The sequence below is a fragment of the Gouania willdenowi genome, chromosome 5, assembly GCF_900634775.1.
Source record: "Gouania willdenowi chromosome 5, fGouWil2.1, whole genome shotgun sequence".
Lineage (NCBI taxonomy): Eukaryota > Metazoa > Chordata > Actinopteri > Blenniiformes > Gobiesocidae > Gouania > Gouania willdenowi.
In genome coordinates, this window is record NC_041048.1 from 22,627,732 (window position 1) to 22,764,323 (window position 136,592).

At 38.2% G+C, this 136,592-nt stretch overlaps 8 protein-coding genes and 1 long non-coding RNA gene across 17 annotated transcripts in view; 5 read left to right on the plus strand and 4 right to left on the minus strand.

The window, feature by feature from the left end:
* The window catches only part of elmo2 (engulfment and cell motility 2), a 34,681-nt gene extending 29,154 nt beyond the window's left edge, over window positions 1-5,527 (plus strand). For 4 of the 5 annotated variants that reach the window (XM_028446036.1, XM_028446040.1, XM_028446038.1 and 1 more), the window contains 5 exons: window positions 1,315-1,427; window positions 1,523-1,630; window positions 1,777-1,859; window positions 1,949-2,026; window positions 4,000-4,259. In XM_028446036.1, the coding sequence (XP_028301837.1) occupies window positions 1,315-1,427; window positions 1,523-1,630; window positions 1,777-1,859; window positions 1,949-2,026; window positions 4,000-4,200 (583 nt within the window). In that variant the 3' untranslated portion in view covers window positions 4,201-4,259. Of the gene's footprint in view, window positions 1-1,314; window positions 1,428-1,522; window positions 1,631-1,776; window positions 1,860-1,948; window positions 2,027-3,999; window positions 4,260-5,498 lie in introns of those variants that run through there. The other variant, XM_028446037.1, reaches the window with a different exon arrangement.
* A 4,606-nt stretch (window positions 5,528-10,133) lies between these two features.
* On the minus strand, window positions 10,134-24,983 carry LOC114462928 (leucine-rich repeat neuronal protein 2-like). Of its 2 annotated transcripts, none has more exons than XM_028446034.1 (2): window positions 24,695-24,983; window positions 10,134-13,379 (listed from the first exon to the last, which is right to left on the minus strand). In XM_028446034.1, exon 2 carries the CDS (start codon window positions 13,006-13,008, stop codon window positions 10,645-10,647), a length of 2,364 nt encoding a protein of 787 aa, XP_028301835.1. In that variant the 5' UTR covers window positions 13,009-13,379; window positions 24,695-24,983; the 3' UTR covers window positions 10,134-10,644. The 2 variants fall into 2 exon arrangements, with proteins under 2 accessions (XP_028301835.1, XP_028301836.1); XM_028446035.1 differs by having other exon boundaries at window positions 24,681-24,983.
* An 11,840-nt stretch (window positions 24,984-36,823) lies between these two features.
* On the minus strand, window positions 36,824-48,135 carry slc6a14 (solute carrier family 6 member 14). Of its 2 annotated transcripts, XM_028447349.1 has the most exons (16): window positions 48,055-48,134; window positions 47,642-47,933; window positions 46,702-46,849; window positions 46,477-46,608; window positions 44,892-45,053; window positions 44,644-44,731; window positions 44,404-44,536; window positions 43,298-43,438; window positions 43,055-43,190; window positions 42,837-42,929; window positions 42,619-42,744; window positions 42,419-42,537; window positions 41,828-41,927; window positions 41,635-41,744; window positions 37,437-37,604; window positions 36,824-37,350 (listed from the first exon to the last, which is right to left on the minus strand). In XM_028447349.1, exons 2-16 carry the CDS (start codon window positions 47,705-47,707, stop codon window positions 37,195-37,197), a joined length of 1,878 nt encoding a protein of 625 aa, XP_028303150.1. In that variant the 5' UTR covers window positions 47,708-47,933; window positions 48,055-48,134; the 3' UTR covers window positions 36,824-37,194. The 2 variants fall into 2 exon arrangements, with proteins under 2 accessions (XP_028303150.1, XP_028303149.1); XM_028447348.1 differs by having other exon boundaries at window positions 42,419-42,744; window positions 48,055-48,135.
* A 2,329-nt stretch (window positions 48,136-50,464) lies between these two features.
* fmoda (fibromodulin a) lies at window positions 50,465-77,496 on the minus strand. 2 transcript variants are annotated; one of them, XM_028446228.1, is made up of 6 exons: window positions 77,373-77,496; window positions 53,574-53,971; window positions 51,749-51,871; window positions 51,511-51,651; window positions 51,165-51,432; window positions 50,465-51,062 (listed from the first exon to the last, which is right to left on the minus strand). In XM_028446228.1, the coding sequence occupies exons 2-6, from the start codon at window positions 53,937-53,939 to the stop codon at window positions 50,911-50,913; spliced, it is 1,050 nt and encodes a 349-aa protein (XP_028302029.1). In that variant the 5' UTR covers window positions 53,940-53,971; window positions 77,373-77,496; the 3' UTR covers window positions 50,465-50,910. The 2 variants fall into 2 exon arrangements, with proteins under 2 accessions (XP_028302029.1, XP_028302028.1); XM_028446227.1 differs by lacking the exon at window positions 77,373-77,496 and adding an exon at window positions 54,605-55,120.
* LOC114463015 (lumican) lies at window positions 62,110-68,196 on the plus strand. The gene is made up of 5 exons (XM_028446226.1): window positions 62,110-62,443; window positions 63,422-63,729; window positions 63,841-64,165; window positions 64,825-65,142; window positions 67,999-68,196. The coding sequence occupies exons 2-5, from the start codon at window positions 63,430-63,432 to the stop codon at window positions 68,148-68,150; spliced, it is 1,095 nt and encodes a 364-aa protein (XP_028302027.1). The 5' UTR covers window positions 62,110-62,443; window positions 63,422-63,429; the 3' UTR covers window positions 68,151-68,196.
* Window positions 74,571-84,862, plus strand: prelp (proline/arginine-rich end leucine-rich repeat protein). Of its 2 annotated transcripts, none has more exons than XM_028446224.1 (7): window positions 74,571-74,725; window positions 80,175-80,592; window positions 80,671-80,856; window positions 80,933-81,090; window positions 81,163-81,359; window positions 84,208-84,283; window positions 84,433-84,862. In XM_028446224.1, exons 2-7 carry the CDS (start codon window positions 80,179-80,181, stop codon window positions 84,521-84,523), a joined length of 1,122 nt encoding a protein of 373 aa, XP_028302025.1. In that variant the 5' UTR covers window positions 74,571-74,725; window positions 80,175-80,178; the 3' UTR covers window positions 84,524-84,862. The 2 variants fall into 2 exon arrangements, with proteins under 2 accessions (XP_028302025.1, XP_028302024.1); XM_028446223.1 differs by lacking the exon at window positions 74,571-74,725 and adding an exon at window positions 74,827-75,199.
* A 451-nt stretch (window positions 84,863-85,313) lies between these two features.
* il19l (interleukin 19 like) lies at window positions 85,314-91,400 on the plus strand. The gene is made up of 6 exons (XM_028446229.1): window positions 85,314-86,978; window positions 87,291-87,464; window positions 87,848-87,910; window positions 88,310-88,462; window positions 88,538-88,600; window positions 90,785-91,400. Exons 1-6 carry the CDS (start codon window positions 86,946-86,948, stop codon window positions 90,875-90,877), a joined length of 579 nt encoding a protein of 192 aa, XP_028302030.1. The 5' UTR covers window positions 85,314-86,945; the 3' UTR covers window positions 90,878-91,400.
* Window positions 91,401-104,981: 13,581 nt separating this feature from the next.
* On the minus strand, window positions 104,982-112,276 carry LOC114462854 (uncharacterized). Its single transcript, XR_003674042.1, has 5 exons — window positions 112,230-112,276; window positions 111,635-111,735; window positions 111,415-111,517; window positions 107,779-108,099; window positions 104,982-105,695 (listed from the first exon to the last, which is right to left on the minus strand). It is a non-coding gene; the product is annotated as an uncharacterized LOC114462854 (long non-coding RNA).
* A 13,033-nt stretch (window positions 112,277-125,309) lies between these two features.
* Window positions 125,310-128,702, plus strand: il10 (interleukin 10). The gene is made up of 5 exons (XM_028445921.1): window positions 125,310-125,474; window positions 125,556-125,615; window positions 127,299-127,463; window positions 128,423-128,485; window positions 128,594-128,702. Exons 1-5 carry the CDS (start codon window positions 125,310-125,312, stop codon window positions 128,687-128,689), a joined length of 549 nt encoding a protein of 182 aa, XP_028301722.1. The 3' UTR covers window positions 128,690-128,702.
* Window positions 128,703-136,592: the final 7,890 nt, after the last annotated feature.

The window sequence follows — 136,592 nt, forward strand, 5'->3', positions numbered from 1 at the left end:
AAAAATAATGGATGCACATACTCGGGGTATTTGGAAGCCGTTGACAAAGTTTCAGGTCTATCAGACACTGCGTCGGGGAGATCTTCGCTGCACGGACACACACGCACACACACACACACAAATTAAATTTGCTTCACAGGAATTTGCTTATGTGATTGACAAAAGTTAAAAATGATAAAAAGGTTTAAAGCAAGGGTCACCAACATGGTGCCCGTGGGCACCAGGTAGCCCTCATGGACCATGTGAGGTGCCCTCAGGCTTGTTCTGGTGTTCTCGTAACCAATGAGCTCCAACTACAATCTGATTTTCTTGCCAGGCTTCAAACAAAATAAATAAACAAAATAAATAAATAAATAAATAAATAAATAAATAAATAAATAAATAAAGATAATAGATGTAGCTAGAGCCTGAGTAGAGTTACATATTGCTGCACTTAAGTTTTTGTATTGAATTACCGTCTTAAAAAACAAAAAAAAAAAAAATCACTGAAACCTTGTGACATATTTTTAAGAGCTCTTAGCGACTTTTTTCTTAATAGAGACATAGTGACAAAGTGTTTGATGAAATATTTCTGATTGGCTGACATCCAGATTCCAGTATGCTCCTGTATTTCTAAACTTCATTCACAGAGCCAGGAGAAGGAGATGAGATTCACTGTCCACTCAGAATACTTTGGATTACAATATGTTCAAAGATGATTATGGATGATGCGTAAAAAAAAAGTTACAAACTGCAGCTTTAAGAGTTGGTGGCAGCAAAATGTAGACTTCAAAGTCATTTTTTAACAAACAATTTTACTTCCAATTAGGATTCGACATGCAAAAGGAGTGTTCCAGCATTTAGATGTATGAGAGTGCAGTTTATTTCAAACAAAATAATATATTGCCTAAAAAAAGATTTGTTTTAAAGCTCACCTCTGAACAATTGAGTAAGCAGTTGCTTTCCCTCATTTAACCTGCTCTCCCTCTCATTTCTTTCTTTGTGTTTATGGCCTGGTTCCTTTCTCAAGGAAAGACCTGTTGCTGCCTATCTCCCCCTCCTTGTCACATCCACAGTTCAGACTACAGGCTGATAAATGGTTCTGCGTCAAATCGACGCCGTAGCCGCACATAGCGCTCTATGTCAAAATTATCAAATTAAATCAATTGATAATTTTGCCTTCAAGTTAAAATCTGTTTTCAAACAAAGCTGTTTACAACAACAAACATTCAGTGTTCAGAAACTTGGGAAGAATTGTGTTAATATAGTAGGAAAAGTCTGCTGTGCTGCTGTGATGGCAAACTGATCATGCTGCTCACGCTGTTTGCTCTGCAGTGAGCTGCGGGAAAGGATTCAGCCTGAAATCTTGGAGCTCATCAAGCAACAGCGACTCAACCGTCTGTGTGAGGGAAGCTGCTTCCGTAAACTGGGGAACCGCCGAAGGCAAGGTGCGTCACGGCCGCCCCCAGTGAGTGGTTTCCTCTGCTGTGGGAGGCAGGGCTGCTGATGCTGATGGTTGGCTCTGACTCTTATCTTTCTGTAGAGAAGTTTTGGTTCTGCAGACTCTCTCTGAATCACAAAGTGTTGCATTATGGGGACCTGGACGAGTCACCTCAGGGTGAAGTGCCTTTCGAGCTTCTCAGCGACAAAAGTGCGTTACTTTAAAATCTTTTTTTTATATAATACACTGGCTGCATTTATCTGATATAAACATTCTGTTACATAAACATTCACACACTTCTGGTTGATGTCTTAGAATTTTGGAATTTTATTTATTTGTGTTTTTTCTCTGGTCAGTTCCTGTGTCAGACATCAAATCTGTGGTAACCGGGAAGGACTGTCCACATATGAAGGAGAAAAGTGCTCTAAAACAAAATAAAGTGGGTTTTCTCCTCATTTATTTTCCTGCTAATTTGGTTTCATGGTCCTTTGATTTCTTTGTGTGATTTTCCTGAATTGAATTTTTCAGGAAGTGTTGGAGTTGGCTTTCTCTGTCCTCTATGACCCCGATGAAACTTTGAATTTTGTTGCACCCAACAAATATGAGGTAAGCTCACACGTCAATAAAAAACTAGAAATGTATATTATTTATTAAAGTTAATTATTGAATTTTTTAATAATTTTTTGTGATTAATCACAGCTTAATTAACTAACTAATATTATTAATTACAATTTTGTGTTTCAAATTCCAGAGAGTAATTTAAAGTTTTAACGTTTGACTATTGGTAGCCCAATGTAACATGATGACAAGTAAAATGATCACAATAACACATTGTGTTACTAAGCACCTTTAAAGTCAAATAGTTAATGCAGAACTAAGTAACTTATTCACCTTAATAAATCCTTCTCGTAGTCCCTGTGAGGGTAATACAAGTGTTTATGGGGTGATTTGGGGGGTCTTTCATCTCCCCCTGATGTTTCTGGTCAGAAAACAGCACTTACAACTTTCCCTGCCTCCAACCCGGTGGCAAGACGTACTGCTTTACGGCAGCCCAATACAAACTAATGCTAAATTATGATCAGCCCTGGGGCTGCACACGGTTGTCTACAAATTCACTTTTCTCAAACTTATATCATGGTGGAGCCAGCAAAAAAAAAGGTAGAGAAGACCTTTGTCTGAGGAACGGAGCAACTCCATGCAGTGACAGCTCAGCAGCAGCACACAGCAATCACACACATACTGTCGTCACTGCAACAGGCACGCACACTCGCAACCCAGCACTCCATCAGGCAGCACACACACAAATATCCATTCATCCATCCATCCATCCATTTTCAGAGGTGCTTTGTCAGCACACAAACAAACACATCACATACATTTCCACACTCTCTCCCGTATTACTCCCACATCATTCATTTATTTTACTTGTCTCTCTTCCTCATACTGTTCACATGGTCACATGGGACTACATGTGTGAAAGCCCCCTTAGTGTCATTGTTGTGTTAAGATTTTTCAGTGATCGGTTGCTACCGTCTTGGGAGAGCAAAGGTGCGCATGTAGGTGTGGGGTGGGGCAGGCGGCGGGGGGTTACAACAGTGACATAACCAAAAGGGACCTTTAGGGGGAGCGCTAAGATCAAGTTACTTAGTTCTGCTTTAACACACGAATCCAAAGCAAAACAATGAGCAGTGGGATTTTGAATAAATTGAAGGACCTTAAATGACATAGATTTAAGAGCCACGGACGTAATTTCTGCATCATTTGTCATAAACACAGCAATTAAAAAAACAATACCAATGAATTAGTACAATATTCATAAAATTATAATTTACAAAGATTTCCAACACAAAAGTACTGTTGATGAGACTTTCTACTTCAGATTGTGAAGCGTTATTTGGCATTTTTTAATAGAATATTTGATCGTAATGTGAACGATTTTGTGTGCCAAGATTTTCATTGTATAATTTCTTTGTCCTTCTCTTTATACAGAACACATCACTTTATTAAACGAGTGAAGCCTCGATTGTTTTCTTTCTGGTGGTTTAGGATTACTGCCTGCACCCTATTGTTCTTTTTAATGGACTAATCTATTTGGTGGCTTGACCTCACTCATTCTCTCACAGCTGCTTTCACCAGGAAAGTTGTGATAAATTAGATGTCGGTTTACTTTGCAGCTGGTGAGCACTTTAAACACTTAGCAGTTGAGGCTGATAGTGCCTCGGGAGTTAGAGAGTAAATATTGGAGTTTTGACCGTGCCAGGTGGGCAGAAACATCTTTGTGGGAATACTCTCTAATTTGGAAATGCTCAGCTCTTCAAGGATGTATTTGACGTATTATCTCTGACAGGTGATGGAAATGCTAATGCTGTGTTTACGGCTTGTTTTTCTGTAGCCTGGAGCATTCAAAAGGCAATTAACTCTCCTCTAATCTACAAGTTTTCTGCTGGAGAAGCCATTAACATGCTAATGCAATATTCATTAAAAACAATGTATCGCGTAGCATTTGACATCGTCTTAACAGAACAAGCCATTGTAAGATCCCTTAATGGTTTAGTGTGTGTGTGTGTGTGTGTGTGCAGTACTGCATCTGGACAGATGGATTGTGCGCGCTGCTGGGCCGAGAGATGGGGAGCGACCTGACACGCAGTGACCTGGATACTCTCATCAGCATGGAGATGAAGCTCCGCCTCCTCGACCTTGAAAACATCACCATCCCAGAGGCTCCTCCTCCTGTGCCAAAAGAACCTAGCTCCTATAACTTCACCTACAACTACAGCTGAGCTGTGTGTGTGTGTGTGTGTGTGTGTGTGTGTGTGTGTGTGTGTGCGTGCGTGCGTGTGTGCGCTTTGATGTTGTTATTTAACAAGTTTAGCTACAAACATGTCAGTAAACATTTATTTACCTTTTGTCATTCTTAAAGCAGAGGTCATTATGCAGTGATGAAAAGTATTCCTCACTAAGCCAATCGGATCTTTGCATGAACATTTTTTGACTCTCCATGAAAGCTAATCATTATCAAATTACAGCTTACTTCATTGCTTGAGCCTTATTTATTGTCTCCATGGCAACTGTAGGTGCAGCATGTGCATTAACAACCAGCATTGGTCAAGATGAATGAATGAATTTTGTTTAGATCTAAGCAGGATGATGAAAAATATGATCATTTTCTTTTTAAAGTGAAAGTACACCTCAAAATCTCACTTTTTAGTCAAATTTAGTGAATTTAAAGTGAATTTTTCTATAGACTGATATTAGGTTCAGAGACTATTTTGGTGATCGAGGTCATCATTAACCATCACTGTTGGCCTCTCCTCTCCTGTAAATCTTGGTAGGAGGGACTTGTGTTTCCTGCTCTCTCAGCAATCACTAAGCATTGATTGACAGCTCCATGCAGACTGTGTTCAGCTGCTGTGATGTTTGTGACTCTGCTTCTATAAAGAGCAGATTCTGGTCTAATCAGAGGGTTAATCAAGCTATGTGTGTATGTTCAGACACATCGTGTGTGTATCCTGTCCATCTGTGTGTGCACGGACGTGCATGTACTTCTTGTTGCTCTGTATGCGTCTTCCTGGTTTATGTGCGTTGGTTTTCTGTGGCTCATGACTGGAGAGTAGGGGCTGTTTGCCCGTGTATGCTCTAGATTGTTTGCACCGACGTCACAAATTTCCCATGATCCTCTCTGATTCACTAGTTACCGCCATCTTTTATGACAACTTTTATGCGAGGGTTGGGGGGTTCGAATCGAATCCCGCTCTATCCGAGTCATTGTCGTTGTGTCCACTTTACCCACATTGCCTTGTATGAATGGGTATGAATTGTGCATGAATGTTGCTAGTGGTGGTCAGAGGGGCTGTAGGTGCGAAAAGGCAGCCACGCTTCTGTCAGTGTACCCCAGGGCATACCGCGATACCTAGCTTTTCTTTGGAATGTTTAATCCTTGATAAATTTGGCAAAAATCACATGAATCCTTCATTGAAGATGTGTTGTTATGCAGCTCTATACATGAGAGATGGCGGATCCAAGCGAATCGGAGAGGATCATGGGATATGTGACGTCAGTTTTCAAACCACCTATAGAGTTGTGTGTGTGTGTGTGTGTGAGTGTGTGTGTGTGTGTGTGTGTGTGTCACTGCGCATCACTGTGGGCTGCTGGGCGTGTCTTAACTGCTCTTGGAACAACGCCCAATCAAAGCATTTTTTAACTTTCCCCCTAGTGGCAGGTCAGCAAAAGCCTCTGGGCGTACTTACACTTTAATTACGCTAAAAATCCAAATCCAATCTTTTTTTTGTTCCGATGCTAATTCTGAGAGAGCAAATCACAATATTCTGTGTGGGAAGTTCATATATACGTTATCAAGCTCAAATTGCTATTTTTGGTGCCTTCAATGTAAACATTGTCACTAGACCAGCACTCCCACTGTTCTGCTGCATAATGGGATGTGCCATGAACTGATAACCAATTACAGGTATAAGTATAACCCAGGTCATAATTTAATATCAGCTATTTATACGTCAATGTCTTTTTATGTTTGATTGTGTTTTTCTCAACCCTTTGAGGGCACATATTGTTTATAACCTTTTAACATCAAACGTACGTAACGATTATAGTCTCAGCTCTTTTGTTGTTGCTGAGGGATTTAAGGAGCAGGTTTATGACCACGTTACAAACCAATTTATAATCATATACGTTATTGCCTTATCAGCCTCAATCCTTCTACCATGTGCTTGTATCACCTGCATTCTCAGGCACATGAGGGACATTTTATTTTGCAGCCTCACACTGACAAAAACACTGTAATAACAATGTCTTACAATGTCTTGAAAAGGACATGCGCTTTCAATGGTGTTCAGTGTGCTCATTATTTGTTTACACACGCTCACTAACATTAGTGGTGAAAAGTGTGATACTGCCAACACAGCGTAATCTAAGGTATCAACTGTGGAAGCAAACAAATGCAGATTTTTGCTCATTGTTTACAGCTGTTTTTGAGCATTTAAAAACACCAGAAATATTTTTTTTTATTGCATGAAATGCGGCGTGTGATGCTGCGTTTACGTCAAAGTGAAGCATTATGGTATTTTGAAGGCTCATACTATGTTGTAATAATTATTTTATTAAAGCCAGTCACAGTCATCCAATGGGACAGTACTCTCAGTAGTATTATTGCTTGATGTCATTTTATTACTCTTGGGAGTAATCAAGTTCTGCCCACTTCTAAACTAGTGAACGCTGGTGCCAGTTGTGGACCCAGAGTATTGATATATTTTTGTAAATGATTGTACAATATTATGGGAATGTGTCTTGTACTAACATAGGATCTCAATATTGCCTTGGTCTGAAACGTGTGGTAAATAATAATGGTCCTTTTACTGAGAAAAAGAAAAGTCAATGTACTAAATGTCAACCACAGTTGTGAAATTGTATTTAGAAAAAAAACAAAACCTCATCCTACTACCGACTAATGATGTCAGCATTACTGTGATAATAAAGAGAGTTTTTTGCTGTAGGTGAAGAAAATGAAGCATGTGACGGGCCTTTTTTTTTAATATATTTTGAAACGTTAATTCATGGCTTTACAATTACCGCTCATCACGCTGTCCACTTATCCTCAGTATCATTGCCTGACTCCCACGTTGATTGTAGTCTAATGACAGTGCGCCATCATGGCTGCCACCACACACATAATGACCTCAGTCAAGCTGCTGGAGAGGTAGAACACAAATCTAACCAGTGTGTGCAGCAGGTGGGATCTTAATCTCATTTGGAAAGCAGGCTTTTGTTCTGAAGGATTAATGATAGTAGTTTAGATTTACTCTTTATGGCACATCATGGACGCTTCAGGTGCTTTACAGAAACCATTATTCATTCACACAGTCATGCAGATGGAGGTAAGCTACATCTGCAGCCAAAGCTACAATCACATCCTAGCTGTCTGTGTTCACTTCCACTGTAAGCATTGATTTAAATATATATATATATATATATTTTTTTTTTGTGGTTGAATATGTGTGAATGAATGATTAAAGATGTGTGCTTCATTAAGTCTAATTTTTTTTGTGTTGAAACTGTACACTGTAACAAGTTGGGATTGTGTTTTTACTGTCTAAGCATCAAACCAAAATGTAAGTAAAAGAATAAAGCTGTTGCCAGCTGTCTGTAAGCACACGTCCTGTACATCTGTCATAAGTCTACCTGTTTGGCAAACAGAGCGAGTGCAATAGCATGATGAACTTACAAGTAACCTCATCACACAAAACCTGTCACATTGTATTTCTTCCATTAGTTTTTGCACTTGTCTGAACAGAAACCCCACAGCAGCTTAAACAGATACTACTTTACATGTATTAACGGTTTATCTTCAACACTTTCACAGTGACGTGTTTATAGCATTTAAACTTGGTCAGTGTAGGAAAGAATGGCATAAACTTTAAATGTGAAATACACATAGATCATTGTATTTGTATATATGCAGTATTGTGTTGCCTTTTAAAAGAAATGTATGTTTGTGAAAATAAATCTTTAACCACTGTCTTTGTGTATTTTACTGAACACCTTATTTAAGGAATACAGTATTTGATCTATTTTTTTTCATTCATTATTCCCATTCCAATCCAGATTGGACCTGGATGAAATTCAGTGGGGGAATTGAGGAACCAACCTGCCATAATGCAGTCAAATTTGATAAAGATCGGGTTATGACAAACTGAAATAGGAATTGTTGATATTTCCCTAATGCTGAGAAATAAGCATCTTTAGTTTTCAAACTGATCCAAAATTTAATGGAATCTTCCTTGGCTTAAGATCAATCTTTGGTTAAAATATGATCAGAATCTGTTACATACTTGTGACGTAATCCTGCTAACAGAGAAACAAACAAATGAACGCAGGTGATTATATTAACGGTAAATACAGAGAAATACACAAAGGGACAACTGAAAATGCACAATAATAAAGGACAACAGAAAAACAAAAAGAAAAGTTGCACAAGGAGACTAAAATACACAAAAGTAACAAAAAACTTAACACATTTGTAGCAAACTTGCGATATGAAATACAAAGGTTCACAAAAACAAACTAAGTAAAAAAAAAAGTTTTAAAGGACCAGCAGCCGATGACATTTGACCCTCCTGCTTCCCGTAGCAGCTGAGTGCTTTGTTTACAACATGGCGGACACTGCGGGTGCTCCATAGACTCACTTGTCTGTTGTTTGTAGTGATACACTGAGAAAACAAGCCAGTTGGAACAGAGAATGAGCAAACCGTGTGCTCAGTGTCTGGATATAAAGCGGTGGATTGAGCGGTGTTGTGATAATCTACTCGCCCGCCTACCCCGCGATTAAATCGGCATCCACCGGCGGCGGAAGCACATAGACAATCAGCGAATGCGGACTGTGAGGCAACATTGTTTGACTTTTAATGCCATAATCTACGTTGTTAGACTTTTAAATGCTTTTAATCTATATGGATCATTTATTCTCTCCTACCTGTTGTTTAACTTGGTGATTTACAACTGCCGGTGTAGTGTAAAATAGTCCTACGCGTGAAAGCCTCCTACAGGCGCATGCGCACTAATAGCGTACTAAATATTTACATGTATACGTACAATATTTTGCTACCTTAAATTTTCCTACTATGATAAACCCTAATTCGAACCCTAACCCTAAAAATGTAAAGGAAAAATTGTACCTTTTTTCTGCATGACAGACGCACATGCGCATGCCCACTCTGTACCATAGGAAACTTTATTGGCAAGTCTCTCCCTTATATGTTAAAGTGTCTCTCCCATATTAAAGCACATGTACGAATGTTGTATGATATATCATGTAGAGCATAATAAATAATAACACTGCTTAATTTGAGGTTACAGTGGGTGCTGAACATTTCAAGCTGCATTTTGGATTTATTTTGGCAGGTCCATAATACAGCTTTCAAAACTTATGTTCCAAAAATGATAATGATGAAAACAGTTAGATTGGTGAATTTGTTTTCATTCCTTATTTGTGAAGCAAAACTCGAGACGTTCTCTCTCTCTCTGTATATATTTATTTTTATATATTTTTATATTTTTGCTGCCCCCTCGGCAAGAATCTCCACCTTTGCCCGCGACTCTGAAAACAGGAACAAGCAGGTCTGAAAAATGGATGGATGGACATGAATACTGAAGGTAACTATGGGGAGGAAACATTAAGACTTCCCAAAAAAGCTCTATAGAATATATTCGAAGAGGTGCAGAAACCTTGTTTTTGACTCTCAAATGTATCTAAAATAAAACTCAAATTAATGCTAGAATGCTCTTTAACTGCTGAACTCAGTCATGGGTTTTAAAATAGATTATTATGGTCTTGGTTTTGACTCGGTCTCAACATCCAAAAGTCTTGGTTTCTGTGCATTCTGGTCTTGGGCAAGACATGGTCTCAGATAGTGTGGTCTTGAGAAGAAGAGAACACGACTAACTCATAATCATTCAGTTGCACATGAAATCCAGCAGAGGACCCACTCTGTCCAGTTTTTGCTGGAATACATCAGTTGGTCTTTGCAGCCATCATAGTCAAACTGCAACCAACAAACTGTAGCTAGAGCTACTGCTTTTTATACAGAATGGATGGAGGTCTCACAGAATATCATTTCTAAAGATCATGTTACAAGTCTAAAAAAAAGAATAACAAAGATGTAGAGTCAATCTAAAGACTTTATTATACTGTATATAGCTCAAAATAGAATTTTACACGATCACCTTGATAGTAAAACAGAATGTGCGGGATGTACGAAATTGGCATATAGGATGTATTTGCCACCCAATGCAAAGTAATGAAGGCTAAGCAGTGGAGCTGTGTACATCCTCTCTGTGTCCAAACACAGCTTTCTTTATGGTTCTCACAGCAAACATGTCGACAGTTAACAGGACAGCCTTCTTCTTTCTGTAAATATAATACCAGGAGCAGATTCTGTAATTCACTGTTCAGGTGTTAGTTGTTAGTCCTGTCTTCACCTTCCATTGCTGCAGGAGTGTGATTGTCCCATTTATTTCCCCAGTTATGGCGCAGACATTCTTTATGACACATTATAACACAAAACAATGTCAGAATACACTTTATACTTTATATAAAATTAATACAAATCTCTTTCTACACCATTTATGATTTTTAGCTTCCAGTTTTGAGCGACAAAGTTTATATTTACATTTGTTTGGCATGTGTTGCCTTGTATTCAGGGTGTGCAGTTATTTCAGCAGATCTGATGTAACTGCAGCATCTCATTGGGATTTGGTGGGTGTTTTTCACTTCCATTCATCTTTTGATAACCAATCAGAGCCCCAGGACTAAAATGCAGGGTAAGGTTTTTCTTCACTGGCCCCTCTCTGGGCTCAGTGTCCCAGCATTGGCCTGCCAGCAGCAGTATGAGTGCGAGGAGCATTAGAGTGACAGCTGTGGAGGTCAAATTGGGGTTGAGCTGCATGCTGGGCAGATGTTTCTGTGCTGCTTGTGTTCTGAATGAGACACACTGAGGTTTTCTGCTCTCTCTCAGCCTCCTACTGGTATGTTTCCCAACCTCAGTGATCCCTAAATGCAGACAGACTCTGTAAAACGTTCCCACTTGCAGATGTGTCAGGTTGAAGCTCTGTGTACCTGCGAGGATGCGTGTGGTGTAAGTGGGTGCGTGGGTGTCAGAGAATATGGCCTGCCAGGACAGGCGAGTTGAGGGGATGTTGCGTCCGCTCTGCCAGGAGAGGACAGCGTAGTGCTCTCCAACCTCTCTCACCTCCAACCTTGCATCTACTGTCATTACTGGAACTGTTTTATGTTTGCCAACCCTGTCCTTATTTCTTTTTTTTTCTTTGGCATACACACCAACAGTAACACTTTGTGTATCAGCACCAAGGTAATTCTCAGCCACACACGTGTACCTTCCCACCTCTCTGACGGTGATCTTGCTTATCTCCAGAGTTCCTTCTGGATGTACCTGGTAGTGTTTGAAAGACTGACAGGGATTTCTGTCTTTCATCTGCAGAATTGGGACATCAGAGGGAGATGTTTGGTTGTATTCTCCAGATAATGTCTGGTTTCTGCAAAAAGCAGATGTTGAGTCTTTAAATGCGGAGTTTTGTGCAGGACGAAGTTTGAGACCAGAAGGAGTTACCCAGTACACTTCAGGCTGTGGATCAGCGAGAGCTCGGCAGTGCAAAACCAGTTTTCCCCCTTCTCTCAGCCCTACGTATGATGGTAGAGAATTAGGGGGGATCATTGGGAGGCAGGAAGCAGACATTTCCCCAGGCAACACCTCTCTCACCCTACGAGCTCTCAGTTCTGGAGGTTCTGTGCACAATGTGGCCTGAGGTTGAATAAATCGTACTACACGTTTACTTTGTGTGTTACTTTTTGTATCTTTTTCAGTATGAACTGGAGAGGCATCCTTGGCGGCCCAGTGAAAGAGGCAGTCGCACCGCAGAGGATTGGAGTGTAAGCTGACCTCCTGCAGCCTGGGCAGGGAGAGCATGACGTGATGGGGCAAAACGCTCAGGGAGTTAGAGTTCAGCATTAGACTCTCCAACCTGCTCAGCTTGAGGAAACTTTCTGGGTGAATGTAGGACAGACGGGGGTTGTTGGTGATCTCCAGTTTGGTAAGCTCCGGAAGGTTCTGCAAAGCAGCTCTCTCAATAGTCAACAGCTCCTCCATGTTGTTCAGCCCGAGCTCCTTCAAGTGGATCATATTTTGAAAATCTCCTGTTCTAATTTGTTTGATGCGGTTCTTATTTAGGTCCAGGAACTTCAATCCAGGCACTTTCGTCAGGGCTTGAGTTGGGACTTTGGTTAGATGGTTATCATAGAAGGAGAGACTCTCTAGTCTTTCTAACCCCTCCAGTGCTTTTTCAGCCAAGTCTTGGAGACCCATACCACCAAGTACAAGACTTCGAAGGGATTTCAAAGCAATGAAGCCTTGTTCTGGGAGAGCCTCCACCGGGTTGCCTCCAAGCATCAAGACCTCCAACTGAGGCAAGGCCTTGAACCATTGTGGGTCAACAGTGGTGAGTTTGTTGTTGTTAATATGAAGACGCAATAGAGACTCCAGCCCCTTGAAGGCTCCAGGTGCTATTGAATGCAAGTTGTTATGGCTCAGGAAGAGTTCTTGCAAAGCTGGCAGCGAGGAGAATGAGGTATCTGGGAGGTGACTGAGATGATTTTCCTCCAGGTGAAGAGAAAGAAGAGATAACAGGAGGGAACTCTGAGTTATTGTTTTAACACGACTGAAGTGATTCTGGGACAGATCAAGGTCGGTGAGGTTGGGGAGTCTGTGCAGTACTGCTGTGTCCAACACTGACAGAAGGTTACTCTGTAGTCGCAAGGTGTGTGTGTCAGGGGGTAACGGCAGAGGGAGAGTGGTCAACAGCAGATTGTTGCAGTCCACAGTGGGAGCCTCATGGTAGACTGATTGAGCTGAGAACCAGGGCTTTATCTGACACATGCACCTGGCTGGGCAGGACACATGCCACGGTAGTGCAGGGGGTAGTGACCCCACAGCACAGGGCACTAACACAACAGTGAAAACACACAGTAAATGGTATAATTGTAGAAGCGCTAAATATGACTTCATAATCGTACCACAGAAGCTAATTTGGACAACTTAAAGAAGAGATTTGTATGGAGATGAAGAATAAACTATTTCAGGTTTAAAAGCATTTTAAAAAACTGAAATGTTGGACAGGCAGACATAATTTATGAAACGTTTCACAACATATGTACAGATTGTTTCACATGTAATTTCAACAATGGATTGAGGTCAAACTGAAGAACCTATATAAGTTTCTTTTCATGTTTGAGCTTGTGAAGACTCAACTGTAAAAGTGATGAGTTACAGTAGTAGATCAGGGGCTGTAGCTCAGGAACTGCCTCTGTTGTCACGCCTTCATTCTTCCATCTAAACTGCAGGCTCCGCACTCATGGCTTGGGGCAGGGCTGCTCTCACTGTTCAGTTAAAAACACATGAAAAGAACAAGAAAAAAAATTCAGACAAGAATACATGTAGAAAATATACTTTTAACCTAAACAACAGCATGTCAGGAAATACTATGCAAAGCTCTGAAAACAGAAAATGGCTGCATTTACATGGATGTGAAAAATTCCAATGTTTTATTCTTATGGAAATCCAGGCTGAATGGTGTTATTAAAGGTATTGTGGAGGACGTTTCTTTTGGCTTCTAATTCAGGGTGGATCATCAAGACTATTGATCCTAATAATTGTCAATCATTCTGACGTCATAGGTGTCATAGGTGTTTGCATGCGCACTTTCAAGTGTTTAAAAGAGGGTGAATCACCCACTAACTGGAAACGGACTCGGAAGAGGATCATAGTTGTAAGCTTTTGATTCAGATTTGACAATAGTCAACCTCGTAGTTATTAGCAGTTTATCCTAATGTAAGCTATGATTAGCGATGCCAGCCCTGGCACAAGTCATGCACCGGGCTCGTGCACGCTCTCTCACACACGTTTAATAGCCGTTCCCTCTTGGGAGCAGGTAGAGTGTTGCGCATGGGCTTTTTTTCTAAAAGTGGAGAGGGCGTTTCTTTTCTAAACTTCGGGAAAATTTTCCTCTATAGCTTTAACATGTGTAGGAATTACAAGAGAAATACAAAAATAAAATATTTAACAAAACAAGATTGTTGTAGCCAGCAACACATGAATTATAATGTAATCCAGCATGTTCATAAATCTTTCATGTTGGTACTTTGCATTGAATGCCTGTTAAAGGCTCCCATGAATGTTGTATTATGTAACAGTTTAAGAAAAACGCCATGCATGTTTAATCTTATTAGCTTGTCATACTTTCACACATGCACACACACACACATGCACACACACCAGAGTTTCATCAGCGTTTGGCTGATTCTCATTTCCAGGGAAACTCACTGTTCAAGACCACTTCACAAACAAATTCCAGGAGTGATTAGTGCACCAATGAAATGTTTGCCATCCTCACAAAAGTTAATCTTGTCAGGTTCAACTGATAATAAAGTAAGTCTAAAAATTAGAGCACAAGTGGGTCATTACAAGCTGTGCAAATAATCATTAATACAAACACGTTGTTGTCATGTGACCAGTTTTCTTTCAGAGATTTTTGAAACATTAAAATCTTTCTTCCTAGAATCTTTTTAACTGGTTTACGAATAGACTGAAAATGATATGGTAAACCTACGCTTACCTCAGGCCTGATAAATAACTGATGGATGACCTGCTGCCGCATGTGAATGTGCATCTCGTAAAACTCTCGTTAATTATTATGTTGCTTCCAGTATGATTTCCTAACTCTTTTTCTGCTTCTTCAAATGAAAATATGCTTTAGATGGAAAAAAGTCACATTGTTAATCGATTTCCTGCTGCCCCTGGTAAAGGCCTTGACCACTGTGCTAACTGTGTTAAAGCTAATAATAAGAGGTTAGTTAGGATTAGTGCTGGGTTCAGTGTTAGGTTTAGGGTTAGGAATATTTAAATATCTTTTTGAAATTCCTTCCAGGCAGCACAAAAAATGTTTTCATAGCAGCACAAAATATATGATGAAATTGTGTAATTATTTATGCCCCTTTTTCATGATCCCCCATACAACTGCAGTGACACGCATCAAGCACTGAATTAACGGTTAGATTTTCAGAGATGTTTGGTGGTTTTGTGGCATTTTGGCCAGATGTCAACAGCTTGTGTCTCTGCAATATTGATCACGGAGTCAAATAAGATCCATAGAAAAAAATTTCAGTTTGTGTCTACCCTAGGGGTACTCTGATTAACTGAAGGTCCACCTGAGTAAAAATGTGTGCAAACAAGGAGGAAATGCAAATGGATCAATTTAGCAAATGAAAAATGCTGCTGGGACAAATAGCAGGGATTGTTTTGCACATGTATTTAGAAAGTTTCATCTGTTGTTTCTTTTTGTTTTCCGCACTGCATTTGTCACAGCCTCTAAAATTGTGTTTCTCCTGGTCACACTCTGATGTGTTTGCTGTAATTCAAGGATATATCGTTATTCGCCTCTTCCATAAACCTCAACAGAGTGTTAGTTTGCTTGTGTTTTGCACAAAATCCTACTTTGAACAGTTTCCACCACTCTAAAAACACCTGTCATAATCTTTGTTGGCAATTTTGATAAATAATGTGTAACAGGAAAACACAAAACATGCAATCGAATTTGTTTCTCAATAAATATCTTATTTATTATAACTATCTGTGATTTTAGCCTTGTTAAGTAATAAAAATCTAATATATGTAACATTTACCAATGCCCAATAGCATTATTATGCATAATCTTGCATGATTTGGTTTAAATGTGTGTTTTTGCTATAGATAACGGTGATTAATTTCATTCCTTGAAACAATAACAATCCTTGACATCAGTAAATACTGTATTGGTGAGGCTGCAATGTGGTACCTTGTGAATTGTTCTGAGTCGCATGAAAATGAGGAGATTCTTTTTCATCTATTTTACTTCACTATAATGTTGTAATAACGGTGAAATATTTTCCACCATTCGTAACCACTTTTAAACAAACTGTCTAAAATTTTAACTTTTTAATGAAACATTTGAATGCCCCCTCCCACCCACAAAAAACAAACAAGAAAAAAAAAAACATAAATTGTATGGATGAAAGCTTTATAGTATAGATAGTATAGTCAAGATATAGTATAGAAAATAGTATCATAGTTTCATTTCATTTATGATTATATGATTATACGCCAAACCCATCATACACATATCAAAAAGCCATGCAATAGATGCCTGGTTGCTATGGAAACGGCTTTCACTTCTGTCTCTGTGAATTTCAAGATTTAGTTGAATTTATTTAATGTGGTGTTGCACACTAAATGATGAAGATACCCATGCAGCCACAACACAACACAACACAACACAACACAACACAACACAACACAACACAACACAACCGGTCGGGGATTACTGGAACACATGCTAGCGACTGAAGCCAAATAGGAACTGATGTGGAAATGCTCTGCAACACACTGTCCACCCAAAGACTCCTGTGTGGTGTAAAATGAAGGCATGTGGTTGTGCTTGAAGATGGAATATAGAGTTTTAAACATGAGGAAATACTGTATGATGGAAAAACTTTCAATCATTTTCAAGTCCTCTTATTAATATCATAAAACATATCAGAAATGTAAAGCAAATCAAATGTGTCAAAGATAATACTGTCGAATAAACTCTCACATACTTCTTCTAATATGGAGAATGTTGCTGAGAGAGCTAAATATGTCAATTTACACATTTGTGAAGCGAGTAGTAGCAAAAGCAACTGTGTTAGAGGCTAATTAAATTAGATACAAGCTTATCTCCTCATTGCAATTACCATTTACCTCCAAACACATTTTAACCCTGGGTCTTTACCTTGGCAACTGTGGTTAAAGTGTATGCATTAAAAATTCCTGCACATGTGCAGCTCTTTCATTAGCTTAAACCTGTTGATCTCTTTGGAGCCGCTGCCTGCTCACCTCCCAGGATACAGAAATGAATTATTCTACAGCTGACATGTTTAACAACTGGCCTTGGTGTCAGAGATTGGTTAATTTAGCAGTATGGTAAATGTGACAAGCAATTCAGTACTATGTTTTAGATGTTTGGGAAATGGATTTCCTTTTTAACAAAGCGTTTTGTGTGTGTGCGTGAGCGTGGCGAGCCACTTAATTCACATTAGGCTTTATACTTTATGTTATCTAAGGTGGAAGAGAAAGCTGACTCCTGCAATGCAGACTCATTCTGCCATTAAAGTTACTCTCCACCTTGTGTAACCTCTTTTTTGCTTTGTGTTTGGACCTTGAACCTTTGTGTGAACTCGGATTGACTTTTTGTGTAAGATCTCTACATGTTTTATCTAATCTTCATGGTGAATTGTCTGTATGTGTTTCTTGTTGAATGAAAGAGCAATGTAAAATGAATATGTTATATTGTATTACCTCCGCCAAGGAGGTAATATCTTATCTGCTGTGTATTAATTTGTTCATCTGTTTGCAGGTATACGTCAAAAGCACTTAATCAATGTTGACACAAAATTGTAACCAGAGGTAGACCTTACACCAGACATAGGCAACTGGTGGCCCACGGTCTAATTTTGTGCGGCGCCCAAAACAAATCCCCAAAAATTGTATTCCAAGAAGTTGGAAGGAATATAAAGCCCAACATGATACACAAAATAACTGCCAAAACACACAAATCGACAAAATGCACCAAGTACACAAAAACATTCCAAAAATACACAAAATGACAACAAAGAAAAGACAGACACAACAATTACTTAAACAAACAAAATGACTATGAAAACTATGAGAGGTTGGAGAGGGCGTTAAGAGAGAGGTCATTTAGGTTAGAGAGGGACCGGAGAGGGTCCCATTCCTCTCTCAAACACTCCCTCTATGTCTGCTTCTTCCCTTGTGTGTTTGCTCCTGTACTCCTTCTGGCTTTTGTCTTGCAGGTCCGTGGGATCCTCAGTGTGGAGTTACAGAGTCTCAACAACTCTGTCTCCACCCTTTCCTCTGCACACACCCAACACAGCATAACGTGGATGGCTGTTCATCATAGGAATGGGATCCACACAAGGTTCCTGCTGTTTAACAGAAGGTTTTCCTTGCCGCCATGATGAATTCATGTTGGGTGTGGGATACATATGTATGTGTATATACGTATATATGCATATGTGTGTATCCATAAAATGAAGAGTCCGTCCTTAAGACTGCTCTACTGTAAAGTGCCTTGAGATACCATTGGTTATGATTTGGCGCTATACAAATAAAGATTGATTGATTGATTGATTGAAAACACACAAAAAAACCACACATTATAAAATAGCTCCCAAAACACTGTCAACAAAATGACAGGAAAATACAGAAAACAACAACAAAAATATAGAAAGTGAGTGCAAAAACACAAATCCAAAGCAAAAATGCAGAAAATGACAGAAAAATACACAAAATTACAACAAGAACACAAAAAATAACAAAAACTAAATTACTCCAAAAACACACAAACTGACTAAAAATTCATATAACTCATCCTCATTTACAAAATTTCAAAACTTAAAATCTCGGTTCTTTAGAAAATTTGGTTCTTCAATTTACCCCATGGAGTTGTAACTGGACCAAAGCTGGACTGTATATTTTTTTACAATTTTTTTTGAAAAAAAAAAAAAAAAAGTGCACTCTTACATTTGAATTGACTATATTGTTATTAATGGAGATATAAAGCCTTTAAAGTATGAATGATTCATCATGATACCATCACAACTGCCAATATCTGGTAAAGAGGAGATTTGGCACTGGTGGAGGGCTCTCTAACTGTTCTTGTTTTATTTATATTTCATTTACTACATAAAAGCATTTTGTATTTCCCTTTTTTCTTCAGTTTGCAATGAGTAAAAGTTTTTCAAGGACCATATGAGATAAACTGGGAAAACTGATTAAAAATAATTATCAACTCCTTTCATGTTTTGGGACACCCTGTAATTAACAGAATAAAAATATTTCACCCTTTTTATATTTTCCTCTTTATAGATTTTGTACAAGTTATTAGACATTGTGAAAGCAGTTTCCAACATAAATAAATATTGACACAGTTTGTGTAATGAACTTCTCAAAGACATTGGAAGCCACACTTGTGACCTTTCCTGACACATGCGAAGTCTTTCCATCCTGCCAGCTGGTCTGCTAAAGCTCTGTAGGTCCGCACTCTAATTATGTGACAATCTGGAATTTAAGCAACTACACAACTTGCAGGCTTTGAAGTCAAAGCCATTGTTGCCAAGTTGCTAACAAGGAGGGAATAATTGGTAGATTGTGTTCACAGAATTTCAATGCTATAGTACTGTATTTTAAAAGAAATGTCAGTGATCTAAACATTATAAACCCAGGAGAAGCTCCCACCCCTTAGGAGCTCTTCGTACTCCATTCACTTTCATCTCCACTTTTTCATCTTTCCTCATGAAACCTGCTCAATAATAGATTCACCATTTAGTGTTTGATGTGCCTCATTTTTTGTATCGTTTTTTTCCATCAGCTCACCATGTTTTTCTAGTGTGTGCACGTGAGTTTTCAGGGAGGATTAAAGACTGTAAAGTAGATCAGTATGACTCAGTCAGTAGCTATACTTGCATAACTGTCTCCTCCCAGCACTGCACGATCATTTCAGTGCAAAGGTGTTACTACTCTGCTCACTGCTCTGGGATTTATTTCAAATGCACTGTACAAATCATACACAGCAGTGCCCTAACCAGACACAGATCCAAAACCCTAAATCAACATCAAAAACAAAACAAAAAAAAGTGAATGTAACCATGTCGGAAATAAACTGAATAAATAAATAAATAAATAAATAAATAAATAAATAAAATAAAAAAAGGGCAGACACATCCTGAACTATTTGTTACAACCAGTAACCATAACTAAAATCAATATTCTTCAACAGGTGGAGCTGAAGCAGCATTTTGGTGTTAAGTGGTGAAAACAAATCAATGAACCCCTCATTGACTTTCAATGGTTTAATCCATGAACACGTGTATATAGAAATGCACCCATTTAGTGTTGTGTGAAAACAACACTTCAGAAAAGCATTATTAACTTTTGAGTATCAGCCATTGTGTGTGATTTATTTAGCCGAGCGTATCGTTTCGCACTCTATTAGCCTCTGTAAGATTAGCACACAACTGGAAAGAACGGCTGGTCTTTAAAACTCTGAACCAAGAGACAGAGCAACCTACTGCCATGGAGTAGGGACGGGCCAAGTTCAGATGAGTCAAAATGCTAAAACTTTCATCACAAATGAAAATGTTCATAGAAAATCATATTTTGTATAAAAAAATATCTGATTTTCCTTTTCAAAAATTGTTTTGTTCGTATGTTTTACATTTTGACTAGATTGAATTGACCAATTTTACAGCGGTGTCCCATTCCAGTTGTAGTTATTGGAAGATTTGTGCTTAAAAAGAACATTTATAGAAACCTAATATTTGTATTTCTTATAAAGCAATGCTTCTCAAATGGGGGTACGTGATGACACTACATGGGGTACTTGAGAGAGGTTGTGAGTGAAAAATTAACAAATGTCAGTCTTAGTCCAGACAAGAGCCACTAAATCAGGGTTTTTCAACCTTGGGGTCAGGACCCCATATGGGGTCACCTGAAATTTCAGAAATATTAATATTAAAAATTAAATTAAAATAAAACACAACCTTCAACAACTGTATTCAATTGATAATTGGTACCACAAAATAACAACATGTCCTAAGAGGCCCATATTCAAGCCAGAGTGTGGCCATTGCTCGGCAGAATCCTAAGTTGGATCCCCTACAGAATGGCTACCACAAGAAATCCAATGGCCAGCTGAAACCAACCATGACTAAGACCCTTTCTGGCTCCAAAGGCCATTATTGAGATTGTTAGCTGTCATTGTAAAACAGACTGTTCTACTGATCTTTGTCAGTGTGGCAGTGTCTCACTGATGAATACATGCTGAGCAAGTATCAAACTGATTATGATGATATGTAAAGACACCTTGGTTGCCTAAAAGATCAATTCATCTCTGTCATAAGGAGCATGTTGGTTGATAACCCTTGGAACCTGGTTATCCTGTTTACGGTTTATTTGGGCGAAAGGTAAAGGATATATCTTATATATTTTGTCTCATGGGTGATTTCGTATTATCAGGGGGGGTGTAAATTGTCTCCTGCTCTGTTATAATAGCCTCTACTCTAGTATAAATACCACTAACTTTGTAGAACGCTCATGTCTGATCACTTGTAAAACCTTCAATAAAACTAAACATTTCAGTGAAACCATTTTGTGGTTATGTCTTGCTTATTTATTTTGATATCATTGGATTCATTGGCCCTTAAAATGGTAATTTAGCTGTCAAAATAAAAGCTCTAGGTTATTTAGAAGCCAATATATTGACAAAAACCCTTTTTATGATATCCATTGTAAAATTGAAGATGGTGGTATCAAGGCAAATGGAAACAGTTTTTCCTGAATGCTCATATAGATTTTCCTAAAATGTATAGTTTTAATACTCTCCACAAAAATCTGGCGAAATTACATATATTACCTGACTATATGGTTAATTGGAATGATTTTTAGAATTATGAGTCACACATTTGGAATTTTATCTTGTTAGCTTTGATAACTTGCACGACACTGAAGCCTCGGTGGGTGGGAAAAGGGTTGGGGCCTGCTGGGTAACCAGTGTGCGCGGCTGCATTAATGATGGTATTGAAGCGTCCTCTGTGCGAGGTCCACCAGAAAGTGTTTACAATTACAAATAGACACACCCACCGCATGTCCTAGGTCAGTATAGGTGATGGTCACCTTGGTACCATCTCCTCCATCCACCACAGAGGCATAAAAAATACAACACCCATTTAATGTACAGCGTTTAAACAACACTCACTCAAGGCACTCGCTGCAAGCTTTACTCATGTTACGCTGAATTAAACAGAGAGTGTCTCAGAATTAGTGGGTGTTACTCTGTGGACTACTTTATTCAGCAGCATGACAGACTGATGGGACAGCATACACTGGTTTCCAGCTGTGCTCACGCTCCAAACCTGTTGCTGAGGAGGTGGGGCTTACATGTGGCACTGAAACTCCAAGATCTTAATGAAGATAAACACTCCAGCTCACTTTACATCTTTGGCCTGGAGCAAAGATTTGTCCTCTTTTGGTGCTGGGATTTCTCAGTAAACATGCATCATCTGTGCTATAAGACAAAGAATGAGCCTGAGTATGTACTTGATTGTCAGAGAGTGATTGGTCACTAAGCCACTGGGGAGGGGCAAGGGAACCGAAGAAGAAGGGAATCGAAGAAGAACAACAATGAAGGGTAGATGGAGTCAGCATCACAGAGATAAACAGAAGAATAAACACGACCTCAGCCAGAAGGGCTCGCAGTAACCAGCTTCTGCAAATGTCAGTAATCAGGACAACTGTCAAATCCATTTCATTAAATAACTATTTTATGAAATTTAGCAACATGCACGACTGAACGTATCCTATATCTTTTGTGTGCGATAATACAAATTCCTCAATTTTTTGTGCTGCTTGGAAAGAATTTCAAACAGATGTATCTGTCGTACGCAAAAGAAACCTGGATGGATATTTTGTTTAGGTCAATATATATATATATATATATATATATATATATATATATATATATATATATATATATATATATAAATATATATATATATATATAAATATATATATATATATTTCAAATCAGGACTGATTCTGTCTTATAGGACCACTTCAGACAGATTCATGTTGTAGAAGAGCTCACTGGCCAATAGAAGCAATGCATTATTGTGAAGTGGTGAATTGAAACGTTATGAATACATAAATAAATCAAAATGAAACTAGCAGATTACGACAACCCCCTACCCTCAGCCCTGCCATCCAGCCCCCAAAGGGGTGGATAGGAGTGTGGTGCACAAAGTGAGTGAGCCAGACCAGCTGGAAATGAGGTGAAGTGTCCATGTAGGAGGCCCATCTGGTGTGAGCCCGGCCCGTCCATATAGTGAAACGATGGCGCAGATGGGCACGCGGGGGCCCGGGGACACGCCGAGCAGCACAGCCGAAAGTCCACTTCGCGGCACCCCCCAAACCTTGTCGGCCCCGCGAAGCACGGCGGCACCCCCCAACCCATCCAGGGGCGACCCCCATCGCCTACCGGCCCCGAGCGGCCTGCCCTGCCACAACCGGCAGCAGAAAAACCCACGTCCTCACCAGGACCAGCTTGGCCCCACAGTACAACACTGTCCATAGGGAGGCAGCCCGGCCCCCCCAACGAGAGAGGACTTCCCAGGATTTTTGGCCCTGTCCGGTTTGACAAAATGCGCTGTGCTTAACCCCAACCCTGAATAAAATGTTCTATCTAGCTGTAATTAAGGTAAATTCCTCTTTTGTTGCGCAGTGACAATGAAAAAAAGTAATTGCTTGAAAAATTGCTGTGCGTACCACAAAATTACTTGAAATACAAAAGCTCGATATTTGTTTCAAGCAGCACGAAAAAAAAGAGGAAATCATGTTGACATGCACAAAATGCTAGATTAAATAACATGACAATTTCACAATCCCCCCTCGAGATTGTACGTTACTCTGATCCAAACAACCAAGACAAATTCAAAGATGTGAGGGTGGTAGTTTTTGTTACTGTTTGCTATGACCTGTGCTAACGTGAACGTTATACTCTAAAAAGTGATCTTCATATTCTTCTTAATGATCTTGAGCGATCGCAGAGTAATTTCTGAGTCAAACCAGTTGAAGAAAAACTAAATGCATCATTGAACTAATTTGCAAGTTCTTGTAAGACTAACAGCTTAAGGGGAGACAAGCTCCATTTGGTTGAGGTATGGCATCAATTTGTTGTTTTGTCAACCATTAAATCATTTTATAAAGAAACTGAAGTTGCACAAGTGTGTTGATAATAGGATTCAGTTTTTAACTTTGTACAAATTAATTTAAGGTGAGAAAAAATGTCATATTAAGGTAGTATGGAAAATGGTCCATTTTGTTGGATTTTTGGCACATTTATTGGGAAATATTTAAAAAAAAAAAAAAAGCTTGCAAGGACTAGCAAAATTAGTGTTTTTCATTGTTTTTTTTACTTTAGGCACAAAATGCAATAAAGGATAAAAAAAAATGTATGATTTTGCATATGATTACATATGATCTGTCAACTAAACTGTAAACTCATGGGAGCTTGGTTCATGGTCGTGTACCTGTTAATCATGACAATTTGTTGAATGTCTTTAGAACAGATGGATTTAAACACTCATGAAAGTCAGGTGTGTTTATCCTTTGTCTGCATGTGACTTTACAGAGCTAGATGAGCACATAATGTAAAATTCATAGACAAAGGTGAAACGAGGCAAGCATTTACATGCATGAAATGGCTCCGTGCACAAGGTTTGTTTGAGCTTTGCAGAAGGACTGCAACAGGGCAGAAAAGAGTGGGAGGATTGCGAGAGCAGCGAGGATGGATGGTGTGACAGCGACAGAGGAGCTGGATGCAGACACTGAGAACACAGTGGAAACGCTTTGCGGCTGATTGTCTAATACCTGCGATCACACAGAAACACTCATCATTTACTAGCCAGCACAGACTCCCGAGTTTCTCTAATCCACACAAACCCTCCTGAATCAAGCTGCTTCATCATCAACTGTCTGCGCTCAACATCACCTGTTTGTGTGAGTGCTGCAATGACCTGTTAGAAAATGCTTACTTCATTCATCTTACCTCAGCTAAAAATGTGCAACATCGTCATTTCTTGCCATCTTCATCTGCGGCCAGTCCTCATCTGCATTTGCTTCACATGCCAGGATGCTCAGTGTTCATCCTCTTCCTTTCACTCACAAATTCTCTGAGCTCTTCGGGGCATCTAAAATATCGTCTTCCCTGGCTCTGAATCTCTACAACGGGCTGAAAGAAAATTGGCACAGACTGAACCTCTCTCGCTCTGTCTCTGTTGCGTTTCTTGCTATCCCTCCAGCTAAAGAGGAGATGAGGTGTGTTCTGCAGCAGCACTTGTGTCCTTCCCATATCTCCTCCTCTCTTTATGTTGCCTGCCTCACTCTCTACTCCTTTTCTCATTTCCAGCTGCACAAATCAATGGAAAACCACTGAAGCACTTTCAAATTTCCTCAAGATAAGAGGTTTCTTTTAGCTCATGGTGGAATGTCTGATTTCTGCTGTTGCACGTACAGTTAAGAACCTGTTTTTTTGTGCTAAGTCATGTTAAAAGCAACAGGAATGAGTGTATGCAATTTTTACAATTGAAAAACTAACACCCATTGTGTAACGTCTCATAAAAAGCTCTCTGTCAGTGTGATAAGTGCTGAGAAAACATTTTTCACAAAGATATTTAAAAACTAGAATGTTTTTTTTTAGGTAAGTTTAAATTGCTTTCAGAAATTTTTAAACAACAACATGTACAGGTATGTATGACGTTATGTACAACATTGGAGGAAAACACAGGTTTAATAAAATGTTTAAACTAGAAATATAAGATATTAGCATTTTGCTGATATACGATATTGTCCAAAGCTAAATTTAACAGCACATATTGGTTTTTCAATATTGGTGGAAAACCATCAAATTCGACCAATATTACATTTTATGGCAAATATCGGTTGATAATATCAACCATCTCTAGTTTAAACCCATCTCTAAAGTTTAATACGGAAAATCAGGGGCTAAGTAACAGTTTTCTTTAAACCTGCTCAGTATTTGTTATATAAATAGTTGGATATTGACAGTTTTTCAGCTATTCACCCTCACAGTCCTACAATGGTCATCAATCAAAACAATTAAGAAAGCACAAATATTTACATGGTATTAAATACATCACATTCATTTTATTTACTTTTTCTGTGATCATGGTAATAACACACCAGTTGTTACCACCTTAATCTATAATTCACAGGGAGAAGGAAAGGAAAAAGGGTCAAGAGCTATTTCAAGGTCAACCAGATTTGAAACAAAGAAACTCATAAGGAGGTGGTTGTATTAGTTTCACATTCTGCAATTAAGTTAACTTTAGTGCAAGAGGTGCATATGTGACAAAGAGTCGGCACTATGTGTAACGTAATGACAATTACAAAGAAAATCAAAAGTATCTATTTGTACGGTTGCCGTATGCACAACCCCCGGTGCTATTGGTACGGTTACCGATGTACAAGTATGTAGCGTCTTAGGGTTAGGGTTACGTTTATGGTTAGAGTTAGGTTATAGCCCAATATTGCTACAATTTTTAGGGTTAGGGTTAAGTTATAACCCAATATCGCAACAATTTTTAGGGTTAGGTTTAGGGTAACCCCCAATTTCCACTGAATGCGGCTCCGCTGTGCCACCGGAGCTGATAGGTTTCCACTTTAGTCTATGTGTTCATTTCCGCCGGGTCCGCTGCGGTGCGTGTCTGCTCCTTCCCAGCTCCGACAGTCCGGTGCCCTCCACCAGATATACGCAGGGCTTCTGTTTCTAGCGAACACCAGAGCACGACGCATCAATCAACACAGAGCAAATGAAGCTAAACAGGAAATGAAGCACGTATTCCGCAATAAATATCGGGTTACTTATATATCTGAACTTCAGATTATATTTCAAGTATTTACATCACCAAAACGTCAATGTGTAAAAACAAAATCACATTCACTACATTGTTTCCTCTCATACTGTAACTGCGCTGTAAACTGCAGCAACTTTGATTTAGTTCATGTTTTACTGGTGCAGTTTTATCTCTTCTCTGTTGGCTGTTGTTAAAAAATGTGGCTATGACAAATCCAGAGTCCAACCTTCTTGTACTTCTTCGTTAGGAACACTGACCTGTTCATCTGTTTATTGTTGCGTTCATACTTCTAACTGCGTTCTCACGCGATTATATAAATATCGTGAGAACTCCTCTGTCTCTGATCGTCACAGTCGTCCAACCGGAGTTCACCGTGGTGCTCTCAAAACACAACCGGTGGGGATTACCGGACGGCGGACAGCGGGGCAAAACCGGATCGATGTTGTGGCGCAGCAGAGACGCATCCAGTGGAAACCCCCTTTAAGATTTAGTCTTAGTCACGTGACCTAAACTGGCCAATGACTGACCTATCACGTGACCTAAATTTTTAACCCTTATTATTATAGTGCTTCTCATTTGTTTTGCACCATCCACTACGTCACATTCCTTGTATTGTTTTGTACTGTACTTGGCCAATAAAACTTTTCTGATTCTGATTCTGTTTAGGGTGGACACTTTGGTCCTTTCTTTGTGGAGTTTGCATTTTCTCCCTGTGCTTGAATGTGTTTTCTCGGGGAACTCCTATCATCATCCAAAACAATTGTCAAATACAATCTGAGTCTCCAGATTTGTCGTAGGAGTGACAGCAGCAGAGCCCAGCGACCCAAAACAGGAACAAGCCAGTCAGACAATGAATGAATGAATTAAACAGCAACTGCTTTGTACAGCATATTCACACTTACAAACCATTGGTAAAATGCTAAGCTTACACTGGGAGAACATTTACTTTTAAACACACACAGGTAAAAAATGTGGCTCCAACATCTCCATAACAAGACATCGCCTCTTTCACCTGAGCCACAATTCTTTAATATTGTTATATTTTTCTTTTTTTTCCAAATATTTGATACATCTTCCTGCAGTGACTTTCTACAACACAATTGTGTATACATCACCAAAGGTTGTGAAGTAATGTGTGTTTATCTTTTTTTTTTTTTTTGCATTGTGTGGGAATTAATCTAAAGGATTTATAAAGAATGTTCCATCTCTTTTTCCTGATCAGAACAAATATATTACAAAATATTCAATACATTTAATAGAGAAAAAACTAAACATTCCAGAGGATGTGAATGAGAGCTCGAAAAAGGATTGAAATCCCTACAGTGAAGAATGTCATTAGAACCACATGCTTGACTAGGGTTAAACAGGGCCGGCGACAGCTGGATACATACATGAGGACATGCATATTTTATTCAGCCTCAAAATTGATCATATCAAGTGCATGTGAGGAGGGAAGAAAACCTCTTCTGCTGAGTGATAAACCTTCCTGTGTTGCAGATGAATCACTGATGGTTTCTGACGTCTCTTAATTGAGTGGAAGTGACACTGAAAATGTGTCAGGCATGTGAGGGCATGTGGTACTTACAAACTCTTATGCCTGACGTCCTTCCTACTTGGTACATAGCATTAGGCTGATAAAGCTTGCATCATTCTGCTCATTTTTTTGCTCTGACTGTTCCTTTTCCCTATTTTGTCAACACAGCAGTGGATTGGGTGTACAGTATATGGCTTTTATTATTTAATTCTCCTAGTGCCCATGTAGGCATTTTACTCAAAATAAGGTTGTCTGTGGTGTACAATATAGCCATAACCTGATTTCACAGGGGGGTTCGTGAAACTGTCACCATATTAATCTGTTGTTTCGTGCGTGGCAACACAATATCCTCATTATTTTGTGCTGCTTGGAATGACTTGACACAAAAATATGCTTCAGGTGGAAAAAACTCATGTCAGATATCGAACCCCTGCAAAAGACGGAGGCCTCAATCGCTGTGAAAATGATGTAGTACAGCTAAAAAGTGTTAGGCAGGGGACTATATTTATGTAAGGCACGGGCAACAGGAACCCCTTTTCCTTCCTATAAGATGAAGAGGCTGAGAAGAGAATGGATAAAGCACAGACTGAATTGACATTACTTACTGTACCTATACTTCAGTAAAAGTTGCATCATGTTATTCCTCTTTTTCAAAAAAACAAAAAAAAAAAAAAAACACTAATGAATCAATGAGAAATCTAGATCTGCCTCCGTCTTGTAGTTCATGTAAGAAGAAACAAAAAACAGCTGCGGCTACTCCTTAAATTATGAAAATTGTGTCTGTGCCTCCACATTGTGCGCTCCATTGCTTTTAAACAATATTTTGTCGTTGGTCTCAAATCAGGATGTTTGTAAAAAAACCAAAGGTTTTTAGGCAGGAGGGTTAGAACTGATATAGAAGAAGAAGCTTTTTTATTGTCATTGTACAACATTTACAAAGAAACTAAGGTGCTCTCTGAGATTGAGGAATAACATATAACACACTTAAATAAAATATTCGAAAAAGGAATGGAAACGCATAATACTATAATACTCAGCTCACTATATGCACCATATACATTACCTTGATAGCACGCAATATAAAAATATAAAACTGACCTGTTGGCGAGTTAAATAAATATGGAACAGATAGTGGATTGCACTTCGATGTGAATTATTGCACATACTGTAGATCATATTTGTGATTGCACATGTAGTGTCAGTCATGGGAGGAAGATGATAGCACATTGCAATGACAAAGTAAAGGAATTGAGAAGAACTCTGTTGTAAATATGCAAAGAATTATATTAGTATGGATCTTGTATTTGGGAAAATTGGTGCTATATTTTTCCATGTGCATTTGAGTGCGAATGGAGCGTCAATCCACTGAGATCAACTCACTTAAGAGACAACACACAAACGCGCACACACCCACATAATCTACCAACTGAAGGCAGCAAGAATAAGTGGTGGCTAAAGGAGAGAGTAAGAGAGGGAGATGGTTGTCATAGCAACACAAGAGGACTGTTGCATTTGCCGGGAAAAGAAAATCCGCCCTGGTCCCAAACAAAACACACACACACACGCACACGCACACACGCAGTACATTTTTATCCTTGAACTGCCTCACCTTTCCTTTTTTCTGCTGGTTTCATCTTCCGTCAATTGGCTTTAGCCTTCCTTCCTTCCTTCCTTCCTTCCTTTCTTCCTTCCTTCCTTCCTTCCTTCTGCACAGGGTGTGAACATTCAAGTCACGTCTCCTGTGCACACATTCTAAGAACAATCCAACAAACTCTACAAAAGTGGTTAAAGAAGAAAACCTTGTGATTGAACCAATTAGTATCTCATATTTTATAATGTGAAATTGCACAAACTGGGACAGTGGGCTTTCCTGAGAGCTGTAGCCACTTATAGATTTGCATCATGCTCACGCTAATGGAATGACAGCACATGCTTTAAGAGCTCTGTGGTGTCATTGGTGTAAATTTTGTTTGGGTTTAGGGTGATGCAGAAGAACTGAGTGCGTACAAGTGTGTGCCAACAGAAACATGGCCAAGGGAAAATGATTACATTTGCTACCATGGTGACAAGCCCAGCAGTATCTAATAGCAACCAGCAGCTGAGAACACTGAGTGATGCTGGGAAGAGAGACCAACAGAAACCAAAATTCTGATTATTGTTTACTTTTTACATGTGTGGTTATATGTATGCTTACTTTTGTGTTTGTGTTTTCATTCTCAGGTTCATTCCAGAAATAATTGTGAAAATAACAGTCAATGTTTTCTTCACACGATCCTCTGTTTTCAGTATATTCGCCATGAAATGCATTTGTGACTTTCAAGAGTGAGAAAAATTGCACTGCCTGCATGAAGTGTCTGCTATAGATGATTGTGTTAGCCACAGTTTCTCTTTCACTGTGAACACAGAGCTTTACTATGAATTCACAGTTGGTTTCTTTTATTATTAGTATACGTCTGTTTTTAACCATATTCTGTTTACAAATCATCAAAGTTATGCACCAGTCCCTTTAGAACTCACTCACACACACACACACACACACACACACACACACACACACACACACACACACACACACACACACACACACACACACACACACACACACACACACACACACACACACACACAGAGTTTTTGCTGCAGTGTGTATTGCGTGGGCAACAGGTTTGTGGTCTTCTGCAAGGTCCATGTGGTTGCCATGGTGAAAGAGACTGAGTGAGTGGCTCAGTCAATTCTTAAGACACACTACAAGCTGAAGTGAACTCAGTTTGGTGTTTTAACTGGTCAGGTCTTGCTTTCCTGTCCTGATTTTAAAGATGAAATGAATTGATCTGTAATTCTCAACTGTCTTTTTAACCCCTATATTTTTAAATATAAAAATAAAGGAGCAGGATTCCACATGATTAATTGTTGCTACCTGGTGGCCATGTTTGGTAATGCATACACATCAAAACTGAAGCAGTTTTTCTTTTGTCTTTCTAAAACTTTCTCATTAATAACCATGCCCGAGCTGGGAAGCAAGTCTACAGAATAAATATTGGCTAAAAAGAAGAGACCTTGTTGTTTGCTGTTATACAGGGCCCAGCTAACAGTGGTATTATGGATGATTTTTTAGAATGCTAGCCAAACACGCCCAAATATCCTCGACATCTGGGTCAGTGATCCTAATCATGGTAAATCTATCCTCATTAAATACGACACAGTAAGTCAAAATGTATGGGCACCCTAATTATTTATTCATTTATTTCGGACAATTGCAATGAAATGCGTAATCTGGATTCCGAGCCAAATTAAACACTGTGGGGTGTTTGAGGTACCAACCTGACATCCATCCATCCATCCATCCATCCATCCATCCATCCATTTTCAGACCCACTTATTCCTGTTTGACAGGGTCGCGGGGATCTGCCGGTGCCAATCTCTGGCTCTCATTGGGCGCTGGGCAGGGGTACACCCTGGACAGGGTGCCAGTCCATCGCAGGGCAACAAAGACAGACAACCACTCACTCTCAGTCACTCCTATGGGCAAATTAGAGACTTCAATCAACCTTACAGTCATGTTTTTGGATTGTGGGAGGAAGCCGGAGTACCTGGAGGAACCTTCTTGCTGTGAGGCGGACATGCTAACCACTAGGCCACCGTGCACTCCATCCAACCTGACACAACTGAGTCAAATTTAATAAAGATTGGTCAATTACCGGTACTAACTGAGCAATTAATTTTTGAAATTTCTTGAAAACTCTTTTTAAATTTTTTTATTATATATAGGCAGTGGCTATAAGTAAGGTTGCCATATCAATGTACCAACATTCTATCCGTACGCAGTGCCCCTATTTGGCCAGTTTAGGTCACATGATAGGTCAGTCATTGGTCTGAATCTGCTTATCGTTTGTTCATTCAGATTTATTATACTAGTACAGTGCCTGTCGGAAGTATGCATTCATGTGGGAGCATAAGGAGTATAATTGTGTATTTTTGTATCTTTCTGTTGTCTTTTTGTGCATTTTTTGTATAATTATTGTTTTTTGTTGCCATTGCAGTGTGATTCTGGAATCATTTTGTGTATTTTTGTATCTTTTTTGGTGTAGTTTTGTGCATTTCTATTGTTATTTTGTATATTTTTGTATAAATATTTAATTTTGTGTATTTTGAGTCATTTTCATATGTTTGTTGTTGTTTGGTGTATTTTTCTGTAATTTATGTTTTTTGGAGTAATTTTGTGTGTTTTTGGAGCGTTTTTGTATATTTCTATGCATTTCTGTTGTCATATGTACTTTTTGTATAAATATTGTTTAGTTTTTTGCTTTATTTTACTCATTTAGTAAATTCTTTATTATAAATACTGTGCGTGTGTGTGTCTACATCCATCTCCTCCGTGCACACGCGTCAGCCGTGTGTGTGTTTGTTTACATTGTAGCTGCTAGCATCTTTCTTAGCACATAGAAGAATATAAGAAGAAACACTCACCGTTGTGCAGAACAAACGATAATCATAGTGGAGCCATCCGCTCACAAAAACGTTACATCCCTCTGTCCGAAGAAGCAGAATGTTTGTGATATAATCAGCTAATGACCGTCAGCATAGCCACTGCTCACAGTCACGGAGACGAAGGAGGAAGTGACGTCCGTGACCCGAGATTTAAAGGAAGTTAGGAATCACGGGAATAATATTAAATAACTATGAAATATTAACTTAGCGGTACGTAAACGTTTTTTAATATTGACCTTTTTTTTTTTTAACCCAAACAAACTGCGACACGGTGACGTCATGAACCCAGAACCGAAAGTAGCGCGTTCAATACCACGCTCTTACCGAGGGAGCCGTAATCTTAAAATGAACGTTTTGACCGTTTTGCTACACCAAATTACTCCTTAATAACAGATGCACACACTCAGGGTATTTGGAAGCCGTCGACTAAGTTTCAGGTCGAACTCTTACGGCTTCTGAGAGATATTCGCTCCACACACACACACACACACACACACACACACACACAGACGTTTCTTGCTTTTATAGATAGATTATATTATATCATATTATATTATATTATATTCTAGAACTACAACAACAACAACATTGGCAGGTAAATCTGTGTATCATTCGTTTTTAGAATGCCCTTATTGTCACTGTGCACATGTACGAAGAGATTAAAAAAGCCAACTCCAGTAACAGTGTAAGAAATAAAGAAATAAAGAAATAAACAATATATACAATATAAACATAGGACATAAATAGTACAGGAAAGGAGGTATAGCGAACAGTCATGGGAAGTATGTACATTTTTCATTTTACATTAAAAATAAAAAAATAACTACAGTGCTATATACAGCGTCTGGTGTATAGCACATTATCTATATATATACAGTTCAATTAAAAAAAGAAGTTGCTGATGAAAGTCCGTGGGTATGAATATGAGATCAGTGCACGTGAGAGTTCAGAGTGGTTATTGCTTTTGGAAAGAAGCTGTTTTCTTCTAGTAGACTTGATGCAACAGTGGCATGTTGCTGCCCCTACAGGTCAGCAAAGGAAGTGGATGTGGAACAGATGTTCTACGATGTCGACTGTGTGGATTCTTCAAAAATGATGCCATGATGATGATCCAGTATGTAGATGTGTGGAGTGGACGTGGTTCTAGTTTCAGACTGGCTCAAATTGTCAGTCTGGCATTGATCCTTTAGATTTTTGCTCTTTACAAAGGAAAAGTTTTATTTAATTGTTTGGTTGTATCTAAAGAATAAAATCTAAAACATTTTTACATTAAGTTTAAAACTTGAAAGCTCATACAGAGTTCAAAGTCAAGTAGATATTTTTACCCTTTTCAAATCAATCTCTTGAAACCCATATTGTGAATTCAGTGTATCGTGCCACCCTACTTTTCAGTAATTACTGTGTTTTAACTGAAGACAATGGTTTTTAATAACATTGTCCACTAGAGGACACCATTGAACAGTTGACAATGGAAGTCACTCAAACACAGCAGGTGGACATGGAATGATAAAACATCCATCCAAACAGTAAAACTGTCCAATTCAAATGAGTAGCAACTTAAGAATAAGTCTTACACTATAGAATAGCTATAGAATGGTCTCCTATTGTCAAATGCCCCACACCTGGAGAAGAAAGAGTGTAACTAACTCTAACTGTAATGTTTAAGGGATTCCTCCTCATGAAACAATGGAGCTGCCCTCCACATGGCACTTTCCATTAAGAAAAGAAGAATGACACGCAAAAGCTGCTCAAAAGGAGATGAACTTATTTCATGCTATCGATCACCAATGACACGTTTAAAACTACTAGTACAAAATATATCACAGTCCTGTCAAATATTTACCTCCTCAGTTTCTGTTGGCTATAAATGATAATCTCCAAATGTTTCCCAGACCAATTGAAGTCGATCATTGACAGCAGCTATTTAGTATTGTTGCTACAATTTCCCCTGCGTCACATTTTTACACTCAATATAAATGACACTGGACCATTCACTTATCCATTCTCTTTAACTGTTTAGCCTGTATATCTGAGTCACTAGGAGGCAGGGTTGACAAAAGCATTTTTGTCATAATATTTATGGAAATGTTAAAAACGGGTGTCACGCATTCGCCTTGATGCGGACATGATCTGTTTTACCTGTTTCATAAATATAATCACTGATTCAAATGTCTGAGTATGGGATGTGCATCAGTTAGCAACAATTTGTAAGTGAGGTATGAGTGTAAAATGTACATATGTAGATTAATAACTGGGTGGGAGATAAATCAGCCAAAGGCTAAAAACTGGAAGGCTCAGAATGTGTTATAGTTGTTTACATTGGTAGGGCACCTTTAAAGGGATCCTCCACTGTTTTTACAAATGCGGCCTAAAACCATTGAAATGTCCTTATTAGAAGACCTATGCCTGACAAAACGCATTATTTTGCACCATATTAGTGTTTTTAACTTTTAAAAATGGAACTAGTTTACCGTTTGAGAGCCTGTGCAAATTAAAAGCAAATGAGAGACTTTACATTGATTTAGACTATGCCCATCACATTCTGATCTTCTTTATACATGTGTACCCCCATGTTTTCTATTCTACCTCTTCATTTAAGATTTGATCACACCCTGAAATCATCAAACCAAGTTCACCACATACTCTATGTCAGGAATGTTCAAATTGTTTTAACGGAGGGCCAAAGACAGTGAATAGCTGAGTATGTATAAGGTCGAACATCCATTTGTTGTTCTTGTCCTAGTTGTCCGCGCTCCTTATTTTTACACCTTTGTAGTTTGCGCTCATTGGACATGCAGATGAACCACTGAAATGTCTTCAAGTTGTGTTTGTGTAGTAAACCAGACACACAAAGGTTTGACCAACATGTGTTCTGTGAAAGCAGCAGAATAAATGTAGTGTGATAAAAAAGTTTGCTGCGTGTGGTGAAGGAGTAAATACAGTCACTGTTGAACGACAATGGCTCAGGTAGAGAGGATCACTGTCATCTGGTTAGGTTGTTGGTAGATGTCTTTGGGGAAGACACAGTAGAAGCTGAACCCTCTAAGTTGCTCCCGAGTACTTTTCCAGGCAGCTTTGTCAACATTAATGCGTGAGAGTGTGTGTAAATGGCGGAATGTGAATGATTATGTGAAGCACGTTAGAATGAGTCTGGAACTGATAAAAGTGATTGATTTTGCTTGATCTTGGCAATATTCACCTGATTGTCCAACCCACTACTGTAAGAAAGTAGAATAACAATATCTTGTGTAAGGTTTTTCATTTTATTATAAAAAAAAACATTTATTTATTAAAAATTATATGAGCAAGTACAGTGCCTGTCGAAAGTATGCATTCATGTGGGCGCATAAGGGGTATATTTGCGGGTGCAATTTTCCTGGTTTAATTCTATGGGACATGTGCATGACTTGATCATCACTTTTATATTTTTTTGTTTGGTGTATTTTTCTGTAATGTATGTTTTTTGGAGTCATGTGTAGTAAGTGTAAGTACTTAGTTTAGTGTATTTTGAGGCATTTTCATATTTTTGTTGTCGTTTGTTGTATTTTTCTGTAATATATGCTTTTTCTCTCTCACACACGCGCTGCACACTGTTGTTGGTTTTTTTTTACTCACTTTTATATTTTTTTTGTTTGGTGTATTTTTCTGTAATGTATGTTTTTTGGAGTCATTATGTGTATTCGTGTATCTTTCTGTTGTGTTTTTTTCTGCATTTTTTGTATAATTATAGTTATTTGTTGCCATTTTAGTGTGATTCTGTTGTCATTTTGTGTATTTTTTGTATAAATATTTAGTTTTGTGTATTTTGAGTCATTTTTTTGTAATGTATGTTTTTTGGAGTCATGTGTATTTTTTATTCTTTCAGTTGTCTTTTTGTGCATTTTTTGTGTTTTTTTTAACTTTATTTATAAAAAAAAAAAAAAAAAAAACCGTGTGTGTGTGTTCCGTGAAATGTTTGAGTCGCTGATAACCAAACTCCATAGCGATTGTAGCGCCAATCAAAAAAGTAACAAAACTGTGCAAAACAAAACGTAAAGCTCCAAACTACATGAGTGACTAAGTAAACTACAGTATTATCTACAATTTGGCTGCCTTTTTTTAAAAAACAAAAATAATTTTTTACCTTCGAACCGAGTGGCCAGAGCTAAGCATGGTGTCTATCTTCTGAACAGATTACAACTACAACTGTTAAGTAATGTAATAACGCTTTCAAGCCACAGAAAACTAGATCCCACTTAGGAACTAACTTCAATCCAGCACCTTTTGAAAACAACACGACTTTCAAATGTTGTTAATTTTATTGACCATTCGATGATCTCATAAATACATTTCTTAAATCGTTCACTAAAATCTTTACAGTTTTCATGTTTTACAAACAATTCAATGTTAAGGTTTTGTTATGTTAAAATGTCATGTTGATCCAATAGCAGATATAGATTAATAACGTGGTTAAGTAGAGCCTGGAGATAATGTCAGTGCCATCCTTTGGTGCTTTGAATGTCTGCTCCTTGTGACTGCACCACAAAACATTTTTAGGGTGCAAATAAGGTAACAAAAAACCTAAACTCAAACGTACAACTTGACAATGTTGACACAGTGCAGCACTTGAACAGAATTAAAAAAAAAAAAAAAAACAGACAAATGGACTCATTAGAGCCTCGAGCTTGAAATTACATTCACATCAACTTCTAGTGTGTTTGAAGGGTTCCTCTTTTGAAGATATCTGTCGTCTGAGTAACGCTCCCCTCGGTGAACGTTCAGGTAGGGACGCCATTCTTCAGATGGTGTGCACAGGAACTTTAGACGCTGTGAAAAGTGGAAACCAGGGATTTTCTTGCAAAGTATAGAAAATGAAAAAAACTGAGCTTTGAATTTATTGTAACCATACAAACCTCCCGGAGGCTTCCCTTTGCTTTGATAAGCTTATAGACAGCAACTAAAGGAATCCACATCAAGATAAAGGCCAATATGCACCATCCCAGAGCCAAACCCCAGTCTGGGTAAGGCACGCCTCCATAGGTGGGGGGAACAAATGTCACCACGGACCAGACTAAGATCACCTGAACAAGCAAAATACAATGACAATATCAACGGGTGTTGGCAAAGACATCCAGCAGCAGTTCATTTCCAGTTTGACTACACACACATATTTAAAGGAGGTGCGCGGGAGGCAAGTATTGCTTAATCATCACCCAAACTAACACAACAATCTCCTCAGGAAAGCCGTGGAGAAAAGGAAACATCTTTCCACCATCTCGCTGCAGTATGAAACCCAGCTCTAGGTGCTCCGGCCAAACGTGCACGGTGCTCGGTACGCAGCTAACCGACAACGCGGGTCCCAGCGGATCCCTTTCCTTTGGACCCTGTGTAACTTTGAGTTGGCTCTGTCCAGCATCAGCTCTTGCATCCAAGCCTCAGAACTGCTCAGTCACCTCCAACAGCTTCCGTCTCGGGCCCAACGGCTTGTTTACATGCCCCACGCGCCAGCCTCGATGATGACGTCTCTTCGGCGTTCTGTGATTATTTTACTATCCCGCAAAGATCTCTGGGAAACGTAGTCCTAATGTCACCGGGTCCATCTTCCCTGCAGCTGCTGCCATCTCTCAGAGTCTGAGGTAATGACATCTACAGTATTTAGTTGAAAAAATCCTTCTTCAGACGTTTTGTGTACTGTGGAGACATTCAGTTATGCTCAGTGCTTAATTTGTAAATCACCAGGTCACGGAACACCGTCCGTGTGTTTGTCCAGCAGTAAGAGAGACGAATGTCACGGAATAAATAAAGTTATAATGAAACAAAGACTTTGCAAACTGAATAGGCCAGTGGCGTCACGTGCACACGGACGACGACCAATTAACCTAAATGTTTGATGGAAGAACGATGAATCAGCATTGGAGAGGCACGGACATCGCCTATTACGGAGCACATATGCCTCTCACTCTGAGGGGCAGCTGTCAAACAGTGTTAGATTAAGCAACACATGGCAGGACTACATGCATTCCGTGGCATACTACATGCGCTCTGGCTTGGCTAAATCTACAAACAAAAAAATTCCACATGTTCTTGCTTGATTTCTTTTTGTGCCACTTTCTCTATTGCAATTTAGCCTGTTAACATCGCTGTCATATGCGCCTTATTAGTACATAGCTTTGAATCTCGCCACTTGCAGCCTTCCTCCATCAAAGGTCTCATAGCGGGTATTCAATTCCATCTACGGTGTTTAAATCCATCTACAAGCAGCCTACTGGGAAACCCATCTATCCATCTCCTGCTAAACAACCTCAGGAAAGTATACCCTCAAGGCAATGATACTCATCTCTTTCTCACTTTTCCACTCTTAAAGAAATCACTCATTTAAGGAACAGGGGTTTCAGTCTTTCTGCTTTCCATGATTTGCTTAGAGGTGGCGAATTCACTGCGGGTTCTATTCTCCTGTCTGGACTTAAGCACTTTTTTCCACGCCTGCAGTTATGCGCTTCTCTCCTACGCGTATTCTCTGGTCCAGGCTGCTGACACGCCCACCGCGAGTAAGGAGCCAAAAACCGCTTATGTGTGAATGAAGGCGGGCTGAAGGAAAGGAGGCCGTGAAAATGATAAAGTTCACTTTTAATTTGAAAAGCATTAATTGATGAACAATATAACAGGTTGATTTGATCAGTGTGACTATTGCAGTGTGACTGAGGATCGGCTAATTTTGTCCGAGTCACAGTTAAAATCTCTCTCCTTCATCATCATCATCATCATCATCATCATCATCACTGTAAAGTTAGATGCTGGAGATATGAGGAAATTACCTGGTCGCAGAGCGTCCTGCTTTAATACAGAGGGATGTTTGCAGTGAAACAGAACTATTGGCTTCCATAATACACAGTTATAAATGTAAATTGTTTAAAGCGACCTGAGCTGATCCTCACTAAAATATGTGTGGAAACAGTTTGTGGTCATCCTCATCTGCACATGACAGCATGTTTCACTCTGTAGTGGATCAAACTGTGACTTTACATTGGACATAGTATGAAAATAGTTGTATCACTGTGACGAATATGGACAGAAGTCTGCGTCTGTCAGAGTTTTTATTAATCGTGCAGCAGCAGCTGCTGGGCGACGCACAAGTCTGTGTGGCTTCAAATGTAACTAAGTCCATATTTCTAGTGCAATTTAATGTTTCACATTATCGGGGCGCTGCCCCGCTGAAGAAAAGGACTTACGCACACCGTAGAATGCGCGTAAAACCAGATTTGAATGGAAACACCCACATTTCAGGGCTGCTCCACCCACGATGCGTAACTGGGATGAAGGCACGCAGCGACTGACTTAAGTACAGGGGAGAATAGCGCGCAGCCAAAAACACCGCCGCTGCGCGGCTTTTTGGACTTACGCGCATGGGAGTATAGAGCCCTAAATGCACAAGATCCTTCGATCCCTCTTGGGACCTCACCATAGCCGATATTAATATCAACAGTCACCGTTTTTTTCCTATTCTGAAGCACTCAAATACTAATATAAAGGAACGTCAATTCTAATTTCTGTCCTCTTGCATCTATGATTTGTTACCTGAGGAGACGATCTCAGGCCAGCAAACAAGAGTCTCTCTTTGCTACGGAGGAGGGGTAGTCCATGTCCCATGCCTAGTTTGCTTTACACCTTCGCCTGCCCTGCCAATCCTGCGGATTCCCTCCTCAATACCACACGACTCATTCATTCCGCATCAGAGCAGCAATCAGTGCAGCATCCATAGCACCAGTCTCCATGCTAAAGGCTATGGGATGTTGGAGATCTTCTGCCTTTGAAAGGTACCCAAGGCTCAACCCATTTTTAATGCTCAAAAAGCGATGAGCGATCTATAACTGCTGGCATTTCAGTATGTATCTCCTCAGAACATAATTATCTATTGGCTCTACTGCGTCTCGCTCTAATCTTTGATCATGTTGCTTAACTGCAAGCCCAGAATAATATGGTCTTGGGGTGTCTGGCTGATCGCGCTCTTTGCTTCAGGCATTCTTTGAAGGCTCATGGAGGGAAAGGTGGTGCTTTCCCCGCCCTGGGCTTTTCCATGCAGGTTCCATGCAGGCACATGGAAATGCAAGGAGTACCCCATCTCCTTAGCTTAGAAGGACCCATTGCATTTCATATGCTCTAGTGCGGCATTGTATGGTGTCTTGGGGGTCTAGGCTAACCGCTCTCCTTGCTTTAGCCTTTAACTAGTGCTCATGAAAGGTCAGGGAAGAGAGTATCCCTACCTCCAGCTTTTCCCGTAAGCATTCGAAAAGGGCAAGGAGGTCCCAGAACAGACCCATACCGCCAAATACAAGATTGCTTGCAGGTGCTATATAAAAAACGAATGCATTTTCATTGTTAATAAATCATTTATTTTGACTTTAGCGGTCATGACTGAATTATTATTAAAAAACTCAAACTTTATTGGTATATGATGTTATATACATATGTTGTTACACATTGTTACCCATCCCCTGGGGAGCAGTCGGTAGCCATTTTGCACCTGGGGAGCAGTTCAGGGCTAAGGGACTTGCTCAACATCCCACAGTGATGGCTCAGGTGGGGCTTGAACCGGGAACCCTCAGATTACAATTTTAGTGATGTATAGCTACACAGCACAGCCGAGTCGAAAAGGAAGTGACGCCAATTTATTTAGTGCGTATGTTTGAAATTATCTACCTACCGGCGTATATTTCACCTAACAGACTACTACAAGCCGAAAATATGGACTTGTATACAGCGGTGATGCTAGACAACATTATATCAAACTGTATAAAGTGCGCACAGAAAAAGGCTTTGACGTACTGTGGGACATCAGCTCCTCCAGGTATAGCTGCTGATGCTGATCCAGTGACCGGTATCGACCCAAGCAAGAGAAAACGGACAGTGTACAAGAACCTCCATGACTTTACAGTTGAGGAAACATTTGGGCAGCCACAAGGTGAAATAGATAGTGTTATTAATGCGGTGCAAGGTGAGATGGATGCGCGTTTTGGAGAGCGTCCTGGATCCATCAAAGGTAACCCCTCTACTCAGATTGGCTGGAAACGTGTTAAGTTAAGACTTTCTCACAGTGTGTTTGTTTTTACTCACAGATATGATGCAAGGACTAATGAAGAACCAGCATGCTCTCCACCACAGCCAAAAACCAAAACTTCTCTTTCCAATCATCATCTCCATGTCTTTGATGAAAAGGTTCCCTCCTGTAAAGTGAAAAATCAAATTCTCACTCTGCCCTGTTGAGGTCATTGGTCACACCTAGAACCTAATATGTAAAGATATTTACCATACACTAAGGAGACACCAACAATCTCAAAGAAAGCCAAAATTAAAAGCACCCAGCTGCCAGCAAACTTGTCGATTAGCGTCACCCAGTATATTCCTGCCTAGACACAAACAAAGGTGTTAGATTAACAACAAATGCTATTAGGTCGACCATATTTCTGGTTAACAACATTGGTAAGTGGATAAAAGGTAAGTGAAATAAATTTAGCGCAAAGATTGTTCACCTTGCTTTAATTCAGGCCTCCTATATTTGATTGCTGCTTATGTGCTTCCACTTCAAATGGGTATTCCTAATAATTTGGGTCTCGCAATAATAGTAAAGGTGTAAAATATAATTTAAATCAATCTAAGAATGTTGCAGTTTAACTAATCACATTTCAATTTCACTTCCTCTTGAATTTTTTTTATTTTTTTTTACTGTAAGGAGATGCAAAAGAATTCATCTTCCTTCAATCTTCTCTTTCTCATCAACCTCCTCACATGTTGATGCATATTCCCTTTTCTAAGTAGGGCACACATGTCTAGTTTAAGGAAGTTACTGAGATGTTAGAAATCAGTCATACAAACAGTGATTACATTGAGGAATACTCACCTCTGTGACACATGGCAGTCCAAGGAGGTAGAGGAAACAAGTTGTTGCTAAAGTTAATAAACCATGCTTTGATTTGAACACTTTTGGAAAAGCATCAGTCAAGGAAGTGGTTATGACCTCTAATGGAAAGGAAAAAGTTTTTAATGACCAAGAAGTGTTCGGACTGTAACACAATGTTGATAGAAAGTTTGAAATCAAACCTATTCCTCCAAACTGAGAGTCAAGGCCAACAGTCAAAAGCATGAAGAAGAACAATACTGACCACAAAGGGGAAATGGGAAGCTTTGACAAAGCATCTGGATAGGCAATGAAAGCCAGGCCGAACCCTGATAAACATTTGACATGCATTCATACACCAGTGATAGGATTTCATAGTTTTGCTAATTGATGTGGACATTTCCCTTTTTTTATTTCTTACCTTCAGTGACAACTTCATCCACTGGCAATTTATATATGTGAGCCATGTGACCGAGGATTGAAAAAATGGCAAAGCCTGCAAGAACACTAGTTGCTAGGAGAAAAAAACAAGATTAGAGTTACTTACATACATACAAGCACGCATGTATGCCTACCTGAGTACATACATACATACAAAAAAATGCTTAAGATTTTTTTTTTTTTTAAACAGCCTCTTACCAGAATTGGTGATTGTCACGATCAGTGTATCTTTAACCATGTTGTTGTGAAAATTGTTATAGGAAGAAAGAGTAATCACTCCTCCCCAGGAAATAGAAAGAGAATAAAAGATCTGAGTTGCTGCATCCTTCCAAACCTAAAAAAGATTATTATAAAGTGCTTTTTCCCCTCATCAACAATGCATTTTGGTTAGATAGTACAATTTGTTGAAATGTCCCCATACTTGAACCGTTGGGAGGTTACCTCAGCTTCAGTGAGCTTGGTTAGATTGGACTGAGTACCGATGTAGTAATCGATTCCATCTGTAGCTCCTTCGAGTGTTACTCCTCTGACCAGCAGGATTATAATTACTACATAGGGAAATGTTGCAGTAAAATATACTACCTGCAGACAGCAGAGAAAAAATAATGTGTCTAAAGTGTTATGGTACTTGCACAAGGCAGATTATCACATTAGATTTTATTTTATTTTATTTTAGATTTAATAACAATAGTCTATACAGTTTTGAGGTGTTTAGCTAATCAAAATAACAAATGACTGCACAAGGCTTAGATTAGAAAATTGTATTGTTAATCTGTAACAAACATATAAAAATGTTTTTGAACGTAGTCTCTTTTTTTTGTTGCACAGATAAACAAATAAAGCAATAAGAGTGTACTAAAAGTACTCACGGCAAGGTAACCATAAAAAAAATAAAAATAATTCACATCCTGAACCATGTCTTGAACAGAGGTACTTGGAAAAGTTAGTTGTCAATTATTAATCTGGCATGCCACACATCAAACCGAGGATGGAAATTTCCCAGTTCAGGTAGAGGAGCATCTGTTCTAAGCATCACACCAGTAAGTTTCTGCAGTTTAAACCAGCATGTGGACCTTTCCTGGGTGGAATTTTTTTGGAGATCAAAATATTTCTGACTTAATGAATTGTCCTAAGTGATAGTTTCTCTTTAGTGCTTACTAAACTTAGCTGGTGACAAATCCTGCTTTGATCCATCACTAAATCGCCTTTATGTGGAATTGTTAGGGTTCTACACTTTTAATTTGAGATAACTTTTTCCCCCTAGAAAATTGTTGATTGAAAGATCTTAAAGAGCAATATGCTAAGGAGATACCAGATGTCAGACATAAATCAGTTTGTGTAAAGAATGACTTTGGCCAAAACTAAAAAATATAAATAAAAGTTTGTCTTTTAAAGCCAACTTTTTAAAATTTTAATCCCATTTAATAGGGTCTTACTATAGGGTTAAAAAGCTAGATTAGCTTGCCATTCCCCTCCATCCACGGGGGACTTGCTCTACAAGGTTTCCGTACCTGACCACCACTGTGGATGACTTTTCATGGACTTACCTTGCCTGATGACTTGATGCCTCTAATAAGAGCTGCAGTCACAATGACAGAGCTCAGAAGAAGGCAGAGAGCCAAGTGCCAAACTATTGATCCAGTTTCATCAAGACTGCTGGACCTCTGCAGAGCTACACGACTGAAAGAGTGGAATGGGAAGTTAAAGGAAGGATAATCTGTTGGTTCAGTCAAAGTAATTACAAGTGTCCATTTCTGCTTCTTGCAGTCATTTGATGTGAATCTTACTCCCAGTACTGCTCAGTCGGGCTCTGCATTCCAACAGAAATGTTGGTTGGTGGACATGTTGTATTTTCTTGAGTCAAATTACACTGTCCTGGAAAAGGACAAGAACCCATTAAAGTAATGCATTGTTTCTCACAGTTTTCAGGCATCTGTCATATTTTGACACAGTAAGACAAATAACCAAAATAAAAAACTCTCATCTTACAGTAATACTGCATGTCATAACCAGAATAGAAAAAAGAAATAACCACCTGCTTGTCCGGTGTTGCAGTTACTGTCTGCCCAGCTAAAACAATCAGACCATGGGAGAGGAGATTGCATGGAGGCAAACATATAGTACAGGCTGTAGGCGATGATAGTGTTGTAGTAAATCGATATTACCAGGCTTACCATAACGGTACCAATGCCAACACCTGGGGAAATTATTTAGCAGATGTCATTAAGCGTTAACAGTCAGCTTTTGTACAACAATTTAAAACATGAATTTGTCTTTGAAACAGAAGATTTACTATGTTAGCACACAAACAAAAAATTGTTAAAACACTTTCCCTTTTCCTCTCTCTTTCAAGAGAAAGGGAAAGATTTGTTGCAGTCACTGGTCCATAGAAGACACAAGTTCCTCAGGTTAAGACAGTGCGCAGTTCACTGCTGCTCATTAGAATCAGAAGTGAATCTTTATTTACATGGAGCTCTTCTCTCAGTAATGGTGTCTATGAAACAGCAGAGTGGGAACGGTCGTCCCCTGTGGCCACAGATTTTTTCGGGTCACCGTTGTAATTTATCATCTCTCAGTAAACAAAAGAGGTTTACATCGAATTTTTTAAGTTTTCCTGATTTTTAGAGCAACCCAAAGCAGCACAAGTTGTCATTTTGACTGAAAAAGCTGCCAAATGATCCTCAATGCTTAAACTCCTATAGAACTCAATGGACAAAAAGGGGCTAATCACGTCACCAATGACGTCATTTCAACATGGCGGCGAACAGGGTACAGTAGTCCCAGTTTTAAAAGTTAATAAAATGAATATGGTGCAAAACTGTAAAAACATCTGTAAAAACAGTGGAGGATCCCTTTAACATCAACAACAGAAAGTCAGTCATGTGGGCTGCTTGACTGCATTGTCACCTTGATGCCCCTGTCAAGCTGCATCAAGGTGTAACCGTTCACAACCATCCAACAACCATTCCTATCCTGTGCATGTTCCCTTGCCCTCTCGAGACTGATATCTTGCTTGTGAAGTACTCTATTCACTCTGTTCAACCACATGTATCTGGTTCTGCTCAGCACAGTGGCGTTATTCATTTGCAGCATAACTTGTTGGATAGCGTACACGAGGTCATTACACCAGTTTCCCTTCCAAAACCACGCTGCTCTTTTCTAATCAACCCTCCATGAATCACCTCATCCAACCCATTGGTACCTTGCCACATACCTTGGCCACCATACATATCTCAGTGTGGGCGATATGCATCACATGCATGCAGTAGTTCATGCAGGAATTTAATTCATATTTTTGGAATTAAAGATCAAATTAAGGCATGGGAACAACTTACATGCACATCTTTAGTCTTTTGACTCTTCTTCCTGTAGTTTGTTTCTTCCTGCCTCTATAAGATGCTAATCTATCAATTATATCCTAAACTTCAAAACTTAAGACTACAGTATATGACTCCTTCCTTTGTCAGGTGTTTCATGTTTTATTATTATTGTTGTTGTAAGCTAAAGTAATTAAATAAAAGCCCTAAACAAGTTAGGGGTCAAGGCAAGACTTACTTTGGGTTACATAGTTGACACATTAACCCTAAACCACATTAAACCTTTGTAAATGGTCTTCTTACCCTGCAGCAGTGGAACCATTCTCCAAAGGTTTATTGGACCTTGACTACAGAACTGTCCGAGAGCACTCTCCAAGAAGTAAAGAGGGATTCCATTCAACAGTAACATGGCAAAATAAGGGATGAGAAAGGCCCCTGGAAAAATGACAAATACCGTAACATTATAATAATGAACAAATCCATTAAAAATTGTTAAACTTGTTTATCATAACATTAAGAGTGCCACACCCCCTCCATTTTTGTAGGCCAAATATGGAAATCTCCAGATATTTCCAAGTCCAACAGCATAGCCGATCATAGAGAGAAGGTACTCCCTCTTATTAGCCCAGTTCCCACGCTCAGTGTTTTCATCACCTTCATGTTGAATTTGGTCCTGCTGAACAGAATAATACCTAAATCTTAATACATTCAAAGTTTTAAAATCATAAGGTGTAATGACAACTTAAACAAATATTATAAACCAGGGATGCACCGTTACCAATTTTTCCCAAACCAATACGATACCGATACTTGGGTATGTGTACTTGCCGATCCCGAGTACGGATACTGATACCATGAACAAAAAACTGATGAGCAAAATGCAGTGAATTGGAAAACTGATTGTATTTTCTTCTGTGCTTGTTACAACAAATGTTCAGATAAAAATAATTTTACAAACAACTGTAAAACTAACATTTCAAAACATTTACTGTAAAAATAGGTTCCTCTGGCTGCCAATCCAAAAATATACAACAGAAATGACAGGCCACCATATAAAGATATTAGATGCAATGGGTATTGGTTCCTGGTATCGGTGAGTACAAGTACATCAAAGTATTGGTCGATACTCGATACCAGTATTGGTATCTGTGGATCCCTATTAAAACAATTATTATTAGAATGTTTAATTCTTTATAGTTATTCTTTTTTGATTACTATGACAAGTTGCTTCTCAAGGCAATAGTGTAAATTAATACTATAAATAACTTTTTGAAAAATTAATAATTTTGTTTCCTGATTGTTTTACAAGAATAAAGAAAATATATTAAATGAACACACTGTCTTTTTAAACATATTACAGATAAAATCAGCAGTAGCTTGCAATGTAAATAAGAAAAAAAAAAAAAAAACTTTAACACACTTTTATTTAATTAATATGGTCGAAAAAAGGAGAAAAAAATAATCATACCTGTGAGATCACTACTGGATTTCTGAAAATTAAATCCTTAAAACCGTCAAAGCCGAGCTTCTTCATGTCCGTCTTTGTTAAAACTCTGCATGGAACATCAAAATCTAGTCAGTAGGTTTGCTTTAAAGTGCCTCTACAAATACAAGTCAGGATGTGGTCCTCCAGCCAGTCATCCACCTCGATCCGCCCTCTTAGGTGACAATGCAATGTGTCTGCATCACATCTTCTAAAGCATAGGGCTCATGGAATTTTCCATCAGACAATATCAGCAGGTCGTCAAAATGAACATCACCTATTAAAACACAGTAGACAGTGCAGTAATGTAAATATAAAATTTTATAAATGTGTGTGTGTGTGGTGTTTTTGGTCAGTGACGAGCTCCTAATGGCTGTAATGACTGTGTCAGTGTTCACCTGTAATTACAGCCTGACGCTGTGACCGCTGCCCTCTTACATGAGTGGTGACTGAAGGAAAAAGAAAAACACTATAATTAAAAAAAAAACAAAAAAAAAAAACACACATTATAAAGAATTGTGCTGAATCAGCAATCATAATTCTTCTCATTGCTGTCTTTGTCGATCACTATCAATGATCTTCTCACTGGAACATGAAGTCTCTTGTGGAGGACATACACTGTGTCCTGTAAATGTAAACAGTAAACTAGGACTAGATCTGGCTTTGATGTAATCAGTCATGTGAAAGTCAAATTCAGCACAAGTCTTAGTGCCTCTGGCTGCACATTAACACTAGGCTAACAATTAACTCAAATTCTTGACTCCAGAAACATGCTGCCTATTCCTCCAGGGGTTAAAAGCAGTCCAACAAATGAGGTCTGGTTAATAAATTACCCCATTGTTTGTCATGCAGTCTGTTTTTTTTTTTTTTTACAATGATAATTTAAATTTCTATAAAAATAGGGAAGCGGGAAAGCTTTGAACACATTTCTACAGTGATTTTTACTGAAATGCACCATCTGATTGCTTCTGGATTGAGATATTTTCTTTCTCTAAGTTTAAAAAAAATAAATGGGTTTTTAGATTTTAAGTTTTTCTGCAGATTTTCACAAATTATGAACAATGTATTTGCTCCTGTATTCCTATAAACACCAAGTGTACATAAGTAAATTCATTTGATTGGAAAATTAGCAAAAGGTCATTGAAATGCTTTTTATTGTGTTATAAACAATGAATTACAAAGTGTTTAACTTTAAAGTACAGAATAATAGGCATTATTTCTGCCCTTATCTTTTTAAATCAGCTCCTTGGCTTTGGCCAGTGATGCTGGATCACAGGCTAACCACAGTAAGCTTATGATAGACATTATTTGTGATGATGAAGTGCTGGTGAAGCCACAACAAAGCCTTTCTCAACACTAGTTTAAGGACAGACAGTTTTTGTCCTCCCCACCAGAACAACACACCTTGATACAAAAATGAATCACTGCTCACATCATTTTAACTCCCAAACTGCTTCTGGAAACATTCATCATGATTGGCAGAAATAATTGTTATAGCAATAGAAAAATAAATATCCGTCATATATAAAACTCTCCTTGAAGCCATCCTTATTGTTGTAAAAAAAAAAAGCCAAGTCATGTTTCCTTCAACAATAAAATGGAGGTATTGATTTTTTTCAGTAATCATTGTCCTTATCTACTTTCTTTCTCCTTCTTTTTCGTTTCAAATCATCAAAGGCCGTACTGTATCTGTGCTGGTTAAGATTCTGGAAGATCTTGTAGGAAAACTGACAGAGTTTTTATATTCCAACAGTGATATACTGTATGAGTGTATATCATTCACTTTATAGAGCAAACACAGTCCCATCATAGCAGCACTGATTGTAGTCAGGGACATTTCTGTTGCTTTTTATTGTTTTGTATACGTTTTCAATAATGTCAAAAGTTTTTGATACTGTTGACGACCTAAGCTTGACACAAAGGCAGATCATGAACATTCAATTTGGGGTTAAATGAAATAAAAGCTCTCATGATTGTTAATAAAGTCAATGCTAGATGCACCACTTCCTGTTCAAACAGGGGCTGGGATTGTCTGAATCTACAGGGATTTAATGGTTTTTTTCCCTCATCTGTTTCACTTCCCCTTCTTTCCTCGTCTGACAAATGCTCCGTTTCCAGCTGGTGAGGCAGATTCTGACACATTTTGTTCATCTATAATCCTGATGAGCAAAGTAAGCAAAGCAAACTCAATGGGGCTACATTGTAAATTATGACCTGTTGTCTCACACGTCATCAACCCAGGATGCTTTGCGGAAATTCAAGATGACGGATCTGAATAAAAAACAACAATTAAATCATACGGTGAAAATTTGGCGTTTTCAGAAATGATCTAATACATAGATTCAGAAGCTTTTAAGCCAAACTTGTAAAAACAGTGGAGGGTTACTTTAAAACTCTGATTCTTTCCTTTATACAACACTAATTTTGATTAAAAAAAACCTTCACATTTGCCCATTCTCACTTAAACACTTCAACTCTGAGGTTCACTTGCTGCTTAATCCTCTACATTCCACCCAATCACCCAATTAGTGCAATTATATTGTTATTATCACTAATGATGTAATAGTTATGCATACCTGATTCCGTAGATAAAGTTAGAAACATGAACATTTAGGGGAAAGTCATTTTTATTATTCTGTTGATTCACATTATGAGAGGAGGGAACACAATGACAAATGTTTTACTTTTATTGATTATGCTTGGGGCTTCAAAAAAAAAAGCCCATGTTGTCACAGTAATAAAATCAATCCATGCAATGTATACAGAACAGAAGAACTGCTAAAGCTAAAGCACTCCTTTGGTGTGATTAATAAACCACAGTATAAAAATAAATGTTCAACTGTGTTTGTCTTTGCCTTTTAAAACAATCAGGAACTCACAGTATTTTTTAATTTGTTTCTATCAAAGCGGCAAAACATTAAGAAATATTCATGCAATAGAAAAGCCTGCTAGACTCTGCCTAGGAGTTGGATTTGATATATACCTTGGTTTATATTATAAAAGGTACATTTTATACCTTTACTTAAAAATAAAAAGAAATTAAAAACACCAAGACGTTTAAAAAGGGAAAAGAAAGTGCAGGGTTACTTCATGTTTGGTCAAAGAACGATGGTGATATCATTTAGCAACAATGTTTTCACTTTTATTTATCATAGATGTACAAAGAAAAGGAGCTGCTACTGACAGTTACTGTTAAAGCCTCATCCCCTCATCGCTCTGATTGTGCTTGGTTCAAACTATTTCACATCCTTTCTTTAAACCTCGATGGTGGAAGCCTGACGCAGACACAGAGCCGACTCTGTGGGAATGTCCTCACGACTGATCTCATTCCCGTCCAGTCGAAGCGTTTGCAGTTTGGAGAAGTTTGTTATGTCCATCAAGCCACAGAAGCTACCGAGCGTGAACTCTGCAGCCGAAGAGAGAAAAAGGTAGTAGGTAAAACATTTCCACATAATGATGTATTTTTGGTCTTTGAAAACTATTTCTTTGAACGACATCAAATGAGTACCTTTGATCTTATTGGCCTGCAGGTAGAGGTGCTGCAGCGTGGAGCTCACAGAAGGGATTCTCTCCAGTTTGTTGAAGCTCAGATCCAGCTCCACCAGCCCGCTCACATTAAACGTGGAAGGGGGGATACCTTTGTCTGTGAGCTGGTTGTGTGCCATCCTTATGTACTCCAGCTGGTTAAAACCACCCAGAAACCCCTCTGGTAAAGACTCAATCGAGTTGGACTCCAGGTAAAGCTGGTGCAGATGTTCGGGGAGACCCTCTGGGACCTGAGGAGGTCAAACCACATATGTAAGATTATAAGCCAACATCCCCCGTGTGCTGCACGGCCACTGAAACAATAGTACCTTGGTCAGCCTGTTACCACTGATGTCAAGCAGCGTCAAGGATTTCAGTGCCTTCAGCGATGAGCCAATGTCAGTGATAGCATTATCATGGAGATAGAAGATCGTAAGATTATCCATTCCCTCCAGGTCTGCTGGGGTTACCTAGGCAACGGAGGGGTTGAAGTTAAAAGTATCTGCCGACATGAAAGATAGACTGAAGAGTTTTGCCAACGGATGTTATAATAATGTGATGCAATACCTTTTCAATCATGTTATGGTTAATCCTCAGGTCTCTCAGAGAGCGAGGGAGGTTTACAGGGATGCTGCTCAGATTATTGTGTTGTAGATACAAGCGCTCGAGACTCCCCAACTTCAGAAACACCTGCAAAAATAATGAAAAGATACTTACATATACTGTAGATACATGCTGCTTCAGCACCCACATCCACGGCAATTTCTCTTTATAGACTCAACATTTCTAGATTTTTTTCTCAGTAAAAACGAAGTCACGTCTCTCTCTTCCCAAAATGTTTTTACATGTTTAACTAATGTAAATATTACTCATTAGACATAAATTATGAAAAAATTAATTAAAAAAGTTTTGTACTGTGTATTTAATAGAAAACAAATAACAACTGTTAATTAATCCATTCTTTAAAGGTGCAGTCTGCAACTCTTATAAAAGCGACTTTTTGTCATATTTGCTAAAGCTGTCACTATGTAAGGACAGCTTTACATCAAACTAGTAGTTTGGGTGAAAAAAACAGACTCATTGAGTCCCTGCTGCTCCTGCAGCCTTTGGCAGGTTGCCAGAATGCAACACGACCGAGCAAAAAGAACCACTCAGAGCCATGATTGTGTTTGATGGGCTGTCTGACAGCTGTTGCTCACAGGCCCCTTCCTGTAGCTGGAGCACCGTCTTTTTTTACAGTGTATGGTCTGGAAGAGTAGAAGATGGAATTAGCAACTTTTCTGCTTGAAAAGTAATTACTGCTGCTTGATTTACATTATGTTTGATTTGTATTTGTTACACTAGAACTCTGTAGTGCATGTGTTGTTCATGTGCACGCAGCAGGCTCCATGTGGGCTGCTGTAATTGACACTGTGTTGCTGCTGCTGCTGTGGTGTGTGCACATTGAAACAGAGAAGCACTGCATTAATATGCTTTTAACAGTACATTTTATATTACCGTGATGTTGCTGTTACACTAATGTTAGCTTGTTAGCTCCTCTGAGGGAGGGACTTTGGAAAGTTTGGAGGCAGGGCAAGAGAGCAGTGGGGAGGGAGAGTGGGAGAGGGATCTGAGAGTTGCAGACTGCACCTTTAAAGGCCATTGGTGTTTATCCTAAAGATTAGCAATGACAAAAGTGCAGATTATTAATTATTTTTATTTCCAATGTTAATTAATAATTTACCAAGTGCCTAACCCAGTAGTTTCTAACCTTTTTTGGGTCTTAGCCCCATTTTGATATCACAATTTTGTGGTGACCACAGAGACATTTTTTTTTTTCTAGAATTAGCTTTTGATAATGTTTGTTGTTGCACAAAGTAACAACTGACGAAATGCGCCAGCTTCGATCATTTTATAATGTATTTGATTTCAGCTAGATTCATAATTAAGAAATCAAAGCATAGAACACAGTTTTGTGTGGTGTATAATAATAATTAAAATGTGAATCACTATTTGTTTTTTGTTTTGTTATCAATTACTATATTTCAGGTGAACCCATTTCAATTCCAAGCGACCCCACATGGTGAAAAACAAAGTTGAAAACCACTGGCCTAATCCTAACTCCCAAAAAAGCAAACCCAGCATATTTTTTTTACAACTGATAGTCATGCTGACCAGCATCACTTTCGTCATGATCTCACAGAGGAACGTGGCATTGTCACAAAAATGAAAGTTTCTATTTTCGTGGACACGACTTTCAAACTCGTGTTTTTTTTGCACAAAAATAAATTGTGTAACTTAGCAAAATGAAACTTTGATCCCTGCAGCTCGAAAAATATTAGGAATTTGTATTGCCATGCACATCATTTTCGTGACAGTTTCACGATCCCTGTGCGACTGGGCTAAAGTTTACCTTTGTGTCAATGGCTTCAGATGTCAGCTGATTATCATTTATCATAAGCCACACTAGATTAGTTGCATTGGATAGAGCTGAGTCTGGAATAGCTGTGATGGCGTTGTCTTGAAGGTACAGGTATTTGATGCGGGAGGGGATGTTTGGCATGGCTGTCAGGCCCCTCCCATCACAGTACATGGCCACAGGAAAGGAAGGAGGGCAGTCACACTCATCTGGACAATCGGCTGCTGCAGCGTCCGCCTGCAGCGTGCCTAGAAAGTATCCCTGAGCCCGTGGGGCGTACAACCACCCTAGCGGGTCCTGTCGATGACTGAGGGAGAGTGGAAGTAGGGCAGACAGCAGGAAGACTATCACAAGCTGCATGGTCGTGCACGCACTCCAAACTTTGCCGCAGTCTAACACAGATATAACAGAGAGACACACACAAGAGTGAGGAAAGTCATGGAGTTCACAACTTAGTGCAAAGCTGAGTGGTAATGTTCACTTTTATGGCTTCAGTCTGTGCAACTTGTTGTCATTTAGACAAATAAGTCTAAAAACTATCAAAATCTATCAAAAACTATCAAAATGTTTAAAGACATTTGATTTGTTTTTTTTCGTTTTGTTTTGTTTTGGGTTTTTTTAGCAAAAGATAGCAAACTAATGTGATGAAAGAAAGGGTTACCAGTCAGAGTTGCATGATGTTTGAATAAAAAAAGGCTGAAAAAGACACTTATTCCCAAGGAAGCAATCAGCAAGGTTGGGAAATGTGTTAAACAGTATTTTCAGGCGTTGTTTGCATCCAAAACGTTAGGTTTAACACTAACATTAAATTAATGGTGAGAGAAAAAACTTGTAGGTTAAAAAAATGGGGCATTTTCTTAAAGGTCTTAATCCACAAGAGGGTTTACAAAAATAATCATTAAAAAAAAAAAAACAGGCTTGTATGCCATCACTGCCAAGAAACCAGAAAATATTAAAAGAAAAATTGCCCTGAGGAAAAAGTTCTGCAAAAATGGTCACACAAGCATGCATGCTCATACACTTACCTGATGCTGGGCCTCTTTGTTCCCCCTCTATGAGTGTGTTCAGGATTTGAGGGTACGCACATACTCAACAAAAACATGCCTTTCCCTCCTCCCTGCTGTCTTTGTCGTTATGCCAGGCCCCTTTCCACCCCTCTTTCTGTTCCTGGACTCCTGATTACTTCCACCCCCATGTCCAGTCTGTATCCCCACTGTGCTCATTCAGGAGTTGTGGAGAACCCCACAACCCACTTCACTGTCTCTTTTTCCACCATATGAATGATGTGAGATGGTGTGGCTGTAATAAGGGATTGTTCCATCTGTGCAGCACACTTAGCTTTATAATTCAGATCAACGTCTTTTCCATACAAGTAGAAAACAATGGAACATCCATCCATCCATGCAGCCACGAATCCATCCATCGCCCTAGCCACCCATCACCCACCCTACCATGCATCCATCTATTCATTCATGCATCATCTGTTCATCCATCCACCCATTCATCCATTCGTCATTCATTCATCCATCTACCCATCCATCCATGCATCCATTCATCCATGCAACCACAAATTCATCCATCCACCCCTATCCATCATTCATCAATCCATCCATCATCCATCCATTTATCCATCCAAGCATTTATTCATCCATGAATCCATCTATCCACCCATCCATTCATTCATGAATCATCCATCCATGCATTCATCCATCATCCATCCACCCACCCACCCATCCTTTCATCCATTCATAAATCCATCTATGAATCCATACGTCCACCCAACCATTCAACCATCAATCAATCCATGCATGTATCCATCCATTCATCTGTTCATCTGTCCTTCCACCCATGCATACATCCGTGCATCCATCCATTTATTCATTCATACATCCATTTATCTATTCATCCATTCATTCATCCATGCATTCATCCTTGCATCCATGAATCCATCCGTCTGCCCATCCATTTGTTCATGTGTCCATCTATCCATCCATGCATCCATCCATTCATTCATTCACCCATGCATCACTGCATCAATGCATTTATCCAACCATCCATTAATCCATCCATTAATTCCCGTATCCATCCATCTGTGCATCCATCCATCCATCCATGCATCCAACTGTTCATCCATCCATTCATGCATCCATGTATCCATGCATCCATCCAACCATGCATCCATATCATCACAATAAGCAAGTAAATGTCACTGAGTGCTACAAAAACAACTGTTTTTTTTAAATTATTATTATTTTTGCTTCCACATGTCAGAGAAGGACAACTTGAATAAATTTCTAGTGAAATCAATGGTAGGATGATCACCTGATGTAATTCCCGGATCTATAGGACTTTATCTTACAAAACCATTATCTTTAACAAGTGTCTTATTGCCACTCCTCTACATTTACAGGGAGAACGTATGCCTCATCATAGAATGATTTAAGGTGAGCACTCTGAGTTTCTTTAAAGGTCATCCAGCTAAAGCTATATAGTACATGGATGCTAGCCATGTTTTAATCAGCACACATTTGTTAGTAATAAAGAGTAAAAAAAAAAACCCAAGTCTGTTCTGCTGTGCAAAGATTTTAAACACAGGGTTGAGGATTAAATGAGTTAACCAGACTTTCATTTAACTGTAGAAACACTAAATTAAGATGAGTAATTAAACGTCCCAAACACAGAGACAGCTTTTAGTCACGTGCATTTTGAAAAGGAGGAAATTAAAACATGTGTAAGAGTTGACTTATATTGGCTGTCTGGTCTGAATGTGGGCCTCTTCCTTTATTTTTATTTTTTCCCATCTCTTCTTGAATCTGAGCATTCTGCTCACATTCATCTGTTCTTCAAACTTTTTCCAGCCTAACTGAACCAATGTGTGTGTCTTTGTGTTTTGTCTTCTATCTTAGGATGAAAAATAGACATGTGTTTTTGCTCACTGATGGTGTTTAGGGGGGCTTTTAATTTCCCTTTAATGTATATTATTTTTGAAATTCCCATTGAATGCATGGAACTATTCACAATTTCTTGGTGAAGCAACGGGTAGCAATGTTGCCTCACAATACGAGGGTAGTAGCTTAAACGCAGTAGACATTAAAGATAGATATTCAAATTTCAATGAGCACCCATCATATGTAGATAAAAATCTGATTTACTTCTGTCTAAATAAAGCAGAATAACTGTTTAAGGAAGTGTTTACCAGTGAACCTTATGAACTCAACACTGATGGTAAATGATGGTAGTTTGCTCACAGTTTCCAAAGCTTTATTGGGTTGCCCACATTCTGAATACATCACCTTGAGTTTTTATGAGATGGTTGAATAGATAAGGTCGGTTATTTTCCGTACACAGAGATAACAGATTTTTGCAAGCAACAAAAAACAGTCTTCAAAGTAAGGAGCTAAGGTGAGCTTTGGGGTAACTAAGACACCCAACCCCCGCTTATGCCTTCCCGCTGATCTCTGGTCTGGGTTAGAGGCAGCACTGTGCAGGGTTGGTAACATCAGAGGATCTAACCTCGCTAGCTGTGGCTGTGAACTCATTTCAGGAATGTCTCATAAAGCTTCCTCCAGAGAATTGCCTCTTTAGCCACTAATCTGCAGAATGAGCGTGTAGGAGTACGTAACACAGGAGTGCATGCAGTGTCACCAATCACAATAAGTTTTAGTGTTTAATGTGAATTGATCTGCAGAGTGAATTTACTTTGATAAGACAACGGTGGAAGTTTCTCACTTGATGGACACTCATAGACAACCCTTAGCAAAAAGTAGTTTGTTCAAGTATACTACAAGTATACTTATTTTATACTTAAACTGAGGCAGTATATATGAAGTGTACTTTTTCTATACTATATTTTCTATACTTAAGAAAAGTCTAATGGAGTATACTTAGCTTATACTGAAAAGTATGACGAATAGTCTAAGACAAAGTACATTAATACTTAGAATCGCACTTAACCTTTAGTAATAAAGCTTATACTTGTACTACAAGTATACTTATTTTATACTAAAACTGAGGCAGTATACTTGAAGTTTACTTTTTATATACTATATTTTATATACTTAAGAAAAGTATAGTGAATACTGAAAATACTATTACTCATTCTGAAAAGTATAAAGAATAGTCTAAGACTAAGTACATTAAAACTTATGTACTTAGTCTTAGACTAAGTACATTAATACTTAGACTTACACTTATACTTTATTACTAAACCTTATACTTATTCTTAGTTAATAAAAGTATACTCTAAGTATACTTTAATAAACTAAAATGTGGACTAGAAGTATATACCTAGTATACTAGTAGTACATATATGAGTATACTTGTGCACTTGAAAGTTTACTTTTGTAAACTTAAAATGACCTTATAAAGTGTACTTAAACCTAAAATGTTCCAATTAAAGTATTAAATTAGTATACTTTCTAGTACGCTACAAGCACATGGTCCATAGTATACTTGGTATACTTATACTCAAGCATACTTAATAAAATGAACTTCAAGTATACTACTTTTTGCTAAGGGAATCATTGCCCATATCTGTAACCCTTTAGGACACAAAACTTCACCTATGGATGGAACCATGAGGAAACATTCATGATTTATCACGTGGTCAGTTTTAGTACTGCTTCAATTTAAAAAGGCCTGATAGAAGCTAAACTACAGGCTAAAATTAAATCAAAAATACATTTGTGAATATTTTGCTGTTTTTGTTAATTACATATTCTTAAAAAAAAACAACAAAAAAAACAAACTAAAAGTAGTAAGACTTCAAAGCAATTACAATGTTGTTGTTTTTTTCTAATTATATTACAGTTAATTCACTCAGCTGTCCATTTTATGTTCTATTTATTTATTTGTCTATGAATAGTGTAGCTCAAAAACTAATGGACGGATTTTAATGAAATTTTCAGGAAATATCTGAAATGGGACAAGGAACGAGTCATTAGATTTTGAGGATTATGAACACAAAATAAATAAAGATTAAAAAGTACTTAAATAAAACCTTTTTTCAAATGATGGCTCAAGTGTTTGTGGGACAATGTGGCTCCTTGAAGGTAACTCAAACCATGGCACCCCAGGGCATAGCAGCAGATAGAGAACTATGTGATGGAAAGCAGATGTGGACACAGACGCATACATAATCCACAAGCACATGGTCAACATTACACAGTCAACCCTCTCATCTTTTTCTCCTGTGGATAAAAGCTGTTCTTTTTTGGTTTAAACACCGTTAAGATGACTTAACAACACTGCCTTTGTTGAACCATCAGGCTACAAAGAGTTGTTTAGTTTTAGATTATTAGATTTTTATGATGTATGATTTAAAAATAACTAGATACATTTATTTCCGAAAGATTTATCATCAAATCCATTCTACATCAATGATAACAGCAGTTCTCATCAATCTAGGCAAGACTTGATCATATAACATTGGGGAAAAAAACGAAACAAAACTACACTTTACATAATCATTACTTTCAGTGCATCTGTATGGAAAACAATAATAAACTAATTCAAATTCGTTACTTTAGCTGACTGCTATGGATTTCTGACTAAACAGCGCCCTCTCGTGTAAATTGATGGTAAAAACTAAACAGACGAAGCAAACAAATACTTCCGGAAGGAAATTCCAGATTTTTTATGAAAAGAAAAGAAAATAAGAAATTCCAATGTTATGAAATATCTCTTTGTCACAATGATCAGACTTTATGTCCAACTCTTTTCTGCAGTGCAGCTGTCCTTCTTTAGATGTTATCCTGTTTAGACTTAATAATAAGTCTCATTAAATATTAATACCAACTGGTCTGGTTGTGAGGCCAAGATTGGTCATATTTAGCGTTGTGAGTATAAGCAAAAAAACAAAAAATAAATAAATAAATAAATAAATAAATAAATAAATAAATAAATAAAAAGAAAAAAATAAATTAAAAAAACTGAGTAAAAAAAAGAAAAATCATCAAATGACAGAGTGGAGGAACCACATTTTTCGTTTGCGTGATTTCACATTTTAGTGTACGAGGATGTGCTCACCAAACAGGTCGACACAGTTACACCTTATTTCTTCTAAATGTGACAGTGACTCACTGACAGTTATGAGGCAATAACTAATATCCTCCACCTAATGACATTACTTTACCTACATCAGAAATACTTGAAAATAAATCTTTAGATTTAATTGGGTGAGGGTATGAAACTGTCATAACATAACCTAGTTTATGCTATTAATTAACATAAAACATGTATACTAGGAAACTAACTACTTAGTAACTAACTTACTTAGTAACAGACTATCCAACCTAAGTTACTAATCTACTAATTAACTAACAAATAAATAAACTAACTAACTAAATAACTAACTTACTTACATACTAACTAACTAACTCAGTGTTTTTCAACCTTGGGGTTGGGACCCCATATGGGGTTGCTTTTAGTTTAAATGGGGTCGCCTAAAATGCCTAGTAATTGATTAAAAAAAATAAAAAATACTGAATACAAAATATGTTTTTTTAATTTATTTATTTATTTATTTATTTTTACAAATTAAATGAACACAATCTTAAACAACTGTGTTCTATACTTATAGTTTGTCAAATATAAATCTAGTTATTAATAATGCTAAGGTGTAGTATACAAATATCTTGAGTCGTAAACCACAGATCAGGTACTGTTAGCTCCAGCATCAAGACACCTGAAACAGAACACAATGAGAAGAGCGAGGAGAAGACACAGACTGCAGAAAAACATGATACAGAATTAGCAGGTCTGCCTGCATGAATTGGGGCTTTGTTCCTAGCGGTTCGGTTTACACTATTATACAGTATAATTCTTTTTTAGCCACAAAAATTTCTTCCCGTAGATTGGTAATTTTTTTGTTGCCGTTTAGTAATAAAATGTCTATCTCTAACGGTGGCTGAGGAGCTGTAAATGCGGCTGTTACAGACAAGACCTTGTCCGCTCTCGTGGTTAGGGTAACGCTGTTGTACGCTATACACTTTAACAAATAGGTAGGTTTTGAGTTTAGCCATAGGTTGAGAAGCGGCGTCTCCATGGTCTGTAGATGTGGCCGTTACAGACCAGACCTTGTCCGCTTTATTGGTTAGGTTAACGCTGTTATACGGTATACTCCTTCGACGGCCCTCTACCCGCCCCCCTCCCCTCCAGCTCAGGGAAGTGTGAGAAGTGCCTAGTGGCTGCACGCTGCACCCCCCAGTGGCAGGATATCCTCTCCCCCTGTGAAAAGCGCTCTATAAATAAAGATTGCGTACTTACTTACATGATCAAAAAGTGTAACAGAAAAACATTTAACAGCTTGAAAATCAATATGAACATTAAAATCAGCAGGAAAAACATTTAAAATCAGCAGGAAAAACATTTAAAATCAGCAGTAAAAACATTTAAAATCATCAACAAACACATGACATCAACAACATCACCAAAAATCTCTCTCTCAATCATACGCAGTAGAGAAAAAGAGCTCCTTTAACTTTGATCTAAAAATGTTCACATGTGATGCTGTTTTCAGCTCTGCTGGCAGTTTGTTCCACTTCTTTGCAGCATAACAACTAAAAGCAGCATCACTATGTTTGTTGTGAGCTCTGGGCTCCACTATCTGACCTGTGTCCACTGATGTCACTGATGTATTCTGGACCAAACCCATTCACAGATTTATACACCAGTAGCAGAACTTTAAAGTCTATTCTGAGGCTGACTGGGAGCCAGTGTAAATATTTTAAAACTGGAGTAATGTGTTCTGACCTCTTTGTTCGAGTTAAGACCTGTTTGATGCTCTTTTGGGGGATTCCTGTCAGAAGACCATTACAATAGTTCAGTCTGCTGGAGATAAAAACATGGACCAGTTTCTCCTGATCTTTCTGAGTCATTAAATCTTTCACTCTGGAGATGTTCTTTAGGTGGTAGAAGCTGCTGAATGTCAGATCTGACTCAATCAGAACACCAAGGTTTTTGACTTGGTCTTTAGCTTTTAAAGATCAAGACCTTGTTACCAAAGACAATCACCTCCATCTTGTCATGAATTAGTTGAAGGAAGTTTTCACTCATCCAGCAGTTTACTTTTTCTATAGCAGTCACTCAAAATCACAATTATGCAATAAAATAATAATAATTGCAATAATAAAACATGCATGGCTGTCACCAAAATATTGCACTACATGCAGTATATGGTGTTAACCTTTGACAGCGTATGCAGACAAGGTGAACAAAAAAAATGTGATTAGTTCTGCTCTTGCTAGAGGGAGCTATTCACAATCAACCGATTAAATCATAGCTTTCCTACTATGTCTTCATCCTTCTCCTTCCCTTCTCTCTTTAAGGAGGAGGAAATCTGGAATCGTTTTCCCGGTTTTGCTGGAGGACACACACACACGCACGCACACACACTGTATTACACGAATAATGGTCTCTTTGGCTCCCCGGGTACTTTGTGGTTTCAGTGCTCGTGAGAAAACACACACACACACACACGCACGCACACACACACACACACACACACACACACACACACACACACACACACACACACACACACACACACACACACACACACACACACACACACACACACACTAATCTGAATGAGTATTTCTATATATTTGCAAGCAATGGCCTTTCAACATTAAACGAATGTACAGAAGTTAAAAGGAAAAATTAAAGGAGAGAAGCTTATGAAGAAGGTCTGGGGTCTGGAATATGGGCAGTGTTGGAAGAAGAGGAATGCATTAGACAGGGCAAACACCCCTGGCAGCTTAAAAACACACACACATGCACACATGCAGACATAGTGAAACATTCCCACATTGCTCCCAAGGGATTAATTGGGAAATACTGGGGATTCTGTGTTGCTCACAAAGGTAAGTGTCATTTTCTTATTTAAATTTTTACTCTCTGCATTCATATGCTCTGTCTGAAATGTAGGCAAAGCTGGAAACAATTACAGCTTGAATGTGTGTTAAGCTACACTGTACAAGAAAAAAAAGGGCAAAACCTCACTATGAGACAAATCTTTTTTGCAACTTTGTTATATAACCCCTGTGTTTAATAATCCTGTGATCCTGTGCATACCATCTTAGTGGGTGTTGCTGTAACCATATGTGCAGGCATGATGATGGTATTCCTTCCTTACTCTCAAGTTTTAAAGCATACGTGTGTCCAAAGAACAGACATTACGTCTGCCTGTGCTGATGCAGAGAACTAACTAAATACTGTATGTGCACGTCATATGTACCTCTACATATATAATAATGACAATGAAGGCTGATTTTCATTATTACAAACCTTTTGTTTGTTAAAATATTTTTTTAAATCCATAGCAATTCAAATTAGAAGTAAGAAACCAACAATAACAGAGCAAGTCTGTAATAATTCACTGTCATTCCATTTTGTTCATTCATAGATTTTCGACAGTTTCCTGAATCAGACAAACTCACAGGACACAGTCATGAATATGAATTTAGAATAGAGGGATACGTACAAAACACTACTTGATCTGAATATTTTCAGGGGAAATGCAAAAAATCCCAATAAATTATCTCATATTGACACTTGCTGTTCATTGCTTTATTGTGAAAAAACGCTAAAACTAATTTTTTTTTTATGGATTTGAATTAATTCTTTTTTTAAATATATTTTTTTGTTAAGAATGATCATGCTCCCTATTGTCGATGAATCCCTTAGTTTGAGTTTGCATTTCGTTTGTCTATTTATTCATTCATATTAAATCAGTGCTGTTTATGGAAGTATTTGTCCATTAATAAATCGAACAATGCTAAATAATTGGTTCTTGTCAATATGGAAAAGTAATTTATTTCACTTTGTTCTCCCTTCACCAGCTGTCTCAATGGCTTTCCTGTGCTGTGCCATGCTGGTGATGCTGATGGGTTTCGGTTCTGCCAATGCGACTGAAGAACTGGACTATGGAGGCATTCCTTTGTGGATTAACCGCCTGCAGGGTGAACCCACTGTGATGAGCCTCCAGGGACGACTGGACCCAGTTTGGTTCCGATCTAACAACCCGAGATCCTGTCCTCAGTTGTGTGACTGCCCGATTCAATGGCCCACAGCCCTCTACTGTGACCACAGAGGCCTGACAAATGTTCCCGACAACCTGCCAAACAGAACCCAGTACCTTTTTCTCCAGGTAGGAAAAACAGTGAAGTGAGGTGGAACACAATGATCAAAGGACAAGTGGGTCTTTTTTTTTTTTTACCACTTTTGTGTTGACTTATGGACATGTTCTTCTTTTTTCCAGGCTAACAACATTACATCCTTGTCCTCGTCTGCTTTGGCAAATATCACTGCTTTGCACTGGCTCATCTTAGACAATAACCAGCTTCAGAGTAACCAGTTGGAGCAGAACTCTTTACAAAACCACACTCACCTGCACTATTTTTTTGCTAACAACAATCACCTGACCTCGGTACCCAGTGCTCTACCAGTGGGTCTCAAACAACTTAGACTGGCCCACAACCAGATCAGCAGCATCAGCCCAGGAGCTTTCAAGAACCTGAAAAACCTAACTCTGCTTCTACTGCAGGGAAACAGACTGCAAACCCTCACAGAAGGAGATTTCACAGGTAAACAAGCAGACATAACCCCTACAAACACATTCACGCATAAGGAATAAGAAGAGTTACGAGTTGGTTCAAAATAGTTAGTAATACATCCTTTGAGCTACACTGGTTCTGATTGATTATTATATTATGGAACTGGTTCCAGTCTGTTTACATTTGTTTCAGACTTTAGACAATTATTTTTAAAACTGTTATACAACAGAGTCATTTTCCTAAAGTGGTGACAGTGATACAACTATCATTCACTCAATACAATATTTTTTGTGCGTTTGTGGTAGTTAGTAGCAAACTATCTCCATAGACCAACGGAAGTGGTTCTGGTAGCTGGAGAGGTGCCAGGGCACTTCTCGAGCACTGCCGAGGTGCCCTTGATCAAGGCACCGAACTCCAACACTGCTCCCTTTATTGTAAAGTGACTTTGAGCACCTAGAAAAGCACTATATAAAATTGATGCATAATAATAATAATAATAATAATAATCATCATTTTATTACATGACAAATGTTATATGATGGCAGAAGAAATGTCACAATCAATTCCACCCAATTTTTTTACTTCATCGCTCTGAATTAGGGTTAGTGCAATTGCGGGAACTACAGTCGCTATCACAAGATTTTAAGTGTGTTTCATTGTGTGTGTGTGTGTGTGTGTGTGTCCTCTAGGTCTGGGTAGTCTGAATCTGCTGGACCTCAGTGGAAACTTGTTTTCAGCCGTCCCCAGACATTTACCTCCTTCTGTCCAGCAGCTCTATCTCTCCAACAACTCTCTCACTGGTCTGGACGAGGACAGTTTTGAAGGCCTGCTCGACCTCAAATACCTCCGCATGAGTCACTGCGGCCTGCAGAACCCTAATGTCCACCGACAGGTGTTTAACTTTTCAAGCTTGGTGGAGCTGGATCTTTCATATAACAAGCTTACCACTGTTCCCAGAGTACCAACAACCCTGCAGTATTTCTATCTGGAGGCCAATGCCATACAAGGTGAGACGCATATTCCAACAGAACAAACATATCTACGCAGTCTTTTGACTTCATGTCTGCATCCCATCTACATTTTATTTGGATTTTCCTCATTGATATGGATGATCCAACCTTTGAAGTGATTGATTTTTGTAAAATTCATTTTAGATTATTTTAGAAAAACATTCTCAAACATCAACTATGTTGTGCGAAACATGGCAATTAAAGCTAAGAGTAAGCACAAATTAGAGGGATAAAACTAGTTTTTACCTGTAAAATAATAATTACCTCTTTTGTCAGTGTATTGTTAAATATATAACCTATTTTCTTTTATTTAAAAAAAAAAAGAACAATCATCACCAAATCAGTCTTTTGTGTGTTACATTGTTTAGGTATGAAGATTATCTTCAAACATGTTAACACGTTTTTTTGTAATACGTATCTTTTGGCATGCACTCATAATAATATCTGAATAGTGACATGTAATACGTTTCATGCTAACCTTGCACACATGCAGTCACAAGATCCGTTCGACCATTCTACATGCACAAGGATTATAGAGTTATGTTGGCGGATACTTGGGGAGTCTAACAAATCCTGCTGTGATGAAGAATTATGGAAAATGTGTCTGTGAACAAAGAAGCCTTTTTGTGCAGAAAGTGAGAGGAACGGTGGTGCCAGGGTGAGTCCAGTCAGAGCGAGGACTGGGAAAATACTCAAATATTTATGTGGAATGTGAGAAAAGTGGGTTGAAAATAAAGAGAGACTTATGAGAACTTCAGTAATGCTTTAAAAGAAGTAGAGCCCGAGGCACATGTTGATTTTCTCTTCTGTCTTGCCCCTCCTCTAACTGGGTCCTCCGAAACTGCAAATGTTTTTATTGCAATGTAGGCTATAGCACCAGAGAGCCAAATTGTGACTTGAGCATCACTGACCTGGGATCTCATTTATAATCATTGGGATCTGAAAGATACACATGACACTTTTCACACAGAGTTTGTGATTTATACTTTTATAGTAATAAATGTAGCATGAGAATGTGTTGTCACGGCAAATTTGCGGTTGACCTCATTTGGAGACATGATGATTCTCTGGTTGAATGATGATGTCCAGTCAAAGCATGATGATTTTATGAAAAAGGATTTATTATAAACTAAATGAAAAAGAGTACAAAAAAAGAGTGTCCCATCCTGTTGGAAGGAAAGGCGGCCAGCAACCAACTGGGAAAGTTCCACAGCTTAAGCTTTATACAGATAGAGAAGAAAGTTCCACCCTGATGAGAGGAAAAGGAGGGGGTCATATGCTCCCAACAGTGGAGACGTTGGGGAATGAAGAGGTGGATGTATTGAGGAAGGCTGGCGCCACTGATATCTGTCTTGATAGTGTGTGTCCGTCAGTTGGTGTGTGTATCTGCATGTGAGTTTGAGTTTGGCCTTGAAGGTTCATGCGTGCTAACATGACTCAGCTGTTCAAAAGTGCAAAGAGTAATGCAGTCATTGTGTATTAAAACATAACAAATTGGACACATGAACACACATTTGATGATATGATGATTAATATAATAATTTCCATAACAGTGTGCACCAGTACGTTCACTTTGATCCTTGCTCACAAACACTTTGGAAACTTGGGCAAGTGGTGAGCTGTTCAAATGAAGCCAGATTCATCTCATACATTTAATGTCCTCACTTATCTGAGTTATAATCCCACAAAAATCATAAATACACACCTGTTGTATTTTAGAAATGCTCCTTTATTGAGTTGATAGGGCCTTGTATGCAAATATGTTCATATAAGGCTTTAAGTGAAAATGAATGCATGTACGTGAACTGTAAAAATGTGCATATAAACAGTTTACTATCTGACATATTTGGTGCGTGGTGGCATCAACGCATGATTCATCTATTCCGACGCACAGCAATGTTCAACAAACCCTCATAACGCGGATGAGATGCAATTTAGTGTACATACGCTCGTGCGTGCCCACACCTCACCAACTTGCTTTTCATTTACAGTGTTAGTGATGCCACTACATGAAACCACCGAATAGGAAATTCCTTTTTCTTTTCTTTTCTGCCATGATCGCGTATTTAATCCCATTGGTCAGCAGCTCATTTAGATGCAAAAACCATTCATGAGTTCCTTTACATTGACCATGTATGGTAGAATGTAGGTGTGGCTTAGGTGGGATATGATGTGAATTGCCTTTTGCAAGCTTCTGCGTGGACTGTGATTTTTTTACAGGGAAAATTGCTTGCAGGTGAATCTGGAAACTTTTTGCCTAAGCATATTTTATAGTTTGGATCCTGAGTATTGCTTTATAAATGAAACAGCAAGTGTGTAACTTTGTGAGGGCTGGAAGAGTCAAAGTGTGTTCTTGTTTCTAAATGAGGTCGCCGACAGGCAGACACATAGAAAAACATCGACCTCATCGTCTAGCTAGCACTGGAACAGCCACCACAGTCTCAGTGTGCCAGTTCCAGCAGTCTGGGTCAGGAGAGATTGAATCAATGCTTGGGGAATGTTTATGGCTTCTGCTGCTTCTGTTTCACAGCACCTCCAAAACCACTGAAGACAAATCCAGATTACTGAGAAGTGAAGATATGTGTTGCACAGTAATAATGGTAATCCTTTAATATCAACAGGATTTATAGTGTTTCTACATCCAGCATATGTTGATCTGACAGTTGTCCTGTGATAAAGCTTTGGCTTGAAAATATTTATTGTAGCTGAAGATGTTAGCAGCCACTGCAAAGCTACTGTACCTAACTGTTATTTTTATATGAGGCAAGTTGAGTCAGGAAAACATCACAATGTGTTGGAATTTGTTGAATACATTGAAAACCCTGTTGTTTTTTGTTTTCACTTGTTCTTTAGAGTTTAATGTGACGAGTTTCTGCAGAGAGGTCGGACCTTTGTCCTATTCCAGGATCAAGATCCTTCGCTTGGATGGAAACAAAATGTCATACCAGCAGCTGCCCCCTGATTGGGTCTTCTGCCTTCGTGTGCTTCAACGCATTTACATTTGACTTTGTTGCAGGGACTTTGAAAAAAAAAAAAAAAAAATGAAAATCCTCCATACAAAGACCCAAATGTTTTCAATGTGTAGATACAGAGCCAAGTCTCAAAGGTAAGTCGACCTCCAAAAGAGCCTGAAAACTGATCCTGTCTTCAAACAAGTGCAATTTCATGGTCATAGAAAAGGGTATGCTCATTTTTTTTGCCTTTCCTATTGGTTAAACTTTTACAGCTTCTGAAGCTCTGGTGTTAAAGAATTGGAAAGGTGTCAAATCTATCAAACTGACTGAAGTGAAAATTGTATTTCTTGTTAAAATAAGCAGTCTTAGTAAAGAGTCAAACCCTTCAGACTGGAACTATTTTGTGGTTCAATTACGTCACGTGTCAAGCTCAAGGACCGGGGGCCAAATCCGGCCCTTTAGAGCAATTCAGCTAGCATGAGACGGTAAAGATGACAGAGATAATGAAATATCATAGATATTTCAAATTCACCAATTTAATGATACTATGAATATATTTAGGGGGGGTCGCCGGTTGCTCGCGGGCCGGCGGGGGGCACTGCCCCGTGGCTTGCGCTGTCCGGGGGGCGGCGGGCCCTGGGCTGCTGGCCTTGTGCCGTCTGGGGCTGTGCGGTCCTGCTGGGCTGTGGCCGGGACCTGGGCTGGGGTGGGGGGCGCGTCCCGGGGGGCTTGGCCCGGGGGCTTGCCCTTGGGGGGTCCTGGTCACTGGGGGTGCTCCTGGGGCCCGGGGTGCTTGGCCGGCGGGCCGGGCCGGTCCTGGCGGGGGTCTTCTGGGGCGGGTGGCGCGTGCCGCGCCCTTGCATACCTTCTGGTGCGGCCCCTGCTTGGGCAGTCCCCCGTGAGGCAGAGTGTCAGGGTTAGATTAGGGGGCCACATCCCGGCGGGGCGGTCTGGCTTGGCCTCTGGAGGGGGCCCTGGCTTTAAAGAACTGAAGCTCGTGGCGCGGGCGGCATCAGCATCTGGGGCGCCCGGGGGGGCTAGGTTGGGGTGCCTGGGGACCGGCGGGGGGACTCCCAGCGGCCCCCTGGTGCCTTATGCGGCTTGGGGTGTGGTCGTTCGCCCTGGGCGGGCTGCTCCTGGTGCTGCATCCATTCCGGGTCCTCCAGGCCTGGGGTCGGGTCCTTGCTGGCTCTGGGCTCACCGGCGGGTGCCCGCCGGCTGCCCGTTCGGCGTGGCTCTGGTCGTCTGCTGGGCGTGGGCTTTGGCTCCTCCGCTGGGGTCTCGGGCGGGGGGCTCTCTGGGCCCTCCCCTTGGGGGGCTGGGCGCGGGGGTGTGGGTGGTGGTGGGGGGGTGGGGGGCTGGGGGGCCTGGGGGTTGGAGTCGGTGGCGTGGTGCGCTGGGTCCTTGGCTCCTTGGGGGCTTTTTGGGTGTGTATGGGGGGGGGCAATGGCAGCCTCTCGGCTTGGGACCTTGGGGGCGTTCGGGGGGCTGCTTGGCCGTGGGGTGGTCGCCGGGGGCCCCTAGATCTCTCGCTCTTTCTGCTGGCCCGACTGCTTCTTCGGGCCCGGGGGCGGCTCATGGGTTTTGCAGTAGCGGCTCTTGGAATCACATTTGTCATGGACGCACTGGCCTCGGGCTGTGGGATAACACTCATACTGGGCTCAACCATAGACACGTTGTTCCCAAATACCTGTTTTATGTAACTTCCACTCACTTCCTCCTCTGCTCACAGCCACCACCATTATTCCTAAGCCGCACACTGGTCACCAGACTGGCTTGATAACACAACAATAAGCACAATATACACAACCACAATTTCACATCACATCACTTGAAACTTATTGATTATTCCCCACCCATTCGTTTTCCTATCTTGTATCCCTCCTCCCTGTTAACTCCCCCCCCCCACCCCCCTCACCCTGGTGTAACACTGCCCTCTCTTTTTTACATCCTCCCTTTAATAAAGTATTTACCCTTCCCTAGGGAGGGCTGGTGATGGTCACAATTATGCAATGAAATAAATTCATTTATTTAATTGCAATAATAAAATATGCATTGCTGTTAAAAGATTGCACTTCTTGTAGTGTTAACCTTCAACAGCATGTGCAAACAAGGTAAAAAATAAAATAAAAAATAAACACTGTTATTCCAAACACTGCATAAGACACAAATGAGGAAGTTAACACCTGACCATAATATTTTCAATTCAGTATTCAGTGTCTATTCCCTACATATCACACACGTTGCAGCTGCTTCAAGTCATTTATATGAATTTTAATTATTTGATTAAATGTCCACTTTTGAGCTTTACCAATAAATTATGATGGTGATAATACATGTCATTGTGTTTTTCTATGTGAATGAATCTGATCTACCACCATAGTTCAACAGAGACCATGACATTGACCAATTAGTTTTGTTTTTTTTTTTAAACCTTTGTCTGCGTTTGGGAGTTTGACTGAACCTGTGTTGTTTCTGGCACAGATTTAAAAGCAGTTACACTGAGTTCCTTTAAGGCATGAGCCTTTCCATGTATTCAGGTCTGGATAAGCCTGTTCTAGTGGCAGCTAGCCAGGCCTCTGCTGAGCACACATAAAGTCATGTTGAACTGATTCGCGTTGAAAGGAAATTTCAGCTTTACTGCAGTTTCTGTGAAGCATTAAAAAACAATACACATCAACAAATAATAGAAAAAAATGCTACATTATATAATAAGAGGTTAATTGTTAAATTATTGGGGCCACCTTCCTTTTACCACCTCGGGGAAAAAAATAACACACTAAAACATACAGTACATAATACAAACCAACCACTAGTTGGCACAGTCACGTTATTAGAATCATTTGAAGAAATTCCTAGGGTTAGCTTCACTTCTCATAAAATCTAATATCTTAATTAGCCTACCTGTAAATCTTAAGCCTTTTACAGTTGAACCACTGTTATATGCATCGAGGAAATTGTAATTATAACTATTAATATCCATCTCGTGGAAGGAACACCCATTCTAAACAGTAAGGAGTTTAAAGTGGAGTATCTTAGCTGGTGAACACATTAAAGTTCAGGCCATACTTTAGTCATAAGTAAACCCTGCACTAAAAACTTGCAGTCAGATCAATTTACAACTAAATTTATTATGTGGTCATAACAGTAGCACAAAGACATACATTCTAAGCATGGAGAATAATTCATTCTCGCTGTATTTGGTTTATTGCTCTATTTCTTTTTTTGGTTCAGTTCAATTTCTCCTCTGATTAATTTAAGGCTGTATTAGAAACAACGACACTCAAAGAAAAGAGAAACTGTGGTGGTCTGAAAAACTGAAAAAAAAAAAAAAAAACAGGCAGAAAATGCTGAGTCGGCAGGCTACGTTGATTGATTTTTCTTAGAAACTTCTTTTAATGGTTTCAGGAACCCTACCAAGATACTGTCAAAATCTGTTTTTGTATTGCTAAATGCTAATTAAGTGAGAGAAACTTTATCTACATGCTAGAAAATAGTCCCTTTAATTCTAAAGGAAGTGAATCTCCCTCAGTCAGTCAGTGTTTATTGACATTTGAGGTTTGAGCAGAGGAAACTGTTAAAAACGTTTACAGCTCTGTTTACAAGTCAGACTAAGACCTTCATCTTTCTCATTAGATGCACACACACACACACACATACACACACACACATTGAATATGTATGTGTGTGTTGTAACTCAGAGCTGAAGGATGATGCGTAAATCTCCGCATTGAATTGCATCTGTAATTCATTGCTACCTATTATTATTTCTCGTCCCTATCTGATAATAAAACTTTTCGTCCACTTTGGACGATGATCATCGATTTTACAAACGGGTTTATAATCTTTTTTTTAAAAAAAAAATAAAAAAAAAAAAAAACCATGACAGCGAGGCCTTTCATTGCCAAATAGTAGATGTGGAGAGCTTGGATTTTCAAAAAATTTTCAGCTTTTTGCCAAATGTTCTGGGCTTGGAATTCACATCTGAAGCAAAGAGTGGGCGTGGCTTTAAGCTCATTGGTACGTGCAGGATACTGTATCGTGGCCTAAACACACAGATGGTACCCTTGAACAACAGAGGATTAAGTTATTGCTCTTTGAGGAATTTTGCCTGAAACTTGATTCCAACTTATTCAAACTGATGTAATTGAAGGATTCTGTTTATCCTAATAATGCGAGAGCAGACTGTTCTTGGAACATGATTATTATACACTCCATCATTTTTAACTTAAGCCCAGTCCAGGCTCACTCTCCCCATCTGTGTGGAAAACATCTGCTTCAGAGTGTAATGGCTGTGATGGCTCCTGATGCTTTAAAATCTCTGCAGTAAAGCAGGTTTTGTACTATATTATTAACTTATTTTAGAGTCTGCAGGTTGAACTCAGTCCTGTATGAAAAAATAAACAAAAGATGATTTACAACATCCTGCTTTTTCTGTGCAGACCTCAAACTGTGTACATCTGAACACTGCACACCAAGCAGTTACATTCCACAAGCCCTGGGTCTCTTTTTTTTTTTTTTACATGCAAAAACAAACTATGCAGCTTTCTCCAGATTATATATTATTCTTCACTGATGAATACAAAAATGTCAGCAATTTTCAAAGGGGCAAAACAATATTTGTAGGTTTGAAATTGTCAATGATGAAGACTGGGAGGTTTTTAAAGAGGGAGCCATATTTCCTAAAGTTTGAAGCAGCTGGAGATGAAAAAATGTATCTGATAAAGACATAGTGTTGGCTTCATAGATCAATAAATCAAAGATTATTTGCTTGAAACAAGATGTAAAAGGTTGAAATTGTGACTTGAAAGTTTGTTTTGATCTCCATTGTAAACACTAATAAACATTGCAAATAACTGTCAAGTTTCACACATGGACACGTGGAGTCCCGTAGACAAATGCATACGTGTGTTTTAACTTCATTTTTAATGTGATTTCTTCAGAATCAGAATCAACTTTATTGGCCAAGGGTGTATGAATACACACGAGGAATTTCTTTTGGTGACCTGTGCTCTCTCAGGTAGTGTAACATTAAATAATAACAATCAACTAGAATAAAGAAAAATAAATAAAATAAAGAAAAATAAAGAAAAAAAGAAGTATAAACATAAATATAAGAGTAGTTAGACTAATATGTGCAAACTAAATAAAAATAACAAGATACTAATAATAGTAATAATAATAATAATAATAATAATAATAATAATAATAATAATAATAATAATAATAATGAAATAAAATAAAAATACAATAATAATAATAATAATAAGATAATAGTGCAGTAGTGCATTGATGAGTAGTGCAGGTGAACATTTAAATGAAAAAATTATGTCCATGAACATTTCGCAGTGACAGGTTGATCCAGGGTTGTTATGTTTAGTTCCAGGTTATTTCACAGTAACAGAAACAGGTCTAACACTCTACACTCTTGTGTTTGCCCCCAAAAATTCTGCCAAACTGACTTCCTAACCCATTTCTGGTGGACTGAAAATGTATTTTCTTTATTTTGTGGCTTTAATGTTTTTTATGTTTTTTGGGAGAACATGCAAACTCCGCAGAGAAACTGAAGCCTGTAATTAAAGGGTAATTTAAAAAAAAAATAAAAATTAAGATAATCCTGCATTTACCAATTGTTAGTAAGTGTAAAAGGCTTTTCAAAATATGGTTTTGTTATCTATTGGAGCTTTGGATTTGCAGCTTTGCTGTAAATATCTGTCAAAGCAGCGGCCAATCCAGCTTGTCACATTCAGCTTCTTTCTAGACTCTAGAGCCACCAGTAGCAGGACAGTTACTATTTGTGGCGTCCCACATTTGTTCAGTATACATTTTATGCATCCTGTTTTAAACCTTGAAATAATTGTACGATCCTGAAAATGTGTAAAAAATTCCAAAAACAAATGTTGAAAACACTGTTGTTAATGAGAAACTTTTTCCAGTGATGTCACAAAGGCGTGTGTGAAGTAAACTCAATCCCTCTTGGGAAGAAATGTGGTCATTGCTGTTGAGAGTTGAGCCATTTAACAGTTGTCTTTTTACCATCCGGAGAGAGTACGATGACGCACCCACCCTCATAGTGATGTATTCCTTACTGCTGCTCTGATGTGAGTCATATTTTTTCGCATCACGCCTAATCCAGATGTTGTACCCAGCTGAGCTTAGGCAAAGGAAGAGTTCAGTACAGACAAGAATGGAACAGCAGACATGTGTGCATGTGTGTTAGAGGCTGATTTCCACAAGTGTTTTGCTTCATTAACATTGTGTGACAGCTCACGTTGCAAGAATGCAGCTCCAAACCCCTTGTGAAACACACGCACACACACACACACACACACACACACACACACACACACACACACACACACACACACACACACACACACACACACACACACACACACACACACACACACACACACATACACACACACACACGTACATATTCAGGGGTTAAACACTGAGCCTCGTTTCCTGTGAGCTGCACTACTACACCCTGCGCCTCAGCTGGTCCACAGGAATCACACTACACAAGAACCAACGCAACAAAAGGATACCATGGAGTCAGTGGGGAGACGCTGCTGATAAAAAACAGGAGAGGATCTGGCTGAAACCATCTATACAAGGACAGAGTGGGTGGAATACAGAGAGCGGATGCAAATACAGCTCGGCTTTTTCTGCTTTTCCATGTCCTTTGTTTTAGAAGGATCTCTGATCATGAACAAATAACATAGACGTGCATGTATCTCTATGTTTCATAGCATTTACAGTAGTTTACAACTTCCTTTGGACCAAAGAAACATAACAATAACAGACTGTGACAGTTATTACATGTTAAACAGCTTGTGGTCCTACAGAAGCAACTCTGTGTAACTACTGTTGGCTTTAAGCCGAGTGAAGGGGGGACAGACCCACCTGACCTTCATGGGAAAAGAAACAAGGCAACAAACCAACCCAGCAGAGGGGCTTGTCCACTAAGACATGGAAGGGAGGCGGAGAGCGAGGGGAAGGTTAAGAGGAGGAGAGGGAAGGGAAGGAAAAGAGGCAGTGAGGAGAAAGGGCTCTAAACTTGTGGCTTGACTAAAGAGGGCAGGTACCACAGACAGGTAAGAAAGTGCTTTGTTGTTTCCAGTCGGATCTGGATTTAAGGGACATGACTGAGAAAGGAAACATGCAAGCAGGATGGAGTTTATCAGTCAGCCATAGACACACAGATTGGCTGTAGTCAGTCCTGTATACAATGATATGTTACTATAGAAACACATTTCCATTAAAGTGACGCACTCTCTTGAAACCGGAGAAAACATCCTCAAGGTAAAGCACGATGAGGATTTGTGCTTTAGTGGTTTTTCTCATTCCCTGTAAATTTAGATGCTCATTGATCTTCGATGGTTGTTAACCCAATGGGAAACTACAACAAAGGAACAAGGGATTTATCTTGGAATGTGTTTTTTCTAAAACTCTTTTGAAGACATGAGCCTGGTGGAGTTTATTCACAGATTGACCGAACACAGAAAATATGTGATCTTCTGGTTGTTCTGCTCTATTTTGGTCCAACGGTACAGATGACACTGACATCATAACACATTTATTTGTCTGCAGTGCAAAAAACAAAGCCTTAAAAAAACTGTACTGTCCCAATTAAGCTTTTACTTTTTCTTTGATGAATGACCAGTGATAGGTGCATACTGTATGTCATTGAAAAAGGAGAAAGAAAGAAACGAGAAGATATCGGCATCACCAACTCAAATGGAAATGAATGAGGATTATGCTTATATAATCTCCTGTTAGAAATGAATATAAATCATCAAGACTATTACACTGCTGAATGTATCAGAATATAACGATATTGGATATTGACCACGGCTATATTTTTAAGAGTAGCAGTTTATAACAGCTCTGAAATATGCTTTTATTTTTTTTCTCCAAATGTTACAGTTTAAAGTCTGTTTTTAGATTGATAATCATCTTGGTTTAGTAAAGGGGCAAAAAAGGTACAAAGTATTCCTATATGATGTTAAATCATAGTATAAGAATATAAATTACGTCCTTTCAAAGTATCTATTCAATTTGTCTATTTTTAAGCTGTTACGGCAAATTTGCGGTTAACCTCATTTGGAGGTATGATTATGATGGAGTCCAGGCGAGGCATTGATGATTTTATAAAAAAGATTTATTATAAAATAAAATAAAAAGGAGTAAAAAAGAAGCTTCCATCCTGAAAGAATGAAAGGCAAAAGGCTCGTGGCAGAGCAAAAAGGCAAGACCCACTCTAACTAACAGTTTCACAGCTTAAGCTTTTATACAGATAACAGAAAAGTTCCACCCTGAGGTGAGGAGAAGGAGGGGTCAGATGCCCAACAGTGGAAACATTTGAGGATGATGAAGACGTGTATATTATGAGGAATATTGGGCGCCACTCTTATCTATCCTTGATAGTGTGTGTGTGCGTGCATATCTGCACGTGAGTTTGAGTTTTGGCCTTCAGCAGAGACTCTGTGTTGCACTGAGTACAATACGATCTGTACTGTTTAATCTAACATGATTCAGCTGTTCAAAAGTGCAAAGAGTAATGAAGTCATCATGTATTAAAACATGACAATTTGTACACATGAACACACATTTGACGATATTATGATGAATATAAAAATTGCCATAACAAAGTCTATATACAGCTGAGCTATACAGTAAAGAAAAACTATCTGATAGTGTTTCTAAAGTCATTGTGTTTCACTAATGTGAAGATGGTATTAATTTAGATTGTAGATTAGAATTTTTCTTATTGACCTCACCAATAACGCAGTGATTGATCACCCATCACTGAGTTCTCTGAGTCCTGCTCCTGGTCTGCAATAAAAGGTTGGAAAGCTGAACGAGTGAAAGATGTGCATTTTTTGACTTTATTCAGCTTAGAGTTTTTTCTTCTGCCGCCTGTTGTTGATCAGGGTTTTCAGAGGCTTCTGGTACTGTGTCCAGAAATGAAGAATTATGGATATTTTGTGGTGATTCTTAATAGCAGGCTAAGACAGCTTTCATACAAAACTCAAAAAATGGAGAATAATATGCAAGTGTATTATGTTGTTCAGACTATTAATCAATGTGGTGGAGTTAACAAATACCAGAAGTGTGTTCAGCAATAATTCAATAGCTGACATGTACGTGCTGTGTGCTTAAAGCTGCCAGCGACAGTCCCCATCATCTCTTTTAACAAAGATAAATACATAGTGTAGGCCTCATAGATCAATAAAACAAAACACCAAAACAGGAGAATTTACTCACAAGCACTGGGTCCATTACAGTTTAATTAGCCACTCAGTCTGCTCCTAGCTGATCCTTTTCCTTCCTGACCAGCAGTTTGCTAATGTATTACGTAATATTTTTAACAGCACATATTCATTTGTTTGTTGATAGGATTATGTGGGCATCTATGGAGAGTCGCCATTTTGGTCAGGATATGACGCACGTTTGTTGATTCCTGTTAGGTGTTTCTAGGCAACAGTGTTCCGTTGGTCTATGGAGAAAAACCCCACAAAAACATTTGTTTTGCTACTCTAAGCCAAATAACGACACAAGTTATCCAGACGTTGGCTCCATAATATCGGTACGGGATACATACTTAAAACGTTTCCGTTCAGACAAAATTTGATGATACAGGGCTGCCAAGTTTCAGAAAATGACAAAAGTGAGACTTTAGTGACATGCTGCGTTCCTGCAAAAAAAATGTGGCCTTTTTTTTAACATGGCTTTGGCCTGTTTTAACATTGATTTATACTTTAAGACTGACGTGCTCACCTCCATGCCAGTGGCTCTCCCTGCACTGTGGCCTCCTAATGCTAGTTTTAATCAACCAGAAATTAGAAACGACAACTGTAACAAGAATTTTGACAAAACACATTTATTTGTTAATATTTCATTTCAAGCAATTCTCCATCATTTAGCTGGGGACATGTCTCATGTTGTAGGTGTTTGTCGCAGATGTTGATGCCTTGATGACAGAGGCAGGGGGTTCCCACTTAAAACACTGTGGCCCAAGGCAGTGCTACCTTTACCTCAGCGCTCCTTGTCTGCAACAGAAAGGTCATTAAAAAGCAAAACATTAAAACATCAAGTGTTTTTGATTGAATGAACGTCTTAGCAGCAGACTCAAGATCCACAGAAAGACACTATTACATACAAATATAATAAAATAATAACAGTTCGGTAACACTTTAGGGAATATCTATTAACCATTAATTAGTTGCTTATTAACATATTGGCTCTTAATTTGTAATTATTAAGTACTTATTAATGCCTTATTATACACTTAATGGCAATCTCGCAGTCCAAAGAGGGTTAGGGTTAGGATTAGGGTTAGGGTTTGAGTTGACCTTAATCCTAACCCTAATCCTAACCCTCGCATGTTAAGATTGTAATCCATATACATACATATATAAACGACTTCCCTACTTAATACCAATAAGTAATAATTCTGAGGTTATTGAGGGAAAACTCTTTGATAATGGTTTACTGGTTGTATATTAAGGCCATGCAGAATAAGGCATTAATAAGTACTTAATAATGAGTCAATATGTTACTAATATGCATGTTAATAAGCAACTAACTAATGGTTAATAGCTGTTCCCTAAACTAAAGTGTTACCAACAGTTCAAATGAACATTGGATTAGACAAAGCATTTGTTTAATTTACTATGTATTTATGCTGATATAACCTACAAGTGCAATTCAGCTACTAACGGTGTTCATAACATTGTTTTTTGAAGAAAAAAAAAAAAAAAAATGGGGGTGCCTGGCCATACATTTTGACTTACTATATTGTTGTTAAATGGGATAGAAATTTCTTCCAAGCCTTTAAAATGTGAATGATCATGGTACCATGATTAGGATCACTGACAAAGATCATCTATCTGACAAGGATTTGTGGCTATTGGTGGAGGTTTGCATTGTCTGACTGCACTTGTTTTTGTTTGTTTGGTAATAATTTATTTGTTTTGCAAACAACTACCGGAAATGATGAATGACAATGACTATTAAACATATAATAAGATTTTTATGAACAATGAAAACCAAGACGAACACTCTCAAAGACTAAATTAAGAATGGAACTGAGTTAGCGTGATTGGAGAACAGTAAATGCAAGCACATGCAGAATCTGGAGGAAAGAGCAGATGATCTCAACCAAGCAATCATTCAGCTATGACCTAAAGAAAAAAACTATGACAGCATCTGCAGAAACACTAAAACTTGTATGGGCAACATGAAGCCATAATTTAACAAAGAACCAAATAAATTAGATGTTGGAATCATTTTTTTGACAAACATGAAATTCTTATGAACTTTACAAAAACTAAGTTTAACTGGGAACAAACACGTCTACTTGAGGTGGGGTAGGGAAATTATGCTACAGCTAATTGTGTGTTTTTCAGCTTCTCTGAACCAAAAAGAATTTCCACCATATCAAAAAGAAGACCTACAGATAAACAGCAATCAGATTGATGGACAGGATCTAGCCCTCAGAACACTTCCAAGAGACTGGGATACTGTTCACAAAACTATTAAACCATAAAAAGACTATATGCTTTATTTGGCTTAGCGCTCTAAAGATTGGGTTAATTTTCAAAATTTGTTTTACTAAAACTAAACTAGATTTAAGACTAAAATGTAATCTTTTGAAAAGACTTAGGCTAACTAACGCCGAAAAACAAGAGTTGCATTTACCTGAGCCAGAGCCGTGTGACCTTCAAAATCAAACTTTTCACTCAGCATTATTTAAAAGCAAACTACAATTTTATTATCCGTAAAATCTTCTGCTTACCTAAACATATAATTGTTTGTATAATTCAGATTTTGTGCAAGGGTCACATGGTGGTTTCTAGGGGTACATCTGACAATAAGTAATGGTATTGCTTTCTTCTCGGTGTTAGTGCTGTCAGTGGAGTAAATGAGAGTAGGTTGAACATAATCACACATTCACAAGATTAATGGTCAACACACACACACGCATGCACACACACGCTCGCACACAAAAACATAAATAACATTGTCAAAGATGGATAACTATGTTGGTTTTTAACTCGTTCATAGGAAAATGAAGATGGGTTCAGGTCTCCTCTATGCCCTGGTTCTGTTCCTCCTAATGGGGACGGTGTTTACCCAGAGAAATCGTCCAAAGAAGCCAATTAAGCCAAAGACTACTGGTGAAAAGCCATCTGTCCCTGAACCAGAGCCTCAAGAACCCACAGACTTCCCCCCACCCATCCTGAGTCACCAATCATTTTTTCCTGACTGTCCGAGAGAGTGTTTCTGCTCCCCGAGCTATCCAAACACTATGAACTGTGAGAACCGTAACATTCGTAACATCCCCGTCATCCCATTCAGAACTCATTATCTGTACCTGCAGAACAATTACATTTCCGAGGTAACACCAGAACCTTTCCTGAATGCTACTGAGGTCCGCTGGGTCAATCTAGCAAATAACCGCATTCATCGGATCAATAAGCAGGTCAGAAAGTTTTCTGTAACTTTTTTAGCTCAAAGGACAGGGAACCAGTTTAAAAAGCTTGTCCTCTGTTATGTGCAGGTATTTGAGAAGATTCCAGCACTGCTATATCTGTATGCACAAAAAAACCATTTGAAGGAAGTTCCTTTGGGTCTCCCGGCAAGTCTGGAACAACTTCGCCTTGGTAGGAATCGTATCTCCAAGATCCCAGCTGGTGCCTTCAGTAAGATGGGGAACTTGACATTACTCGACCTGTACTACAACCAGGTGAATTTTAATGATCTTATTAGATTGTTAGCAAAAATGTTTTGGATTTTTGCTTGACTGATGTAATTTCTGACAGCTAAGTGACAGTGACCTGAAGACGAGCCAATTCAAAGATCTAAAGAACCTTATACAGCTCAACCTGGCTCATAACATCCTAAAGAAGATGCCTGCTGGTGTTCCAAAAAGCCTGATACAGCTTTTCCTGGATAGGAATCGCATAGATGACATCCCAAAGCAAGTACCATAACATGTAGTTTGTGTGTTTTAAGTAACAGGTTCGAGCTGTTTGTCTCATCTCTTGATCAGAGACTACTTTAAAGGCCTTTCTCACCTGGCCTTCTTGAGGTTGAACCACAACCAGCTGAATGATAAGGGACTTCCTAAAGGTGTGTTCAATATTTCAACCCTTCTGGACTTACAACTGGCCCACAACCAACTTTCGTCAGTACCTCTAATCAACGTTCACTTGGAGCACCTCCATCTCAACCACAACAGCATTGAAAGTAAGTTAATCATAGTTAAGTGGACCATGTGTATCTTTGCACTACGTCTACTTTGTTGACTAATACCACATTTGCTTGAATTTTTTTTGTCATTTTTGCCGGTTTTCATTGACTACCCAGCTCAAAACTTTCTCTTCTATAACTCAGAAACTCAGGGTCATTTGGACTAAAACTGTGATTAAAAACTAGGGCATGTTTGATAAAAACAGATAAATGGTCAAAAGTTCTGTTAAACACTAAAATGATTCACAATGCGTTTTGGCCAGTCAGTGGCTTACTTTGAGATTGGGACCAATTAGTGTGAAGGGGTGGCATATGATGGTAATGTAAGCTACCTGTTATGAGCTTTAGGTTACTTCCATAACCCCAGTTCTATGAATAATATGAGTGAGATGTCTCATTATGGGATATACGCCTCCACGTCATATTCACAGAAGCCCTTTCTCATAAAGCCAACCTGATTGGCTGGTGAAATGTGTTCAACCGCCGCAGTTAGTACTGCTTCCTATAAGTAGGGTGAGCAGAGAATACATTGGCATTCAATAAGCAAACCTCTTCTCACTCAGGCAGCAAGAATGGTTGTCTTTGTGAGACATCGCCCTCATATTACTCATAGAAACGGGGTTATGTAAATAACTTGAAGTTCTATTTCATAACATTCATTTCGATGTCTCACTATGGGATTATTGTAGCTTCCGTAGCGCAGACAAGCTTGTCGCACGCTACACCAGCCCACAGGGCGGCAACATACCGATCAGGAAAGGAGAAGCGCCAGAGCCGCACACGGAGTGGAGACATCCAGATGGTAAAACCGGACAAAACTGAAGGGCGAGGACCAACTCACCCCCCCACAAATATCCTGAACAGACCCAAACCCTGAGTCGAATGTGCACGCAAGCCTTCAGGCGGCTGTAGACCATGACTTGAATAAGCCAAAGCAATCACCTCTACTACCCAGTGATAGGTGTTGCTTAGTAACAAAATCACTCTGAAGCCCGCTGTCATATCAACATATGTGTGCACAGCGCAAATAGGACACAGCAGATGAGACTCCTGCCCACCCTGTGGGGCAGGGAAAGCCGTGAGGTCAATAGGATAACACGAGCCCAACACCGGGTTGGGCTTCAATATCATCCTCACATCGCCGGAGAAGAACTGAGTGCACAATGAGCGCACTGACAGTGCATGGATGTCACTGACATGCTGAGCCAACGCCAAAGTCAACATGCCAGCGGTTCAAAAGGGGGGCGTTTAAGACCTCCGGAACCACAGCAAAATCCCATGGTGGCACCAGCGGCCTGGACACAGGAAGGAGCCTGCGTGCCCCTTTCATAAAACAAATGATCAGTGGGTGCTGACTCACTGATTTATCATCAAAGCCCACATGACAGCCAGCGACAACTGCCAGATAAACTTTCACCATGGAGAAAGCCCTCCGTTTGTCAATCAGCTCCTGCAGAAATGACAAGATCACTCCCACAGAGCACTGAAAAGGGATGTGTCCCACCTGACGACACCAACCCTCAAACACCCTCCTTCTGCAGTTGTACACCAACCTGGTAGAGGAAGTCCTAGCGCTCTGTATTGTGGAGATCACACTCTGTGAGAGACCCACTGCCGATAGATTGCGCCATTCAGCTGGGACACAAACGTGGTGGACTACCGGCCCTTCAGGACCACTTTTGGAAATGCCTGGTGTAAACAGATCCATTTTTGGGAGCTAAAAATCACTTTTTTACTGTATCACACACAGCATTTGTAAAATGTGCTGTCTATTATTTTAATTTATTTTTTAAAACATCAGTGAGGATTAAATTAAACATTCCCCTGTCAAAGAGTGGCACTTCTGCATTGAGGAGATTCTTACAGGAAAAGTATAAATTTTTGTTTATTATAAAACCTAAACAACCACTCATTCTATCTTTAAAAGTATCTGCAATGAAAACAGTATGACCATCAGGTCCATTTGCAAATTGACTTTTTTATATAAAGTTAAAGTTATGGAAAACTATAAAGCCTTAAAGTACAGCAAATTTTGCTACTTTTTTTTTTTTTTAAAGCTGCTGTAAAATCAGGCCTTTTAGGTCTTAATGATCGCAACAAATTGGCTACAAAATCCTGGAGGGACTGATTTTATTAGGTTTAGAATTGTAATGTTTGTTATAAGTGTTTGTTTTTTTAAGCAGCCGCGAGTTCGAAGTAACTGTTCATCAGCAAGGCACTCAGTCTGCCCCATTTTACCTCCTTTAAAGACTGATAGCCACCTAATTTACCACTGCAAACATCTCTAGCAAAAATTCCCTCCTCGGAATCACTAGAATAACAATCTATGTCTCATTCTCCAGCAGGTCCAGTCTCGCTCTTGCTCACTCCTGTCCAGATTGATCAGCTGCTGATTTGCAGTGTATAAAATGTAGTTGATACCAGACTTTGGCTGCCCCGGTTTGCATGGTTTGCCAGTTATTATTAGTTTTGCTTCTTCTGATCTGAACTCAACAAGCATTTGATTTTGATTCTCCTATCTTCAGTTACTGTAGCTGCTGGTGTTAGACGAGCACCGAATATCCTCACTTTTTAAAGTACAGGTATAAAAGGAGCATCCGGCAAAAAAACAAACATGTATTATCATGACATCTTTCATAGATTTTAAAATAACATTTAAATTGACTTATGTGTTTATTTATTTTTTAAATCCATATATCATCCTAATTTAAAGAATGAAGAAAAAATGGCACATCAGTTAAACCTTTAGGGTTTAGTTAGTCTTTAAGTCAATGTATCATGAACAAATTTTAGTAGAAAGGTTTTTTTTTTACTGGAAGAACTCATTTATCTGTTTTCTTTGCAGGCATTAATGGCACCCAGATATGCCCATTCAATCCACTGTTTGACGTTAGTGATGACAATCAGATGCCAAAGCTAAGGTAGGTTTGATTATTTCCCAACCTGGATCCAAGAAATACAGCGCGGTGCATTGACACACTTTGACGTCTTCTAAAAAAAGGAACAACAGATCTGTGAAATCTGATTAAGCACAAGCAGTCTGTGTTAAGGAAATGTTCTGTTGCCTCAGGTACCTGCGTTTGGATGGAAATCACCTGAGTCCTCCCATCCCTATGGACGTCATCATGTGCTTCAGGCACCTTCACTCTATTGTCATTTAATAGAAGCCTGTCTCATGGCCCGTGTTGACACATGTTGTTCAACACTTAACATCACATCTGCAAAAAAAAATTGCTGTACCAATCGATACCAATTGTCATTATTTGACTTCAAACAATTAAATCAACACAATAAAAGACAGAATATACACGTACATTGGCAGAAAGGCTACCTACCGCCTTCTAGAGTAGTTATGTTTGCAAACACAGCTCAAAGGTAGTTGAACCTGTCCCCTTGTCTGGGGATTCTCAACGTGGCCTATGTAAAAATCATTTGTACATTATTTTTCTGAATAAAAGAAGCTATGTAATAAGAAATAAAAATCAATAATTTTCTTTAAATATGTAATCGTTATTGACATTTTTTTGCCATGAATTCAGTAAGAACTTCTCATTACACTTCTAACGGCTTCCAAAGACTACATGTGAAGTTATTAATACATCTAGTTTTATACCATTCTGGTTATTTTGGGCTTACAAAACAAAACAAAACAGTTTACACAATTATATAAAAGCATATTAGTATTATGTATGTTCCTAGTGATGTTTATTCACCGCAGACCTGTTTGGGTGAGAACACTATGGGATGCTAATTTATTTATTTATTTATTTTAATTTTCTAACAGCAAGCTGCTATACAGATAATGTAATGTATATTTTTAAAAAAAAAGGGGGGGGGGGGGATTTAATGAGGCTCTATCTTAAAACCTATTTAGTGAGATATTGGTTTGTATGATCCCAAATTATATCAAAACATTTATATTCCTCACTTGAAAATAAGGGCAGTGCATATTAAGCTTTATTTATACTCACTCGCCATGTGAGGAGATATCCATGCATCACAGAATGATGTGTACACGTGTACATGCAATAGAAAGGGTTTGAAACCTGTGAGGAAAAAGCTGAGAAAAAGAAAATATTAGACAAGATGGCTTAGATTTCTCAGATGAAGATATCGTCTTAAGAGTGAAACAAAAACACTGCAAAAGTCTCATTTTCCTGACACAAATATTCAGAAGAAAACGCAGTGTACTTCAGATGAGTTATGAGTGTAATTATGAAGAGAAAAAAATCAAAAATTCAAAGATGAAAAGAAAAAAAACTAAATTTATATATATATATAGTATATTAAAATAAATGGAGGTATGTTCAATAAATCATCAGCTGCTCATCTTGACTTGAATAATATTGTGCGGCTCTACAGTGACCCCTAATGGTAACATCTAACAAACAGCATTCCATAGAAGGGCTGCCAAATATTTGTGCTGCAGGTAATGATGGGCACTTCCTAAAAGCAGTCTGGAAATTTTACACTTCCTTGTTTCTAATACATTTATTATTAGTTTACAGGTTAGTCCTGTTTCAACTACACACACACACACACACACACACGTACACATCACTCCTGCATCTGTGAGGAAAGGAAGTTACAGAAAGAGCGAGTGTACAGGTGTGGTTGGTGTTTCCAATCAGGACTGGTCCAACACAATGTGTGTGACAGTAGAAAATGCGTCAATAAGTCAGTACAGTTTACTTATAGAAAAACAGAGAGGCAGCACCATCTTTTATCATCATCATCCTCATCATCGTCCTCATCATCATCATCATCATCATCATCATCACCATCTGATCCGTGCACAACATTGTGCCTGACATCCCCTGCAAGAAGTATATATATATATATATATATATATATATATATATATATATATATATATATATATATATAATTAATGTTATTATTAAAAGAATTGTAGCTTTGATATTATTTTTTTATTAGGCATGAAAAAGTTACTCAAGAATGAATTGTTTTCAAAAGTCTGTTTCAAGCTTGATATTGTAGCAGAAAAATGTATTTAAAATGATCTACCGGTAGTTAACTTCTTTTAACTTCTTCTCTTTAAAACTTTCACGTGTTCAGCAAAGACAGAAACTCATCTTTAATTCCGAAGCTTTACACGTGACCTATAGCCCCTCTAAAATGTCAAAATGTAACATCTACTCTGCAGTAAGTGAAATGTATTTATGATTCACACTTAATTTGATTCACATTTAACAGGTAGAAATCACCAGTGCCCAATAAGAAATTGTAGGAAATTAAAGTAAGAAGTTTGGACCATTAGTTCAACAGCCTGCTTCCTCATGACGAACAAAGATAAACGAGTTTGTTGAGTCATTCGCTAATTTAACATTGCATCATTGAATGTGGAGGCATTTCCCTTTCAAGAACATCCTTCAAAAGAGGAAACCTTCAATCATTCACCTTCATATTTTTTTTCTTCCTATTCAAATCTTGAAACAACAGATGACAATTATTGTAACGTGAAGACACTTCCTCGTTCTGTAGTTTTTTTTTTCGATGTCACCTTTTTGATGCCTGGTAAACTCCCAGTCTTCACTATAAGAGGAGGCAGCATGGAGACACATGCACATCTTTACCAAGACTCCAAACACTCAGGTAAGTCTTAACACATGTGAATTTTACACATGACAATGGCTTAGCATGAAGAAATGTAGTTCTTTTTAAACATTTAAATAGGATTAGACATGTAATATACCTATAACTTTATTGCAGGTGGATAAATGTTATCATTTCTCTGCATTAGTGATTCTCAAAATGGGGTCAAGGGGCCATTTTTGGACTGTTAGTAATTTGTTACACTTTTTGCACATTTTTTCCCCAGCCTCAGTTTGTTTCATTTCAATATATAGTTAAAGGGAATTATTAAATCTACTTTCCAAAGATAACACGCTGTTCTTTTCTCCACAGCTTCAGCTCAGTTCCACGATGAAGGTTCTGCACGGCTGCTCTCTGTGTCTGCTGCTCCTGCTCAGCGCTCTGAGAGAACATGTAGAGAGCAGAACTCTGCATCTAGACAACTGTTCTGTCAATGTCCACTTCCTAGAGCTGCGCAAATACTACTCTGACATACAAATGAGTGCGGTGAGTCCAACACACAAACACCTGTTGGATGTTGTTTCTTCTTTTTGTGCAGTTTCTACTAAAACAAGGCCTACATAAAAGATGAAACATATAGAAATGGTTGATTTTAGCTTTTGCAGGAATTAAAAGGGGTGAAAGAAATCCAAAGGCTGTTGACAGTGTGATATCGGGGTGTATTTATTCATTATTAGCATTTGGTGGCATATTATGCACAGTGATACACCTTTATTTGATGGTGCTGAAATTTTAATCTGCCCTGGATTTTTTTAGTTTTTATATTTATTTGTTTATTTATTTATTTATTTTTGTGAAAATGTAAACATTGTTTCTCAAACTATATCTTAATTTTTCATCTTTATCTTTTAATTTTCCTGACATGATAGATATCGGGAGATGGTGAGATTGGCATCAAACTCCTGGATAAGTCTTTGATTAAACACATTCAGGTAAGACCCTGTGATCCTACTTTGATTTATTTATTGATTTATTGATTTTGAGCCATTTAATACAGACAAAAAAGCTTTCGTAGTATGTGTTCATGCATATTTCATGGTTAAGGTTAATATACAACATGAGATGTATTAACATAAATACTGTAGATCAACATATATACACTGCTCGAATGGGAATGGGATGAAGTAGCACCTATTATCTCCCACCCCCATTTTTTGTTTAGTTTTAATATTATATGTATACACAAGACATGATGATAGACATGCATACTTCTACAAAACCTTTGATGACCATGTTAGATCAATAAGATGGTAAATACATCTTCTGAGTTTATGAAATAATAACGGTAATAATAATCTTTGTGTGTATTGGTTTGGCCTTGTCTCAAACAGGATGGTCAGACGTGCTGTTTCGTGCGCCTCATGCTGCGCTTCTATGTTGAGAGAGTGTTCGGCAACTATGCCACCTTTCAGCCACATCACCAGCGTGTCACCAGTGTTCTGGCCAATGCTTTTGTTACCATCAGAAAAGATGTGCACAAATGTGTAAGTGCATTCATTGATGTTTAATTTCTTTTTCCAGTAGCTGTTGTGTTTACAGGTGTTCTCTTCTTCCCTCAGCACTGTCAATGCGGAGAGGACACCCAGAGAAAAATAGACTCCGTACATGCTGAGTTTGACAAGGTAGAGACACAACAAGCACTCAATGCACTGTAGCCTAAACATTTTTCAATTACAATTATGTCTTCAATTATCCATGTTCAATTACAATTCAATTACAATTACAGTGACTGGTATTTTTTTACAAATTACAATTAAAATTACAACTATTATGTTCACTCTGAAAGTCAAATACAATTATGTTCTCAACTACTAAGTTCAAATTGAATTTATCACAATTACTGAGCCTTCAATAAATAATCCCATAAATAAAAAAAACCCTATCCTTCCTCTTGTGTTAGCTTTCTGTTAGCATTTGTTAGCTTTCTGTTAGCATTTGTTAGCTTTCTGTTAGCATCACTTATGATAATGGGTCAGTTTGACCCATGTCTTAAATCAGCTGTAAAATACACAAAAAAATATGACATATCATCTAATTTCTTTCTCATCTCTTGCTTACCTTGATAAGCTTCCTAATAAACGAAAATATTGATATTAATGTTTTGTTGTGGGTGTCTAGAGTCTTTTTCCTGTCAGTATAGACCTAGATTACATTTGTTTTTAAAAGATGGTGAAACGATCCTGAAGAGAACTGACAGGTAGTGGGAAAACTTAATATGAAACATATTTTAATAATTATTAACAACATATTTGTAATTTTAAAACTGTAGCATAATTCACCAGTATTGCGTTAAATTACTCAATTACAATTCCATTACAATTACAACAGCAACCGATTATTCAAATTTTGATTTCACATTTTAATTTCAAATTTTAATTTCAAATTTTAATTTCAAATTTTAATTTCAAATTTTAATTTCAAATTTTAATTTCAAATTTTAATTTCAAATTTTAATTTCAAATTTTAATTATGTCATATTTGTATTTAGGTGTCAATTACGCAATTACAATTATAATTGACCCCTTTTAATTTAAAGAGGATTATTTTTGCAGCACAAAGCTGTCTGTTGTCACTTCTAACAGTAGATGACAGTAATTAGTAATTACATGCTTTTTTTTTCTTTAAAGGAAAAAAAACTGTGCATAGAAATATACATTTTGAGTGATTGTGGTGATTTTGTGTCGGTTCTAAATGTTCCATCAATACAATATTGTATGAAGGTGAACGTTTCTCCTGGATAAAGTAACAGCTTGTGATTAATGGGTTGGATGGTGGCTAATAAAACTACACCAGTTGAGAATTTCTCCTTAAATTAGTGTCAAACTCATTTGACTTCAGAGGCCAAATATGAAACAAGTGGGTTGCAGAGTTTAGGAAGGAAAAGGTAATTTTCACATTTTGTTTATGCCCAAGTTATGCTTACAGCACACAAATGAGATGTAACGTAAGACAATATCAAAGTAATAAATGACAGATATCAGTCCCTGCATGGTCTTCACTTCAAAATAAACTTTATTTTGTGAACAACTTCTCTGTAATTTAGAGCAATTTTGTGGGATTGTTTGTAAGAACTGGCAGGATTTTAAATGACTGGAGCGTTCGTTTGACAATTGCGATTATTGATCGTGATTAAAAATTACGGCAGTCAAGTGATGATATATGACATGAAGATAGCGAGCCCCAGCAAATATGTCAAAGTTTCATTGAATTTGATTATTTTAAATGACTCAGATAACTACAAGTGAATTATTTTGTTCTTTTCAATGTTCGTAATGATTAATGTTATCGCTGTTTTCTCAGGCTACGGCCCTTTAGAGCATCAGATTTGGCCCCTGGCCTTGAGTTTGACAAGTGCCTTAAATGATGTATTGATATTGTAGTGATGTAGACTTCTGCATTATGAGCAGTAAGGAGCGATATTGGTTTTCATAATTTTACATATCACAAGGAAAATGAATGTTGTTGTAAATGTTGCAGATGATATAATAATCTAAAGGTAACTGTTGAATGTATACTCTAATTAGTATAAAAGTAAAGTAAAGTAAAGCAAAGCTGCATCCTCAAGCAGGCATTTTTTGTTTGTTTGATTGTTTTAAAAAATATGTGTCTGATAATATAAGAAATATGAAGGAAAAAGTGGAATCTATGCATCGTAATGGTCTTTATAAACTGTTCCTTAAGCATACATAAGTGTTCCTGAGATACTCTACAGGACAAAGTTATGTATTTGTGGATGTTTCTGGGTGACTTACTTGCTTCTACATATTTGCTCATTAATAAACATGTTTTTTCTTGCTTTCTTTCAGCTCCAGATAAACCAAGCAGCTGTGAAGGCAGTGGGAGAACTGGGCACTGTGCTGGACTGGCTGGACGGACTGGGACAGAAAACACAACCTTGATCCTGATTTCAACCCCTGAACTGCATGTGTGTGCCACTTTTTATTTTGTTATTTAACTTTAACTTATTGAACTTTTAAATTGTTTTTTTGTTTTTGTTTAGTTTTTTCAATAAATAGATTATTAATAATTTTAATTATATATTTATTTCAACGCTAAATAATGTAGATTGTGTTGGGTTTGGAATATTTATGTATTTTTTTGCTGTACAATGTGTATTTAACTAAAGTGGAAGGTCAGTTTAACTTTTCTATGTTTAGCATGCTGTAAAGAACAATAAAATCACTTTTCAAACGAACTGTTTTCTTTTTAAAGAAGCCATTTGAGCTCATTGTTGTCCTCTAGTGGTCAGAAGCATAATACTTTTAAAATGAGTTACACAATCAAAAAGATACATGACACTAGTGTTGTGGTAGTCGAGACCGGTCTTGAGACCAAATTTTAAAGGTCTCGGTCTCGTCTCTGACTCTGAAGCATTTGAAGCAATATAAACAGGTTCACAATATAATTATTTTTTATAGTTTCTGTTTCCACTGTATCCAGAATAATTATAATAATTATCAACAATTATTTAGTTTCACATCTACCTGTAGCTCTTTGTTTTTTAGACTGATGACAACTTGTTTGTAGTTTTATTTCAGAAAGTTTCACTTTTACAGTTACAGTTGGAAACCTTTGTTAATTGAATATCCTAGTTACATTACAGTAACCAAATTCAACTATATCAACTAAGTGAATTAATAAAAATAACCTGTGTAAAGGCTTTTTCAAACTAAAAAATTATCTCGTGAAATCTGTGACCTGTTGACCTGCACAACTCAAAGAATCAGAATCGAGAATCATTATTTCTTGGCAGAAATACTTTTAAACACTTGCTGTACATTCAGCTGACATAAAAATCCTGTTTTCAAATATGTAGAATAATTGTGAATTTATCAGTAGCAGTAGTAGTTTTAATATTTTAGTTCATTTTTTGAAGGAACCTTTTTTGTCCGTCAAATGTATTTAAAATAAACTAAAATTAAAGAGAGAATGTTATTTAACTGTCGAACCTTGTCATAGTTTTATTTATTTATAGATTTTTTTAAATTGAAAAAAACATGTTTATGGTCTTGGTCTTGACTTGGTCTCGGTGCATTCTGGTCTCGGGCAAGTCTTGGTCTCAGATAATGTGGTCTTGAACACAACACTAGAAAGCACACAAAGCATTTCACCAAGTTTGATTTCTTAAGATATTATTTTTTATTTATTTATAGTTGAAATGAAAGCAGTCAGAGTAAACACTACTACTACTACTGCTGTCTCATTCTGTGCTGTGGTGATGAACATCTGGAACAGTCTGATTCTCCTCTGAAGTGAATCTGTAATCACACACAAGACATTTTACAGACACTAGTACAGTAATTAACATCTATTTTTATATTAAATGTGTGTTCAAACAAGAGGCTTTACTTACATTGTTTTTGGTTGATTGATAGAAGTCTTTCTTCATCTCCGTCTTGTGCAGATGTTTGTGTGCTCCCGTCCTCCATCTTTCTTCTCCTCCATCAGTGGATGCTGGTGGTCAAGTCCAACATTTTACAGGTGTTAGGAAACCGTGACGTCTATTTATACATTAAATATGTGATCAGTATCTTTCTGTGTAAATGAGAGGTTTTACTTACATTGTTTTGGTTAATATTGTTTCTTTCCTCTGCTGATATCTCCTCCTGTGGCTGATTATGGGACACTTTTGGATGCTGGTGCTCCCCCATTTTTCTCCTGCTCCTCCATTGGTAGATGATGGTAGTCTTCCATCTTCCTTGTTCTCTATCAGTGGATTGTGGAGGTCAAGTACAACATTTTACAAGCATTATTAGAAAGTCAATTTTTACAATAAACGTGTCCAGTGTCTTTCTGTGTAAACGAGAGGTTTTACTTACATTGTTTTGGTTAATAAAATTATTTATTCTCCTCCATTGGTAGATGCTGGTGCTCCCGTCCTCCATCTTTCTTCTCCTCCATCAGTGGATGATGGCGTTCCTCTCTGACATTTTACAGGCATTATGATAAAGTAATGTCATTTTTTACATTAAACGTGTGAAGTGTGTTTCTGTGTAAATGAGAGGTTTTACTTACATTGTTTTGGTTAATATTGTTTCTTTCCTCTGCTGGCGTCTCCTCCTGTGGCTGATTGTGGGACACTGTGGTGGACAATTTACAGGTTTTACTGTAAACAAACATCTATTTCTCATTTATTTATTTTTTTACCAATGACAACATTTTTACAATAAAAAAAAGTTCATTGTCTTTCTGTGTAAATAAAAGGTTATACTTACATTGTTTTGGTTATTAGTCTTTCTTTCCTCTGCTGATATCTCCTCCTGGGGCTGATTATGGGACACTTTTGGATGCTGGTGCTCCCGCATTTTTCTCCTCCTCCTCCTCCACTGGTAGATGATGGTAGTCTTCCATCTTCCTTGTTCTCAATCAGTGAATTCTGGTGGTCAAGTCCAACATTTTACAGGCATTATGATAAAGTAATGTCATTTTTTACATTAAACGTGTGAAGTGTGTTTCTCTGTAAATGAGAGGTTTTACTTACATTGTTTTGGTTAATAGTCTTTCTTTCCTCTGCTGGCCTCTCCTCCTGTGGCTGATTATTGGACACTTTTGGATGCTGGTGCTCCCCCATTTTTCTCCTGCTCCTCCATTGGTAGATGATGGTAGTCTTCCATCTTCCTTGTTCTCTATCAGTGGATTGTGGAGGTCAAGTACAACATTTTACAAGCATTATTAGAAAGTCAATTTTTACAATAAACGTGTGAAGTGTCTTTCTGTGTAAACGAGAGGTTTTACTTACATTGTTTTGGTTAATAAAAGTATTTCTTCTCCTCCATTGGTAGATGCTGGTGCTCCCGTCCTCCATCTTTCTTCTCCTCCATCATTGGATGTTGGCGTTCCTCTCCGACATTTTATAGGCGTTAGTAAAACGTGACGTCTATTCATACATTAACTATGTGAGTGTCTTTCTGTGTAAATGAGAGATTTTACTTACATTGTTTTGGTTAATATTGTTTCTTTCCTCTGCTGGCGTCTCCTCCTGGGGCTGATTGTTGGACACTGTGGTGGACAATTTACAGGTTTTAGTGTAAAGAAACATCTATTTCTCATTTATTTATTTTTTTACCAATGACAACATTTTTACAATAAAAAAAAGTTCATTGTCTTTCTGTGTAAATAAAAGGTTTTACTTACATTGTTTTGGTTAATAGTCTTTCTTTCCTCTGCTGATATCTCCTCCTGGGGCTGATTATGGGACACTTTTGGATGCTGGTGCTCCCGCATTTTTCTCCTCCTCCTCCTCCACTGGTAGATGATGGTAGTCTTCCATCTTCCTTGTTCTCAATCAGTGAATTCTGGTGGTCAAGTCCAACATTTTACAGGCATAATGATAAAGTAATGTCATTTTTTACATTAAACGTGTGAAGTGTGTTTCTGTGTAAACGAGAGGTTTTACTTACATTGTTTTGGTTAATAATAGTATTTATTCTCCTCCACTGGTAGATGCTGGTGCTCCCGTCCGCCATCTTTCTCCTCCTCCATCAGTGGATGTTGGCGTTCCTCTCCGACATTTTACAGGAGTTAGAAAAAATGTGACGTCTATTTATACATTAAACATGTGATCAGTGTCTTTCTGTGTAAATGAGAGGTTTTGCTTACATTGTTTTGGTTAATATTGTTTCTTTCCTCTGCTGGCGTCTCCTGGGGCTGATTGTGGGACACTGTGGTGGACAATTTACAGGTTTTAGTGTAAACGAACATCTGTTTCTTTTTTTTTACCAATGGCAGCATTTTTACAACAAAAAAAGTGTTGAGTGTCTTTCTGCGTAAATGAGAGGTTTTACTTACATCGTTTTGATTGATTGAAGTCGTCCTTCGTCTTCATCCTCTGCTGATGCCTCTTGTGTCTCTAACATGCTGGGAATAAAAACATAATCTCTAAACTCTTAACAACCTAACTATAACCTAAACATACTTACCTGTTTACGAGAGTGACGGGAGAATTACGCCCACTGTGGCCCGTCATAAAGAAACAAAAAATTAAATCTACAATCTAAAAAGGTCCAGGTGCCAGACGTTGCCCGGGACATCAGAAGCCCCGCAAGACACAAAAGCCAGCTGTGATTAATCACCTAAATTAACTATTTACAAAAGGGTGATATTATAAACACAAGCCTTGGCGTGAATGTAATCAAAGGCTAAGCTAATCCAGCCAGATGCAAGGACTAGCTGTTTAAGACACGTTTAAACAAGGTACTCATCTAGAAAAACAAGAAACAGAAGACTCTAAGATGAGTCAGAACTGTCACCTCACCAAGGCCTCTTGGTAACAGACTCACACCGACAGTCAGAGCCGAACGATGGAGGTTTCTCAACACTTACCTGTGGCCCAGCCTGGGTCCAAACCCAGAGGGTCAGCCCAGCGAGGGTCGGTCCAGCCTGGATTTAAGCCTGGATCCGAGCCCGGAGGGTCAGACCAGCGAGGGTCTGTCCAGGGTGGAAACAAAACCGGAGGGTCGGCCCGGCCTGGGACAGAACCCTCGGGCTCGGCCCAGCCTGCGACCGGACCCTCGGGTTCGGCCCAGCCTGCGACACGACCCTCGGGCTCGGCCCAGCCTGCGGCCCGACCCTCGGGTTCGGCCCAGCCAGAGACCCGACCCTCGGGTTCGGCCCAGCCAGAGACCCAACCCTCGGGCTCGGCCCAGCCTGCGACCCAACCCTCGGGTTCGGCCCAGCCAGAGACCCAACCCTCGGGTTCGGCCCAGCCAGAGACCCAACCCTCGGGTTCGGCCCAGCCTGCGACCCAACCCTCGGGTTCGGCCCAGCCAGCGACCCAACCCTCGGGTTCGGCCCAGCCAGCGACCCAACCCTCGGGTTCGGCCCAGCCAGAGACCCAACCCTCGGGTTCGGCCCAGCCAGCGACCCAACCCTCGGGTTCGGCCCAGCCAGAGACCCAACCCTCGGGTTCGGCCCAGCCAGCGACCCAACCCTCGGGTTCGGCCCAGCCTGCGACCCAACCCTCGGGTTCGGCCCAGCCAGAGACCCAACCCTTGGGCTGACCCATACCTGAAATAAACAACAAAAAAAAATGTTTAGCGAACAGCGATATTTAAACATATTTATTTCATAACATTGTAAATAAATGTAAAAGTTTTCAAAGCTCTTTTTTAACTGAAACATGTTTGGACCTTCCTTTAGATGTACATTTAAACTGTTTTACGGTCTCACATACAGAAACACCAAATATTTTTGTTGTTGTTTGCAGAATGTTAGACAGCTAGACTAAAAGCTAAAAAAATCAAAAAAACAATTAGCGATGAAAATGCAGGAGTTATTCAGCAATAATGAGGGGAAAATGTACATTAAATTACCTTCAATTTGTAAAACTAGGCAAAGTTTTTGTTGTTTCAGTTAGTGCGTTGACACTATTTAACAGGTTCACCATGAAGTTAAAGCAGAGTCCAAATATTAAACATTTCAATAGAAGGTACAACAACAATTTTTAAGAGGTACATGGAGGAGGGAGATGTTGGGTAGCATTGAGTGTTAAGAGTATATATATATATATATATATATATATATATATATATATATATACACACTATTGTTCTATTGTTTTTGTATATTGTATTATTATTATTATTATTATTATTATTATCTTATATTTTTTTATTTATTTTTCAAGGGCTTAATGGGCAACTTGGGATGATATTTTGTGATGTACATTCTATGCACTTTTATACATACTGTATATATATATTACATTTATGCTATCTTAGTGCAATGAAGATTGTCATTGTGATTCATTAGTTTTGATTAGAAGAAGGAGTAGGAGTTTATAAGTTACACTTCTGTATTTGATGTTTTATGTTCAAATTTATGCTCTTTTTTCCCCCATTTTAATTATTTTGTTTGCATAATCAAAAATAAACAATTCAATTCATTTTAATTCCCCTTATAAAGTTTAGTTTATCCTTCCTTCAGGAGGGCAATGATTATAACAATAAAGCAAAAATAACAAATGTATTTGTTTATTTTTTGGAAGATTAAAACATTCATAGCTAAAGTGATAAACTTTGACAACAAATACAGACAAAACATAAATAAACATTTAATTTGTGCAGTGATGACTGTATCACTCTCATGAATGCTTAGCACTGCTATTTTTTAAAAAGGATTTTATTTATTGATTTATTGATTATTTATTTTCTATTTTGATTTGACAGCACAAGGACATTGGACAATTTTTAATTGTTTTAACGTGAGCTAATTTGTAACACTTGTCCACAGGAGGATTTTGAAAAAGAAATGAAATAAGAGGGTGAAAAATAAGCCATTTAAATTTAAATACGGAGACATTTTAAGAAAGTAATCAATGTAGGAAATAAAGTATGTATCTATGTAAATAAATGAAGTAAATATTCAAGCATAAACAATGCAAACAGCATCCATGGTAACTACATTTCACCCACCTCATTGGCTGCTTCAAAACAAACCAAAACAAATAGTTCAGTATCAATTTTATCTAGAAAAATATGAAGTGAAACTTTTAATTTTTTATGAGGTAAAGTACCAATTTTTGATTAAATCTACCTCAGTCAGTACAGGACTTAAATAAATCTACTTTTTGTTTTTTTTTAAATAAATAATTACACCTCTGCAAAACAGTCGGAACAGCCCAAACGCTCACTAACGCTCGGCCTATAATATAAAATATAAACGTCTCAGGCCCAGAACCTGATTTAGACAGACCTATAGATTATAAATCATAATATATGTTTAACTTTTCAGTGCTAAAATGATGAAATAAGGCCTATCAGCTGAGAATAATTAAAACGTGTCTTACCGTGAGCCATGCGCAGGGCCATGGTTCACTTTTCTGGTCTCGTCCTCTTATAAGTCCTTTTTCTGAAGTTCTGGTCTTGGTTCTGAACTTCTTCTTCTGGTCGTGTAGAGGTCTACGGATGACTTTTATCAGTGTTTTGTAGAGTTTTTCTCTCCTTTCTCAGCTCAAATGTGCTCACAGATGCTCACAGCTCTCCTCTCAACGTCTCTCGCTGCTCGTTAAGAACGTTGAAGTTCAGCAGGTGAATTTAAATGCCGCATCCAACTCGTTTCCATGGCTACGACGTCACGCAACTTTACGTAAAAACTTTTTTTTAAAAAAACTTTTCAAGATACACTGTCTATTTTTTTTATTTTTATTTGTGAACAATGCAAACATAATGGCTATCTTAACGTTTTATATGAACTATAAAAATAAAAAATAATTACGTAAGGTGAAACGTTCAGTTTTACGACGCTAGTGACCACTTTTCACGTTCTGTCTGTTGCGTTGGTTTAACTTTTTATTTTATATTTTGCATTTTTTGGAATGTCAGTGCTAAAAATAATATTTTCATGTTTTTAATTGATTTACTTTTTGAAGCATTAATATTATAGTATACAATAGCAATGTTTTAATGAAAGTGATTAGTACACATTCAGAGCCAAAAATGCAATACGATGAATATTTTTGCCTAATCATTTTTTTCGGTGTTTCGGTTTCAGCCAAAAAAATTCATTTCAGTGCATCCCTAATGTTAACTCCAGCATCATGTTTCATTTAAATCCTAAAAAAAGAAACAATATCACAGTACAATGTGAATGATCTCTGCCTGCTGTTAAAATGTTGTCGTCATCCAGGGAACTTATTAACTAATTTATTCTGTATTATTTTATCTGCACTGTGCTGTAAGTTAGCGGGTCAGAAAATGAATGGATGTGTTGTAAGTTATAACCATTCAGTCTTTTTAAAACTCTTCTTTTTAGGTTTAAAGACAAAAACAAATCATGTTTTAGTAAAATATAAATATTTCTGGCAGAAGGCTGCAGGATAAGTGCCAACATAGCTCTAAAGGTGTCATAATTTAGCAAACGACACTTAATGACACCTTATTCATGGTAATGACAGACATTGACAGAGTAATGTCAGCCTTATGTATAAGACTTCAAGTGCTACCCTCCAGTGCCTACCCAAGAGTGAATTGATATTTTGATTTTCTTAATTTTTTTTTAATTTATATTATAATTATAAATTATTTATTTTTCCATTTCCGATAGCCCACAGTACCTATAAGTTTGAAAGTGTCAGTATTTTTTGCTTTTCATAGCCTAAATGACTAAACATCACTATTTCCTGGTACGGCACAGTCTCACTCTGCTGTATTGCAGGAGGAGGCCACGCCCTCTCCCAAAAGCACATTGCTGCTCTGCCTCTGGCCCCATAGTGTGTTTTTATGTGTTTGCTCATGCGCAGTCATTTCCCCAAGAAGACAACCATTTGCGTAAACAGGCAGCTTTCTTCACTGCCTTTGGACGTAACCATGCTATGCTAAATGCTATACATATGTTCAGAGTGCATTAGTGAATTGATACATAGCTCATAATTAAGATGCAATAGGCATAGACTGCCGGGAGGGGGGGGTCTGGCATTCTCGGTTGGAGACAGGTTGGAGAGGGCGTTAAGAGAGAGGTCATTTAGGCTAGAGAGGGACCGGAGAGGGTCCCATTCCTCTCTCAAACACTCCCTCTATGTCTGCTTCTTCCCTTGTGTGTTTGCTCCTGTACTCCTTCTGGCTTTTGTCTTGCAGGTCCGTGGGATCCTTAGTGTGGAGTTACAGAGTCTCAGCGGCTCTGTCTCCACCCTTTCCTCTGCACACACCCAACACAGCATAACGTGGATGGCTGTTCATCTGTTTAACAGAAGGTTTTCCTTGCCGCCATGATGAATTCATGTTGGGTGTGGGATACATATGTATGTGTATATACGTATATATGCATATGTGTGTATCCATAAAATGAAGAGTCCGTCCTTAAGACTGCTTTACTGTAAAGTGCCTTGAGATACCATTGGTTATGATTTGGCGCTATACAAATAAAGATTGATTGATTGATTGATTGATTGATTGATTGATTGATTGATTGATTGATTGATTGATTGATTGATACAGCTTGGCCGCTGCTGCTCCGTTCTCTAGCTAGTGGGCAGAATATAATACTACCGGCAGGGTGACAGTGGTAGAGACAATAGAGAAACTTTCTTTTGAGGAAAAACGACAGCTTTTAAAAGAAGGGAGAGCAACACCTGAGTCCTATTCCATAAAACGGGTTATATTCAAACTCTGAGTATGTTGGGGCTCAAATGAGGGAAACTCTGAGTGTCCCATTCCTAAACGCGAGGTATGTTCAAACAGAGTCACTGAGGGACTTTGACCTAAGACCACCTTCTGTTAGGAACACCACATCAGCAGTTTCCCAAGTGACGACTCAGCAACTTGTCTCTGATTGGGTAAAGACTTGTCACAAAACATCGAATGGCATTTTGTCTTTTGAGAGCACCGATCACACATGAAGGCAGAGAGCATGTGCCAAGGACTTTCCATACAGTTAATGTAATGGAACTGCCGTTACATGTGATACTTGGTTTATTTAACATACCTCTAAACATTATATAACATTTAATGGGACTTCAACCTATTCATTTATCTTATAGCACACACGGTCCTGTCTGTGTGTATGGGTATATGGGGCGACCATGACTAAAGTGGTAAATTGGCCATTTTCGGTTTGAGAAGTTGGGGGTTCAAAGTGTCCTTGAGCAAGACACTGAACCCTAAATTGCTCCCAGTGGTTGGCTCGTGCCTTTCATGGACACTATGTTTAGATGCTCACATCTTACAGAGAACTATCACTGTTAGCCTTGCCAATAGTAGGTTTAGTGAGATTTAGCAAAATGTAGCAAGATAGTGGGTCACTTTAAACACAGCTCTGCTAATACAGAGGAACTACAACAGGAACAAACAAGACTGAGACAAGCAAGAGAGACATTTATACTGGATGTTTCCACAAGGTGGAATTCAACGCTTCAAATGATCACTTGTCTACTGAAGAATCAAGAGGCTGTTGTTGCTGCTTTAGACAGAAGCACAAGCTGGTCATGTTAACTCCATCAGAGCTGGTCCCAACGTGTTGCTACTCTCAACTGTAAATGGCTCAAGATGGTTACTGTGCTCAACCCATGCTTTAAGGATTTAAAGTGTCGTTCAAGAGGAGAGAGAGAAGAGGTTTGGACCAGCCTTGAAGCTCTGCTGCAGGAACGGCGTAAAGATACCACCACCACACAGGAGCAAGCAAGGAAAAAGATCCTCCATTTCTCTTCCTTGTCTTCAGACTCTGATTCAGATGAGGAAGCCCTGTGTAACAGGGCCCTGACTTTGTACAAAGCTGAATCCATCATCAGTGAAACAAACTGCCCTCTACAGTGGTGGTCCAGTCCAGCAGGGACCCACCCACAGCTGTCTGTCCTGGCCCACAACTTTCTGACGAGACCTGCCACTTCTGTCCCATGTGTGAGGCTGTTCTCACTTTCAGGTCACATAGTGACAAAAAATATCTTCCTTGAGCTCTGATAATGTTAACTGGCTAGTTTGTCTGAGCTGAAGGATAAGAAGGTGTTGTGGGGCTGATGGGTGTTATTTTTTGCACTCGAATGTTTATCTACTGTTATTTAGTACTTGGAGTTCTAAAGAGATTTAGGCCAATTGACCATTTATATTTCAAATTTTACTTGAATTAAAAAAAAAAACACTGTTAATTAGTTTTTTTTTTGTGTTTTTTTTACCATTTCAAGCCAACACTGCTGTGAAAAGTACATAATGTAATTGAAATGGCACTTTTACTTAGATTTGTTAAATTTTTCCACAATTGTGACATTAAAATTGTTTGAGTTTACTGTATTTTTGCAAATATAGTTATGCACTTAAAATGTGATTAATTTAAATTATTAATTACAAAGATCCAAGTTAATTAGATTATTTTTTTAAATCAAGTCCCACCCCTAATATATATATTAGGGGTGGGACCTATACACAGTGATGGGAGGGTTACTTTTAAAAAGTAATTTGGTACAATTACAAGTTACCTGTTAAAAAATAGAATGAGTAACTTACTCTAAGTATCACTATATTAAAGTAATATAACTGATTACTTTTGATTACTTCAACACCAAACATGCAAATAAAGACAGAAAATGATAGAATACGTGTAACCTGCTCACTGTATTATTTTAGACAGACATAAAATCACCTTCTATAGTCACACTGTATTAAAGGGAAGGTTTTAGTTTTACACAGACTGGGAGAAACCACAGTAGTTTAAATAAATAAGGTTATCAATCAATTTACTCATTAATTATGAACAATTCAGTTGAATCATTGACCTAGACCTAGTGTTGTAGTAGTTGAGACCGGTCTTGGTCTCGAGACCAAATTTTAAAGGTCTTGGTCTTGTCTCGGACTCGGGCTGCCTGGACTCAGGACCGTTCGCGACCAGCACTAAATCCTGCTATTTTTAAACTTTTTTATAATGTGATAATAACACGGAGAAGAACGGGATAAAACAATTCTTTATTCATTCTTTAATACACCCTGTATAATGACCGTAACCTTCCTTAATGTGACTGAATGACGTGTATGACACATTCGTGTGTGTGGCTACGGTTTCAGTTTGGAACGTGGAGCACAAGGGAGATATGAACTAATCACCAGTAAAACTCCAGAAAACACTCACCAGGAATAAATATTAGCTCCCTGGTAAAGATAGTAGCTCTAACAACAGGTAAAATGGTAAACTTGGTGATATTAGCAGTATGGGGACGCATTTACTCCGCCTCTGGGTCCTAGTGCCTGCACGCCGGTAAAGCCTGTACCGTTTACCGTGTTTACCGAGGTCCGTGTGTGTTTATTAAGTCTGTGTGTGTTCGTGTGAAAGTCTGCATGTTTATTCCTCCATCCATCCACTCTTTTCATTATATCCATGTCTTTTAAGGCTTTTATTGAATAGTGTCGGCTGTCGTCCGGGCCGCCGCCATCTTAGATTATGTCGTCACCAGCGCGTCATCGCCGCAAGTTGCACTAGTGCAGAATGACTCAAATAACTGTAAAGAGGTCTTATATTAGTCTATTTTCTTTTTAAAGTGGTGTTTTTTTGTGGCTTTAGACTCGAATTACATTTATGTATACTAGTACAGTGCCCGTCGGAAGTATGCATTCATGTGGGAGCTTAAGTAGAGTTAATTATGGGCAAATGAGTATGTGTTTGAAGGTTGGATGTACAAAGAGCTGTACATACTCTGTAGGGTTTATTTGCGGGTGCAAAATAAAATATCGTGTGTGATTTCCCTGGTTTAATTCTATGGTTTGTTGTTTTTTTTAAACTCACTTTTATATTTTTTTGTTTGGTGTATTTTTCTGTAATGTATGTTTTTTGGAGTCATTATGTGTATCTTTCTGTTGTATTTTTGCTTAGTTATAGTTTTTTTGTTGCCATTGTAGTGTGATTCTGTTGTCATTTTGTGTAGTTTTTGAATAAATATTGAATTGTGTGTATTTTTATGCATTTCTGTTGTAATCGTGTGTACTTTTTGTATAAATATTGTTTAGTTTTTTGTTTTATTTTACACATTTAGTGTATTTCTATTGTATATATTGTGTGTGTGTGTCTACATCCATCTCCTCAGTGCACCCGCATTGTAGTTTTCTGTAATGTATATTTTTTTGGATGTATTTTTTATTCTTTCAGTTGTCTTTGTACATTTTTTATTCTTTCAGTTGTCTTTGTACATTTTTTATTCTTTCAGTTGTCTTTGTACACTTTTTGTGTTTCACTTTACTCATTTAGTATATTTTTATAGCAAATAAATGAATACTGTGTGTGTGTTCCGTGAAATGTTTGAAACGTTGATAACCAAACTCCATAGCGATTGTAGCACCAATCAGAAAAACAACCAAACTGCGCAAAACAGAACATAAAGCTCCAAACTACATGAGTGAGTAAGTAAATTAAAGTATTATCTACAATTCGGCTGTCTTTTTTTTAAAAACAAAAATAATTTTTTACCTTTGAACATAATATGTTCCCTACAATATAAATAGGTTCACAATATAACTATTTTTTATAGTTTCTGTTTCCACTGTATCCAGAATAATAATAATAATTCTCAACAAGAACTATTGATTGATTTGTCACATGACTGTTCCAGGGTTTGAGTTTGTTTTATTTAGTTTCACATCTACCTGTAGCTCTTTGCTTTTTACACTGATGCCAACTTGTTTGTAGTTTTATTTCAGCAAGTTTCACATTTACAGATACATTTGGAAACTTTTGTAATTGAATATCCTAGTTACATTACAGCAACCAAATTAAAATATTTCAACTAAGTGAATTAATAAAAATAACCTGTGTAAAGGCTTTTTCAAACTAAAAAATTATCTTGTGAAATCTGTGACCTGTTGACCTGCACAACTCAAAGAATCAGAATCGAGAATCATTATTTCGTGGCAGAAATACTTTTAAACCCTTGCTGTACATTCAGCTGACGTAAAAATCTTATTTTCAAATATGTAGAATAATTGTGAATTTATCAGTAGCAGTAGTAGTTTTAATATTTTAGTTCATTTTTTGCAGGAACCTTTTTTGTCCGTCAAATGTATTTAAAATAAACTAAAATTAAAGAGAGAATGTTATTTAACTGTCGAACCTTGTCATAGTTTTATTTATTTATAGATTTTTTTAAATTGAAAAAAAAATGTTTATGGTCTTGGTCTTGACTTGATCTCGGTGCATTCTGGTCTCGGGCAAGTCTTGGTCTCGGATAGTGTGGTCTTGAACACAACACTACATGACACAACAACAAAAGCAAAACAACAATGCTCTATGTTGATAAATAAAACTCAAAGTTTCACAGGGTTTTTTGAAATTATTATTTTTGTAACTCTTTTTTTATTGGAAGCAGTTTCACAGGTAACAACACAATACAGTGTAACGCAGAAAAAAAAAATAACTTAATTTTGTTTTTTGTTTCCCTCCAAAATCCCTCCCGCCCACACTCCCGTATCACCCATGGGAGAGCAGTTTTCAGTGCATAACAGTCAAGGGCATATCAATAATACAACGTACCTGTACATTTAAACAATACATGAGAAATTCAAAATAAATGAATAAAGCAAAAAAAAAAAGGGGGGGGGGTCAGTCAGTCATTAGCATCAGTCAGTATGATTTAGGAGAGGTCTCCAAGTATTTTCAAATGACTTTAATGAGCCATTAAGGAAAAATCTTTGCTTCTCCGCTCTAATTGACAGTAAAAGCTCTTTAATCCACACCACTGGTGGGATGGAGGGTGAGTGTGTTCCCAGTTAAGCTGAATGAGACGCCTGGCCAGCAGGGTGGAGAAGGCAAGGACAGTCAGCACGGTTTGGAAGTTGTAGGCTGTAAGGAGGTACCAAACAGGGCTAAGAGATGTGTTGTATGCTGCACTAAGAGACATAAAAATATCAGACCAAAATGTGGCAAGTCTGGGACAGAAAAAAACATGTGGGAGTGGTCAGCTGGAGATTGCTTCCACCTATTACAAGAGTTGGCTACACTGGGGTAGATCCGAGACAGTTTCAAGTTAGTGTAATGGACTCTATGTACTGTAGAAGTTTATTTTGCAAGATGCAGATTGAGGAGGAGTGCCGCCAACTTTAGGACCTGTTGCCAGTAATCTTCAGGTAAGGGTTCTTAGCTCCTGCTCCCAAGACTCCTTGGGGCCCAAAACTGGGCTGTCACTGAAAGAGTTGATTAGACTGCAAATGCTGGAGATTTCTTTTCAGGGTCAAGAGCCAGTAATGAGTCATCAATGGTTTCAGGGGGGCGACTGGGGAATTATGGGTCCTGGTTACAAATAAAATGCCTTATCTGAAAAAAACAAAATAGGTGGGATTTAGGTAAATAAAAAATAATTAATGTCAGTAAAAGACATAAATGTCCCTTGATCATATAGATCTTTAAGTGTAGTTATCCCTTTGTCACACCAAGACTTAAAGGTTTAATCGGAGTAAGAGGGTAGAAAAAGATGGTTGTTCACAATGGGGGAGAGGTCTGAGGCTCTATGGAGGTCGAGGCTTTTCCGCATTTCAATCCATATTCTAATGGAGTTTGTGTTCACTGGGTTTGAGGTGAAGTTGGAAGCAGTTAAAGGGAGTTGAGGGCAAACCAAAGAGCGAAGTGATATTTTTAAAGAAGTTTGTTCCATATTAACCCAAATGGGGCGGCTATCATCAGGTATATCAATTATCCAGTAATTATTCCATCCTATCAACAGACGCACGTGCTATGAGCTTTAACAGGGAGGATGTTGGCATGTTCAACAACCTGGTGAGGGTTATGCTCATACCTGTCAAGTTTTGGATTTTAAAATATGGCAAATTTTCTGGCACCCTGTACGAGCCTTCTCACCACCCTGTCCAACCTCCAGTGTCCCTTATATTTTAAGACAGGTGTACAAGAAATATAAAATACCCACTTGTCAACCACTTACTAAATACAATTAGGTGATTAGTATCTGTTAGGTACACCTGTGTTGACATTGAAATGCTGTGAACATTCCTATTAGGGCTGGGCAATATGGACTAAAACTTGTTTCTTAATATATTTTCTCAAAATGGTGATATACAATATAAATCTTGACAATTTTATTTCAAATAAAGTCTGACCCGAAACAGAATTCTTGGTTAAATTTGCTGATGCAAAATGCCACACAGGCATATTTATTAAACAGCTGTACAATATGTGCCACTTTTGGCTTTTTCTCCTGTAAGGGACAGCATGTGTGAGTGAGTTCTGTAGTGTGGCTTGTTTAGGGGATGTTTTGGGTTAGTACGCACTCAGAAATCCATCTAACCATACTTTACATGCTGGTCTGAGAAGTAAAAGCAGTGACTCCTAAAATCATTTTGTTTTGATACAAAATAAGCTATAATATATATATATATATATATATATATATATATATATATATACACACGTATATACAGTATATTGATATATGCGATATTGTACTTGATATGTCTTGAATCTCGATATATCCCCCAGCCCTAATTCCTACATTATAATGCAGCCTAAATGAAAACATAAATGGGTATATGAAGCACATGTGTTCATTTTATATACAAGTCAACACTTTGCATATTTACTGCTAATTTCACGTTGCTTGTCTTCAAGTTAAACATTTATATTTTATTTTCAATACATATTTTCTTTTCATTTATTCTCCTCACTCATGTGGTTTTCTGGTATTCACTAATGACTTATTAGACAGATTTGTTGCAGAATTTACATTATTAAATACTTTTTGAAAGGAGAATATTTGTGACGCTTGTGATTGGCTGATTTTTCATGGTGACTCACTTCGTTTCTTCCGCTGTGGGAGATGTTAAAATCTCAGTTACTAATCTTACTCTCTTCTTAGTTGTTTCCGGGTTTGTTGCCGCTGTCGACAATAATCTAATCTTACGAGAACTGCCACCCAGGCCACTTCAGGTGGCTGTTCTCACAAGGCTAGTGACAGCTTTCAGTTTAGTAAGGCTGATGAATGTTTTTATTTATGTATATTTTAGTTATTACTACTTATAATACTGGATATTTACAGGATTATACTAATACGGGAGGATATATATATATATAAAGTCTTTCATATATATAGATATATAAATACACATATAAATAATTATTCAGACTTTTATATATATATTTAATTTCCTGAACGGCTTGCTATATATATATATATGTATATATATATATTTTTTTTCATTAATTTTTTTCTGTATTGGCAAAATAAAAAAATTATATATTTCTTTAATCTCGATATATTGCCCAGCCCTAGTGTTGCATCTCTCAGTGCATGATCTTGACTTTGCCAAAAACAATGGTTTAGTCATCCTTTCATTTCCTCCACACTGCTCACATAACCTTTATCCCCCTGACATGTCAGTGTATGTACCTTTAAGACATGTCCGTTCTGCTTGTGATGCCTGGATGCTGCAAAATCTAGGGAAGACCATGATGTCAATAATGACATTCTAGGATTTGTGGCCATTGCTTACCCACTAGGAACAAGGAATATGAGTTTGCCTCATCTTTTGTCACAGATCAGCCTGGCTCCTCCCACCTCCACTGACAGCCAGCCCCAGCTTCTCTCAACTCCATTGGGCAACCGCTGGGCTTGGCTACTCCCACCTTCAGAGACATGCAGCGGTCTCTGGTCCAGGCCTCCTTTTTTAGGCAGGTTGCCAAGCTGTTTCCAAAGGCTGGTCCAAGGAAACTGGTCCAGAAAGAAGAAAGCACACACACCAGAAACAATAGATAGTATTCACTTGAACTCACCACCCCAATGGCCACACCTATGGTCATCATCATGAGGGGTTAGCAGCTGTGCGCTACGGTGACACTCTGCACAATGTTAACAGGCAAAAATATCAGAAACTATAGTTGATCTGAGGTAATATTTTCCCATATGAAGCCCATCTGTAAGACTCGTCCAGTTACCTGTTACTGTTTGTTATCCAGACATTGTGAACTACTTCGTAAACAAACAGTGATGGCTGATGTAAAAGCGTATAAATACCTGGAAGGTTACAACCAGTTTGTGTGTGATGCATAAAGGATGTAAAGCCTCTTCAAGTAAAGAATCAAGTGTTGGTGACTGCTAAGAGGAGTTCAGAATTTTATTAAACAGTGTGATCTCCCACTGGAAAGCAGAGCAGGGTCTGGGTTTGGGGTGTGGAATTCCAACAGCTGATTACCATAGCGATTGTCCTTGCCTAATCACAGACTCTTGTTATTGCTTTCGCACAAAAAAACTGTACATAAGTCTTTTCACACTCTGAAACACTCTGACCTTGGGGGATCATAGGTCGAGAGGGTTATAAACGTAAACAAGCTTGTCCACTCTGTTGATATTTCCAACCTAACAGTGTTTGTAATGTTATTCCAGAGATCGCTAGTGTTTTAACAGCGTTCATATTATTAATATTACACATATTCGGACTCGAGGAGGTGTCCAAAGTTTTCCGCTGATGCTGATTTCGGCCGATCCGAGCACTTTTAAAAACCGATAAGAGCAGCAGTGTGGAAGCAAGGGCCGTCCCCTCGATTAGGATTAGGACTCTACCCGGGAATGATGCACGTATCCGAGCACTTTTGTAAAATTGATGGGATAAGCAGTGTCAAAGCGACAGACTTCCTCTGTTTCCACACACCTCTCACCCAAGACTAAAGCTGGTTTTCCAGAGGTCATTGCGTTTTCAGTGTGGGAGAACCTGTGCAAACACTAATAAATTACCTGTTTCCAAAACATACAATGCCTTTCAAAGAGACATGAACTTTAGCATACTCGACTCGCCAGGCTTTGTTCTGCACTGATTTTTACGATTGTAGCATAAAACAAATATTATCAATGTACGATATACTATTGGCCAGCGGAAAGTTCAAGTTTAGTTTTTTGTCTTACATTGATACAAAGTGTTTAGATTTATATTCTAATTATTTGCCCATTCATGCACTATCCTCAGCAGCATTTTCTTTTCTTTCCATGTTATTCATGTTTAATGACTGTTGCTGCATTGCAGCTCTGTTATTGCTTTAGAAAGCAATGTGATTGTTTTTCATCATTTAGATTTATCACACAGATAACAAAGTATTTATATATCGCACACAAAAATAATCTCATGCAAAACATACACACATTCATATACGACTCCAGAGAAACTAGAACAGTGACACATTTCCAATAATTAAGATCAATTATAGGAAACAGCTTAAACAAGTGTGCATACGAACACATTTCCCTGCAGTAACATTTTCTTAGACAAGTGTGCATGATGGTTAGTTATCCTTTGCTTGTGCTTGGCCTGGCATTAGAATTTGCATTTCAGATGTAGTATTGTGTTTTCAGTGTTAAAAAAAAAAAATGTTTTCTTTCCCCCTCAAATTTGTATCTTAACTCTATGTCAGACAATGCCACACATACACAAATACTTTTTGCAAATTTGGTTTTATATGAAAGATACAAATAGTACAAGACAGACATGGATGTACAGGTATAATAGAATCAAAAGGAGTAAAATCAAGTGTTTGTTATTGCTGGATTCAGAATAATTCAATATAAAATATTGTGTGCATTGATTCAGTGTTATTTTTTGGTCTAAAAACATCAACTTTACTAGGTGTAACCAAACAGCAGTTTATTTGCTTCAAGCTGGAGCTCAAGGGCGACATCTAGTGGATCAAAAAGAAAGTCACACATTCTTCCTATAATATACCGGTAATAATGCTGTATTGAGTCTTGTCTATTGCTGCTTTTCACCAACAAAATGTTGTTATATGTATACAATGATAATTGATCTTGTGTATTACATGTGTCATGTCTAAATCATAACGTATCCATGTCTCTATAAGTTCTCTGAAAGCTGGATACTGATTTTATTATAAACCAGTCATGTTTTTCATTGTTAGACCACTTTGTCTCTGTACTACTTCCTCAAATAATGGTGATCTCCACAAGGACTGTGCACTGACACAACAGAAAATGGCTCCAGCCCGTACGGTGAAATTGAAAAGCCACAGTCGGTTCCACTAAACCTGACAGGTAAAGATGCACATTGGTTATATTTAACTTTTCTTTTTTTTTTTATTCTAGTGGTTGAGAGTAAGTTTATGGAAGCCCGTTTCCACCACTAAAAAAATAAAAGATCACCAAGGAAAGTCATAATTATGAGTTAGAAAGTCATAATTATGAGTTTCTTTCTTTCTTTCTTTCTTTCTTTCTTTCTTTATTCTAGTTGATTGTTATTATTTAATGTTTACACTATCAGAGAGAGCACAGTTCACCAAGACAAATTCCTCGTGTGTATTCAATACATTACTTGGTCAATAAAGTTGATTCTGATTCTGATAATTATGAGAAAGAAAGTCATAATTATGAGTTAGTAAAGTCATAATTATGAGTTAGTAAAGTCATAATTATGAGATAGAAACGTTTTTGGTACATCCATCTGTACCCATGGCACTGACCAGAAATCTCCATGTGTTGTTCAATAAACTGTGCTACTTCAACCACATCAGTTACAGTTACATACTAACTCATAATTATGACTTTCTTTCTCATAATTATGACTTTCTTTCTCATAATTATGACTTTGTTTCCCATGATTATGACTTTCTTTCTCATAATTATGACTTTCTTTCTCATAATTATGACTTTGTTTCCCATGATTATGACTTTCCTTGGTGATTTTTTTTTTTAGTGGTGGAAACTGGCTTCCATATAAGTCTGAGTTACACTGAAAGTGACTCATAGCAATATTTTTTTCTGAGAAGTGTTAGGAGTAATGCCATTCTGTTATGAAGTATATACTTGACATTTTGATTTGCAATGTTTGTAATATCAGTTTTTAAAATAAATTGTCTGCCAATCCTCTGATTATTTCAATTGTTCTAAAGTATGGCAATAAATAGATTGAATAGATTAGGACAGAATCTTTCATCATTAAGAAAAGCATTGAAAAGGCGACTGAAAAGGAAACTCAATTATTTTAAAGGTAGAATAGAAATGTGAAACTTTATATTAAAAACAAACCTGTACATGACATCTGGTTTACTAGATGCACAACAAGACTGGTGGACAGGCCTGATTGTATGAGTATCCCACTTTTCTCAGCATTCATGGAGGTCATCCTGTACTAAACACATGAACACAAACCATGTTACATAAAGTCTGAACTGTAACTGTTACTGCAAATTACTATTCAATATTAATTAACTTGTTAATGTAAATACATTTAATAGAATCCACTCACTGTTGTCTTCAGCTCCAGTCAAACACTGCACATTTGCATCACGTGAGCCACAGAAGACCTGAATTGTCTCGATATGTTGCCAACAGAATGGACAAAACATACTGTAATAACATGAAAAGATAGACAGTGATGTGGTTAATAAATTTAGTACACCAAACTTTTCAAAGCCCAAAACATCAGCTTCATTGGATACTTTTTGTGTTTCTGTTGCTGTTCTCTTTATAGATGGTAAACCTCTGCTTTTCTTTTTCACTCTCGTCTCTCTTGATTATGTGCCCTGCTAATTCACATAAACTCATCGCCCCACTTTATCTACCTTACCTAGGTGTTTTCCCCATAATGCCCTCTTTACTGTATCTGATTCTCTTTATTTCCTCTGTTACTTTTTTAAGTTTATGTCCCCCTATAATTAGGGATGTAACGATTAATCGTAAGGCAGTTAAAAATCGATTCATAGGTATCAAGGTTCACATCGATGCTGTGAAAAATGAATCGCAGTACTTTTTTTAACCAGCGTTGGCGGCGGGTGAAATCTGCTAATACTTTCTTTCTGGCCGCCTTCTACTCTTAAACATATTCATAAATGATTACTTACCCCTTTAGCACCGAAAGAATTTCTGTAATATTACACAAATATCGCTGTAAAAGTCACGTTTTTCTATTAGCTCTGTCTGCTAGCATAGCATCTCTTCTTCACTGCAAGATATCTGCATGCCAACCGACCACTGGGTTACCAGCGCCCTCTGCTGGTTCAAACAAATATCTGCCCTAAATACAGTAAAATGACTGGTTTTTTTTTTTTGTAAGTCCAATTGTTAAGGCACAAAATACATTTTCAGTTGCACTTTTAAAAAGAAAAAGAACTATTATGCAGTTTTGCATTGTTTATTATAGAACCAGAATTTAAATTAATAGGCTTCATTTTCATTTGTATTATTCCTTTGTTTATTTCATTCAAGGTTTATTTTTAGTTAAATTGCATTGTTTTGAATAGTTTATCAAGGAATTCTTTTGACAATGAAAAATAAAAGGAAAATAGTACTGTATTTTCTAGTTTTTTTCCCAAAAAAAAAAATTTGTCTACAGTCCCATTTTGTAAAATAAATCGTGAGAGAATCGTATTGTGAACCCAGTATCGTGAATCGAATCGTATCGGGAGTTGAGTGAATCGTTACATCCCTACCTATAATGTATAATAGCTCGGTCAAATACTATGTAGGCCAGTGTTTTTGAACCGTATTTGAGCCAAGGTACATCCTTTTATTGAAATATAGCCTATATTAACAATATACAGTAGTTCTTATCAAAGTGTCTTAAATACTAATATTAAAAAAAACATAAAATGTGATTAGAACTACAATTGTACTTTATTCTTGTTACGAGCCCCTCTAGGATAAACAAGACGCCACACAGAAATCAAAGATCTATCAAAAGCATTTATTAACAAAATTCTAAAAGTATCAACAGAACAAACTAAAAGGGACTGGAGACCCTGGCCAAACTGAACAAAAGTAGGGGGGACACTGGGCCAACCCTATACAGGGCCATCGTCCCAGCGTCCACCCTCTAAACTACAAAAACATACAAAAAACAGGACTACCAGAAATCTCCAGTCCAAACTAAAACAACAAACTTAAGAAGAACTCTCCCCACATGTCTGCTCCTGGTCAGTTGTTGCGCCTCCTTCCTTCTGGTCCTCTTAGCCCTTTATACAGCTCCTCCTCCCGCTCCTACCTGATTACTAATGTGAGTCAGGTGTGTTAGGAGAAAGGAGGAAGGACAGGCTGAGAGGCCATGAGGCACCAGCCGTAACAATTCTGATAAATATTACTCTATGTAAATCTGTAGCATAGTATAGTGACATTTTAATCATTAGAACTTAAAGGGATAGTTCGCCTATTTAAGACATGACGTTGTATGCAATCCTCACCAGCACTATAGTGCATACACATCGTCTCACTCAGTGGTCACCTCCCTGGTCCGAGTTCTGGCCGTTTGAAGTTGGTCAAGAAAGTAGTCCCGGTTAGTTTCCGGGGCCACAAAACTGTGCGTTTTTAATAGAAAAAAAGATATGCGTTTGAAAGCTTGATTCATTTACATCACAAAACCGCCCACAAAAAAAATTCATACCTCCAGTTTTAATCGGCACTATTTCCTCTTCCATTTCCATCAATCCGCGCTGCCGTCAACGTCAGCGCGCATGTTCCGATAATAGGGTTTACACACTCTAATAGCAACGACGGAAGACCGAAGCAAGAGAAAGTAAAACGTACGTACATTAACAATGGTACGAACTTGTAAATTCCCAGGTTGTGACCACAAAAATGTGCCGAGATCACCGTTCCATTACATTTTTTGCGTTTGTAATGCGCGCTGTGCACGCATTTTTTTATATTGCGCCAAATTATAACATTTTTCATCAGACCTGAGGTGCGTGCAAATTTTGGTGAGAGTTTGGGAATGCTCAGGGTGTCAAATTAGCAATCAAAGGGAAACTGGAATAATAATAAGAATAATAAAGAATAAAAAGAGCAAATACAACAGGGTCTTTCTGTTCATTCTGGCCTTCGAACCCTAATTACGCCATAATTGTAATTAATTATCAATTACGCAATTACAATTATAATTTACTCCAACCATGATACACACACACATATTCTAAAACACGTGTACAGCATATTGCTCACAGTTGAAACAGTGTTACACAATATATATTTGTGAATCTGAAAAACAGAAGTGGAAATCTAAAAAATATGTGTGAAAATTGCAGATATATTTGTGAATATTTGTTAGACAAATCTCTCCTCATAATTCCTGGTTCATAATGAAACTATAGCCTCTAAATGAAAGTAAAACCAAGAACACTTTGAGCTGACCAGCGAAAAAAGTTCAATCTTCACATTTTCTGATTTTTTTTTTCCAAAGTCAGTGCCATCAAGAACATTCAGGTATCAAGTTAATCGGTATCACACCCTCAAACACACCCACACATTTATTTACAGTCATCTCAGAGAATACACCAAATTTATAAGCTGTTGGACCGTGGAAGAAGCTTAAGTGCCCTGTGAACAAAAGAACTGGAGTCGATGGGCCTTAATTCACATCACTGAGAACATTTCATCTATTTAAAAAAGCAAAAGTTCCTAGAAAGAAGCAAAAGCAGACAAATTTAAAAAAAAAAAGAAAACCTAAATAAAGTTGATGGATCAAGTGTTATCAGTATGAAATTGATTTTAAAGTAAATCCTGTGGATATCAGCTAAAATATTGATCACAAACATTTGACCTCACACTCTGTTTCTGTAGTCTTGCGTATGGCAGAAAAAAAAGAACAGCCGAAACTCAAATTCTAACTGCAGTGAGGAACCAAACTCATTTTTTTTCCTTTCGCTAATTCAGCATTCATGCTGAAATGACCATGGGAAATTGTTAAATGTCACAACAAGCGCTACTTACACAACTGAAATTTACACCAGGAAAAAAGTTAATTTCACATATGTACATACTCACTTACGTGCACTTGCATATGTTTTGGAAGTTTGCATTTGCTTTGGAATGTGCAGCGTTTCTGAATATGCTGCGCATTTTACTAAATGTTTGTCGTTTCATCGGCTGTTGTCGGCCACTCAGATGGACTTGATCAATGGTTCATGACTCATTCAATCTGGGACACTTGGATGGACCATTGGTTCATGACTCAACTCGTCTGGGATATTTGGATGGCTTCTATCCCATTCTGTTCACCCTTCTGTTCACTAACCCCAACCAGTCAAAGTGGATGGCTGTCACCTCTGAACCTGGTTCTGCTGGACATTTCTTCCCATAAAAAGAGGGAGTTTTTTCCTCCCACTGTCGCTAAATGCTTGTTCATGTGAATGTTGTTGGGTTCTTTCTTTCTTTCTTACTATGAACTCTATATTTTGTTCAGTGCGCTGAGATGACTTTGTTGTAATTTGCACTTTATAATGTAAATAAAATTGAGTTGAGTTGAGAATCTGGCTGAGATATTCCCAGGTAAAATCAGTGCGTGCAATAGTTGTAACCAAACCCAGGCCAATCACGTACATATGTTTTGGACCTGTCCTGGGCTGAAAAAATTCTGGTCTGACATATTTGAAACTCTCAGCCAAATCCTCATTACTCCCATTCCCCCTGATCTACTGACTGCACTTTTTGGCCTGTCACTGACTCCTGGCTTGTCCTCTGCAACAAAACATCTCATATTTACTACTTTCCTGGCCAGACGTGCCATTCTCCTTAAATGGAAGCGAGCCGCCCCTCCAACACACAATAGATGGGTCCAGGAGGTCTTAGCCTGTGTCCGTTTTTAGAAGCTACAATATTCTTTAAAGACATCTCTCTCCGCTCCTTTAATCCTGTAATTGCTCTTCTTGGGTATTATTAGGGTCCGAGGGCCATGAATGGCCGTAGGAACCTATTGTTCTTGTATTTATTATTATTCCACACCAGTTGATCCCCTTAAGATGCACGGCGCATTATAGACACCAAAAATGCGATGGAACAGCACAACCAGCAGGTTTGCCTGATTCATATGAATGTTACATCATGACCACCCCCAAAACCAAACAGGAAGTCAGCCATCTTTGACGACTTTCAATCTTCAGTGGGTCTTAAGTGTTCTGGCCAAGTTTGAAGAGAATCGGATGAAGCTCCTCGGACGAGTTCACACAAATGTGTATCCAGGGCGAAATGCCATTTTTGACCTTTGACCCAAGATGGCTGACTTCCTGTTTGGTTTTGGGTGTGGTCATAATGTTACTTTTTGCTCATCTTCGGGTCAAGAAGACATGTGGCAAATTTTGCACTTATCGGTCAAACCTGCCGGTCGTGCAGTTCCATTACATTTTTTGCGTTTGTAATGCGCGCTGTGCACACATTTTTTTATATTGCGCCAAATTATAACATTTTTCATCAGGCCTGAGGTGCGTGCAAATTTTGGTGAGAGTTTGGGAATGCTCAGGGTGTCACATTAGCATAAGAAGCTTAAAAGTACCCTGTGAACAAAAGAACTGGAGTCGATGGGCCTTAATTCACATCACTGAGAACATTTCATCTATATAAAAAAGCAAAAGTTCCTAGAAAGAAGCAAAAGCAGACAAATAAAAAAAAGAAAACCTAAATAAATTTGATGGATCAAGTGTTATCAGTATGAAATTGATTTTAAAGTAAATTCTGTGGATTTCAGCTAAAATATTGATCACAAACATTTGACCTCACACTCTGTTTCTGTGGTCTTGCGTATGGCAGAAAAAAAAGAACAGCCGAAACTCAAATTATAACTGCAGTGAGGAACCAAACTCATTTTTTTTTCTTTTCGCTAATTCAGCATTCATGCTGAAATGACCATGGGAAAATGTTAAATGTCACAACAAGCACTACTTACACAAATTAAATTTACACCAGACAAAAAAAAGTTAATTGCGCATATGCACATAATCGCTCATGTGCACTTTAATCAAGCATTCTGGTAGAGTTCTATTTAAAATGATGAGGATATCTGAACAGAAAGCTTGAGGTGGCAGAAATGTAGTGATTTCTGGATTAAAAAAAGAAAGACAATACACACTATTGAACATATAATAATATAGTGACATATCAATAACTCATTTCCATCTGCATCTCCTCAGCCAACCAATGCAGCCAAATAAAAACACACAAACAACAGTAAAAGTATCAACAGAAGGAGCTTTAGGCATCCGAGCAGACATACATTAAGGACCATAAAACATAACCAGAATCTTCAGATTAAAGCTATCGTGTTAAAGTACGTTAACTTGCAAAAGTAAAAAAAAAAAAATTGCATGATTCTAAGATTATGTTATTGTACAATTTTCTATTGTTAAAAAGATTTAAAGAGTTGACTGTGCATTCTTATATTTCACAAGTTAAAAGGTCATTTGTGCTTGCACATGCACAAATATAGAAATTTTAAAAAAGCAATTATATCACATCACATCACATCACATCACATCTATTTATGTTGAGTTTCAGGTTACAGTAAAATGTACTTTTCTTTCTGTGAGCTCAGCTCAAGATGTTTCTGGGGAAGTAATGTTGAGTAATTTAGGACATCAGCTCCAGTAACAGTATTACACTTTGTCACAATTTAATTAAATGATTCTCCATAAATGACTAGTGGTACAGTGAAGTAGAGAATAGCTCATGGATTTAAAGGAAATGTAGATGTAGATGTGCTGTACAAAGTGTTCAAATTTGGCATCCATCTGATCAGTCTACAAAACTGTCCATCTTTTATGAGTCACTGGGTCAGACCAATGGAACTCTTTTCTAAAGTTGCCTACTTTCCTTAATATAAATAAAGGACATTTATTTAAAGCAATTGGCGGTAGGCAGATTTTAAAAATAAATATTTAAAAGCACAGAAAACTCCTCTGTTAGTTCAAGATTAGTTAAAAATTATGATGTGCCAACCTCAGCATCCTAAAAAAAATACTCAAATTTACATATAGTTATATATACCTCAAACCATTGGAAAAAGCTCCCAGTCTTAGTATGGGAGGCTGCTACTCTCTCTACCTTTAAAGCTAAACTCAAATCCTACTTATTTGCTAAAGCATATACTGTACCATTTATTAGCGTTAACTACTAAGAACAAAACCCTAAACCTAAAAATAGGAACTAAAAACTAAGATTACATAGTATAACATTATATTCAAACACAATTCACCATCTACACATATGGGCTGCATAATGGGTTACAATGGGCGCTGTCCAAAAAGACACAGTTGTGACAGGGTTGTAGCTAATCCCCCACTTCTAACTAGGGGTGGGAACCACTGGGTACCTCACGATACGATACGCGATACAAAGCTTACAATATGACGATACTGCGATTATCAATATGTTGGTCAGAAATCAATCTACGATGATCTATGACATAAGAAGAAGAAAAAAGATTAAGTGAAAAAATACTATTTTTATTTTCTATCTCTGAAAAAGTGTCCTATGAACAGTGACACTATTTTAGTGCAACATTTCTGTAAATAAGTGTCAACATACCAATGTAAACGAATAAGTATCTCCAATAGTGCTTTCTGTAAACAAACAATAGGGTCTTTCTCACCAGTGACACCATTATACTGCAATATTCCAGTAAACAATATATTGGTTCCTTCAACAAACAGTGACAACATTTCTGTGAAGACGTACCTGCACATTTAGTGAAAAAGCAGAAAAGGGTTTGAGAAAAAAAAAAAACTCTTAAATCCAAAAAACAAATAAATAAATATATAAATAAAAAATTGATACTTAGCGTGAGCATATTGATAATCGATCGTGTGAAAAAATATCGTGATATGTCGCCGTATCGAGATATCGTCACACTCCTACTTCTGACCCTCATTGTATACCCATCTCAATGCTTACACACCATTTACACTGATGTCCACCCCATACTCTTTCTCATTCCACTCACACATAGTCTAGCACCAGGTGTTTCCATGCAGGCAGACTAATAGCTAATAGTGTATCATGTTTTTCTGCAATCTGTGCCTTCTCATCACCCATTTCTCTCTGTTCTGTTTCAGGTGTTGAGATGCTGGATCTGTGGTTCACGGCTCAACTAGTCTAGGACACTCTGATGTTCTATCTCTCTAACCTGTTCTGTTGGTCCTTTTGTCCACTAACCCCAACCAGTCAAAGCAGATGGCCGCCACCTCTGAACCTGGTTCTGCTGGAGATTTCTACCTGTTAAAAGGGAGTTTTTTTCCCACTGTAGCTCATGCATGTTCATGTGGATTTGTTGGGTTTTTTCTGGAATTTGCACTATATAAATAGAGGTGAATTTAATTTAACTGAAAACATTGCAGTGATTCTCAACGAACATCACCGTCAGCCAAACTGAGGAACAAAAATAACTCAAAATGCCGATAAGTGAAAACATGGAACAGTTTATTGCTATCATATTACAGAATATAATATTGCAAACTGATCGCAACACTCAATGCAATTGATTGTATTAATAATTCATATTTAAAATATCGATTAAGATTTTGATGTTTGGTTTGTGTTTTGAAGTCTTATTGAGGAAGCATACAATGCAGAGCAGCACCAAAAGTAACCATAATGGTTGGCAGTATCGCCCTAAACATCTGATTCATGCTTATCCTACGAATACGAAAAATAAATGATTACAAGATCAGGTTTTGCCTGCAAATTAAACAGTCAAACATCTGCATGTTTAGTGGTTTTCTCAGTTGGTAACGTATGACTGTGTTTTCAACAGCTTTGGTTTTAAGGCCTTCTAGATTCCACATACTGCTGACTGAGCATTCCCCACTGAGTGCTCTGCATACCATCCAAGCCAATGTCAGAAAATATCTAAACAATAGTCAAAGCTTGTACATAGGGAGTATATATTGACATATAAATGTAGCTTTTTAAATCCTATGAACACCAACAAACACTCTGTGAATGTTACACAAAGCCCAAAATGTCAACTTGTTAAAGAATCTCAGTCAGGTTCCTACATACAGGTAGAAACAGATGCAAACTAAAAATGTGATGCAAGGGGAAAGGGTTGTAAAGATTGTAATGTAATATATTATGCAAAAAATGCACTGAAACCACAAAAAGCAGAGAGAACATTTGAACTTGGCTTATACCAGTGTAATTATTTCATATTATTCATACGTCAACATGGGGAAGTTTAACTTGTGGTACTGTTTCAGGGGGTCAGCTGACGGGCACACGCTCCAATACCTAACATCAGAAACTGCTTAAAATCTCTTAAATTTACACAATCACAACAACAGTTACTGATTAAATTTGAAATATTTTTTTTTTTTTTTTTTTTTTTTTTTTTAAGAAAAAATGTATAACATCATTTCTTTATGCACTTTCTCCTGCTTCCAGCGACCGGTGAATTTCACTGTGGGTCTAAAAATGTGTTAGTATAAAGTTGAGCAAAAACATCCTCACATGCAACCTGTATGAGAAGTTATTCTTATTCCTAAAGGTTTGCTCCAATCCACAGTTCACTTAATGTGTGTGACACATGGTAAACCTTCAGGAATGGTTTGCATGCATACATTAAAAAGAGCTCATCTCTGAGAACTTCTGTTGGCGGCAATTACCGGTACTATTGATTGCATTTATTAGCAACCTTCAACAAGCTGCAGACCAAGAGACACATAACTATCGGTTATGTATATAACCCCAATTTTATAGTAATATGAGTGAGATGTCTCACTATGGGATGCAACCGCTGTCTGCATTTCTCAGAAGCATTTATTTGAATCTGCCAATCCTGATTGGCAGGTAAAGCGCATCCGTCCGCTACGGGGTCACCCACATCCTATAAAAAGAGGACACGGACAGACGTGCACCATTCAAAAAATGCACCTCTTCTCCTTGTTCGAGCAAGAAGGGTAGTCTGGTGAGACATCTCACTCATATTACTCATAGAACCAGGGTTATATACATAACCTAAAGTTCTATGTCATAATATTTTGTGAGATGTCTCACTATGGGATATAGAAACTCCCGTAGTGCAGACATCGAGAGGTACCAGCCTCCAGGGCAGAAGTCTGATCACATCAGGACAGTAAAACCAACCGTGCCACTCACGGGGCGGATATGTCCAGCTTGTAAAAGCGGACAAACATGAGGGGAAAGGTCCCACTCGCCGCCGCACAGATTTCCTGAGCAGACACTCCCCTGAACAAAGCCCAGGATGTGAAGACCCCGAGTTGAGTGTGCACGCAGATCCGTAGGCGGCTCCAGACCCTGACACAAGTAAGCCAAAGCAATAGCCTCCACCACCCAGTGTGACAGGCGTTGCTTAGTAACAGGCTTTCCCTTGCGGAAATTGGCCGAGGAGACGAACAACTGATCGCTCCTCCTGAGGCTCCTCATCATACCCATATAAGTGTGGATCGCACAAACTGGACATAACACATTCGGCCGCTGCTCACCCTGTGAGGCAGAAAAAGCCAAAAGGTCAATGGGAGGTAATGACTTTCATCCGAACTCATTATTACATAATAGTAGTCATCACACCCCAACATGCTGTCTGTTACCTTTGCTGATGAACGTTTGATTACCTTTTTCTGACAATGTGATTAACTTTAAAGACTTGATAACCTTATGTTCACCTCAAAGTGTTATGTGGTTTGTTTTACTGGTACAACAGACTGGTGGAAAACCAGGAAAAAACATCACAAGAGTGATGAGACATTTGCTCGTGATTGAATAGTCCCCGTGATGCCAACAGTTAAAATGCAACTAAACAGAAAAAGAAACTAGCTCAAGATTGACAACAGACATGACAGAAAAATGCCCAAATCACACTGGGTTGTGACAGTCGCCTGACAGATGAGATGAGTAATAGTCGACACACTGCTTTGAACGTATAGTCATGCACCCTTCAAGGTTTTAACCTATATTTACCCAAAAAGCTCATTGTCTGCCTTGATTCTCATACAGACATGGTAAGGATTTCCCATGAAGAACCTACTGCTGACTCAAAACCTCCCATAATATATACATAACCATGTCTTTGTGGGTAACACAATGCCGCAGTAGATTGCACTGCAAAAATGATCGCAAAAGGGTGGCTCAGTCATGTAATTTGGGTTTTTCTCCTTGAAAGAGTCAACGTGTATAGCCTTTACATGGATGGGTAATAGTGGAAAATCATGTTGTTATTGCATGACTCAGTGATAGCTTTATTGATTAACTTTATTGACTGAATAGAATAGAATAGCTTATTTATTTTCATTCTAAACACACATTCTCCAATGTACATTATGAACAAAATTCCATCGATAGCTTGTGAAACCGGACCAGAACACAAAAGAATGGAAGAATTCTTAAATAAAAAGAATGTATACAGGAAGTTAGCGCCGTAAATGAGTATTTCACGGAATTGATTCTGGCAGGATATTAAAATTTTAAAAACAGACTATAAAAACAGTTTGGTGTCTAACTCATTTTAGTTCAGGGGCTTAATGCGAACCAGTTTGATATCAAGTTGGCCACAGACAGTAGAAAACAAGTAATTTCAACATTATTGTGCCCTAGTTTACACTTCCACGTATAAATGAAATGTAAGACACCAATAATATCCAACCAATAAGTGACAGATATCTCTTCAGGATCTCTTTAGGATCTTCTTTTTCATTTCCTTGATTTTGTTATCAATTTTTAATTAATTTGGGGAAATTTGTATGATAATTTGAGGAAAATTGCAGGATTGTTTAAAAATTGAGGGTTTTCACACTATTGTAAGATTCAAAACGACTGCCATCATGTGATAATAAGCATGAGAAAACTGTGAGCCCTGCAAACATTGTAGAATTTCATTTAATTCGTGTATTTGGAGGAACTTAGAAATCTACGACAGAATTAGTTGGTGATCCACACAATAACTTCCTCCTGCAGGCCAATTTAGATGCTCTTAAGGGCCAAATTTGGCCCCCGGGCCATGAGTTGACAAATGTGCCTTACATCCTCTATACACATTCTATTGTAGCACCAAACAGTGAATTTTAGCTAAAATCAGGCCTAATATCAACAACAGTATTTTATGAGCAGTTAGCCAACAACAAAAAAACACAATTAGGCCTTCAAATGTAATGTGAATGTGTAATTAAAATCATTTAAATTCAATTAATTGTCATCTTACTGCACGAATTAATGACCACCGTAATTGACACTTAGGGTAGTGTTGTGTTCAAGACCACACGATCCGAGACCAAGACTTGCCCAAGACAAGAATGCACCGAGACCAAGACAAGGCCAAGACTTTCGGGAGTCGAGACCGAGTCAAGACCAAGACCAAGACAAGCCGAGACCAAGACCATAAACATCTTTTTTTTTTTTTTTTTAAAAATATATAAATAAATAAAATTATGACAAGGTTCAACAGATATATAACATTCTCTCTTTCATTTTTAGTTTCTTTTTAATACATTTGACAGACAAAAAATGTGCCTGGAAAAAAGCGCAGAGTGTTTCCCCTTTGCTGAGCTTTTACAAATGCATTATTTGTGGTTCGTGAAACCAAATTTCACAACCAAGTAAACGGACATGTTTAGCTCCCGCCTCTCTCTCCTGCATGTGTGTGTGAGTGTGTCACACACGTCACTCAGTCACATTAAGCAAGGTTGTGGTCATTAAACGGGGTGTATTAAAGAATGAATAAAGGATTGTTTTATCCTGTTCTTCTCCGTGTTATTATCACATTATAAAAAAGTTTAAAAATAGCAGGAATTAGTGCTGGTCTCGAACGGTCTTGAGGAAAAATCCCGAGTCCGAGACAAGACCGAGACCTTTAAAATTTGGTCTACTACTACTACTACTACTACTACTACTACTACACTAACTCAGGGTGGTCATATTATATATATATACTGTCTTTATACATTTAACACATGAGGCAATGTGTAAATATTATTATATTGGCACTTTATGTTCTTCATAAAAGTTTAAACCGAATCTGATGCAATCTATTCCTAAAGCTTTGTTTGTGTTTTGTAGAGGATTTTCTGTTAAAGAAACACACAGTATATGAACTTTGGCTCAATCAACTATCTTGCTGTTTGTTTGCAGATTTTGTAACATTTAGACCATGCAGTCACTTGAACTTTTTTTCCGGGACATTTTGAAAAAGCCAAGGTTGCCCAACGTGAATGAATGACGCATACGTTTGACAAGGACACATAGTGTGTCGGTAAAGGAGATTCCCTGGAAAACAAATAGTTTGTGAAGTGCTGTCATTGACTTTTCCGCATATTAATCCCACCGACTCATTCACAAACCTCAATATGTCAGAGTCACACGGAAACAGATCAGAAACTGCAAGCTTGCTATATTTACTCTAGTCTTCCTTTGCGTATGTGTGTGTGTTTGCGTGTATGTGTGTGTGTGTGTGGGCGTCATCAAACCACAAGTAGAGCAGCTTACTTTATGTAACAATGTGATTATATCATATACACTAACAACATTAGATATAAACATAGACATAAGCATAGACATAAAAAAACATTTGAATTTGGCAGATGGAGAAGATATATGGGACTGAGATGTGCAATTTTGCCTCTATAATATATCAATAATACAATATTAGATCTGTATCACTGATAGCAATGATGATGATGATAAAGATACATTTTATCTGCATGTTAATAATTAATAAATTGCACTAAAATCAAAGCAGTTTCAGTTTTATGTTATTATTGCATCATTATTGTTATATGTTACATCACACTTGATTTGGTCCTAATACATTATAATTAAAGTCTTTTTAGTTATTGTGTATAGTGTCTTTAATATTGATTACAGTGGCAACATGCTGTGTGATTGTTGCATAAAATCAGAAAAAAACTGAAAATTAGGTCAAAATTTTCTGCTTGCATCGGATATTTTAGTCCATGACCTTTCAAGTTATTGAAATGTATCAAAAGAACTTCAACCACAAAGGAGGGAAAACCAGCCCAAAGTTCTCAATTTAAATAAAAACCCCCAGTATGTATGAAGCATATTAACAGTAAGTCTCCGCCCTCCCACTTCGAGCAAAGTGACTATAAATTTAGGGTACCTCACATTCTGAGACATGCACCTCTCTGCTGAGCCCACTGCTGATGAAACCATCGAGTATAAACTCTACATCCAGGCCAGAAGACTCCACCAGTATGACTCCTCCATCTCTCCTGCTCTCTCCTCTGATGCTCCTGTTGTTGCTCAACATGGCCACCAGTAATCCCATGTGTAATAACCAGTGCTGTCGGTTTGTGGAGAGCTTTCCTCCCAGGCTGAAGAAGCTCCGAGAGGACTACTCATTGATCAGTGACTTCTATGTGAGTATAAGCTGGACTTTGTCCAGTTAGTCTCTTTTCAGTCTGGATCAGTCTCACTCATCTGTTTTCCTCTGTGTGCAGGAGGCCAATGATGACTTAGACACAGCACTGCTGGACAGGACTGTGGAGAATTCCTTTAAGGTAAAAAATGTTATATATATATATATATATATATATATATATATATATATAAGTGATTAAATGGCGAAGTCTTTACTTATATAGCACTACTATTTTGTTAATTTTGTCGACAAAAAATGATCATTGTCAACAACATTTTTGACAATGACTAGACCTTGACTAATTAAAAAAATACATGTGAACAAAAACAGTATTTTAAAAATATTGATACCAAACTATTTACTAATTTAATTTACTAATTAAAAACTCAAAACTGAGGGACACAATCCACTCAGAACTCATGTCTGTGTGTATTTACAAACATCAATACTTACCATCCCATGTCAGGTTGATAAATGGTAATTGAATCTTTAAAAAAAACTAATAATAAAAAAATGCAGAAACTTGTGCTCTATATTTTAGTCAACAATAGATGAAGTCATTTAGTTGGCTATGACTGAAATCGTCCTGATGACTAAATTTGGACTAAAACTAAATCCAAATGTTAACACTGCATCTCAGACTTTTACAATGTCTGCTGATGGTTTTTGGCTTCTATTGCTTTTACCATGTCACTGTCACTTATTTGTTGTCTCACTGTGTTTAGGCAATAGTGAAAAAATAAATAAATAAATCAAACTTAATTTTTGGCAAATTGTATTTTTCATTTTCAGACTTTTAAATGATTTATGGTAAATGTTCATAAGGGGTGGAAATTTCCATTCACACTGTAGTCTTTTTTACATCAAACTTAATATTAACTATTATGTTGAATCAATTTGCACTGCTTTGTGTTACAAATAATGTTTAAACCATGATGTTTTCCTTTCACAACCGTTTTTCTCAGTAAAAATGACCCAATAGATTCTAAATGATTCCCACAAATACACACCCACACACACACACACACACCCACACAGACACACACACCCACGCACACACACACACACACACACACACACACACACACACACACACACACACAGACACACACACACACCCACACAGACACACACACACCCACACACACACAACTTCTATCAGAGTTTTCTGTTGCCTTAGTCTACACAGATGTCACAATGACACTGGATCGTCCTACCTGCCTTTCTGTGATCAGTTGTGCCCGTAATGAACCCTTGCATCAGACACCAGTGCAGCACTTGGAAACAGAAAGTGTCTCAATGACTGGGCTCCAGCATGAATTGCACTTGCCTCTGATTGGCTTTCAGTGTGATGTCTTCCCTGTATATAGCTTTGCAGCAATGATGGCTTACTGTATTTCAGCATGTAAGCCATAATTGCAATGACCTGGTGATGATTTCTGGCTATACATGGGATGACAATCAATAATAAAAATAAATAAATAAATAAAAATAAGATTATGGAGAACTGTCTGTTTAAAGCCCAAAGTGTGTTAAACTATTTGTGTCATCCCACTCCTCCCTGACAGTGGAAGATATTTATAATGTATATTGTGATCTTCTATATGAACTGAAGCCTAAAGGGACTATTTAAATAACTGCAGCCTTTTGAAACCATGATCAACCAGCCCTCGGTAGATCTATGTTTCCGGGTTTTTTTTCAAGGTTCAGACCAATGATTCTAGAACTGCTTTAAAAACATAAAGATGGTACCCTTGAATTGAATTTAAACATGTTTGCCCAGTGATGGACTGGCTGACGTTTTCGTCTCTCCTTCCTTTAGAGTCCTTTTGCTTGCCAAGTCATGAACAGCATCTTGGATTTTTACCTGAACACGGTTTTACCGACTGCCATAGCCAGAGTGCCAGAGGCCAACGTGGGTTTGAAACTTCCCGTGGAGTCCATTCAGCAAATCTTTGATGAGCTCAAGATTGAAGTCACCAGATGTGTGAGTATCAGTTGCTAAACTTACACGGCAAAAGAAAACCCAATATCATACCTTCTACCAACAAAAATAACACTTGGCTATGGTACACAAACTAAAAAAGTACACATTTGTATATATTTACTTAGTATTTGCTGGGAATGATATGCCTTCAAAGCTTCAACATTCATGTTTCAAAAAAGAATGAATAATTGTGATGAACAAAATACAATTGTGTGTTCGATGATCAATTAAAAAGTAAAATCATGTTGCTTAAAATAGTGAAAAAATTCTGAACTTAAGAAATGTGTTTATTACATTATCATAGTATATCAAAGTACAGCATCTTATTTATTCTAATATGTCAGATCTCAGATTATTATTTAAAGAGAACACCCTTTACTGCCACACAACCAAGCAAGGTGAACATTTTTTTGTATATTTTTTTTTCCCACTGAATAATGTTTTTTCCTTACTTTGGTCAGATTCTGCTCACGAAGTAATTCCACCTCCTCCAGACTATAAATTTATTTGATTCATTTTTTTGACCAACGTATTCCCTTCACAATAATTGCAGCTAATTCATATTGTCTTCTTTTTTGAAATAAAATGTAAAGTTTCATTTATTCTGACAACTTTTTTTTCAGGGAATTAGATCTAATTCCTTGAAAAAACAGTTTTCTGAATAAATGAAACCTTACATATTATTCCCTTCACTCCGTCAACAGAACCCAATATTGGAAAGAAGCATAATTCAGAGTTAATGCGCATGCAGAGGTTGCACATGAGAAGAAAATAACCAGTGATGAATGATCAATTACAAACTGACACAACTATACACTGTTGAAATCCTGAGCTGAAAAAAACACACTAGTGATTCAGTCATGCCATTCATAGCAGAGGATGAGGAACATCCTGTGTAGCCTGTTTTCAAACGTCACAAATCCCGTTTGTAACACTTTGCTACTTTTTTTCTTCAACAGAGGAACTACTTTTCCTGCAAGAAGCAGTTTGACATCAAACACCTGAACTCTACCTATATTCAGGTAAATGTTTGCTCATGTTTTTCCCCCAGTTTGTTTCAGAATTCTTATATTTCCTTTCTTGTTTGTACTTTGAACATTTTCTTAATGGAACGGTGTGTTTGTTTGCAGATGGAGAGTAAAGGTCTATACAAGGCCATGGGAGAGCTGGATGTGTTGTTTAACTACATTGAGACATATCTGGCCTCAAAGCGGCACAAAAACTAAACCAAATGAAGACCATGTGACTTTTGCTCCCAAACTGTGATCCATTCATACACTCCTTAGTTTATTTTATTTTCTTAAGAAAGACAATGTTGGAAAATATTATTCTTCAGTGTGAATTTTTGCTTTGTTATTCAGAGGCGTTTGCATTCCTTTCTTTGTCCCATGGGCAAGTTTTGGTTTGAGGGACATTTTATGTCCTCTGGGTTAAGGCAAAAATCTTTTTTCCTTTTATTTATTAAGCCGAGCTTTGCTTTTTAAAGTTTGTTTTGCCTTTCATTGGCATAATTTAGTTTTGAACCTGTGTGCTGCTCAGAGTATTTTATTATATTTTATTTTATTTTGTGAGTGTGTGTAAAATGTGGCTGCTCCCTTCATGCTTTTGCATTTCTTTGACTGGCACACTGTGAACTCACTGCGTCGCCTTTTGGGCGAGAATAAAGTTGTTTGAAATCGAAATTGTTCACACCGATTCATTTAACACATTAACCTCAAACAGGTCCAACACACATCACTTACCAGCAGCAAACCCTGCTGTACCTTATCTTACAGTAACTTATAGCCACAGTCATTGCATACGTGCACACTTCAAAGCCAATCTTGCTAAGTCACATAAAGATGCATGTGCAGAACAAAAAAAAAAGTTCCAAAAGCATAGCCTACACTTGATATTTAAATTCTTGTATTTCAAATGCTTCAGTTTCATTTTGCGCAAACTGTAAAAGACTTGACATTGACATTTTGGTGCATTAAAAAAAAAAAAAAAAAAACAATTAAATAAAACACCAGAAGGATGTGTCATTAGGTGTGACATATACAACCACGATGATATTATAACGTGTCTGCACAGAATCACGTGTGTGAGGCTACAAGTTTGACTCAGAGACCCTGAGATCTGAAACTACTCTAAGCACTGATGTGAATGACTGTTCCAGCAATGACTGCACTCCAGGAACTAATGACACACCAACCATTTGTAGGCAAAGGTGTAAAAGAGTGGGCGACCGTGGCTCAGGTGGTAGTGGTTCGTCTTCTGATTGAGAGGTTGGGGGTTCGATTCCAGTACTTGACTATGTGTCGAAGTGTCCTTGGGCAAGACACTGAACCCTAAGTTCCAGTGGTCCCAGTCGCAGTGGTCGACTAGCGCCTTGCATGGCAGCCCTGTCCCACTGGTGTGTGAATGTGAGAGTGATTGGGTGATTGGGTGCAGCTTTGAGACTGCTTCAGTGTGGTGATAAAGCGCTATATAAAATCAAGTCCATATACCATTTACCATCCTACTCAAGTAAAAGTACTGTTACCTGATTAAAATTGTACTCAAGTACAAGTAAGTCATACATAATATACTCAGGTACAAGTAAAAAGTAGCTCAATTAAATAGTGCTCAAAGTAAATGTTACAGTTTAGTTTAGGGAACACTTATTAACCATTAAAGGTGCAGTTTGTGACTCTCAGATCCCTTCCTCCCCCTCCCTCCCCGCTGCTCTCTTGCCCTGCCTCCAAACTTTCCAAAGTCCCTCCCTCAGAGGAGCTAACAAGCTAACGATAGCCCGACAGCAACATCACAGTAATATAACGTGCTCTGTTAAAAGCATATTATTGCAACGCTTCTCTCTCTCAATGTGCACACAGTACACCAACCTAGCAGCAGCACAGAGTTCTAGTGTAACAATTACAACTCAAACCTTTCAAGCAGAAAAGTCACTAATTCCATCTTCTACTCCTCCAGACCATACACTGTAAAAAAAAGACGGCGCTCCAGCCCGGGAAAGGGGCGGGGCCTGTGAGCAACAGCTGTCAGACAGCCCATCAAACACAATCCTGGCTCTGATTGGTTCTTTTTGCTCGGTCGTGGTGCATTCTGGTAATCTGCCAAAGGCTCCAGGAGCAGCAGGGAATCAATGAGCCTGTTTTTTTTTCACACAAACTACTAGTTTCATGTAAAGCTGTCCTTGCATAGTGACAGCTTTAGCAAATATGACAAAAAGTCACTTTCATAAGAGTTGCAGACTGCACCTTTAATTAGTTGCTTATGAGCATTTGTAACATATTGGCTCTTAAATAGTCATCAATAAGTACTTATTAATGCCTTATTTTACACTTAATGGCAGTCTTGCAGTTCAAACAGGATTTGGGTTAGGATAAGGGTTAACACTAATAGGGTTAGGGTTAACCCTAATCCTAACCCTAACCCTAGCAAGTTGAGATTGTAATTCTAAGTAATAATACTGAGGTTATTGAGGGAAATCTCTTAGTTAATGGTTTACTGGTTGTATAATAAGGCCATGCAGAATAAGGCATTGATAAGTACTTAATAATGACTAAGTAAGAGTCAATATGTTACTAATTTTGCTAATAAGCAACTAACTAATGGTTAGTAGGTGTTCCCTAAACTTCTTTCACCTCCAACGTTTATATCTGGTAATGAATCTTGCCACGGTTCCCTTGCATACAGTAAACATCTCATGTATAAACCTAAAAAGACTGTGATGTGATGTATTTGATTGTTGTCTGGTCATTTCATTTTTTGTAGTTTCACAATGTATGTTAATTATTTTAAAACAAAAAAAATAATAATTTACTCAGTAACGGTGGGGTGCAGAAATTTCATGAATTACTGTGCTTCTTTTAAAACGTACTTAAGTACAAGTAAAATGACTGATTTAGAAATATACTCAAAGTACAAGAACCCATTAAAGCAACTCAATGACAGTAACCTGAGTACTTGTAATGCATTACTTCCACCTCCGTTTGTAGGAGAAGCTTCTACTTGATTTCAGCAGTAATGTCAATGGATTTCATGGATGAATTGTATCGAAAGCTTTGTTCACTTTTTCTAAATGTGAATTATTATTCCTTTGTGGTAGCAGATGTAGGAAGATAAGGGTTATTAATAATGGGTCATATGAATGAGAATATTCATTCTGATTATTAATATTAACTCAACTTTTGCCAGGGGAGCCACCTCTTAAAAAGAGGAAATATGTCTAAGTTTTTTTTTAGACTAAACCCAATATTGAACCAGGGAAATAGAATCGTACAGCACATCTACACCTTGATACACAGTTTTAATGAATCAGAGGAATCAAAGATTACGTTTAACCTTTTATTCAAAATTCAATAATTAACAGTCAAAATATCAATTAAAATGGAATAATTAAATCATGATAAAATGTATTTCTCGGCTAATAACAGTGAAGATTATATGTAATCAAATAAAATCACTATTCTAGGAGAATGCTGGTCTACTAAATATTTGAATAAAATGCAGGATAGATATTTGAATAATAAGATCATAAGATCAAAGAATAAAATCATAAAGAGAGCTCATAAAACAAAGGGGAAGACAGACAGGGGAGAACGAACAAACGTGAATGAGATGAACTGTGTGTGGAACATGTTGTGAGTGTATGTAAGTGTATAGTTATGGAAATATGTATATGAGCTGTAGTGGATCAAACTTGCTGATCAGAGATAGTTCAAGTACCTTGAAAATGATGTCCAGTAGAACCAGCAGGTGCTGTGTTGAAGAAACACAGCAGGACGTGCCATCATTGAGTTCTGTTGTGCTTCAACAGATTAGCCCCTTCAGCCAATCCAGGTGTTCTGGCCTTCGCAGCTGGATTAGAGAACGGCTCGTGGCTCACCACATGGGTCACGGGCCAGGCTCCTTTTGGTTGTTACGCACGTCACTATGCTGGATTCGTCCGAACCAAGCAAGCTGTTGTTTCAACTAAAAATAAAATAAAATAAATTAATAGATGGGGAAGGGAAACGCGTTGAGCATGAGACGGCCAGCATCCCAAAACTAAAGTTCTGGGAGTGGTTTGGTTCCCTACACAGACTATAGTTGTAATTCTTAAATGGTGTTATCCATTTGCTGGGTTTGTTTTGTTAGGCTGGTGGGTAAAGGCTGAGATTATTTATTTATTTGTCTGTTAGCAGGATTACATCAAAAGTACTTAACGGATGTTGAAAAAATTATGCAAAGATACTACACCTTACGCAATTACATTTTGGAGGGGATCTGGATCAATATTCTGATTCTGGATCAGTTTCAAAAATGGAAAAATCCCTACATCTCTCATTATTAGCTAAAAAAAACTTTTTTTTAAATTATATCTTGGTTCGTAATTATCCATCTCTATAATATTTGACTCCGGTATGTCAGATTGGTTCCTCAATTACTCCACCGAGTTTAATCAGGATCAGAAAAGAGGACCCCATACATTGGGACTTACTGTATCGTGTGGGGATAGATATTTCTGGAACCATGATCAGGATCACTAATCCAGATAACTGCCAAATTCTGCCAAACAGGAGATTTAATGCTCTTGTATATTAATCTTTTTTTTTTTTTTTTTCATTTTAGAGTAATGGTTCTCAAATAGTGTGCGGTATCTCTTTAAGGACGAGTGGCTGCATGAGGATCACAGTCTTGCCCCTAATTCCTTCCTCCAGAGAATTGTAAACTTGGAATAGGAAGAATTGGAAAAAAACATTTTGTTAATTTTTTTGTGGCACTCTGCTTACATTAGTGGAGATATGTGCAAACTTTGGCATAGGACCAATCATATACACTTCATGATTTACAAGATTACAATTTCATTTACCCAAAGCGACGTACAACACAAGCAGTTAGGATTAAGAAATTTACCCAGGTTGGATTTGAACCTTTGAACCTCAGATTACCAGTCTGCTTCCTTAACCGTTATGTCAACACTAGATCATATTGTACCATGTCAAGGAGAAGTAGCCACCAATCAGAGTCACAGCCTGGTCAGACAGGCCACAAGACAAAACCATTATAGTATCGGCCAAACCTCAACGCAAATGCTTTTGTTAGGAAATGACGCTAGACTGAAATTACGTATAAATAATGTGGCTGTGGAACATGAAAGTACATGAAACCAAACATCTGGGTACAGTATAATATTTGATAGTAAATTAACTTGGTCTGAACACACTGAAAAAATAAATAGAATGGGTGGAAGTCGTGAAATGATCAGGTTTCCTACCTTTGAATATAAGGGGAAGCGTCATCAATAGTCTGGTTTTATCACACTTGGTTTGGACGTGCGCTGCCACATCACATATACACAAACTGCAAATTGCGCAGAATAAGGCAGCAGGATATCTACTGCATTGTCCACACCAAACCAGTGCAAATAAAATGCATAACTGTCTTTTATGGTTCAAGGTAAGGAATATATACTTATTGCCTCATTACTTGTTTTTATTACAAATAATTCTGCAACTCAACAGCCAAGGGTTTTATTTAAACGATTGTATTTTAGTTCTGGTGAACATGTATACAACATAAGGCAGGACTCTGCAACCTGCAGCTCTGGAGCCTCATGAGGCTCTTTGACTCTTTTGCAGTGGCTACATAAAGCTTTAAAAAAAATCTATTGAAATAAAGAGTTTTTTTTTTTGTTTTTTTTTACAGAGGCTATTAATGATTCATTACAAATAAAATCAAGATATAACAATTTGTTAACCTAAAATAAATCACATTGTGTTATGACTCAGCACTTTCCTACTTCATCAACTTTCCTGCACCTGTGGCTAATCTTGAATTTTAAATCCCTGGTAAGATAACTAAACCAACACAAACACTATTCTGGCAGAAAATAGAGATTTTAATTGTGTGGGAACAGATTCATTTAACTGCCATTGTGCAGGTTAAATATGCGATGCTTTATGTGTGGCAAGAAATTAGCACTTAGCATGTGTTGACCACATGATCATGTGTTATCAAATTCAAGTTATACATTAACTAAAAAAAAATCTTCTTCATATAACATTGTGTTCATGTAAACTGAGATGTGTAAGAATTTGAAGATGTAAGATACTGTTTTATTTCTTGATGCCAATTTATTCTATTTTATTTCAAACAGTTTTTATGTTGCCATGTACATGATCAATATAAAACAAATCAAATTAAATCAAACATTATTTTATATAATTTTAACTGTATAGAATTTATTACACTGTATTGTCTTTATTAAGAAGGTATTTTTCGGCTTCGGGAAGACTTTAATCCAGGTGAGATGAGGTTAAATGGTTCCTTGTAGAGCAAAGGTTGCAGACCCCTGACATAAGGCATGCTACGTAACAAATTTAGATTTAAAAAAAAAAACAATTGAAAGAACATTTATTAACAAAACAGCTCTAGGTGCCTAATGATGAAAGTTACTGAATACAAATAGGGTTTCATGTGTGTTATATGTAAATGTGTACTGCATTAATGAGACAATTGCATTGGGTGTGGACTCCAGGAAGAGCAGCAATGGTTCTAGCCAAAGCTAACGGAGGTCCGAATAAACCGATGAAACAAACTCAGTCAAATCCTTTTGTTTATGAAGAGTATTTGTTTTCCTCTCATCCCCCTTAAAAGCATGAGTCGTGATAAAAAAAAAAAAAAGAAAAGAAAAAAAAAAAAAAGAAAAAGAACCATCGCCATCAGTCAATACACTTTGTCTCCCACACACAAGACACTGCTATATTTCTACTAAAGAATAGTTTATCAAGGAAACTTTTTAAAGTCGTGATCGTAATAAAACACATTTAGTGTTTAACAAAGATCAATTACATTATTCAGTAAATTTATTAAATTAGGTTTAAATACGCGGTACGCACCTTAAAATTTTGATTATTTTCTCCTTGTCTGCACATGCTGTCAAAGGTCGACACTACAAGAAGTGCAATCATTATGAGACAACAATGCATGTTTTGTTATTGCAATGAAATACATTTATTTATTTTATTGCTTAATTGTGACCATCACCAGCCCTCCCTAAGGAAGGGTAAGAATCATTTTATTATAGGGAGGATATAAAAAGGGAGAGCAGTGTTACACCGAGGTGGAGGGGGAGGGGGAAGGGAGCAGGGAAGAGAGACTCAAGGCAGGAAATAGAAAGGGTGGGGAAGTATAGATTATTTTACCGTGAGAGTGAGATGTGAAGTTGTAGAACATATTGTGCTTATTATGTTGTGTAATCAAGCCAGTCTAGTGACAGGTGTGAAGCTTAGCTATAATGGTGGTAGCTGTGGACAGGGGGAATGAGTGAGTGGTAGTACCTAAAGCTGGTATTTGGGATCAAGGTGTCTAAAGTTAAGCCCAATACGAGTTTTATCCCACATCCCAAGACGTGCCAGTGCATCGTAGACCAGTGTATGTGCAAAAGCCACTCCTGCAAACCCAGGAGCCGCCCCGGGCCCGCAGATGCAGCCAGGCCAGCAGAAAGAGTGGGGGCCAAGGAGCCCCAGGCCACCCCCCCATGGCCGAGCAGCCCACCAGATGCCCCCGAGATCCCAGGCCAAGAAGCAGCCACCGCCCCCCACACACACATCCGAGAAAGCCCCAAGGAGCCGAGCACCCAGCACATCCCGCCACCGACCCCAACCCCAAGGCCCCCCGCCAGCACCCCCTGCGGGACAGGGAACCCCCAACGGCAAGCAACCCCTAGTATGAGCCCGGCCCAGCCACACAAAGCACGGCGGGACCCCCCACCCCCAGCCGGGCACCAGCCACATCCCTCAGTGGTCCACAGCAACACCCCGCCACCCAACAACCGAGGACGCAAGCGCCGCCCCCGAGCAGTAGCCACCCCCACTCCGGACCCCCCCGTCCCGGAGCAATGAACCCCACCACCCCAGGCCCCCCGACGGGCCCACCGCCAAGCCGCCCCACCCGGTGCAGCAATACCCGCCCCTCAAGCGAAGACCACAGCCCCCCCACCAGCATCCCGGGCTGACAGGCGCCCCCCCAATGCCCAACCCAACGGAAGAGCAGCGCAGAGGGAAGGCGGAGGAGGACGAGACAGGGGGACAGAACAAGAGGAAAGAGAGACATGCAGGCCCCCAGCCCCAAGGGCCAGCCAGATGTGCACGGAGGGGGCAG

Excerpts from the sequence above, each read along its gene's own strand:
- LOC114462928 (XM_028446034.1), bottom strand. The coding sequence starts at position 13,008 with ATGAAGTCATATTTAGCGCTTCTACAATTATACCATTTACTGTGTGTT.
- slc6a14 (XM_028447348.1), bottom strand. The coding sequence starts at position 47,707 with ATGAAGAAGCTCGGCTTTGACGGTTTTAAGGATTTAATTTTCAGAAAT. Across the intron at positions 44,732-44,891 it reads CTGCAACACCGGACAAGCAG|GACAGTGTAATTTGACTCAA; the intron begins GTGGTTATTTCT and ends GTCCTTTTCCAG. Across the intron at positions 42,930-43,054 it reads CGTGACAATCACCAATTCTG|CAACTAGTGTTCTTGCAGGC; the intron begins GTAAGAGGCTGT and ends TTTTTCTCCTAG.
- fmoda (XM_028446228.1), bottom strand. The coding sequence starts at position 53,939 with ATGCAGCTTGTGATAGTCTTCCTGCTGTCTGCCCTACTTCCACTCTCC. Across the intron at positions 51,652-51,748 it reads ACCATAACATGATTGAAAAG|GTAACCCCAGCAGACCTGGA; the intron begins GTATTGCATCAC and ends TCCGTTGCCTAG. Across the intron at positions 51,433-51,510 it reads GTGGTAACAGGCTGACCAAG|GTCCCAGAGGGTCTCCCCGA; the intron begins GTACTATTGTTT and ends TGACCTCCTCAG.
- LOC114463015 (XM_028446226.1), top strand. The coding sequence starts at position 63,430 with ATGGCTTTCCTGTGCTGTGCCATGCTGGTGATGCTGATGGGTTTCGGT. Across the intron at positions 63,730-63,840 it reads CCCAGTACCTTTTTCTCCAG|GCTAACAACATTACATCCTT; the intron begins GTAGGAAAAACA and ends TCTTTTTTCCAG. Across the intron at positions 65,143-67,998 it reads GGAGGCCAATGCCATACAAG|AGTTTAATGTGACGAGTTTC; the intron begins GTGAGACGCATA and ends CTTGTTCTTTAG.
- prelp (XM_028446224.1), top strand. The coding sequence starts at position 80,179 with ATGAAGATGGGTTCAGGTCTCCTCTATGCCCTGGTTCTGTTCCTCCTA. Across the intron at positions 80,593-80,670 it reads TTCATCGGATCAATAAGCAG|GTATTTGAGAAGATTCCAGC; the intron begins GTCAGAAAGTTT and ends TGTTATGTGCAG. Across the intron at positions 80,857-80,932 it reads TCGACCTGTACTACAACCAG|CTAAGTGACAGTGACCTGAA; the intron begins GTGAATTTTAAT and ends AATTTCTGACAG.
- il19l (XM_028446229.1), top strand. The coding sequence starts at position 86,946 with ATGCACATCTTTACCAAGACTCCAAACACTCAG. Across the intron at positions 86,979-87,290 it reads CCAAGACTCCAAACACTCAG|CTTCAGCTCAGTTCCACGAT; the intron begins GTAAGTCTTAAC and ends TTTTCTCCACAG. Across the intron at positions 88,463-88,537 it reads GAAAAGATGTGCACAAATGT|CACTGTCAATGCGGAGAGGA; the intron begins GTAAGTGCATTC and ends TTCTTCCCTCAG.
- il10 (XM_028445921.1), top strand. The coding sequence starts at position 125,310 with ATGACTCCTCCATCTCTCCTGCTCTCTCCTCTGATGCTCCTGTTGTTG. Across the intron at positions 127,464-128,422 it reads AGATTGAAGTCACCAGATGT|AGGAACTACTTTTCCTGCAA; the intron begins GTGAGTATCAGT and ends TTTCTTCAACAG. Across the intron at positions 128,486-128,593 it reads TGAACTCTACCTATATTCAG|ATGGAGAGTAAAGGTCTATA; the intron begins GTAAATGTTTGC and ends GTTTGTTTGCAG.